This window comes from Ruditapes philippinarum, unplaced genomic scaffold (genome assembly GCF_026571515.1).
Source record: "Ruditapes philippinarum isolate M1 unplaced genomic scaffold, ASM2657151v2 ctg1030_1_1_1_1, whole genome shotgun sequence".
Classification (NCBI taxonomy): Eukaryota; Metazoa; Mollusca; class Bivalvia; order Venerida; family Veneridae; genus Ruditapes; species Ruditapes philippinarum.
The window spans coordinates 38,980-142,761 of NW_026864618.1; the positions used below are offsets into that span (position 1 = coordinate 38,980).

Below are 103,782 nucleotides of genomic sequence, written 5' to 3' on the forward strand. Positions count from 1 at the left end.
AAATAAGCAACAATCCACTCAAAAGCACAAAATAAAGCAACTCTGGGCGACTTTTTACGGCCTCAAACGACACAAATGATATTGATGTGAAAATCAAGAAAAAGGAGACCCTTAAAAACATCCAAAACGGCAAATTGAAAATGATGCAGGCTTAGCATGCAATTGTTAATGAAATATGATTATATTATACATTAAGTCTTTTGTTGCTTCAAAAATATTCAATGTATACCCGGTATATTTGATTTTTCGATTACCTACATTTTAGCATGTTTTGCCTTACATTTTGTTTCGGATAAGGTTAAGCTGTTGCAAATGTATCAAATTCATTCTCAATTACAATTGGCCTTTCAGACATACTACAGTGTACATATAGAAACATTTTTCTCTATTTACACACTGGCCATAGCTTTCGCAGAAGCGGTGGGTCTACCGGTGCGGCGATGGAGATTTCGTCGCAGAAGCGGTGGAAAAACATGGCTGTCGGATAGTTTTTTGCTGGTGTCGGTAAGTTTATGACTTATTTGTACGTTATGTTTTTATGTTCTACTGATAACACCTAGTGAGACTGGAGCCCACATATGTACTCTTCCAACTTATTACACGCATGGGGTGCAAATCATGACCAGTTATGCAAACACTTCTGTACAGTTTGACGAGGTGACGCCACTTTGCCTAATTTTGTTTATAACACTACATATGTACTCAAAACTACCCCTAGATACACTGGCATCGCATCGTATGTATGATAATTACACAAAACAACCATATTTTGGAATTTTTTGGAAATTGATATTACCATTTTAATAAAAAGAATTGACAAAAAAATGATTACAACGCAGACGGCGGTGGATTCGATTGCAACGCGGTGCGGTGGGTCCGATATCATTTAGGTCTTTTTTTTAACGTTAAAGTCACCGACACTTAGGAGTTGAGCACCAAACACCTAAAAAATACAAATGAAATATATATTTGTTAATCCTAACACATATAGTTGTTATATATATCAATGAAAGTAAATATAAGCTTTTTTTTGAAAACAAAATTTCTCTCAGATATGCTGTATATAAATGCCCTTTGAAGCAGCCTTGCTATAATCGGAGTCATTCGGGATAATGCGGGTTCTCACATTCATAACGCACCTCATTTAAATACGACAGAGCTGAGTGCCACGCTTGAATTTGTTGAAATATTTTGTAAATAAATAAACCGGCGATAGTTAAAATTTTTTCACATAGTGTGTTTGTATATTGAAGATGAAGCGTTTATATTGTTGAAAAAGAAAAATATGATGAATATATAATAAGTACCAGTAATATATGTTTAATAGATGACTCGTGTCACCTGTTGACAACAGGATAATGCGAAAATATTGGAAATCGAATCAATTGCAAGGTGATTTGAAGGATGTGCGATTTTTTTCTTACACATTTTTTTTATCTTGTGTATATTTTTGACGTATGAATATTTACTTTTTCTTCAAAACGGCATATATGTAAGTTTTATTGAAATATATGATAAGTTTATGAACTGGAATTAATAAAAATACAATTATCAGGATTTTAAAGCAGCACGCCTCAATATTCATGTTTATTTTCATGAAAAGTTTAGAAATGTATTTATGTTTTACTTTTACCACGGTACGTGTTCCTCCTTGTTAATTTGTGTCATCCTCAGTAGAGTTAAAATACAAACATAGAAATTTGATTGTTAATGTCTGGCAGAGCCAGATATCTTTATTGTCTAAGAATAGATTATGATATAATCAAAAGATTAATCAGAAACTTCAAATACGCTTTCATATAGAAAACAATTGTAGCAAACGTTATAACAATAGATGACACAAAGTTGGACAACAAAAAACCACCAAACTGTCCAACCAAAGGAGGAACGACAGACCGTGAAAGCAACGAAAACGAAAGAGCGACAATTTAAATTCTGACTTAACCCTTTACCACATATATACGCGAAACAACGCACTTTCGACCCCCCCCCTTTTTTAGGCCTCAAATAGTGAAAAAATGTCCTATTTGGGCCCCCAACATAAGTTTTCGTTTGAGAAATGTTGCTAAAAAAATTGAGCACTTTTTCGGCGCCGCCCCCCATCCAAAAGATACATCAGGGGGTTGCCAGAAGGGGGATGTGCCCCCTTCTGTTAGGGGGTTTGAAGGTGGTCGACATATCCCCTCCTCTTCAAGAATATTTTGGACTTGTGAGAGGCTTAAAATGGCCCTAGGTCGACCTAAAGGTAAAGTTAAACAAACGCTGAAAAGACTTTGACTCTATCTCAATCCATCCAGCAGCACTCTGAAATCAGTTTGTTTTGATGGAAAAATCAACGCAAAATAGTGATTTTTGGCAATTGTGAGATGCCCCCTCGTTGCCATTGTAACAGGAAATTTAAGACTGAGCATGTCGTTACAAAGGCAATGGTCCAGTCAACATTGGTGCCAAGCTTGATTAGTATTGAAGCATTTTTCATAGTTTCATAGCAGTTTGAACTTGTAACAGGAGCCTTTTCAGTGAAAACGGCCATTTTTCACAATATGCTCATGGGGGAAAGGGTTAACAATTTACAAACAAAAATATACGATAATTTGAACGCGTGCATGTGCATGTGCAATTCGCTTATAGGCCAATAAACAACATTTTGGTCTACCTTTTTTTGTCAGGTATTTTGTAATATTTTATTTCAAAATGCATTCTATACTTTTTTATATTACATGCAACCTATTTATAGCTTTGTACACGTTAAATAAAAATTTGATATAATTTAATGTTAACATGTAAAGTTATATTTAAAAAAATGAAATAAATAAAATGAAAAAATAGATAAAGCAATTAAGCTAAAGTTAGTGTCACTATCAACAGATCTCACCTCATCTCATCTCATCTATGTATTAAAATTTTATCACAAACTGTTCATAAGTAAAAAAATAAAGTTCAAAAATATATTTATGACCAATGTGTTAGTAATACGTAGTTAATTATGACTCTTGTGTGTTAAACTACAAAAACATTTTGATTTGTTAAATTGATAGATTAAATTCAATATACGAGTTAATGCTATATAATTAACATTTCAGCGATACATAGTTAACATACACTTCAATATGTTGAACTAGTGTCCAAACTGGGATTTAATTTATCAAGACATTTTATAAGTTCAATGAATGCATAGTTTATAAAGAAAATACAAACTTTAAGTATTTTTTAATTCAATTTATAAGTTAAAATTACCATTTAAGCACTTCATAGTTAACATACACCCTAATATGTTAAACTAGAATCTAAAACATGGATTGTTTATAAAAACATATTGATAAGGTGCATGATCCATAGATTGAAAATAGAAAAAAAAAATACAAGATAATTTTATAATTAATGTATACATTATAATTAATTTTTAAACAACCCATACATAGAGGATATTGAATAAGTGTAAGTTCAATACTGAATTTATTGCACGAGTTGAATAAAATTATATTATGCGAGCCTCTGGCGAGTGCAATAAATTCAGTTATGAACTTACACTTATTCAATATCCTCTATTTATCACATACCCAAAATAGATACCGTTGAAAGTGAAATAAGAGTCATTTTTCATTGACGCGCCTATAGTATAACGCTAACATTTAGCGCGTCTTACACTCTGTTAGCATAACGCTAATGACGTCACGTCAAAATATACGCACGGCCGTGCCATACCATATTTATGGAGTCGCAAAATCGGCACGGGTGTGTGAGTTAACATACACCCCAATATGTTAAACTAGTATCTAAAACAGGGATTGTTTTATAAAAATATTAATAAGGTACATGATGCAAAAAAGCGTATATTTACTTCATTGATATATATATAACAACTATATGTGTTAGGATTAACAAATATATATTTCATTTGTATTTTTTGGTGTTTGGAGCTCAACTCCTATAAGTGTCAGTGACTTTAACGTTAAAAAAAAGACCTAAATGATAACGGGCCCACCGCACTGCGTTGCAATCGAATCCACCGCCGTCTGCGTTGTAATCATTTTTTGTCAATTCTTTTATTAAAATGGTAATATCAATTTCCAAAAGTTCCAAAATATGGTTGTTTTGTGTAATTATCATACATACGATGCGATGCCAGTGTATCTAGGGGTAGTTTTGAGTACATATGTAGTGTTATAAACAAAATTAGGCAAAATTGGGATCCCCTCGTCAAACTGTACAGAAGTGTTTGCATAACTGGTCATGATTTGCACCCCATGCGTGTAATAAGTTGGAAGAGTACATATGTGGAGGAGAGGAGATTCAATTTGAACGTGTTCATCGTTCTAGACCATACTCTAGCAAATATGTCAGATTTGACAAGGGAGGTAAACCAATTCCCCGACCCATCATTGCTAAGTTCAGTTTCTTTAAGGACAGGGAGAGAGTTCGTAAATCGGGACGTTTTCTTAAGGGCACAAACTTTGGTATACATGAACTATTCCCGGAGGAGATTGAGGATAAACGTCGCCCATTGTACCCGATACTACGACAAGCAAGGAGGGAAAAGAAAAAGGCGGTATTGGTCAAGGACAAGTTATACGTTGAAGGAGAGGAAGTCAAAGCTGATGCCTACCATATTAAAAACAAAGGCCAAAGAAATCAACCAAACACCGAAGGACCACATTCACAGGTGTCAGCATAGGCTTGCCATGGTGGCAATTCAAAATCTATTTCATTTTGTAGTTTAAATGTTTGTGGGTTATGCTCAAAAAGCACTATACCAGAATTTCAATCTTATCTTTCATCTTTTGATATAATTTCATGCTGTGAAACACATCTTGATGATCTTGATGTTATAAATTTTGAAAATTACTATTGTATTTATAAAAATCGGAAACAAAGAGTTGCTAGGAAGTCTGGAGGCATTGCGATTTTTGTTAAAAACTTCTTGAGAAAATACTTTACCCAGATTGATACTGAATGTGAATATGTTCAGTGGTTTAAATTATCAAAATGTTTGTTTGAAACAGACGAAGATGTTATTTTTGGCTCTGTTTACATCCCACCAGAAAATACTAAATATTTCAACAAAAATATATATGACTTGTTTTACACAGAGTATGAAAATTTCTGTACCAATTATAAACATATAGTTACATTTGGTGACTTCAATGCTAGAACTGGTAATGTTGATGATATATTGCAAGTTGATGAAAAACTTTTTGATATTATAGATATTGAATATAACAGTATATTTGATGTAGATATTTTAAACGAGTTGAGAAAAAATGATTTTTCTGTAGCACGTGTTTCAATGGATAAAGTTGCTAATCGTTTAGGAAGAGATCTTGTAGATTTTTGTAAATCGAATGAAACAGTGATTTTAAACGGAAGGTCGTTTACAGATAAAAATGTAGGTAGTTTTACTTGTAAAAACTCTTCAATTGTTGATTATGTAATAGCTTCAGCACACGCACTAAAACTATTTAACGGTTTTACTATAGACGAATTTAACGCATTATACTCTGATGTGCACTGTCCAATCAATTTCAATTTATCACATATTGTTGAAAATAATTTAAGGCAGACTTATTCTTCCAATGAGAAAATTAAAGGTTGGACTCAATCCAAAGCAAATGTATTTCTTGACAATATTAACAGTAATAAAGTTGATGATATGTTAAGAGAAATCGAAAGCTGCGAAGAAATTGATAAAGATTTTATTAACTCTATTTTTCGAAACATTGAAAATACACTCCTTGTATCTGCAAAGAAAACATTTGGTATACAAAAAATGAAAACAAATATTTCAGATGGCTGTAGACAGCCTTGGTTTGATAATGATTGCAGAAATGCTAGAACGTTATATCATAGATGTAAGCGAAAATACCAATGGACAAAAAATGAACGTAACATGTCTGATTTATATAATTCTAGTAAAAATTATAAGTATATTATGAGAAAAAGTATTGTCAATTTTAAAAGGGAGCAGAGAAAGAAAATACGAAACATGAAAAACTCATCGCCTAAAGATTATTGGAATTATGTTAATAGTATAAGTAAGAAAAAACAAATGACCGATGTTGATGTTTCAGCATTTTATGATTTTTATAGACAGCTTAATACAGATACAGTAGATGCAAATGACAACCCAGAAACAGATTTTCCAAATGTTAATTTTGATAATGGGCTTAATGATAGCATAACAATCTCTGAGATACAAAGAGCAATAGATAAACTTAAGAATGGTAAGGCGGCTGGTCTGGATCAAGTTACTAACGAATATATTAAGGGAAGCAGTACTTTACTTATACCACTTTATCACAAATTGTTTAACTGTATTCTTAACACTGGTTTTTTGCCAGATTCTTGGTTGACAGGATGTATTGTACCAATCTATAAAAATAAAGGTAGTATTGAAATGCCTGAAAACTATAGACCTATTACATTGCTTAGTTGTATAGGGAAATTATTTACAAGTATACTAAATGAAAGATTGACAAAATATTTAGAAAGTTATAATTTACTAAATTCAAACCAAGCTGGATTTAGGAAGCATCATTCAACTGTTGATAATATTTTTATTCTCCACATGTTAACAGATTACCTTAAACATAAGAAAACAAAACTTTTTTGTGCTTTTATTGACTTTCAAAAAGCCTTTGACTCTGTATGGAGAGCAGGCGTTTGGTGTAAACTTGTCAAATACAATATTTCTGGAAAGATTTTAAATGTAATAAAGAATATGTACAGTGAAATCAAGTCATGTGTATCTGTAAATGGCAAATTTTCAAATTTTTTTGGTTGTTATAGGGGCTTAAGACAAGGAGAAAATTTGTCACCGGTAATTTTTTCTCTGTACCTAAATGATTTAGAAAATTACATGTTATGTAATAACGATGTTTCAGTTATACTTGAAGATAATAACATTGAAATATTTTTGAAACTTGTTGTTTTGTTATATGCTGACGATACCATTCTTTTTGCTAAAACAGAACAAGATCTTATATCTGTGTTGAACACTTTTTCTAATTATTGTCATATCTGGAAATTAAATATAAACTTTGATAAAACAAAAGTAATGGTATTTGGTGATAAAAGAAATAGAAACAGGAATATTACGGTAGATAATCAAGTTTTAGAGATCGTAGACACGTTTAAATATCTTGGTGTAGTTTTTTCTAAGAACAGACAATTTGCGGTTGCAAAGAAACATATTGTTGATCAAGCAAGACGGGCAATGTTCGGTTTATATAAGAAAATAAGAAATCTAGATTTACCTATTGATTGTCAGTTAAAGTTATTCGATCATACAATTGTACCAATTTTAACTTATGGGTGTGAAGTGTGGGGTTATGGTGACTTGTCGCTTATAGAAAAAGTGCATACAGATTTCCTTAAATATGTATTACGTGTTAAGAAAAGTACACCGCATGTTATGGTTTATGGCGAACTTGGGCGATTTCCATTATCAATTACTATTAAGAAACGAGTTGCTGGTTATTGGTATGATTTAGTTAACAGTAATTCACTACAAAAATTATCGTCAAATATTTATAAGCTTGTCTATGAAGATTTTGTAAGAAATGGTAAGGAGTACAAATGGTTATTGAATGTTAAGAGTATTTTTGACGAAACAGGTATGAGTTATATTTGGTTAAATCAGAAGTTTAGTGGTTCTAAATGCTTATTGTTAAAAACCATTGATATATCAATGTGTAACCAATATGTACAAAAATGGCGTAGTGATGTCGACTCAATGCCAAAATGTTTAAATTATAGAATGTACAAAACTGATCATTGCTTTGAACTATACCTTTGTTTACTGTCAGACAAATATTTAAAAACATTTGTTAATTTTCGATTGTGTAACAATCCCCTCCCTATAGAAAGAGGAAGGTGGTTAGGTATTGTTAGAAATGAAAGAAAATGTAGCCTTTGTAACTCAAATGATATAGGTGATGAATTCCATTACATTTTTTCATGTAGTTATTTTGAAAATAAACGAAAACGACTTTTACCACAAATTAATCAACAAAACAAAAATATGTTTACGTTTAGAAAATTAATGAATGAAACAGATCCACAAAAATTAAGCAACTTAGTTAAATATGTTTATGTTATACTTGAATACTTTAAGAACCCACCTGGCTAGTCACATTGTTTTGTTGTTGTTTTTTTTTTATTTTATTTACAATATATAAATATTTTTCTATTTTGCAAAATATAGCATGTACACAATGACATAGTTACATTGTATGTTATGGAATATTGTACTTTTTTAAAACTACTGTAGTTCATTTAATTTGTATACACAACCTGATTACACATTTAGTAATTTTGTTTATATATTATTGTACACCTCTTATCATATGTAAATATGCTGAGTGTATCAATAAACTTGTGAAACTTGTGAAACTTATGTGGGTTCCAGTCTCACTAGGTGTTATCAGTAGAACATAAAAACATAACGTACAAATAAGTCATAAACTTACCGACACCAGCAAAAAACTATCCGACAGCCATGTTTTTCCACCGCTTCTGCGACGAAATCTCCATCGCCGCACCGGTAGACCCACCGCTTCTGCGAAAGCTATGGCCAGTGTGATTTAAATTGCAGTGAATTTTGATGACATTTTTCCATATTTGACTAAATATTTGTACTTTTAACATAACACTTTTACACTGTTTTGTACATATGTAAACAAATTACTTGTAAACTATGTCTTGTTTTGGGCTGGTGGCCTATGAAGCAATAAAGATATTGTATTATATTGTATTGTATTGTATTGACTGATAGAGAAAAAATGTGTTCATTATACTGGAGGTTCAAAACAAGCACAGGCACAAAAATAAAAACATTCTGAACTATTGACTAAGTTATGTAAAATTATAAATTACTATCGCGGATGTTTTTGCATTATAAGGTAGTGAATACTGAAAATTATATATACAAAGAGGACAATAAACTTTACGAAAGTGTACCAAGTATATGGTTAGAAAGTATTAAAATTTATAGTGCGTTGATTTCATAACTTAAACCAATCCAGTACTCGTGTGGTATAACTATTAAAACTGTAACATGATTTTTCATTAGGCAATCAAGTTCATACTGTCAATTACTAAAGAGCATTATATTACAAGTAGTAAAATGCATCTTGTATTTCATATAAGGTTTTGAAGAACAAACAGATACACGATCCCTTTTGTGTGAGATCTTATTTTATATTCTTTACTTGAGTAACAGAGCAATCAGTGGTTGTCGCAAAAGAGCTTGATTCTTTTGTACAAAGATTACACAAATTTGCTAAATTGTCAGTGAAAATGCTAGAACAAAAATATTGTTACAGCAACAATAGTACGTTTATTGATTAATTCATTCAAGAAAATATAGACACAAAATGATAATCTGACTACGAAATACGAGCCTTATACAATACAATTTTTATAACAAATTATTATACCAATATTCTTGTTTTTGTAGAGCAAAATCTGATTTAATTTTGTAGATACATTAAAATAATGGCTTTAACTTTTCATGGCAAACATTACATTCTTTATTGCATATACAACATGTATTGGTGTAGATTTCTCTTCATACTTCTATTTCTTGCATCTAGCTTGACAATGTAAAATCTACTGTTTTTTTTATTCGATTTGATTAGATTTTTAACACAAATCACTTTATCTTATTCACAAAAAGTTGGCAATTTTGGACATTTTTACCTTTTTACTCAAAACGCATGAATTTCAGTCGATTTACACATTATGATTGCACTAAATGGAGGCCTTTTCACGTTTCCGTAGTTAACCATTATTTACGACTTAAATTACCAACAATTTAAAATGTCGAAACTTTAAAAAGAGTTAATGCCCCTTATGGCCAGATTTGATCTCTCGCTTTGTTTGAACATAACAGTATCGATTTACTATTTAAATCAAAGAATTCTTAATTCATTTATAAAACCCCACATACACTAAAACTTGGCGAGAGCACACGTAAAGACAAATATCTTTATCAAGCTTTTCAAGTCAGTGCATTACTTCAAATGTCCATTTTTTCTGTCTTGGAATTTTGATTATCATCCATCAAACGGTTATGTCATTTTGGTTCAAACAGATGTTTGGTAAACGTTGTGTTGTTTTTTTAAACCTTAAAACATCCGGCAATAAGAATAAAATTTATATTACGGATTAATTATTCGAACACATGTGGTCTATTTGTTTATTTTTTATTTTTTAAAATGATATATGCTTTGTAAACAAAGTAAAAAATCAATTAATATATAATTTCGATATGTAGTAGTCTGACTTACAAAAGGCCATATAATCTGTAGAAAGTCTTAAAAGCAAATTTGTAATACAATGTACTGCCAAATTGCTGTCTTTGATTAAATCGAATATAAATTCATATATTCGCAGCAGCCCTGTTTAAAGCAAATATAAATGTCTCAATATCCAATGAAAAATGATGTTACAAACGTACAATTATATAACATACATACTTTGTACTTGCATACCTTGTTCATTAAAGTATCTGCAATATAAAACTGTATGTACGTCTGAACTGTAATGCTATCATAATCTGATATTCAGTATTAATGAGATGTTCCAAGTTATTTATTCAAATAAACGTCTGTATACCTATTAACGATTAAAGTAAAACATTCCAGAAGTTTATCACTATATTCAAGGTTTTCTTGTTTTGGTGGTTTATTTGTTTGTTTGTTTTGTTGATGCTGTTGATGTTTATTTTGTACTTTTACAAAAATGTCAGACTTTACTGTAGCTTTTTTTGTACCGTAAGAGAAATGAATGTATCCAACAGATTATTTTATTTTCAGATTAAAAAAAATGAGTTTGAATGTTCTTTAACATTTTTAAAGATGGGTTTATCGTAAAAAAACTTCCACGAATAATGTTTTTTCCCCAAATTTTGTAAAAAAAACTTCAAATAAATAAATAGATAATTTGCTAGGGAAAAACAGCGAAGTGACCTTTCCTATACGTATGAAGTCAGCATATTATAAATTCAAAAGATAAGATACGTTACCATTTATGAATCATTATTTCTTTATATGTGTACATATAGACCGATACCAAACAAATATCTGTGAACAGTCATCCTAATATTTCGCAAGCATATAAATTCAGCGTTAATCTTCATTAAAATTAATTTCATTATAACTATTTAAATATATACACTTAAAATCATTCAATTCTTTTGCAATATTAATATTTGTTTTAATAAATTGTTATATGACATAGATATAGTTTTATGACTGCAAACTTATATAGCATAATATGATATCATATACTGAGTTATGATCTATTTTATTGCTGAATTCACGTGCGTGACACCAATGCCTCAACTGTTTACGGTAATTAATAAGATAATTATCGTCTGCCTGTCACGTCACGACAATCGTCCTCTATCATTACTACAATATACTCGTACACCATGTGATAAAGTATTGTCGTTTGATCTTTGCTATATAGCGAACTTTGCAATACTTGCTTTGATCACTTGATATTATTTTACTGCGCAAGGATGCATGTGTTTAAATAAAAGGGAAATTAAACCCCTGTTCGTTATAAAACTAAAGTTTAGCATAGATAGCGCAAACTAAACAAGTGAGTAAGAACATTGTAATTAAACATTTATATTTTGTGCTTAAACATTAGATAAATGTTCTTCCTATGTCACTTTCTTAGATGCAAAAAAATGGAATACCAAAAATGGCTGTATATTTTTTTGCAATTGTTTGAAATTACATTAATTAATTGTGATACAAAATTAGCGTCTGTTGGATCTATTGAAGATGCACCGAAGTATGGGACTTATCCTCACAAAACCTCAAATGACCAATACATGGATCCTTGCAAAGCATGTAAGACTTGTTTTATTGCTTTATATGACATTTAGTTAAAATATGAGTTATTGCTCTTTGTGAGCAACTATATCATTGTTTATTTAAACACATCTTTGAAATAAATGTACTATCTGCATTTATATGAAATAAATACAAAGACCTCTGTAGCTAGCAGCTGCTCACTTATACAAACAATATATATGCTTTGGTTGTTCATATTTCATAACTAAATTTGAATATTTATCATGCTCGCATCTCAAATGTTTTAAAATGTGATTTAGATACTATTATTACAAATGCATGTCGAAGTACATATGTCTGACCGATAATACTTTTAAAATGTTATTAAAATGATGTTATTGAAATGTATTTACTTTTGCTATTTATTTCGAACACATAATATCTTTTTCACAAACAAATGATGAGATTTTAATTTCTAAGCACATTAGATAAAGGCAGAAACGGCTGACGTAGGAACGGTGAGTCTGGGCATTACTACTTCAATATGAACTTTGTTTTTGATTAATGACAGTAACTATTTCCCATACAAATTTGTATTTGACAAAACATATTGAGGTCGTTACAGTGAACATTTTATGCCAGTTCTGTTTAATATCAAGTATTCATGTACTTTTAGAATAAAACACTGGAATTAAGCCAGCTTTTCTGGTAAGTTCCGTAAGAGGTATTTACAAGCTAGTTCAGTTTCAATAAATATTGGTTATTACTTGAGTTGGCACCACTTACTACAATATTGTTTGTAAATGTTTTGTTGAGGATTCAAAGCAACTAGTTTTTCATGCAGCAGTTTTAATGCATACTATTTATTCTTCACAGTTGCTGGGTATACATGTCTTTTGTACGTTGACAACCTTTGTCGGAGAAAACAGTTTTTAATATTAGTAACTCGCTTCTTTCTAACACATTTTCATAAAAATACTTAACACCACTTGCAAAATGACTTTTACCATTATTGACACGAGCTTAGCATCGGCGTTATTTCATGTTTATTTTATTTCTTTACCTTTTCTTCTCATTTTTTAACAAGTTTCTTTTAGAAGTTGTTCAATTATGTTATCCTTACTGATTCAATTTACAACCTCATTTGTGATGATGCTGTTCTTAGTTTATATGTTACGTTTTACTTTGAAAATGACATTTAATCCTGTTCGTTATGTTTTATTATGTTATAAAATTAACAGTTCTTTTATTGCCGATCTTTTATTACATAAAAATAGTTTTAATGTTTATGTGTCTCACAAGGAAACGCATCTCCTATTTCTTCAATAAAATAAATAGTCCTAAAATGAGTGTTACCTTTTTATGATATTATTTGGATGTATGTTTGATCTGTTGCTAATGCTTCTTGTGCTAGCTATTAAAATGTAAACAATTGAATTCGTATTTCTTCGAAAGGACATTTTCACTCATCAAATAAAACCATAGCCTTAATATTTCTTATCGTGATATTTTCATAAATGTTGCAATCTCTTACCGTTGGTCGTAGGAACTAACATAGTTGCACAAGTCTTAGAATTTAATAGGTGAAACAAAGAAGCCAGTCGAAGGGAAATTTGTCTGGTTGTATGAAGTGCTTGCTAAATACATATTACTATTCTCTTCGGATTTCATAATTGCCTCCAGGACATCTTAAATATCCAAACTTAAGCAAATGCTTGTGTTGATAAGACACAAAGAAAATTAATTTGTAAATGGTAAAAGTAATTCGCATGAGAATACAATATAATATTTACAACTGTTTTAATCAAGCGTTTTAGTTTGAGTCCTAATCCAAATTGCATTGTTACGTTATTTTGCATTTGGTTTACATCTTCTTAGCTAAAGAAACCATGCTTTTATTCATTTCAATCTCATAGACTCATCCTTGCTCTTCCAGAAACGATTATAGTGGCTGTTTGAAGTTTGTATTTTCATAAAGTGCTACTACAGCAAAATTGTCAATTCGTGGTCAATTCATACGCAACAAAACTCCAAGAAGGCGGTGTTAAATAGCCGATACACACCGCTTAAACCGATGTCTTAAATACAACCATATTCCATTCAGACAATATGCAAAAAAAGTCGGTCCAAATGTTTGTGTTTTTGAGTAATTTCAGATTAGGCAGAGTCACAGTGCTTATTTGAAAGAGTTAAGATTTTATAACCATTTGTTTTACATTATAACTTTTGCAATCAACTGCTCTGTCAAATAATCTGAATACCAGCATTGTTTATATCCAAATCATTGTCGTTATGTCATAAATGTGTAATGATCTATTAGACATTTTTTATTCAAATTCTTACCTTGTATACGGCGCAATACACAATAAAAGAATAACTGAAGTTGCATCTTTTATAAGTACTAGAAAGTCCACCAGAACACGAGGCTATCTGATTTTTACGATGGGCATAGCCCCCGAGTATAAATAATATTGCCGAGTGTTTTGATGTTTCTCTATTTTATCATAGGCAAAAATAAAAGCACGTTCCCTGTTGTCATAATATGAAACCCCAGAAAAAAGTAACCAATGAACGAGCCTCTGAATATGATACTTCTATCGCTACCCCTATCTCTGTCGTCACAATAAGTAAATTCCATAAAAAAATGAGCCAATCAATGGGTGTGCTCTGGAGTGCAGGTAACTAATTCTTGCACTCCAGTTTACGCACTTTGCATGTATATGTATACGATTTGACACATTTTCAACAGAAAGGTCCCCAAACTATGATACAATTTAGAATAATTTACTAGTATATTAAACTTTATATAATCTGCAATAATTTCGTGACAGTTATCCTATATAATTTCATACGCATGCGGTGTGCATGTTGTATTGTATGATCGTCTTTTTTGATAATTGATCAATAAACAATCCGTCTCAATGATATATTGTTTGACTTTTTGTGTAGTTTGCAATATCCGTTTAAGTTCGGGTAAATATAGAGCTTTACTAGTATTAAATGCATAAGACCATTTGATATTACCTACTATAATATTCAAAATTTAATATTTGTTTTTGAATTGGTTAAACATGGATGTAAATCATTGACATTTTTTTCTTTTTCAATCGTGTATGGTAATATCTGTTCAAAGAGAACTCGCTTCTGTAGGATTAACTAAAGAAGTAAAACAATATGATACTTATCCGCACAAAATCTCAGATGATTACTACATGGATCCATGTAAAGCTTGTAAGTCGGTTGATATAATAGTTTTTTTCAGGTTATAAAAGCATTGTATCATCAATATATACATATGTTAATATATCTTAACATTTAATATGAAACATTTTAATTATTCGAAAGAAGAAAGACAACTAAAATGCAACACTAAGTATCTGAGTATGGGTTTTATTGGTAATATATTGTAACTGGTGTAAATATTGTTCAGTTTGGTCATCCTGTTGAAGTATTATTAAAGACTTTTCAAGTAAGCATTTACCTCTCCTTCCCAAAGAATCAGAACTGTAAGTATTTCATGTTGAAAATAATACATATATGTATATAACAACGTTCATTGTTTTTGGGGTTTCTTTTCGGAAAACATATTATAAAAAACACATATCCTGGCTGTAAACAAATCTTTTCGCTTTTATGACTCTGGTTGTATGTATGCATGAAATAACTCCTTTTAAACGAATGTTTGTTTCCTATCACTTCTAATTAGTATTCATTTCTACCCGGATATTACACCCACTTTGATCTTGACTCACGAGAAATCCTTGCATGATATAGAATATACCAGAGATGAAACCTGTAAACAGTATTAGCTGACAGCTCCGTGTCAGCTCCAATTAGAGAAGGAGTCTGGCGTTTATTATAATGTTGTGAATTTTTGCTGAACGTTACTGGAAGTGTTTCCTGTATATGACGATAAATCGGATAACATCCGCAAAGTTATTGTCATCTGATTGTACTTTGACAGTTAAGGTATGGCTAACCTTAAAGGCACTATAAGGATCATAATATACGCATTAAAAGACACTGTATGCAAAATTGAAACGAAAATTACCGTAATGTTTACAAGTTATTGACACTGTTATGAATTAAAGCTTAGAAGTTAGAGGAGGGGTTCTTTTTCAGAAATAAGGAAACTCTAAATAATAAAAAGTATAACCATTATGATTGGTTATATTTAAGAAACAAATAAAAACACTCAGCTAACACACCGCACAAGCAAAATGATTGTTTCTACTCAGAATGTTACAGTGTTACCCTACCCTACCATACCCTACCCTACCCATTTTAAAGAAATGTGTTGCAATTCTCCTATTTGGAGAGCCGTATTTTAAGTATCCCTTAAATGAACCATAATTTGCCACTGTTACCCTAAATTGTTTTCAGGACTTTATTGCTTGATCTTGTCAAATATTAAATACTTTTACTGTGTCGTTTTGATTTTATAAGACTGAAAATATCAGGTACCATATTTGCTATAAAATTTACTTAAATTTACTAAAATACTTATACCAAAGATATAATTAAAATCAAACACTTTTCTTTCTAAAAGGAATATAAGAGATACATAAATAATGTTTATAGAAAAAAGTATACACGACAGAAGTTTGAACCCACGTTCGTCAGTTTCATTGCAGTTAGTTGACAGTGATTCTAACCTATTTCAATACTCTTTAAAGTGGGGGTACTGAATAAGGAGGATTATTAAATTCTTAAATTCGTTGAAAGTTTGTTACACAAAAAATTTATTGTCATTTAAGGTTTCCTATACGTTTCACATACTCAGAATCTGACAACAAATAATTTGTACAGATATTGTTTAAACGTCTCAAGTGTTTTTATTTTCCTTTAAGTACTGATAGGTTCAAGCAATTGTATGTTCATAAATATCTGTATATAAGCACTTCATTTTATTACTTGGTTTTGCGACTTATAAGGTTTTATTCCCTGAAATGATCATGCATTTATAGTAAATAGATGCATATGTTGTTTGCCTGATGTAAACATAAGTGAAAATAAAATTTTGAAATGTTTATATTTCGAAATATTAAGTGACATATTTCAAGGCGTCGGTCCTATTGATAGTCTCAGAAAAAATACTAAAAAAGTCAATGCAAAATTTATAAGTACACTATATGAGAAGTTCATAATTGTATAAACACATCAAATATAAACATGCTTACATTTATAGATGTCGTCATTTAGGATGGAATCGGTTAATATCGACTTACTTCTGATAATATCGCATTACTCCGCTTTCGATGGGTCTTTTAATATCTTATTTTAGTACATTTTTGTCGCATGAGAGGGTGTAATTTTACTGTGACGTCATTATACAAATGCTGATTACAAGAATACCAATGTGGCCGTTCAAATAAAACAATAAATGCTCGATAGGGTCCATGATCCTTACGAATTATGAATGGCGAAATAATGAAATTAATAATTTTATTCTATACTTGTTAGTTTGTAGCTAGAATTTGACTACCTCTGCTACAGTAGGGGCGTCTGAGACCGAGGACTTCAAACCACTTGTCACTTACCTCTGTAGGTTCGAGCCTCGCTAGCGTTGTCGGGTTCTAAATGCGAGAATGTTATCCAGCTAGTTTACTGAACATCGGTGGTTTTACTTAAATATTGGTAGGCGGCCAAGGTTTTCATAATATTACAACTACGTGTATATCAGAGTCTTAAATCAACTAAATCATAACTACCTTACCTATGCAAAGTTGAACAATGAACGGACCTGAAGTTATATCAATTTAGAACAGGAAAATATAGGCTCTACGTATTCTTCTTTTATTACTACACTGGTGGGAAACATTTATGTAATATCAAATAAAGCTCTAATCAAACTTTTATCAATACGGTAGCATGTTTGAATTGCCGATGATTTCTGATTCATTACAAAGAAATAATTACATTTTATATATCAAAGGGTTAAAGTCTTTTATTAATGTAATGCGTGAGGTATGATGCTATTCAACTATTGTACAATTTCTAATAGCATCTTTTTTTTCGTTTACATAAAATCATGTTAGGGATTTTCTGAAATAGAGTGATAAAAACGATTATGTGTGACAATTGAAGTAGTAGTAAATCAAAGGGCTGCAGCTCTATGGTATTTTCTGATTTTTGCAATCTAAATCATACTGACTATCTGTATGTACTTTCCTGTATAAGTTTATTTTTATATACTAAAATTCATCTTACGCAGCGACAGCGTTTTGATTTTCTTCTATAACAGATTGAGATTGATACATATGGAATTTTGCATGAAAAAAAAATAGAATTGCCTCGACTAGGATTTGAACCATAGGCCTCTCACACCCTCAACGAGACCGCTTACCTCTGCACCACGGCGAAGTTATACATATGTACCTTGAATAAAAACGAATACATTATGTAATTCTAAATTGAGAATTTCCATTTCGTGTTTGTAATCCTTATTAATTTCGAGGTATTTTGTTCACGATAAACCTGTTGTTTAACACTGATGAAAATAATTTAGTGAAAATCTTCTCGCCAAAACAGTCCACTACTCTATGGAAGCCTTGGAGGGTCACTTTTGAGTTTCGACTTACGGATGTTTTACTTTTGACTTTCGACTTTTGACTTTTGATTTGTGTCTTACGTCTTATGACTTTTGGCTAACCCATTTTACACGTGCTTTAGAACCTGAAAGCAGCAACTTTGGTTTAAGGTATGTTTTTTAAACGTTTTAAATAATTTCATTCAGATTTGTAATGGAGGAGAGGATGTGTGAAGGAGGGAATTTAATATTATTTGATATAATCCCATAGTGGTAATATATCACAGACTTTAATTCCACAACTGTGACTGTGTGTTTTGTGCAATCTGCTATGTTCTAAATATGTTCATTATATTGTGCTTATACATTTTTTTCCTCATCACAAAATCTGTCCATGAGTAACAAACAAATAACTATTTTACAAGTAGACAGGGAATACAAGTTTTACGTCTTAAAATGGCATGTGCACAGTCCTATCTCAATTCAGCATTTTATTAAGCTAACACAGAATCAGTATTTCTCTAAAGTACTTAGATAGTGTTGACCAATTTCATAAAAAACGGCAAGTTGTATGTTTATACACACAAGTACAAAGTTAACTAATATTGTGATCGAGCACCATTTGCATTTAGCGTCAATGTCTAATTTTGTTGTATATTTTAACAATTGAGAAAATAACACTTAAGAACAAACATAGATATAGGACCAGTTAGAACAAAATATCCTACTAGCATTTTAAATGTTATATTTTTTTCGCACCTATCAATCTTTAAAAGACGAAGCTAAGAGGTTTACCCATTTTATATACTATGAATGTATAAATATTTAGATAAAAGATAAACTCTTATTTCAGGCACAAATCCGGGAAAAAAGGTAACGAGGATGAAAACCTTGATGTTGATCTGTGTCTTCATCGTTATACTGTTCGGCATTACCAAAGCTACCGTACCAAGATACCTACCCTCAACATCTATAACAAACAAAACTCTGCTGATAACAGAGTACTTTCTGATACGTAATGGCATTACGACGACGTCATTTAGTACAGTGAATAGACTTTTTAATAACGCTTAAAATGGCGTAATGGAATATATACTCCTTTTGAGACTGTGTCTTATGTTATAAACAGAGAAATACAAACAAGTGGACAATGCATAGGATACCGTACAATATGGCGTAGGTTAAATGCTGGATTTACCACCATGTACGTTCAAGGGGGACGCGTCATGGAAATAATAGAGGCTTTGATCCAGATGGTATTGAGAGCGGAAAGCCTCACGCATGCCGACCGTCATACTTACGCCAAAGCACCAGTTTTATATGACATATGACGGTTAAGACGAACTTAAACAATAAGGATTTGTATCCAATGGTGGTGTGAAGGTATAGTATAAAAATAATATGGTTGGAACATTCGGGACTCAAATAACGACCCATACCTTATTGCAAGATACTTTAAGACACATTAATAACATATTAAGTCCCCCATACCACCCAACTACCAGGTCTGTATGAAACTCACGATAACTGCACCCCCTGCATTAATTTGAGCAAGACTCGTTCTTATTTGCAAAGAGCATGTATTTCACTGCCAAAAAGACCAATTGCGCATTCGTAGATTTACACCCCTTCTGAACCAACTCTGCAGATGCCCATGGACGCTATGTCAGCACTACATCTGTGTGCCGAAGTGATAACGTTGATTTAGAAATAAATCAATCATATAATTAAACCACTCAATTGCACTATAAGCATGTACACATTACAACATTGTGAGTGTATCCTTAAAGACACCTGCATGGCTCAAAAAGTTTTAAGTCAAATTTTACCGTACGATGAGTTTTAGCATATTTATGACGTTCCGAAACTAAACTAAAATAAACTTTTAAAAAAATCCATCCCAATGCAACAGTACTTAATAAACACCATCCTTTAGCTTTTTTCATTTTAAAACTATCGATTTTGAAGTGGGTCTTGTACTCTCATATGCACTATTATAACATTCTAGTAGATAACTACTGCCAATGTGTAAATTTCTTACATACTATTCTCGACACGATAAGAAAAATATGCATGGTAATATGTTTTCTACCCCAGACCCATTGATATAATGAACATTTTCTATCATATCATTCCCAAATTTAAAAAATCACTAAAATACATTATAGTCCATAAGTAGCTTGTATCAAAGTTTGCTAAAATCTTTCTATGAAGTATATTGATTCATTCTTGAAATTATGGACGGCTAATTAACTGGCTAGTTTGTAATATATTAAAGCCATTGAAAAATTTTATATGTCGTATTTGCTCTTATATTTACATTAAATTCTAGGCCAATGAATATCTGTAAAAAATGATTATAATAATAGAAAACGAGCATAAATTTTTCCATCAAAAATAAAGCTAGAAAAAATACAAAAAATACTGTTAAAAGAAAAAATGAATCAAAGAAAAAGTTAAGCTCCTACTGATTCGAACCCACATACCCTGCTGATTTCATCAACTAATGTAAATACTCTTTGAAATGATGGTAGTGCATATAAATATGTCATAACCTTAAACGGGTTCATTTCTTAAACCAGTTCTGCTTGTAATTTTCACGAACAGCGTAACGTGTAGTGGGAAGCTTCCTTATAGTTATTTAAAAAATCAAATCTAAACACATTTAAGTACAAAGTAATGTTCCTTTTAAGATTGCCAACTCATGCAGCCATGTAATATAATTTGTATTTTACATCAAATTATGTAGTGCCCAATCTGGACAGTTTAAAAGTAAATACATGCCCCGAGTACTTCTTTTTGTTTTTTTGCAACGTATTACGAGATGATGCACTATATGAAAATTCGGACTTCTGGTTGTATCTCTTCCTATCAACCCTGCCTTACAAAAAGGCTGCCGACTAGGAGTAGAACCTCGGTCTCCCGCGTGACTGGCATGTACACTTATCTACTATTGCCAAATGTCACAGGGGGAGAAAGATATGCAGGCCATACCGGAATCGAACCTGGAAACCCCGTACAGGGCTAGATCTGTCCCGACCAGAGATGCATATCATCTACTGAATATTATTCGTATCTTGACATATGTCATATACGTAATTTCAAGTATGTTTAATTAAGATTCATTTGCAAAAAATAGCAGTACCATACTTTATTAGGATGTATTATCGTTATTAAAAAGAATATATATAAATTTATTTCAAAAATGAACAATTGATATTTTGTTAATAAATGCTGTCTTATTTTTCTCGTTTTTTTTTTTTTTTTTTTTTTTTTTTTTAAGTTTTTGCCTGTGTGATCTTCTTCTCACTATATTAATTTATCACTTTCTTAACTTATTGACTTTTATCTTTGACTTATAACTTTTGCCATTTGCTTGTTACCTCTTTGCCTTTGTATAAACATTCTAGTTAAACTTACTTTATTAAGATATAATTGCCAAACTAAGCAAAATTTGTGATACAATCACCAAACGCAAGGGAGTACATTCAGTCGAGAGTGGTGTTGAATCATATAATGTTTACAAGTTACAACCTTAGCCACTAGCCTCATTTTTGCATAAGAATTATTGCCATTCATCATGTTTTCATCATATTTGATCTTTTTTAACGTAAAAAAGAAATCAACATTCAAAATTGTTTATGTGAAATCAAAGGTATAGTAAGCATTTTTAATTCGGGACATTCATTTATAAGTCCGTCTGCAGCATTATAGTATTAAAGTAAATGAAAACTATGCCTTGAAAATGACGAATTCTTTTATTCAGATTAAAACAGTTCTGAAGGCTTTTATTTTTCTTAGATGGTGTAGCTTTATTACAAATTTTATTAACATTTTACATTCTTGAAATAGATTATTTAAATTCTTTGTTGTAATTTGGTCACTAAAGGATTCACTGGTACGCTATTATTTTTCCGAATGTTTGACTATTAAGAGAGTACAAGCGTGTTAGGCATTATACATATACAATTATATTAAAGGAGATATATAAAACGAACATATTATGTAGAAGAGCATTTAAAGCTTTGTATATTTTGCTACAAGCACGAGTGGAAAATTGATATCTCGCGCAGACGAAGCGTCTAGAGAGATATCAATTTTCCAATGTTGCATTTGTAGAAAATGGCATTAGCCTCCCAGAAAGCTACTCACAACCATAATTTAAAAACTTTTATTATATACCTTTTTAGTTTTTAGTAAAAATGATTTTCAATTAAACTACACTTCTATTAAAATAATCTGAAAAATGAAAAATAAATATATGACTGACGTTAATGTAATACTATAGCAAAAAGCGCGACGCCTCTATATAAGTTTCCCCGTTTCCTAATGAACTATGTAAGCGAGCAACTAAAGATCGGATATCATACGATCTCAAAAAAATCCGCATTTCCATATATGCCTATTGTCACTTACATAATACGCTGAATTTCTATCCGTAAAAGAAAATTTATAAGGTATAAAAAAAATTAGAAACGTTTGACTACAATATACTTGAAACCTCTTGAATGATCACTTCAAACTTGGACTTATTACATTTTCTAATAAAATCATCTTCTTCACCTATGTCCTGAATTGCATAAAAAACTTGCCTCATTGTGACAATTTATATGTTCGTGTTCTTGTAACTTGTTTATAACCAAAACTTAAACTTTGCAATTTACCCCGAATAAACAGTATTTTAAATGTTACACAGAATTATTTATCTATGTAGAGATAGTGTTCCTTTAAAGTTATAAGTAAGAGGTTGAAATGAGCAAAGTGAATTAGAATATCAATCACTATAGAAGTAAACTGTGTGGAATCCAGCCAACTCCCTCAACAGACTACCTAAATATACTCTAACGAGAGACCACACTACCAAAGGTTTTTACCTCACGGTCTAGACCGTGACAGGTTGGCAGAGCTATCAATAATTTTGTGGAATAAATGCGTTTAAACAGATAACAAACATTTTTTATTCTACAACCGTGCTTTATTTTGTTTAACAAAATTGTTGTATTATAAGAAAACAAATGTATTAGATAGGCAAAACAAACTGAATTTGAGCTTCGTTGTATTTAATTAAAAAAAGGAGATAAGAAATACAGCGATAAGCATTTGTTTCTAAAATTGCACATATGCCTTACCTAAAAGCTAACACTGCCATCAACAAAAACATCAAGTATTTACGTCACAGAAGATATATATACATGCAATATTTCTACAAAACAACACATTGTTGATACGTTACTGATGAAAAACTAAGAGAGTCATGAGTGTTCTAACGAAGCTTTTGAAAACATAAGATAAATTAGATAAACTAGCAACGCTAGAGTGTCTGTACTATTTTTGGATTTTTAAAATCATTGTCAGCGAGTTATTTCTTCATTTCTAAATGTTCAATAGAGAGGGAAAAAAACAGTCTCTAGCTAAAAATTTCCTAAAACTGTATATATTGTATGATGTATATAGTAAATAACGTTCACCAGTTTTATTTTTGTTGTTTTTTTTTCGAAGAATATCCGACTTTATATGTAATGGAAATTTCATAGTCTTTCGTAATGAGCATACCCCCAACCCACAGCATGTCGAAAAAGGGAATGTTTAACTTAGGAGAACTATTAAATGTTATAATCAAAAGTTTTGTTAACAACGCAATGCACTCTGTCTCGCCGAGACATATCTGCCAGTAAATTCAAGTTGATGCCTTCAACAGTTTTTGAGATAATTATGAGTTTAACAAAATCTAAGTATGAAAAAAAAACAACAACAAAAAAAAAACAAAGGGGACTTTCTGAAATGTATGATAGCTATGATAGCAAGAAATATGTTTCTCTCTGCCTCGCCAAGCTATATGAACATGCAAAGTTTGATTTCGATACCTTTCTTTTAAGTTTTATAATTTACAATGGGTAAATACTGAAAATTATGAAAGCCAGAATTATGAATTCATAATTTTTCACACTTTTCTCTGTCTCACCATGACCTGTCTATCGGTACATGTTTTATACTATATTGGAGATATGGACAGTATAAAATAAACTTGGCGGGACGTGACATTGCGTGTTTCCAATAAAGCGTCCAATATAAGTGGTTGGGTTTAAACTTGAAAATTATGGAGCGTCTGAAACAAGTGTGAAAAGGTAACACTCGTATTCCGAAAATGTCTGAATATTTCCATAGACAATAACGAAGAAAATCAAATCACTAGTGTTTGACATTTTTGCATTTTGCTAAAAACTGTATCTACTTTCCACTCGGAACGAACGCTGCTTTTGCAATGAAACCTCTTAGTCTTCTATAACTGGCTCCAAGAAATATCTTGACAAATATGTATTGCTGATGCTCTTTGCAACTGCTTGTAGTTGAAACCATTCTACAGCGCGTCCTTAATTCCTACAGTAGCTTTACTAGAATTTAAATTGAAAACATTTAAAGTATGCGTTACCTCATATTAAATAAAATACATATATATACAAATTAAATACAAAAAAATCCCTTAATACATAACTGTATTACAAAAGTTTATATACAAATAACATGAACTTTGTTCTTGGTAGGTGTCCTAAGTTATTGATACTGAACAAGTGAATAAAGTTTCAATATCCTATCATAACTGGTCCTTTATTGGACCATATCTTTCATAATCATTTTGACAAAAAAATTAGCTTTAAAAATTGGCATAAGTATGTCAAATTGTGAGCCACTCATACAAAACTTGGTCATTGACCTTAGATGTCAACACTTAATATGTGTTTTAAGTTTCAAAGGAATCGCTAAAAAAATGTTTGAGAAACCTTTTTTCATGAAAATTCTAAACCATAAATTCAAAGTCGAAAAAGAGGCATTTGATAACAATGCAATTTAGAGATTTCTAACTTAGAGCGTGTTCTAAACAAGTGTAAAGTTTCAAAGCTGTATGATTTATTGTTTTTGAAATACCATGTTTCATGAAACTTCTTAACTACAAATTTCTTTGTCAAAATAAGGCCTATAATTTGGTCTATATTCAATATAAGATGGACGAGGAATGAACTACGGGTGAAAACCGATTGAAACTGCAGCAAACAACAATGCGAGACTGGTTTGGATTTAAAACTGGAACCCATATAAAAAAATAAAGCGTTTGATTCATTCGCTGTATGTCAATTTTAGATTATACATGTATATTCGTGTTTCGGAAATAAAAATAAAAATTTATACCCAATGCAATGCAAAGCAAGCAAAGTATTTTCTTTTCTTAATCAATTAAAAAAGCTTATATAAGAATAACATTCTGTACTTGCATATAACCCCACATATTTTTTATTTAAATAAGTCTCCAGGACGCTTAGGTAAATGAACTTACCTCGTCTGAAACGTTGTCATATTCTGCCATATTTTCCTTGGAAATTATGAGGCAAGCACGTGGGACAATAAAAAATCCATAAGTCAAAAATCAGAAGTCATAAATCAAAAGTCATTAATCAAAAGTCATAAGAAAATAGTAAAATAAATCTATAAGTCGAAACTCAAAAGTGACCCTCCAAGGCTTCCATACTACTCGACAGTCAGATTTATTTGTGTACTACGCTCTGGAGTATTCGGTAATCGACAAAGCTAAAAATAGCATTTTCATTGATTAAAATGATATTCATGATAATCCGAAGCTTTACGGAAATAGCCGAACATTTTTCATTGGGTAAAAAAGATATTCATCCGCGAAATTTGTGATTGTAACCTCATATTTCTGTTGACTAATCTAAACTTTTAATGCACTGTAATTCGTTAAATGCCTACATTAAAAATTATTCTTTCTTTTAAATTGCTGGTTTTTAAGCAGTTTTGAGTGAGAACTACTTTGCGTTGTTAGGACTGTTAGGAAATTTTGTGTTAGACCGTGGATGTTAGCTATGTATTTACTGATCTTACGATCAGAAAATACAAAAACCTTCCTTATTGTAATATTCAATGACAAAATTTGTTCAGGCTTATCTTCAACAATGATAATAACCCTGCCCCTCTCACAAACAAAATGTTTTGTTTAAGTTGTAAAGATCTTTTAGATATTATAAACAATTTTTATTGCTTAAAGGATGACACTGTAAGAATTATCTTACCTGATAATTAATTGCAAGGGTTTTTGTCGAAACTCTATACTGATAGGCCCAAAAGATAGTTCAATCTCTAGAATGATTTGAGAATTGTTTGATTGGTTTTAGCGCAATGCTTTTTTCTTTATCTGCTACCTGTAAGCTTCAAAACAAATAATATAGGTGAATGATAACCATGTTAATTAATCTGGATTTTATTTTTGCATTTTTAAAGCAAGATACTTTAACAAGTCAAATCAATTGTCGGCGAAAAAGCAAATGCAATTGCCTGGTCCAATTAAATAAGTAGCATGCTGAAGATTAGTTGATACAATTACAGTATATTTAAATATCTAAGCAATTTTATAATAACATTTGACAGATGGGTTTTTTATTGTTGTTGTCTTTGTAATACAGTATGCCTAATCATACTTCAACTTCTTTAATTTGAAACTGAACGAAGTGTTGACATTGGAAAAATTAACATTCATAACAAAGCAGTTTAATCTAACTATTTATGTAATAATGTTTTAAGTATATTTTTTAACTAAGACAAATGCATATTAAACACCAAAGTAAATTAGTTGATACAGTACTTCTTATCTTAGATAGCTAAGTAAACTGCGTTATCTTACGTTAATTCACAAATTAACCGGGTATATAAGATATTTATGTCATTTACAATCAAGGCAGTAAAGGTTACATAAAATCCTCGTGTCTCTGAACACTGTTGGTAAAAGTGTAAACAATAACAAAGTGATTATAACAGGGAGGCTGCTCACTGTAAAATTGTGCATCATAGAGCCGATACCTATTTCTCACACTATTCATAATTTAAAACATCTGTAAGATTTTGAAGATTTTTGAATTATTTTAACTGATCTATCTAAATATGGCGACAATGGATTTCCTTACAACTGACGTCACGTGTAAAATGACTAAAATAATTCTCCACAAAACTCTTAGGAAAAGAATTGTTAAAACAACATATCTTATCATGATTTTTTATATCTATCTCAAATTAATAATGTTATGTCCTGCTTATCATTTTGCGAACAGATGCCAAAATGTATAGTCTTTCTTCATAGGTTTTATATTGTTTCAAACATGTTTCTGAGTTCTAAAAGTTATATTCTTTGTGTCCTAAATGTATACCAGGATGTACTTTTGTAAAACAAAAAAATGTGGTTTTCTGATACATGCGTCTAACATAAACGTCATAATTATGTGCCGGAACACATACAAATCATCGGTTATAATTCATATTAGTAATGATATTTTTACTTTGCGTCAGAATCCTGCTGTAAAACTTCCTATTTACACTAAATTTCAGTGGCTGCAGGTTTTATGTTTTTGTATACGGATATTAAACTTTCACAAAAATTTCTTTATCTGGCGGCACCTATTCTCTGATATTACTTTATATTTTCACATAGTTTTACTATGTGAATAAAGCATTACCTCTTGGTCGTTACTATATTACAAACTCTGCAATATTAGCTTTACTCTGTTCATATGTCTTCACTGCGTTATTGATAAAACGGGAATTATACTTATTACAGTGATCTTCAGATTTACCTAGCGTTTAAACTTACTTGCACAGAAAGTTTTGGTATTTTTGTTTCCATTTAAGATTTTTAAATGTTTGTTTTGCTCATGTCTTAAAATTGACTGAAATGGAATTACAAAAAGGAATATATTTTATTTTGCACTTTTTTGGAATTACATTTATCAATTGTGAAACAAAAATAGCATCTATTGGATTACTTGATGATGCTCCGAAATATGGGACATATCCACATAAAAGCTCAAATGACCAATATATGGATCCTTGCAAAGCATGTAAGATTTATTTTTTCATTCTCATATATGTTCTTTTCTTCAAATTTTATGTCGATTTAAGCTGTGTTACAGTTTCGTCCAAATTTTAAATGATTACTCTAGACGATTGACAAGTTTGATAAAATGAGTTAGTGTTCAGATAGATATAGGATGTTATTTCATAGAAATTTTTATAATTATTAATATTGCATATTCTTTTAATTTGAAAAATGTTCTTTTACATACTATAAAAGAAGAAACTTAAAGTTTTATATTATTTTTATAAGGAAAAGACTTTAAAAAAACTTTAAAATGCCAAACATTAACATACTAAAATGATATGAAAATTTAAAATGTTGGCCGTTCATGTTGGTCACATTCATACCCATAAACTATTTAAATTTTCGGATTTGAATAACAAATAACAGAACATTTCTTCTTTCATTACTAAGCACAATTCTTGAACAACATAAAACTACAAAAAAACGAGAATACAAAGAGAATGCAGGAAATAGGATATCTGCTTGTTTAGATTTTTGTTCTATTTCACAGATACATTTTAATTGAGTTATACTGATGCAAAAAAAAATGCGTTCTATAAACAAAACCAAATTAATTCTTTAGTACTAAGTTACACTGATGAGTTACTTTTATGTCTGAACTTCAAATTTTCGTTCATATATTTAGTATTTTTTACGTTTGGTATTTTATAATACTTAAATTTATATCTATCAAATTTTATTTTTATCAAACACATTGAGTTCTAGATGAAAGGAATATAAACACGTAACTATTGTATAATTTTTTTTAACATCATGAGACAAACGACCGTTTCTTATTAAATAGAAATTAAGTCTATATATATATATATATGTATATAAAAAAAAGGATTGTCAAATCAGTCCCTCTTTTTAGTCTCCAATAGGGTTTTGGACTGTTAATACTAAGATTATTTTATACAAATGCTGAATACATAAAAAATAGCATGTGACTTCTTTCATTCACTTTCTTTAAGTTGATTTTACACAATGACATTGTGGATAGAGACATGTTACGAACATTTTGTTTGATTGGTCCAACAAGACAATCCCGCTTAAAATCCTGTATAAGATTTTTTTTACATCGAATAAAAAAACAACGTTTAGTTCGTTTGATCGAACAAAATAGGGCCACGAAAGAACACGTTGAACAATAAATTAACAGTTTGTTCGATCAAAATGCTATACAAAAGCATATTTAATTATATAAGGATCTTGTTGAAACGAATGAAAAAAACAAAAACAAAAAACTGACATATTATCCAATTGATCGAGCATAAAACGATAAATTACCACTGGAAATTGCACTGGAAATGTTTTGTTTTTGTTTTTGTATCGAACAGAACAAAACTAAAATCATAATAGAACACCTTGCTTATTTTGTTTCAAAAAGAAACATTTTAAACAAAAAAATGCTAATGTAGAAAATTTGTTTATGTATTATTGTGTTGTTTTTTTTCAAGCATGTATGCTTTGCACACTTTTGCTAGATGTAAACTTCTTCCAATTTTAGCATACTACTTCTTTGAGATAAACATTTACAGTAAACAAGTACCTTAGTAGAATTTGCTCTTTGATCGCCAGCCACACGTTAAACAAAATGCATTTTGAGTAAAATTAAAACACCAGATATTCGTGTAATTTTCAGTTAGTGGTATTGACATACAATTACAAGACAGTTTCAATTAGAAATAATTTTGATAATAAGTGTCTGGTTTTGATGTTATTTGTTAGGATTACGACAGCAGTCTGTACAAATGATTTTGCTGACGATGTTTTTAATTTATCGCTCTAACCACGCCGAGCTTTCAAACTTAGTACTTTATGAATTTTACATCGCAGTTTGTAATAAAAAGAATTGCATTTTTACATTTCAGAAAGTTCCTTCCAAAATTCATTTGCTATTTTTACAGCATGTGTTTAAGTTTTTGAAAGACAAACTTTTAGGCTGGTTGTCTTAGTATCTGTTTGCAATGCAAAATGTCTAGCCTTAAATTGTAAATCATTATTTTATGTAATTTGATTGATTCAAGGAAATATTAATGGACGATTCTCAGGAAAGGATTCTCTGAAATGCATTATGACCAAAAAAATATTTCACTGAGGGTTTTTGACATGGCATGACTGCTGTCAACAATGTTTCAAGATTATTCTTCCATTTGATGTAGGATGCACAAATAACTTGTGATCAAAATTTCAAACCATACGCTCACACCTTTTTATAGAATATTTTTCTTATTGTGAAAAATGACCCAAAATTGAAAAGCATTGAAACGCTTTTCACTAAAATCGGAATAGAACTAGCACAAAGTCCGATTTTATTTCTGATTACATTTATTAATTATCTATTGCATATCATACAATTTTAAACGTCCTAACTGATCTTTGTAAGAAATTAAATTTTAAGATTTTAGGATTTACGACCTCAGTGGTGTACCTTTGATATCATTAAAAATGAATAAATTTAAAAGCATTACAAAATGTTCCTTGATGTATTGTTTTTTACAACTTATCAACTGTTTTCGTTATTACATTGCAATTTCAACAGTCACATTTTATTGCTAACCTAATTATTTTAATTCTGCTGATGCATCATCGAAACAAGAGCAGAACTATCTTTATACAGACACATATAGACAAAGCTTATTAGTTAATTATGATATGAAAACCATTGCAAGACAACAAAACGAAATGTGCACGTTTGAATAATACAATGCGGATAGGTAACGATACCATGTATCACATTTCCCCTATTCCATTTAACATTATTTTTCAGCAGGCAATCATCTTTTGAACAGAAGAAATCAGGTGTGTTTGTAGAAAACACAAGCATTTTATGTAATTGTTTTCGCGGAGAATACATCTGCACTTCCAGATACATATCTGTATTCTGTTAATGACATGAATATCATAAACTGTACTCTAAAACAGACATTTCACATCACACTTGATGATATTGAGACTTTTCATCATTAATTACATTTAATGTATAAACACGTTTATTTAGCGCATATCTTTAAGCTTGAACCTGCGATTTTATTGTTTTATAGTTTGCTTCCTGCACATACGGTTTAGTTCTCAACACAATTGTCTTCATCCATGAAACAGATACACTACTGGTATTCATTTATTTGCCAAACCCTTTGAACAGAAACATTGATGGTAATCAAATCGTTGCCTGTCCAGACTTTGCTTAATGTAAATATATTGATATCGAAATGTTAAAGTTCAATAAAATATAGTCGCAGCAATAGATAATTATTAAAGTTGGTTAATTGGCCTTGTGCTATTTTGTTACAGTTTTGTCAAGCGTTATAAATGTATGCACTTAGCAGACATTATAATATTACATTACCTATAGATGTTTATAGCTGTCTATATTAATTAATGATTATCAATAAGGTTAATTCTATATTATCTGCATTTGACTTCGTGTTAATTATCCTATCTAATTTTACACGCGTTCACAATGTGCATATTGTATCGTAAGGACATTCTTTCAGATGATTGATAAAGAAACAACCCTCCTCAGTGGTATTGTTTAACCATATTACAGTTAATATTCACTAAAGTGAGGATTATAAAGTGCCTTATTTATAGTATTCAGCAATTTGCTACAGTTTTGTGTAATAATTAGTAAATTTTATTTTCATTTGGATAAACATGAATATAATTACATTGTCAGGTGTAATTTTTCAATCGTTTATGTTTTCAATAATTAAAAGTGATGTAGATATAAAACCCGCTTCTGTAGGATTAATTGAAGAAGCAACACGATATGGAACCTATCCGCATAAAATCTCAGATGATTACTACATGGATCCATGCAAAGCTTGTAAGTCAATTGATATTATGTATTATTTCATGTTATATAAGCAATATTCTCTATATATGTGGTATTTCAAAGCATTATACACGTATATTTTAAGTATTACAAATATATATATAATTTTGCAAATCACTGAGAAGGCTTGATTGTGATACAATGTATTTACAATCATGTATTTATAATATTAATTTTAACTTGTGTAGAATAAAAAAATGTGTGACTTTTGTGTTGTATTGAAGTAGCATAAAACACTTGAAACAAACTTTTAGATCTATTAACAATTCATTTCAATCCCAATTCTTAAATAAACAGACAACTGGAATTTCATGTTGCAAAGATAATGCATAACGACATAGTGTTTTTCTTTCAAAATATATTAAATCAAACACTCTCTATCTGTTGAAAAAGACTTTTTACCCTCAACATTCTGATTTTATGAATAAAATTACATATTGTTGACTGAAAATATTTTAAAAGAAATCTGATTTAATTCTTACAATCGTTTTCTATCACCTATAATTATCATTCATATCTACCCGGATTTCCGTCCACTTTAATCATCATTCGCGAGAAACCCGTGCATGTTAGAAATAGCACACACGTAGCAAATAACAAATATTTCTACGATGAAACCTGCAAACAGTATTTACTGACAGCTTCGTGTCAGCTCCAATTTGAGTAAATTTTAGTTAAAGGAGTCTGACGTTAACTCTTTTTTTGTGAATCCATGCTGAATGTTACAGGAAACATTTCTTATATCTGACAATAAATCGGGCCACGTTCGAAAAGTTTTTATCGGATGGTTGTACTTTAATAGAAAATTGTTATACAAAGAAACTGTTGTCGTTTCAATTCAGCCTTACCTTAAAACTCCAGCGTTAGATAATTAAAAAAAACACACACACAATTTTGATAAATCATCAAATCAAGTGTCTTAATATCTTTTGGTGGTTAGTTGAATTTATACACATATATACTTCTCTATACAAACGCTTTGATTTTATTACTATTTTGCAAGTGTTAACGATTTACTAGTCGTTTTCATAATGAAATAATGTTTATGTTGTTTACACGATATTAACTTAAGGAGGAAAATAAAACTTTGAAATGTTGATATTACGTAATAATAAATGAAATATTGATAGGCGTCAGTGCTCTCGATTGTCGAAGCAAAATATTAAAAAAGTAAATACTGCTTGGGGGTAAATTTCATTAGAGACATTACATGGGAAGTTAACAGTTTTGCATCAACGTATACTTTACAGCAGTACACGAAGATATTTAAAATATCCATGGCTCTGTTAAAGAATAAGATAGGTTAAATACTATAAGAGTGTACTTAAGCCTCATTAAAAATCCCATCAAAAGTTAGAGATATAATATCAAATCTAGTATAAATTATCTCATGTTCCGTTCCGAAGAGTCCCCTAATAACTTCTCTCTTTTATTATGACAATATGCAAGTTCACTATGTGATAAATTCTGATGAATAGGTCATGTTCAATTTTGTTACAGTTTAGTCAAGCGTTATACATTCTGCACGCAACTTACATTGTAAATGGCATTGCCTATATATTTTTATAGATGTTTTTAGTAATTAATGATTATCAATAAGGTTAATAGAATATTATCTTCAGTTGATTTAAAGTAATCTATTTTTAATTATTTTACACGCATTCACAATGTGCATGTTGTACTGTAAGGACGTTCTTTGAGATGACTGATAAAGAAGCAACCCTCCTCAATGGTATTGTTTAACCATATCTATAGTTTGCGGTATGCATATCGGTGCAAATTTATTTAGGGCCATACTTATTTTTTTTTAACTATTTGATACAGTTTGATATAATATCATGAATGTTATAACAATAACATTTGTACTTTTCCAATCGTTTATGGTTTCATGTATTAAATGTGATGTGAATATAAAACCCGCTACTGAAGGCTTAGTTGAAGGAGCACCACAATATGATACTTATCAGTCAAAAGTTCGAGATGATTACTGCATGGATCCATGGAAAGCTTGTTAAGTCAAATGATATAATTGATTATTTCAGGTTTCTCATAAAGCAATTTTCAATATATTTATCACATTTTATATTCAATATGCGGAACACGAAAATGTTATATGTATCTTTTTTGTAAAATCAATGAAAAGCTTGTATTTACTTGTGGTACCTGTCGGTAATATTTTGACACTCGTGCAAAAATTGTTGTGGTCGGTATTATTGTGTGTTGAAGTAAAATTAGAAATAAAATTTTATTAAGAATCCAATACGATCCCTGTCGTCCAGAACAGCTGGACCTTGTTGCTGAAAGTTGATATATAACAACGTACAGTGTTTTTCTTTCAAAATATATTAAAATCAAACGCTCTCCAATCTGATTAAAATCAGCTCCTAATTCTCCTTATTGATGCTACGCATTAATTAGCTGAAAACACCATTAGGAGGTCATCTTTTCGTGATCTTTTTAACAGCCAATCGTCCGCTAACTTTCACAATTTTTTTAGGCGATGCGATTTCTAATGTAACCGCTGGAAAACCAATCCTGAGTAGGTAATTTTCACGATTTCGAGAACAAAACATGGCGTTGTCCATAAAACAGGCAGGTAAACTGGCAAAACAAGAATTGAGTCTATTATTTCCAGTTTATTCGTTTCAAATTACCTTAAACATTTTTTTTTCTAACAAAAATACACTATTTATTTTACTTCCACGGACACTGATATTTTGATACTTCGTCTAAGGACGATTTAATTGCATGGCTTACAATAGCTTTCTTAGGAATCCAAATCACAATGAAGGCGAAGCAAATAAGGTGGCAATCAGATCTACATGCAGAAATAACTTTAAGAGATCTGTACTTTTGTCAGATTGAAACTCTCTCGTTCTGTTGACAAAGATTTTTACTGTTACCATTCTGATTTTATGACATATGGAAATATTTCAAACTAAATAAGTATCGTTTTCTATCACCTATAATTATCGTTCATAGTTCCCCGGAATTCCGTCCACTTTGATCATCATTCACAATAAATTCGTACATGTTAGAAATAGGAAACACGTAGAATATAACAAAGATTTCTACGATGAAACCTGAAAACAGCATTTTCTGACAGCTCCGTGTCAGCTCCAATTAGAGTACAATTTAGTTAAAAGAGTCTGACTTTTACTCATTTATTGTGAATCCATGCTGAATGTTACAGGAAACATTTCTTATATCTGACAATAAATCGGGTCACGTTCGAAAAGTTTTTATCGGATGATTGTTCTTTAATAGATAATTTCTATACAAAGAAACTGTTGTCGTTTCAGTTCGGCCTTAAATTAAAACTCTAACGTTAGATAATTAAAAAACTACACACAATTCTGATAAATCATCAACTCAAGTGTTTTAATTTCTTTTGGTGGTTAGTTGAATTTATATACATATAGACTTCTCTATAAACACACTTTGATTTTATTACTACTTTGCAAGTATTTACGATTTACTCGTCGTTTTCATAATAAAACAATGTTTATGTTGTTTACACGATATTAACTTAAGGGGAAAAATAAAACTTTGAAATGTTGATATTATGTAATAATTAATGAAATATTGATAGGCGTCAATCCTCTTGATTGTCTTAGCAAAATGTAAAAAAGTGCGTGGGTTGAAAGTTCATCAGAGACATAACATGAGAAGTTAACAGTTTTACAACAACGTATCCGTTACAGTAATACACTCGTCTAGGGTCAGTAAATTTCGTTATACCAATTTATTTAATGAATTTAAATGCCTCCAGATTTACAATGATGCAAATTATAAGAAACTCCTGATAATGAAAAATCTGTTGTTCAATAATAAATGATTTTACTACCTAGCTGTAAATAATACCAACCACGTATTACTTTCAGCCACTGAGATTTATTCACTTTCAGCCACTGAGATTTATTCAGAAGTAGGCAGTGTCACTTAAAGAACTAAAAAATCATTGTTGCAATCTATTTTTTATTATAAATTAAAAATATATATTTCTTTTACATTAGCCAATATTTTTGAGATATGCCGACACGTAAATGAATTGATAACATGAATATCAGACGTATTTATATAATAACAAACTATTTCTTTTACAAAAATATATCCTGGTGTGAATCTAGGACACAAAGAAGAACATTAACACTACTAAAAAAAAATGATTGTAACATCATAAATGCTACAAGATATGTTATCAATATTGGTAACATTTCTCGAAATAATCATCAGGATATAACAAAAAATATATGTAAGATAAACATTTTCAAAGTTTTATTTTTCTACTTCAGTTTATATTATGTAAACCACATAAGCATTAGTTTATCATGAATGCGGCGAGTAAATCGTAAACGCTTGCAAAACCCCCCAAAGTAATCAAAGTTATATGTATATTCAGAGAAGTCTATAAATATTTTTTTTTTAATTTCTGAGTAAAAGAAAATTATAACACTTGAGTTGAATTGTATGTAGGTTTTTTAATTACTTCTCGTGGGATTTTAAGGTAAAGTTGAAATTAAACGGCAACATTTTTTTTGTATAACAATTTTACTGTTAAAGTACAATCATCCGATAATTACTTTCTGTATGTGACCCGATTTATTTTTTGACGTAAGAAACGTTTCTTGTAACATTCAGCAAACATTGACAATACAAGAGTAAACGCCAGACTCTTTTAACTAAAATTTACTCTAATTGGAGCTGACACGAAGCTGTAAGTTTTATATTCTTTACAGGTTTCATCGTAGAAATATTTGTTATATTCTCCGTGTGTGCTATTTCTAACATGCACGAGTTTCTTGTGAATGATGATTAAAGTGGACAGAAATCCGGGTAGATATGAATGATAATTTTGAGGTGATAGTAAACGATAGTTACTTCGTTTGAAATATTTCCAGTTATCATCAAATTAGAATCGTAGCAGTAAAAATCATTGACAACAGATAAGGAGCGTTTCAGTCTGACAAAAGTACAGATCTCTTTAGTTATTTCTTGCATGTAGATCTGATTGCCACCGTATTTGTTTCGCCTTCATTGTGATTTGGATTTCCCGAGAAAGCTATTTTTAGCCATGCAATCGTCCCTTACAGATAGGCATTAGACGAAGTATCAAACTATCGGTGTCCGTGAAAGTAAAACAAATTGTGTATTTTTGTTAGAAAAAAAAATTGTTTGTAGTTACAGTGTATTTGAAACAAACTGGAAATAATACACTCAATTCTGAATGGGCAAGATCGTTTTGCCAGTTTACCTGCCTGTTATATTGACAACGCCATGTTTTGTTCTCACAAATCGTGAAAATTAAAGTTATCAGGGGACTCTTCGAAACGGGACTTGAAATAGTTTTAGAATATTTGACATTTAATCTGTAACTATTGATGATATTTTTCAATGAGGCTTACGTATGTACTGTAATAGTATTTAACTTTTCTTATTATTAACCTCGTCATGAATATTGAAAATACTTGACACTGTGTAAAATTTGAAAAATTAAACTCAATCTTTTCATAAGTAGAATTAATAATATATTCCAAAGTAAAAGACTTAGCCCGAGTCTCCGTAATATGTACGCTTTTAATATTTGCCTCATTCATTATCTTAATATAAACGAATTTGCGACATAAATATGAAAGGTAATACTAAGTAAGACGCAGTGGACAAAAAGAACATTCATAATGGAACTGTTATCATTTTATTACCCGCTCGTGCAGCAAATGTCGTCTGATTCAACTGCATACAGATATTTATCAATAAGTTCATTATCGTCTGCGCGTGACGTCGGGATCACTTCACTCTTTTATTACTACAATATACTTGTTCACTATGTGATGAAGCATTACCTCTAGATCGTTACTATATAACAAACTCTGCAATACTTGCTTTAATCACTTTATATTACTTTACTGCGTTATTGATAAAACGGTGTTTAAACTCTGCAGTGATCTTCAGGTTTTACAAAGCGTATAACTGGTTAGTGCATGCTTAACATGAATGTGAGCTTATTTTGTTTGATTTAAGATAGTTAAATATAAGGATATCTTAAGTTTTAAAATTAATTGAAATGGAATTACAAAAGGGATTATATTTAATTTTGCAATTGTTTGGGATTACATTTATCAACTGTGAAACAAAGATAGCATCTACTGGATTAATTGAAGATGCACCGAAATATGGGACATATCCACATAAAAGCTCAAATGACCAATACATGGATCCTTGCAAAGCATGTAAGATTTTTTTTTTCCATTTTATTTTCAAATTTAATATTGATTTAGAAAATAGTGCTGTTTTTGTGTGTGAAGCTTCATTTTGATTTCCCTTAAATGTTAAAATATATAAAGTGATTACATATAATTAATTATTGGATAATGATATTTAAGAGTTTTCTTTTATTTTTATTTTTAATTTTTAGATATCTCCTGTTGCACATTTTTGCCAAGCATTACTTATTATTCATATAACATACCATGCTCTACAACAATAATTATATTCTATAGTTTAATAGGGAGAAGGTTACCAATATACGAAATTATACGAAATAGACAAAAAAATGTTTAAAACTATATCAAAATTTACAAACTTAAACTAAGATGTGAAGAATTTAAATGTTGCACGTGTAGGTTGGTTGCATTTATATTGGTAATTATTTAAATCTTCAGGATTTTAATAAAAAGAACACCTGTTCTTTCATAAAAAAGAACAGTTCTAGATTTCATTCATCAAATAACATTTAAACCACAAAAATGATTAAAAAAGTGCAGGAAATAAGATATCTTTCCGTTTGGATTTTTGTCTATTTTACAGACAAACTTTTACTGAGTTACATTGACACAAAAAGATTGCATTTCTAAACCAAACCTAATAAATTTCCCTGTTGATTTGATTTTAAATTGCTATCCATATTTTCGTATTTTCTTCTGAATATTTATTATTTTTTTTAAAATGTCATTTCAAATATAGAATATTTTATATTTATCAATAATTTTAAATGGAATAGATAGAAACGTGGCTAAAGTATAGATACCGAAACGGCTGTTAATATCGTTGATTAATCTAAAGAGAATTGAAACCACTGGCTTTAAAACATTCAGTCAAAATAAATGTAATTAATTTGGAACGTCGTAAATGTGTATAAATGAAATATTAATTAGATATTTAAAAAAACAACATTTTTGCACAATTTGACTCAATATTTCCTCGAATTTCTTGCTTTTAAACACTGAGATGAAAACATAAAAAAAAACAAGTTCATGTGGGAATTCGCTTTTTGATCTCTAGCCATTTGCGGCACAGAATGAAGTTTGGTATGAAAGACACGAAATAAACCAGATATTCATGATAATTTCTGTCGGTAGTATTAACAGACATGTACATGACAGTTTCAATTAGAGTTAATTTTGATTATGAGTGTCTGGTGATGATGCCTCGTGTTAGGATATGGTTTGCTTTCTATGCAAGTGATTTCTGCTGACGATTAAATGTATCGCTTTTAACAGACCAATAATTCAAGCATAGTTATTTCATTGGAATGGGTTGAAATTGTTTGGTAGTTAATGCATTTTTGTATCGCAATGAACAATTAATATAATTGCATGCTAGAAATTTCTTTACACTTTACATTTTGTAATTTCTGTCAGCATTTGTTACACTTTGTAAATATCGAGTTAAACCAAATTTACAAACTAAATGTCCTATGAGTTAAAGGAAAGCAATAACAAATGCAATGTCTCCAACCTTAATTTTGCTAACCATTTTTCTTGTATTTTGATTCCTTCTGTTCAAGAAAATACAGACGGGCTTCAGGTCAAATACCCCTAAAATGTATAGCGTCACATGTACAATTATATTTTAAACATTGTTAGAACAAAACGGAAACTAGATCAAAATCATGTATAAAGATATTCTTCAATGTATAATTGAAAAGTACAACTCATCGCCCTATTTTCTTGACATGACGGCATTGCAATATTTACCTATACAACTAATTGTTTATTGTGTGTACTTTATCAATTTGATACATCATCAAAACACCAGCAGAAATATGTAGACACGGAAACATGCAGACAAAATCCTAACAGTACATTATGATATCCAAATCTTTGTAAAAAAACGACATATGCACGTCTAAAAACATGTAAGACAATGTCATCATGCATAAGTATTTACTGACAGGTTCTTGTCATTTCAAATTTAGATACATTTTGGTTAAAGAACCCTTTGCGAAATACATTTGTTATGCCAATCTTACTGCTCTTCTTTATTTCAACACAATACATTTGTATTACTGAAAACTCTTTACGGTCAAATTCCTTGTCAGCGTTTCATAGAAAAGCTTAAGTTTATCCTAAGTTTTATGACCATGAAATCAACTTTAGGACTTACTTAAGACCGTTTCAATAAATGTTTTTTTTACCTTCAGTCAAAGACTAGACTATCATTTAATTCATTTTCCTGAGTAAGGTTAAGAAGTGCAATGGCACACCCTTTTATTATCAATCTGTCAGTGCTCATCTGTATTTCTGTTCAGAAATTAAAAGGGCCATGAAATAGGAGACATAAGTTAAGACGGTTTCTGATCTCAGTTTTGATTTTAAGACTGATTTTGTACAGAGGACTTCCAATGGATCCGTCACTAAAAATTAAAAGTCAACATGAGAAAGAAGTTAACTTGTCCAATTTATGAAACGTTAAACACATCATGTTGACCCCGACGTTGTCTTTGCTCCAATTTAACAAATACAAATTTATATCCTGAAATTCTAAATTCTTTTTTAACAGACATGTTGCAATTGTATAATTGATTTAATTGGAGCTGAAACGAAGTTTTATTAATAAATATTATAAGATATTTCCCGCGAAACGTAACATTTGGACTCGAAACAGACATTTTTATCCATACAGTTGTTTTACAATTATAACATGGTGTTCTGCTTCCTGTATATGTGAACGTTTTATTCAACACCATCAGGTCCCTGGAACACATGTAGCAGATTAATTTGTAGATGAAAAATGCATATTCAGCGAAACTATAATCACGAAGAGTACTTAAAGTCAATTATCAATTAGATTTATTTAATAAACGATATCATATCTATGCCTAAGTATTCTCTCCAAAATTGAAAAATTGTCCTTAGTATTTAATTTACTTCAAACCCAACCTGTCCTATCTCTAAATCATTTTAATTGCGTAAGCGCATTATATTATTTCATATATTACTTATATGACTTTCGGCTACAATTAAGACTTAATACTTACTATCCTTAACAAATTCTACGACAAACAAAATTCAAATCGTTTAGCATAATCAAAAATCAGCATAATTACATTTAGATATACATGTATTTATAACAAAAGCATATTAATGTATATTGTGACCAAAATGTTATGTTAGTATAATATCATTTCGGTGTTAAATTCTACTTAAAATCACACATATTGTTGTACTTTACATGTTACAGTTTACAGAATTTGACTTGACTAGAATGAAAACAAAACGATTTCCAATGGCAAAACATTATGAAACGACGTTTAATGTCTTAAGTTTAAACAATATTTTATTGATAAACCACACATTTACATAATAAATTACATAAAATAAAATTTACGGATTGAGTAGGAAGCTTGAAAAGCTTTTTTGAAAACTCTCTCCGTAATCAGTATTTAACAAATTTCAAAAAAATGGTAACAAAATATAAATATCTAAACTAAACTATACATATCATATCGACTTGTTCTTGCTTTCTTACTATACATACTTTGTTTATGTCAAGTATTCATGAACTAATTTTAAGATACATTGCTGTTAGATTAGAGGTATAAGCACGAGTATGAATTCATTTTTAAAGGGATATATTGTTTAATGTCTTTGAGTGCAAAACAGTATGTAATGCAAATATCGTATGCTTAAACCTTTATGTTTCACAATGGTATGAAATGGTATGATATTTCCACTGATATCCAACAAATTATGCTGCCATTGTACATTTAATGATCTATTTGACACTGTATACCTTTGTTATACTCGTATGGCTAATGATAATCATTATAAACAAATGTTTGTAACTAAATTTAAAGAATCCGATAACAATTATGTAAGATGTCGAAAATCTACATTTAACAGTTCAAAAGAATTAATTTTGTTTAATTGCAAGATTGAATAGCTCTTCCCTATTGAACAAAATAGTATCAGTTTACAAATGATCAAGAAAGAATCTATCATTTATCTATAAACAAAGAGCGGCATTTCAAGATGAAAAAACTTTATCAAAATACTATTTTCTTTTAAGATCAGTGCAATATCTTATTATGATCTAATAAGTTTTTTTGATGCTATTGCATGTTTTGCATGATTAAAAATTTTCTGATATTTCAGTTTAAAGAGCGCTTGGATAATAAATCTGTTTTATGAAACTTTTTTTTTATAAAATTGATTACATTTTGAGATTGTATTATGGGCATATGGTGATAAAGAAGACATACCTCTATATGATTTTCTTCCATTGACATTTATAACAAGTATTAGCAAGCATAAAGAAAAGTTGAAATTTTGCGTGTTTGATTCGGATTTTTCTATTTCGAGTAAAATATCAAAATATTACAAGGTGGTCGATGAACTGCAAGTTCTACAATTTCCTGAGGAAGAGTAAGAACCTCACTTGTCAAGTCAAAAATAAGCATATGAATATGTTTGTTCAAATTGCATTTTAGAAGAATATTCATGTCAGTGGCAAGACATGTTTTCTATCAATCTTACAGTTTCTATACATTAAAACTATTACAGTACGACTGAAATTGCACGATTGTATGTAACTTAATGGTATGCAACTAATTAATAACGCGACTCGAAATGTTTACTACCCTACATGAAAATCTATGTTAGACACAAGTATGATATTAAAACTTGAAAAAAGGACCCTATAAAAACTCCTTACCTTAGTTTTCAGTATGCTGTTTATTACTAGAAGTAATGTTTTTACCCATTATATGTAAAACCTTTCTCCTTATAACTCTCTAACAAAGGGTAGTTATAACAATTTACCTTATTTTTTATAAATAGTGCCCGTTTTTTTTTAATCATAACTACGTAAAGTACATTTGAGTGATGAATGATTTAGTTGTAGGATGATACATATGAAATTTATTTTTCTCAATTCATCAAATTCTTTTGGACCAAATGACCTTGGGTGTACTTTTGTAGGAGTAATTTTAATCTGGTTTACATGGAACATTTGTAAATCAGATATGAGTTTTTATGTTATACTTGCGTTTATATATCTACCTAATATACGTAAGTTATCAATTACTGTTTTGTAACAATTTCAATTAGATCAGTAATCAGCACTTATTTTAAAGCTGCACAGTTCTTTACGTTTTAGTGTTTAAGTGTTGTTAAATTTTTCTGGTCCTTGGGAATCTTTGATTCCAGCACATAAATTGTTGAAGATTGAATACAGCTTAGGCCGGTGATAGGGTGCGTGAGAGATCTTGCACATATACATATCTCTCATGAACAGACCGAGTCTGCAATTTTCATGTTACTATGTTTTAACGCTTCTGAGGAATTACCATTTTTCAGATTTCTAGTAAGTGCAAATTCTTCAAGAGAATGTTATTGTTTGCCTTCATATGATCTTTTTAAAATACCCTTTCTTTGGTTAAGCCATGATGTACCAAAATATGTATATGACAAAGTTGAACGCTTTCTAGTTGTGACTAGTTTGTCATTTTTTTTTTACATTTTATGTTGTTGTTTTTTGTTGTGATAGGGGATCTCCAAATTAGGCTATAATTATTCTCGCCTGATTTTCTTACAAATGCTCATAATTTTTAACTTCTGAGCATATTTTTTTTAATATACTTACGATATATATGTACGATTGTCATATTTTTGTTTGTTTTGTTTCAAGGCTTTTTTAAAACTCAGTTGAGCTAACTATAATGGGATATCAAAACAACTATTATGAAATACTTTCCTCTTAACAGTTAATTTGATATGGGTCACCTGTCGCCCGCTTATGCTCTTAAAATGCATTTTATATATTGTCATTTTAAACTTGCGGTTGGAGAAACGAAAGAAAGAAATTCTATAGTTTTAATCAATCGTTTAATAAATGGACAGGTTAAAACATTTTAATCTATCATACGTTTAAAATGATATAAACAATAATATCTTTAAAAGTGCACGTGCATTTCGAATTACTTTATTACTGATATCAATTTCTATTCCATCTCTTTACATTCCAAACACCACCTGTTCATGAAGCAAATGTTGATTTTTTTGTATCATTTATCATTTAATAACACTCAAAATAGGGGATCAAATAATTGATATAATTGATACTTGAAAGAGTTGTATGTACGGTCGATCTTTACTCGTTTAATAGTCAAAATTGAATTGATAATGTTCTAAAGAAATCTTAACATCACACATAATTAATAGTCGTCATATTTTTCTATTTGATTTTAAAAGTCTTTTTTTTTCATTCATTTAAGTTGTGCCGTAACTGTTGGTCATTATACCATATGATTATAATGTGTATCAAAAATATATGCTGTAGGTGGAGTTTAATACGAAATTAGTTTGTTTTAACAATAAATATGGAGTACACATTTCGCCAAATATTTGCCAAGTATCTGAGAGATATAAATTGTTTAAAATGCCTTTGCCACTAATGTCACTCAAAGCATACAATACTCTCCCATAGCAAGACTCTTGTCACAAATGCCAACCCAAACATATGAAACACTTCCATGACCAGATTGCAAACAACAGAGTTCCTTTTTTACCTCATGTATTCTAGTTTTTCACTGATTCTGATTGTTGAAGTGGAAGCTCAAAAAACAAAAATATAGAAAATAACTAGTCAGTAGAATAAACAGTGCCTTGTGGCTGTAATTTGGTATAAACGGTATACATGTCCTGTGTGTATGTCTTTTTAGGAGTTTTTATAATTCTTATAACAATTATGCACTTTTAAAATTCTGAGACAAAAGAATAAAAAAAAGAAAAAGAAAGAAAACAAGGAATCAAGAAATAAGGATAATGATAGGATTAAGAATAAAAAAAGCAATAATAAGTAAATGAGGTAGAAAACTAACTGAAAATGAACTATGAGGTTTAAAAGACATAGAATCATATATATCTGCATTAAACGGACTACTCAAAAGCTCATTTATGGCAATTGATTAAAAAAGATAAGTGTAACAATTGTGCCAAATAAGACATGTTACGGGGTCTGCATCAAATAATGTAACAAACAAAACGTAGAAATAAAATAGCAATAGTTGTAAAGAGCGTGTTTTATTGAAAACAAACTAGCAGAAAGCACTGATCTACCTTGCACGTGATCAATCAAAGAGTAATAACGAACATATTCAGCTGTAGATTTTATATTAAAACTATTACACAATGTTTACGTGCACTGATGAACGAGGTATGTTGATTAATTATATAATCTCTTTACAATACTCGTAAAATATATTTTTGCAATCTTATTGACAGCAACAAAATCAATAATAATATTATCATTGTTAATGGAAGGTAAATCAATAGTCACATATATATACAAACACGTTTTCGTACTAAGACTTTCTATTTAACAGTTGTTTAACAACAAATAATAAATTTCTTACCGTTCTCCGGAGGGTCTTAACCTTTACGATGACCTTGTTATTTTATTTATTTATTTATTTTTTGCTCTAAAAGACTCGACTATCTATCTCGAGGGTATTTGTTTACAGTTGTATCGAGGTTTTGCGCGACTTTCCGCTAAACAGTTACCCGAGAGCTAGAGATCCCCGTGATTCTTTTTCTTGCATAATACACATTAATCATATTTCGGAAAGAAATAACAAAAACTAATATTTTCATTTAGCACCTTTTTATTATATAACCGTTTACGTATGAATTTACAACCACTCATTATCGAAGAATGACGTAAAATTATTCATAAAATGCGCGTGGGAATGACGATTTTTAAAGCATGCAACTTGCCTTACACTAGGTGTGTAAGACAGGTTTTTTTCTAGCACCGGTGTAAACAGTTGATAATCCTGTCTTGTGTACAAGAACAATTCAAATATATTTAGCATCACTGTGATTGATGATGTTTACAGTATAAAGCATATCAATAATATATAATATGCACGCCTCTATTTCATCCTACTGAAAATTATTAAATGAGAAACATCTGTTTTACATATATCTTTATTACTTCTTATAAAAGCACCTGACACAATGTGAATTTTTAAATCTGAGGCGTCACTGCTATTATTATGCCCAAGACATTATCTGCATAATGCTTTCACAAAAGATTGGACAAACAACACGCCTTAAATGTGAACTTGACACGCCTTTATTTCCCACTTTGCTATTAAATGAGAAACATCTTTTACAGACTCTTTCATCAAATAAGACGCAATATGAATTATATAATCAGAGACGTCATAAGAATTTCCCGACAAATGATTTAACAAAGGTTTGGAATAACGACACTCATAACAAATCAAAATTCATACTATCATTTATTATTCATTTATATAAAGTTCGTTTTAATGATGACTGATTCGGTTATTAATTGTCCACATTAAACCTCCTCAAATGACCAATATCCTTGCAAAGCACGTAAGATTTTTTTTTGTTGTTGTTGTTTCTATTTTATATGGACTATTTGCTGGATAATTATTTATATTTAACAACATTCATCTTGGAGATAGTTTGTCTCTATTTAAGTCAAACAGATATAAATCAGATGTCAAAAACAAAACAATTCTGTCTGAATTATTAGAAAAGAGAATCATTTGTCGCTTATATGTGATCTTAAAATACAATACAAATATTACTCTTCTTGACCAACTGACAATGAAAGGCGTAAGTTCAATAATTCATATAAACTTAAAAAATCTAAAACATATAAAACAGTGATTATATCTTTTCAATTTTGCACATGCTTACGAGCATATAAAAAACTGATATTAAATGAGATTTCATCTTAATGCATCCAAAACATCTGTTCATAAAGCAAATGATGATTTGGGATTTTATTTGTCAAATAACACTTAAGATGTTATTAAAGAATTTAAGCAACTAGTACTTGAAACTGAGTATAATGTATATGAAATGTGGAGCGCGTACGGGTGCATTCTAAAATAATCTTTAATATCATAACTTTAAAAACCACTACCAGTTAAGGATCCAAAGCCCTGTGAAAAATTAAAACAGATTCCAATTATTCAGATAATATACGAGTACATGTATCAAATGAAAACCAGAAGAAATGAGATTCATTTATTGCAGTGAGGAATATTTGAGAGTTAAATGACATGCCTTTCAACTGCAACTTTCGAATTGTATTTATACTTTTAAAACACTTAGAATCATATTAACATTTGCACTAAGCAGGTCAATGATACTCAACGAGTCATCTATGGCATTTGATTAGACAGAAAGATAAGTGTACAAATTGAGCCAAAACGGCATGTTACATGGTCTGCATCAAAAAAGTAACAAACAAAGGCATAAGAATAAAATACCTATATCTAAAAAGAGCGTATTTGTTTGAAAACTTGCTGAATAGCACTTGCCCACCTTGTAGGTGATGAAAGAGTAATTAAGAACATATTCAACGAGCCATTTACCTGAGCTCCATCTTGAAAACGCTTTTAAACAATTATGCAATCTTTGCGTGCACTCGTAAAAAAATGATTTAGAAAATACATTATTGTTATACATAACGATGACTGTAATTATTATGAAACACCCTTTACAATTTTTTGCTTAGTCATAATGGTGATTATATAGTAATTATTTCAACAGATGGAAAATACAAACTATGTTTTGTCTCTGAAATCCTGTTAATTGCATAGTTCCACTACAAAAAGAATCGAAAATACAGAGTTTAGATGAAATATCAAGAAATATTTAAAACGTACATTAATTCTCAGAAATGAATAAAGTTTTAGGCAAATTTTATAACGTTTTAATAGTAGTTTTAGCGCATGTTAGATACTTTTCACCTGAAGATCGTAACGATAAATGTGAAATAGTTTTTTTATAAGCTACTGTAGCAAACTGTAAACAAAGTAGTATTTTGACTTCATACAAAATACTTATTCGATTGCCAAACAGCAACAGATGAAAAAGATTGTTCAGGTACTTGGCAAATGAGTAACATTTTGGAAATTATAACAGAACACCAAACATAAACAACTTTTGAGAAATAAAAATAAAAGCATTTCTGAAGTAAAATTGGCCTTTAGGCAAAAACCATCGTCTTACAGTGGCGCTCCAGTAGGGTCTATCTGGGATGTTATATTTTGTGATATATATGCATTCCCTTTTTTAGCACTTGGAATTTCTAATGATTATTTTAGCGCTTACTGTGAGCAACTTTTCATGATTTACAACCGCTCGTACAGCAATTTACAATTTAGGATAACAGACAAGAAATAAACGAGATTATCATGATGATGGTCATCAGCAGCCATGTATCTGGCATTATACTAATTAAGTTATGAGTATTTGGTATGGATATCTGTGGGTATCACTTTTTTCTTCTTTACTTGTCTTTTCTTGTACACGTATACAAACAATCTAAGGATGTCCATATATACATCGTCTACAAGATAATAAATTATGATAAACTTTTAAGTCCATCCACATTTAACTTTACATAAATCTAGAATAAAGTCGAAAAGGAAGTGGGATGTAAATTTAGGTGGATGAATACTTCGTTAACCGAAGTTTACATGAACAATTATGTTCTTAGGAAATAGAACAATTAGTACAATCATATTTATTAAGTTCATTTATATCAAAGGTTTTAATTTTAAGTTATACCATTTTTCTAAAAGTACCTACAAGATGACAGCAAGGAATAATCGAATGTCTTAGTTATACATGATATAAATAGTAATAGTAATAGTAGATTAATGAATGAAAATATAATAGTAAACAGTAGTTACAGTCCCGGCAATCATGTTTAGATTCTTAAGATGCGCTTAACATGAAAATGCCACTGAAATTAATTCATTAATGGAATGTTCCATCAGTTATATTAAGTCAAAGCAAAACAATAATTTCAAGTTTAATATTTACACTTAATTGTACGTATGTGATAAATGTATAACATTATAAAAAGCTTTTCGTTGTTTTCTTTGTGAATAAAAAAGAAAAGAAGGTAATATACTCCATAATAGAAAATGCAAATGAAAAATGCAGGAAACAAACGCCATTTAAATGTTACAAATTAATTCGATATTTCTTTTATATTTATGAGCTTTTCGATTGGATAAATTTAATGAGTTGTATTACTTTTTGATTCAAAATGTGCATGTTTCAAAATCAAAGCTGAGAAAAATTATTATACAAATTTAGAAGCAAAAGGGTTGATGTGTAACTATTTGTGCTAAACGAATAACGTGCTACGCATATTCAGTGTATTAAGTGTTAATATTTTAAAGTTCTTCATACCAATGTAAGATAAATTTTTATCAAAAGTATTCGTATGAAAGGATTCAAGTTCAACTTATAGAACTTAAAATTAAAAGAATTCAAATCCGATTATGCAGCCGATATCAAAACCAAAGCATATTCAGAAAGAATAACTTTGATTGTTTCAACACAAAAAGAGCAACTACGATTATAATACACCACTGCCAAACGAATGTATATAAAAGTGTATATATTAAGTTATTCAATTCACTGTGACTTAGATGTATGTTGTTATAGCATAAACCGTATCAATTGTATAAAACAGACACGCCCTCCCTTTTCCCACACTTTTATTGCATGTGTAACTATTGCTTTAGTGACGCAATTTAAATTTTTAAACCATAAACGTCATTTTTATGATGCGTAAGACATTTTCCGTTTTTATACTTTAGCAAGGGATTGAAATGATAATTCATACAATTATTTATTGTATTATTCATTCATAGGTAAAGTACATTTGGTGATGAATGATTTATTATCTGATGTTACATATATTCTCAATACTTACCTATTTATCTTGCTTGTGCATCAAATAAACCAGGTAACCTTGGATGGATATTCTTGTGTAGAGGTATCTGCTTTATGATGTACATAATGCATTTATAAATCAGAATAAATCAGATATTCAGTTCATGTTGTACTTGTTCTTGGTGTTCTTTTATAAATGTTTAAATTTTGTCTCATGCCCACAATACCCAATGTTGACTGATCCAATCATCGGATGTGATTTACCAATAAGATAATTGTTGCTTGCTTTTGACGTCTTGGCAACTCCGCAGTATAACTACTTTAATAGACTCGTACACCTTGTCTTTTGATCATTGTTATATAACAATTATTGCTTTAATCATTTGATTTTACTTCACTGCTTGCTCTATGATGCTTGTGTTTAGATGAATTGTAAATTAATAAGCACTTGTAATAAAAACTTGTAGTGTCTATTGTTTTAGAATGTGGATAAATGGTTAATATAAATTCCACAAGAAAATAAGAAATTTGTTTCTTAGGAGATATTGAGAGTTATTTGTTTATATTGAGGTAAACATTCTTTGTGTTTATTGATCAATTAACAATTAACTAGAAATGGAATTACAAAAAGAATATGTTCTATTGTTGTGCGTTTTACTGCATATATTTTACAGTTTGTCTCTATTTATTGTGGACTGAAAACATCATCTCGTTATTCTTAAACAAGTATATGCAAGTATGATAATCATTATTTATTAAACGATCGTCCATGAAAAAGTAAGACTCTTCTATCTGTTTAAAGGTCCATTATGCCTCATGTCCCTATGCTTTTTTTTATTTCTCAAAAACTTTTTAGTTTTTGTGTACTTTTATAGTATCAAACAGTTATTCATTGGCCAATTACCGGAACTTTCTTTTTCACCTGTTGCATTTTGGCAAATAAGTATAGTTATAGTGAATTAGTATTTTGCATGGAAGTCAAAATACTACTTTGTTTACATTGTGCTACTTTCATGACAAATTATTTCTCATTTATCGTCACTTTTTTCAGGTAACAAGCATTTAACATTTCTCTTAAACCATCATTTAAACATTATAAAATTCATGTTTGCCTTTTCTAAAGAATTAAAAGGTTATTTGTTTCTGAGACATATTGTGTTTTAAGTAAAATAATTAAAATTCAATCAGAATATAAAGTTCATCAATTACCTTATGAAGGAGTATGGAAAACGCCTTAAAAGTAAATATAGCACTTATCTGTTGCTTATATCTGCTTGTAAAATGCAATACAAGTACTACACTCCTACACAAATGTTTAAAAAGAAAGGATGAGAACTTTATAAAGAAAGTAATTTAATATGTATTAATTTATCAAAAGTGAAAAGGTGAATACACCTTAATATATCACACATGTTCAAGTTAAACATTGATACCTTTCCAATACAGCACGTGTTTGCGACTTGATTTATTACTAGCATTAGATTAGATTGAATCTTAAATATTATAAACATCTGTAATGATTTTCGTTATTATATATCTGATAACATTAAAAACTCAGGAGAGGAGATTAAATAATTAATGCAATTGATACTGAAAATGAAATATGTGCTTGGTTGAATTCTATTAGTACGAAGTACGAACAATTGCGTACAAACAATATTTTATTTAATCATAGAAACGAACACCAACATCGATCCAAACAGTTCTGTCATTACAAAGGTAGATAAACGGATCAACATTAATTATCTTATCGCTTTCTTGTTCGTGTTAATACGGAATAGCAGTAATAATTTAAAATGAAAACAAGAAAAATAGACATCGTCAATTTAATTATTTTATTGAAATATAAACATAATGGCAGTGATGAACATTTGATTAATTTGAGATAAATTAACCGACTGTAAATGTATTTAATCATTCTAAATACCAAGAATCAGAATATGATTTGATTAATAAAAGATGGATGTAACATTTGTGATTAAAACGGATGTAATAGGGTCTGCATCAAAAAGTCTCACAAACAAAAACATAGGAATAAAATAGCAACAGCTGAAAAAGCATGTTTGTTTGAAAACAAACCAGCAGAAAAGCACTGATCTACCTTGCATCGTATTTTCCAGCATTATATCTAGAAAATGTTTGTTATTGTTGTTATAAATGCAATGTGTACGAGCATTTATTAACGAAGTGATATATTCAGTAATATTAAATGACTTGAAAATAACACATAATTATTTTGTTCTGCAATATCCACCTTCCTTTTGACAATAAAACAATTATAATATCTTTCTTAAACGTAGGTCACTAAGTAGTTCTAAACAAAAATAGTGATATCTTTTCAGGCCGATATTTTCGTCAACATATAACTGCACTAAAGTGATTAGGCATGCTTCTCCCAATTATTTAGGATTTGAAAGTATTTGCGGTGCAAAAGTTCACGTTTATGATCTCTATAGTGTTACAACAATATGCAACTAAGAATAGCAGACGAGAATTAAACAAGAAATCTTTAATGCAATAGCCTGCCTCTTCCAAAAACATCTTGTTTTACAAAATTGACATTCTGGTTAAGGACTTTTTCAAAGATTAGTTCCATCAGCCTGTTCTAATTTTTTATCTTTAAATCGAAACTCTTAGGCTTAACGATAAACTACTTAATTTTGTCTTCTTGATATTATGATACAAGCTAAAGAAATTTAAATTAAATATTTGAATTTAAAAATGCGACTTTAACCTTTTATTTAACTATTTTACCTTTTGTAACCATAACTGTTAGAATTTGACTTGGCGGGGATTCATTTTATTTACACTGTCTCGTTTATAGGAACATGGTGGGGCTAAGAGCGAGGTTTGGTGCACCATTACCGGTTTAAACTCCCCAGCAGTCATTATTATGCTGCTGACCGTTCCAAGGCGGCGCCCCTCTGTGTTCCTCAGATGTATGTCTATGTTGTTTCATACTGTTTTGGTGACACTTTTGCTTGTGTCCCTTGTTGTTTTCTCGTCTACGGTAAGTATCTTCCCCCTTTATCCCTGGTTTTTATTTGTTTGATTACCCCCCCCCCCTTCCCCCGGTCTCCTGTCCCCTTACCCTGTGCCCTTTGACTTTGTGGGCCTATTAGCCAATCATTTATTTATTTTCTTTGAATTCCTAATCAGTTACTTATTATTTATCATTTAGTGATAAACCTGTCTGTGCTCTGTCTTGTGCCCTGTCCTGTTTTTGTTTGGGGTCCGCCTGGGCTCCTTGCCACTGGTTCATGTTTCTGGGTCGTATGGGGGTTGCGTTCATTGAACGCCGCCTTTCCTTGTTGATCTTGTGTATCATATTTTTTACTTAAACAACGACGATTAAAAAATAGCTGTATGGCTTCAGTTAAAAGGTACAACGAGGAAACATCTTCGCAGTCTTACAATTATCAATGAGACACAATATCAAATATTTTTTAAACCATGGGCGTCACTATCATAATGCTTAAGACATTCTCCGCATAATGCTTTAACAACGGAATGGAATAACATAACTAACAAATCAAAATTCAAACTATAAGTACTTTCCTTTCTTTTAATCATACATATGAAAGTACATTTTAGTGATGAATGAATTGTTACATAATCTTCAATACTATCATTTTAACTTCATTTTTGTACCAAATACACCGGGTAACCTTGAATGGTCTTGTTTAAAAGTAACTTCAATATGATTGACATGTTGTTCATAAATAAGATATCAATTTTATATTTACTTGTTTTTGTGTTTGGTATTTTGTTCCAAACACTTGACCCCAAATGTCGTCTGATTTTATCATCTAAGGCAATATTTCGATAAATAAATTGTTGCCTTAGCATGACGTCGTAGCAACTTTGGTATACCATTACTACAACATACTCGTTCACCATTTGTATAAAGCATTGTCTTATTTGATCATTACTACATAAAACACTGCAAAACATGCTTTGATACTTCAGATTACTTTACAGTGTTATATTTTTTTGTATTGTAAGGAATGTGATAAGCAACAGTGTTAGTTCACTTGTTGGGTCAATAAGGTTAAAATTCGGATAACTAGCTTACATAAATGCTTAATGGAAATGAAGAAGCGTTTCGTATTTTTGTTTCAAATTCAAGTTCATTTACTTAATTGACCAGTAATAGAATAACAAAAAAGAATACATATCATTTTGCATTTGATAGCAATAACTTTTTCTAAACTGTGATTCCAAAAACTGATATGTTGGATTTAATGAGGATGCACCTAAATTTGAAACTTATATGCAAAAGCTATCAAATGATGAATATATAAATCCATGCAAAGCATATTAGATGATTTCAATTTTAGTCCCTGCTCTGTTTGGACTTAAATCCATGTTCTCTTCCATTTATTAGACTTTATGATAGGTATTGTATGACTCAGAAACTAGACTCTTTTTAATTAAAGTGAAATAGACAAAATTCAGTCAAAAATGAAAATATTCTCTCTTTATAATCACTTTACGATTGAAGCTGTTTAAAATGTAGTACTTAATACTCAAAAAGGAGATTAAATGATTAAGGTAATTATAAGTCCTGGAAAGGAAATATCTGCTTAGCACTAATTTAAGGACACGTAACTTGAATTATATATAACGAAATAACGTGCACTTAGATAATCTTATTTAATCAAAAAACACAAACATCGATCAAAATTATTAACGGCTCTGTCATTACAAAGACTCAAAAACAGTACAAATTAATTTCCTCTATTTCTTGTTCGTGCTAGAAGTGAATAGCAACGGTATTTATTAAAAGTAAAAAACAAAATGAAAGAAATATCGGCAAAGTAATGTTTAACTGAAATATAAAGATAACCGAAATGATGAATATTTGATAAATTTGAGATACATTATCTGATTGAACATGCAATAAAACGTTTAAAAGTGCTTAGAATCAGACTAACATTTGCACTAAACGGGTCATTGATACTCAACTAGTCATCTATGGCATTTGATTAGAAAATGATAACCGAAGAATTTATGCCAAAACAGCATGTTACATGGTCTGTATCATAAAGTATAACAAACAAAACCACAGGAATAAAATAACTTTATAACACCAGCAGAATAGGGTTGGCCCACCTTGGTTTTTGTGATCACAGAGTAATTAAGAACGTATTGAAAACGCTAATAATCAATTATACAATGGTTATTTGCACTCAAAACATGTTTTCAAATATATGTTATCACAATATTATATAATAAAATATACTTCTATTCCTTTTTGATGAGTGATAATGATGATTAGGTAATGATTTATGAAACTATTGTAATGATACATTTTCCTGAATTGCCTATTTACTGTATATACAAAAAAAATGTTAGGCTTTTATGATCTATTCAAGAAACATTTTTTTCGCTGTTTTGCTTGAGGGTGTAGTTGAATTGGAGGATAATGTTGAAAATACGGAATTGCTTGTAAATGTCGTCATCGTTTAATCAGGTCAATTGACAACTATTCGCATTTGACTAATTAAGGTTAGGTTTTTGGCGTTCTTAAGGGATTCCGTGGTTCTTCTCTATTCTATTAGATTTAATAACGATTATTATTTTAAGAACAATTGTCTCACAGTTGTGCTTCAAAACGAAATATCCGTTTCAGTCTATTCGAGGTCTTCTGATTGCAGTATTTGACATTCTTCTGCATGTTTCAGCGTTTCATGTCGATTTCCTTTGATCTCTACCCGCTGGTACAACGATATGCAATTTAGAATAACAGACCAGAAATAAACCAGATTTCCACAAAGATTTCTGTTACTGGCATCAACAGACATGTACCTGGCAATTTCAATAAGTGTATTACAGTTATGAGTATCTGGTGTAAATGTCTGTTGTCAGAACACTTTTCTTCCCCTTTTCCAATCTATTGTTGTTGTTTTTATATTAATGAGCTTATAGTCAGAGTTTTAAGGTTACATAATTTCGCCTTATCGAAAAGAACCTACATGATGGCAACAAAACTGAATTAAAATAACCAAGTATCTTAGTTTAAAAAACAAATCGTGTCTTATTGTTGTTGTGGCTGTTGTTATTGTTCAAAGAAAGTAAATGACACACTGATTTTCTCTATAGCAAACAATAGTAAAATAAAACAATGCCACATTTTAGATTATAAATTGATTTTATATCTTTATAATATTGCATGTGTTTGTCTTTATGGTTTATTATAATGTTATTTGATCTCATTCCTTTCTTTTTTAATGTAAAATGTTGCATTAGTTTTTTGGGGTTTGCTTTTTTAATTTTATATTTGTCATCATACAAAAACAAACAAACAAAAATCAATGAACATCTGTATGTTTGAAATAGATAATGTTTTAAAGCTTCTCATATTTCAGCAAAAAAATGAAAAAATAACAGATCAAAGCTTATAAAAAATCAGCACATTTTTATGATAGTTTTTACACGCATGTGTTTAATGATTGCAAGATTGTGTTTACAGTTATCCCGATCATCTTTTAATATAGGCTTACCTTAGTTTGAGTTTAGATAAACGTCTTATATATATATTTGAACAGTATTCTTACTTCAGATTCTGGTCAGATTGTAAGGCTATTCGGATTGTCATTTCTATATATTTATGTGAATCATAAACGTTTGGAATGTCTGGGGTAATGTTAAAGGCTCTTTTGAAACAATAAAATAGTGTTTTGAGAGTAAAAAAAGGATTGCCGTTGGTGTACATTGACTAATTTCTAAAAGATGCTCATGTGTCTATACCAGCACTATAGTTTGCTTATTTGCTTCAAAATGACAGAGATGAAGCCAACTGTTACTGGTTATATTTTATTCACTCTATATATCGATGATTCACTCATAACGGCTTTTAAGAGGCTGGTATTAGTTTATAACTTTTTAATAGAGGAATAAATGTGTATCGAATGTGACAAAGCAACATATTTACCAAGTAGTAATTAACCAATTGATTATTGTTGCTTGCACGTGACGTCTCGGCCACTTCATAGTAAAACTGTTTTAATATACTCGTACACCTTGTGGTAAATTAGTGTCTTTTGATAATTGTTATATAGCAATACTTACTTTATTCATTTGTTTAATCGTTTGATTTTACTTCACTACCTGCTCTGGAATGCTTGTGTTTAGATAAAATGTAAATTCATAAGCACTGTTTGTAATAAAAATAACTTGGAGAGTCTTTTGTTTTAGAATGTGGATAAATAGTTACTAGTAATATAAATACCACAAGAAAATAAGAATTTGTTTCTTATGAGATATTGAGAGTTATTTGTTTTAAATTGAGGTAAACATTCTTTGTGTTTATTGATAAATTAACAATTAACTAGAAATGGAATTACGAAAAGAACATTTTCTATTGTTTTGCGTTTTGTTGCATCTATTTTATTGTTGGCCTCTATTTTATGTAGACTTAGAGTTACATCTTTTCTTAAGTCTTAAACAATAATTCTGTATGATAATCATTGTTTACCCAACGGTCGTCTTTGAAATAGTTTGACTCTATTTTTTGCTTCAGTGAAATGAATTAAATATAATCAGATCTAAAGTTCAACATTTCCCTCCTGAAGAGGAATGGAAAACGCCTAAAAAGTAAATATAGCACTTATCATATGCTTATAACTGCTAATAAAATGCAATACAAGTACTACAATCCTACACAAATGTTTAAAAAGAAAGGATGAAAGTTTTATAAAGAAAGTAATATAATTCGTATTAATTTATCAAAAGTGAAAAGGTGAATACACTTTAATATATCACACGTGTTCAAGTTAAACATTGATACCTTTCCAATAAAAGCACGTGTTTGCGACTTGATGTATTACTAGCATAAAATTAGATTGCATCTTTACATATTCTAAACATCTGTTTATGATTTTTGATTTTTCTATCAAATAACATTAAATACCCAGGAGAGGAGATTAAATAATTAAAGCAATTGATTCTGAAAATGAAATATGTGCTTGGTTGAATTCTATTAGTACGAAGTACGAAACAATTGTGTACAAACAGTTTTTATTTTATCATAGAAACGAACACCAACATCGATCCAAACAGTTCTGTCATAACAAAGGTAGAAAAACGGAACAGCAGTAATCATCTTATCGCTTTCTTGTTCGTGTTTATACGGAATAGCTGTAATAATTAAAAATGAAAACAAGAAAAAAGAGTTATCGGCAATATAATAATTTTATTGAAATATAAACATAATGGCAGTGATGAATATTTGATTAATTTGAGATAAGTTAACCGACTGTAAATGTATTTAATCATTCTAAATACCAAGAATCAGAATATGATTTGATTAGTAAAAGATGAATGTAACATTTGTGATTAAAACGGATGTACAAACAAAAACATAGGAATAAAATAGCAATAGCTGAAAAGCGTGTTTGTTTGAAAACAAACCAGCAGAAAAGCACTGATCTACCTTGCGCGTGATGAAAAGTAATTAAGAACACACTCAGTAATCGTATTTTCCAGCATTATATCTTGAAAAAATGTGTTATGGTTGTTATTAATGCAATGTTTACGTGCATTTATTAACGAAGTGATATATTCAGTAATATTAAATAACTTGAAAATAACACATAATTATCTTGTTTGTCAATATTCATCTTCCTTTTGACAATTAAACAATTACAATATCTTTAATAAACGTAGGTCACTTAGAAGTTATAAACAAAAATAGTGATATCTTTTTTGGCCGATATTTTCATAAACTTATAATTGAATTAAAGTGATGAGGCATGCTTCTCTCAATTTTTTAGGATTATACGCCAGCGTTACAACAATATGCAACTCAAAATAACAGACGAGAATTGACCAAGAAATCTTTAATAGCCAGCCTCTTCTAAAAGCATCTTGTTTTACAAATTTGACATTCTGGTTAAGGACTTTTTCAAAGATGATAAGTTCCATCTGCCTGTTCTAATTTTTTATCTTTAGGCTAAACGACAAGCTTCTTAATTTTGTCTTCTTGATATTATAAAACAAGCTAAAGAAATTGAAATTAAATATTTGAATCTTAACATGCCGATTTTACTTAAACAACAATTAAAAAATAGTTGTATGGCTTCAGTTTAAAGGTTCAACGAGGAAACATCTTTGACAGTCATACAATTATCAATGAGAAACAATATGAAATATTTTTTTAAACCATGGGTGTCACTATCATAATGCTTAAGACATTCTCCGCATAATGCTTTAACAACGGAATGGAATAACATAACTAACAAATCATAATTCAAACTATAAGTACTTTCTGTTAACCATTCATATAAAAGTACATTTTAGTGATGAATGAATTGTTAAATAATCTTCAATACTATCATTTTAACTTCATTTTTGTACCAAATACACTAGGTAATCTGGAATGATCTTGTTTAAAAAATAACTACAATATGATGTACATGTTGTTCATAAATAAGATATAAATTCTATATTTTACTTGTTCTTGTGTTTGGTATTTTATTCCAAACATTTGACACCAAATGACTTCTGATTTTATCATCTACGGCAATATTTCGATTATTGAATTGTTGCATTTGCATGACGTCGTAGCAACTTTGGTCTACCATTACTACAATATACTCGTTCACCATTTGTATAAAGCATTGTTTTTGATCATTACTACATAAAACACTGCAAAACATGCTTTGATACTTCAAATTACTTTACAGTGTTAAAATGTTTGTATTGTAAAGAATGTGATAAGCAACATAGTTATTAAACTTGTTGGGTGCATTAGGTTAAAATGCGGATAACTAGTTTACATAAATGCTAAATGGAAATAAAGAAGCGTTTCGTATTTTTGTTTCAAATTTAAGTTCATTTACTTAACTGACCAGTAATACAATAACAAAAAGGAATAAATATCATTTTGCATTTGATTGCAATAACTTTTTATAAACTGTGATTCCAAAAACTGATATATTGGATTTAATGTAGATGCACCTAAATATGGAACTTATATGCAAAAAAACTCAAGTGAAGAATATATAAATCCATGCAAAGCATTCTAGATGATTTCATTTTAGTCCCTGCTCTATTTGGACTTAAATCCATGTTCACTTTTAAAATACTTTATATTAGGTATTGTTTTATAACGATTATAACTGAAAAACTTGACTATTTTTAATTCAATTGAAAAAGATAAAATTCAGTCAAAAATGATAATCACTTGACGTTTGAAGTAATTTTTAAAAAGCAATACAAATGTTACTATTCTAAACCGATGTTTAAAATGAAAGAAGTAGTAGGGTCTATAACCCATATCAATTTATCAATTTAAATGAATAGGTCAGAGCACCTTAATCTATCACACAACAATGATATATTTCAAGTATTGCACGTGTTTATTAGTTTTTTCATTACTGATATTAAATTAGATTCCATCTTTACGTGTTCGTTCTTAAAGCAAACGATGAATTCCGATATAATTTATCAAATAAATCTTAATACACAAAAAGGAGATTAAATAATTAAAGTAATTATAAGTCCTCGAAAGGAAATATCTGCTTAGCACTAATTTAAGGACACGTTTAACTTGAATTACATTTAACGAAAGAACGTGCACTTAGATAATCTTATTTAATCAAAAAACACCAACATCGATCAAAATTATCACCAGCTCTGTCATTACAAAGACTGAAAAACAGTACAAATTAATTTCCTCTATTTCTTGTTCGTGCTAAAATTGAATATCAACGGTATTTATTTAAAGCAAAGAATAAAATGAAAGAAGTATCGGCAAAGTAATGTTTTATTGAAATATAAAGATAACCGCAATGATGAATATTTGATATATTTGAGATACATTATCTGATTGAACATGCAATAAAACGTTTAAAAGTGCTTAGAATCAGACTAACATTTGCACTAAACGGGTCATTGATACTCAACTAGTCATCTAAGGCATTTGATTAGAAAATGATAAGCAAAGTATTTATGCCAAAACAGCATGTTACATGGTCTGCATCATAAAGTATAACAAACAAAAACATACGAATAAAATAACTAGAGCTAAAGAGAGCAAAGTTGTTTGAACACCAGCAGAATAGCACAGGTCCACCTGGTTTTTGTGATCAAAGAGTAAGAACATATTTAAAACGCTTATTATCAATTATACAATGGTTATTTATACTCAAAACATGTTTTCAAATACAATCATGTAATCACAATATTATGATAATAACATATACTTCTATTCCTTTTTGATGAGTGATAATGATGATTAGGTAATGATTTATGAAACTATTGTAATAATACATTTTCCTGAATTGCCTATTTATTGTATATACAAAAATATTAAGTTTTTATGATTTATTCAGAAACTTTTTTTTCGCTGTTGTGCTTGAGGGTGTAGTTGAATTGGAGAATAATGTTGAAAATAGTGAATTGTTTGTAAATGTCGTCATCGTTTAATCAGGTCAATTGACAACTATTCGCATTTGCCTCATTCAGGTTAGGTTTTGGGCGTTATTTAGAGATTCAGTTTTTCTCTATTCTAAGTAAAAGATTTAACGATCTTTATTTTAAGAAAAAATGTCTCACAGTTGTGCTTCAGTACGAAATATCCGTTTCACTCTATTCGAGGTCTTATAACTGCAATATTTGAAATTCTTCTGCATGTTTCAGCGTTTACGGGGAAACAAGTTCATGTCGATTTCCTTTGATCTCTACCCGCTGGTACAACGATATGCAATTTAGAATAACAGACCAGAAATAAACCAGATTTCCACAAAGATTTCTTTTAGTAGCATCAACAGACTTTACCTGGCAATTTCAATAAGTGTATTACAGTTATGAGTATCTGGTGTAAATGTCTGTTGTCAGAACACTTTTCTTCCCCTTTTCCAAACTATTGTTGTTGTTTTTCTATCAATGTGCTTATAGCCAATAGTTTAAAGGTTACATAATTTCTCCTTATCAAAAAGAACATACAAGATGGCAACAAAACTGAATTGAAATAACAGGGTAGCTTAGTTTACAAAACAAATCATGTCTTATTGTTGTTGTGGTTGTTGTTATTGTTCAAAGAAAGTAAATGACACACTGATTTACTCCATAGCAAACAATACTAAAAGTTAACTATTTTAGAATAAAAATTTATTTTATATCTTTATAATATTGCATGTGTTTGTCTTTTTGTTTTTTTTAATTATATTTAGTATCGTTCCTTTCCTTTTTTAATGTATTAGTTGCATTATTTTTTTGGGGTTTGCTTTTTAATGTTAATGTTTGTTTTCATACAACAAACAAACAAACAAAAGCACTGAACATCTGTATGTTTAAAATAGATAATGTTTTATTTTATCTAAGCTTCTCATATTACATCAAAGCTTATAAAAAGTCACCACAGTATTTAGATAGTTTAAGCATGTGTTTTATGTTGGCAAGATTGTGTTAACTTTACAGTTAACTTTACAATTATCCGCTAATTTTATAATATAGACATACCATGGTTTGAGTTTGGATAAACGTCTTATATATTTGACCAGTATTCTTATTCCAGACGCAAAATTGGGATTCTGGTCAGACTGCAAGGCTATTCCGATTGTCATTTCTATATATGTATGTCAATCATAAACGTTCAGAAAGTATTGGGTAATAGCAAAGGCTCCTTTGAAACAATAGAATAGTATTTGAGAGTAAAAAAGGCATGCTGTTGGTGTAAATTGACTAATTTCTAAAAGATGCTCATGTGTCAATGGCAGCACTGAACATTGCTTTTTGAAATATTTACAAGAAATATGTTTGTTTTAAAATAACATTTTATTTTGGTTAAATTTTAATTGACTAATATATCAATGATTGATTCAGGGCGGGTTTGAAGAAGTTAATATTAGTTACTAACTCTTAATAGAGGAGTAAATGTGTATCGAATGTGACCAAGTAGCATACTGCAAAGAGCGTATATTGAATTGAACATTAAACGTACAAATAATAATATGGTAACAGATGAGAAAAGTACAGTGATATTTCACATGTGGTTTAAAGATCTCATGTGAAAAAGGGTAATACCCAGTAAACAGTAATCGGTTTGATCGAGTTGTTTTTTGTTTTTGTTTTTTTTTTCGTGAGGGAAAATAGAAAATGCAGTATATGCCATGCCCCTTGGCACCGGCTTAAGCTGTAATCAGATTTCAAAATTATTGAATTGTATTTATATTGTGATGTGTTGTTGCTTTTTTGTTAAACAGCATGAAATCATTCTAGATTTATTAATTTATTGGAAAGTCATGCTGGATTGATGGTTTTATAAATTGTTCATATCAGTAAATCGCCATTCAAGTGATAAAGCAATATGCATTCTGAAAAACAGACCGAAAGTTAATTTCATTGCCATGTCGGATTCTTAAAACAGTGTTTACAGACATGTCCATGTCAGAGTCAATTAACATTAATTTTCAATTACTGAGGGCTGGTGTTTTCAATGTAAGAAATGAAAAAGGCATTTTCGTCTTTTTACATATTGATAAAGACTTAATGATGTATTTGTAAACAAATAAATTGCCAAACACTTAATTTCAAAATATATACAACAGGAGAATATATGAAAATATTTAACAGCAAGAAAAAATTTCGGTATACATGTATGTTAATAAAATTATTTAAACGAATTCGGCAGTTAAGTTAGTAAATGTGTCACGTGACTTTTAAAAAACAACAACAACAAACAAACAACAACAAAGAAAAAACAAACAAAAAACATGATTTTCTCAAATTTATATCGTAAGATATAACGTTCGCTAATACATTGTTTATTAAAAATTAAAAAAAATAATATGGAGAGTTTTAAGAGTTTTGATATTTTTTTTCCTTTTAAAACGTTAGTTTGAAATCGTTGTTTGTGAGATGCCTTAGCTCCATACATATATTTATAGCTTGAATATTTCTACAGCCTGACAGACTGACAAAAAGTCTACTTTCCGTCTCAGAAACGCTGAATTAAGCCACAGACAGTCAGAACTGTATGCAATAAATGTCCTCAATTATTATATTACTATACAAGCAAACTAAGGAAAATAAAATATCTTAGCAACAATCATCAACCTCTAGTCAGAAATAGTTTGAGTCTCTGTACATGCCAATTTTAGCGTATTATTCAAAGGAAAATTGTTATGATATCACCTACAGTAACGCATCGAGTATGGTTCCTAATTAAAATATACACATACAATTAATTATTTTTATTAATGCATATATACATGCATATTTTTAACAGTCTTTCATAATCCTCCTTTTGAACCTTTTCTAAATGCATCCTTTAATGTAACGTTTAATAAGTTGAATGAATAATTAGTTTCATTAACAGTTATTCATTATCTAAATTACCACAGTTTGTGTCTGCAACATTGTGCAGTACAAACATTCTTTACAACTAGAATGTGAATGCAAATAACAGCACTTTTAATAATGTTCGGTACGAATCACACAGGTATTTTAACACGGGAGGTGCTCATAATCAGACTAAATTCTAGAGTACAATGTGGTTTCTTTTACCTCATACCCACAGACTCGAATTTAAACAGCCATATATACATGTCTGATGATGCTATTAACGCCAATTATCACAAATACGTGCATATCATTCCAAAAATGTATTTTCACTTTGTTGGCAGCTTAAGATGAAAGGAGATCTGCATAAACTTGTTTACTCGTAAAACTGTATTTGTATTCGTAAAAACTTTTTTTTTTAAAACATCGAAGAAGGCAAATTGAATATGTTGCAAGCTCGGCTTCAATAGACGACAGTGATGAATGCAAGCTAGCTTTCGAGCCCCTTGCACCGATCTTAACAGGACATAAAAATGTTTTTTAATATAGAATTTCATAACATAGCCTATGTTCTTCATACGGCAGTGATCATGGAACCTTCACTGTGACACAATTATGCCATCCTTTTTTTCTCAGCTTCTTTATATAACTTTTATTGTATTTGTTAGACTACTATTTGCGGACCTTGTTACATGAAGTTTTGGCATATTTCTACACTTATCTCTGGATAATCAAATGATTTGTCGCTGATATGTATAATAACAACCAGTTCAGAGGAAATATCTGTCCGATTCTAAATATATCAACCATATAAACCGAGTAGGTTATATCATATTTAGACGCTCGTTAAAGATATTCTATGCTCAAATTTTATACTTGAAAAAATTCATAATTGCTACACAGTCTATTTTAAAACATTAAATAAATGTGATTTTATTTTACTCAAAGAAAATATGTTATGTTTTTAACTTTTACAAACTGTGGGGGCACATAATATGAATATATAGCGTCATTAAAAAACTGGCATTTTTTTTAAAGAAAGGACATTCTTTACATAATAGGGAATAATAGGAAATGCAGCTTCCCATACATTGTTTGTGTATTCTTTTATTCAAATAAGATACATCTAATAAGAATTTCATAGATTATAATAAATTTCTACGATAAATGTATTTTTCTCAAAGATGAGCATAGTACATCTTTAATTTTTGCGTCTAAAAATTGAATAAATGCACAGTATGCATCATTGTAATTGTTTAAATGTTATATACATTTTTGTAATTAGATATTTCGTTTCTGACATATGCACAAGTAATGTTATTATAATTTATAGTACTGAAATGAGCAACCGTAGTAAAACAAGTGTTAAATGATTATCATTAATTTATAAAATAGGTACACAATACGGCTAATTTAAAGAAAATTTACTTGTTATTAAGATTTTCAAATGGACACTACAAAAAACTCTTCGGGTACATGTATAATTGCGGCAACCGTTTAAAAAACTTAATGAAATGTACACATAACATTTGAGTATTTCATTTTACTGTTTTGTCTCGCTCAACGTTTTAACTGGAATATAAAGTGGAGATGTAAGCAGTCGTAACACCTCGGCCTGCTGGCGGTCATGTGACCAGTTCACACCAAGATCAGCCGTCTGCGCTGTTCGTTGTTCAGTCAGTCCAACTTTTAAGAATTTCCCTAAAATGATGGACAGGTCCATTTACAAAATTTAGCGTAGCAAACTTTATACACTTTATCAAAGTTTAGCATTACATCTTAATCACTCCTAATGGCTTTTATAGATAAATTTAAGTGTAGAAGACCGCATCGAACATTTAAATGCATTTACAAATAGCTTTGATAAGACAAAATCAGAAATGGTTGAAACAAAAGCACTTTACACGTTATTTATTAACATAAATCTCACTCAATTGAATGTCTTGCTTTGTACTTGGACTAGTCTTGCAACCAGGTATAACTTTATATCTATGATTATAAATTCGCGATATGTGTTTGTCATTATCGTTGTCAGTACTTAAACTGTTTGGAACTTACAAGACTTCTATAAATTCTTAGTACACTGGATTATGAAATATGTTTGATGTAGTTAGTTTTGTCACAAAGTGTTTGCCATTTACTCATATTTGCAGTTTAACGTCACCGTTGTGCTTATAAATATGTACAAAATACTTACTTTCATCTCGGTGAAGAACCATGTTATAGTGCATTTTTGTCTGATTATATTGTAATTGTAACAAAACTATATAGTAAATGATTAAAAAAATCTTGAAATAAGAACTTTCTTATTAAACAGGTATGATATGCCAGAGGAAAAACTGATTTTCAACACCATTTATCCACTTCACTGGGCTAATGCAATGTGCTTTGTGAAAAAATTCTTATTATACACCACAATTCCACATAGAATTCCGGAAACAAAGTCCTTAGAACGTCTGGATGCGTTTTTATTTAGATTTGTGGTAGCGGTATCTGGCGTTGAATAAGCGGTTTTCAGATCTTATCTTTCTAAAGATTATATCTGAAAAACGCTCAAAACGGCAAAATTAAAAATGTTGCAGGCTCGGTTAACACTTTATTCTTTAGGGGTAAGGAACTCAGTGATAAGAGTTGAATAGATTTTTGCGTGTCTACTTCTTCCATGGGCTTTCAATATGATAAAAATTACTCTCACAATGGCTTTGGTATTCTGTATACCAGTATGTTCAAAACATAAATAACCATCTGAATTAGAGACATTTGCGCAACCTATCAAGAAAAGAGTTTTAATTTTATACTTTGCGTGCTTTTATCTTTACAGTTCTAGTGACAGTTTAATAAATTGAAGTATCAGGTAAAAATGTATAATATAAATCAAATTAGCATAATTAAAAGTTAAGTAAAAAATACGAGAAGCACGTGTTTGCACGATAATACTTATTATATATTTCTTACTAAATTTTCGTAATAAAAATTTGAACCAGAAAGCGTTACCCTTTGTTCAATCTTTATGTTTTTATACAGTTGATAATTTATCTTTCATCCAAAGATAACAGTAAATCTGGTTCCTTCATATGTTGCGGTTTACCATCACTTTTATATGGTCAATTAAAAATAAACAGAAGTTAAAATCTAACACTGTTTTAAATGAGAAAAGAGCAATTCTGTGGCTTCTGGAATCTATCCCAGAATGCCATTATCAATGGTACGTAAAATTTGAACTTTTCAAATATATTTCTCAAATTAGCAAATTGATAGATTTTTTAAATGAAGTGACAACCATGTTGTCGATTAAAGGCACACTAGACCCCAGAAATGCTTTTATTTCTTATTCGTTAGAAGCTTTTATTTTTTGTCGTCCTGTTATAGTTTCCAAAAAGTTACTCATTTGTCCCATCACCTGAACCATCTTTTGCTTCTGTTGCTTTTTTTGGCAATCAGTAGAAATATAGTAGTTTCGTATTTTGTAGGAAAGTAAAAAAACTAATATGTTTGCATTTTTGCTACTTTCAGGACAGATATATTCACATTCAGCGCTACTTTCTTCATATGATAAGCATCTAAAAAGCTCTAAAACCATTATTTAAATGTTATTATAATTGTTCAGTTCTGTTATTATTGAAACTATTGTTTGCCCTTTGTAAACTGTGAAATAAAATATTCTTTTCTGAAGCATAATTTGCCTTTAAGTTGTAATATGTCTTTATAAAAATACATTCTCTTGTCTATAAATGGTTTGTCCATAAAAAGTTCAAACAATTAAACAGATACTCAGTTAATCAGAGACTTGCTTGATAAACGTAAATAAAAAAAGATACCTTAAATGAAAACGTTGGTCTAGTGGTTAAGGTTTCTGCCTCTCAAACAAGGACTAGTGGGTTTGACTCCCACTGCGGCCACGACCATGTTTCCTAAGATGACGTAAGTATTGGTTAGTGTGTGTTAGGAAGCGGACTAGAGAGTGATTCGTCGGGCTAACGATATTTAAACTTAAATTTAATTTTTGTATGCTTCAGTATACTGGAACGCAACGGATGAAATTTCTCCGGACATCTGTTATAAAAGTGCAGAAATTTTTTTATGCTCGGCAAATACTGTGGAACATTGAGGTTATTATTCTATATCAAATATGTTTGATTAGGAAGATCTAGTCATTAATTTGCACTTTTAATTTCACTTGATGCCTTTGTGTGGTTGTTCCCATCTGTTAGCAACAAAATCAGGGTATTAGTTTTCGGTAAAATCGTTTTCATGACACAAAAGCATGATTAATATTGGTTTGTTTAATTGCCAATTTGAAACCTTACCCTGAAAATGTGTGAACTATCCACGCAGAAAATTTTACAACAATACCGCAGTAGCATCTAATATCTTCAATATTTCATTGTTTATTAACATGTCAGTTTTGTTATTTTACCCGTTGATGTATAAATTATTTGACATTAATAAAGTTTAAAATAGACACTGAAAAGTTTTATTTCATGGTTTCCAATGACGCGGATGCTTTGACCGACAGAACTGAGGTCTCAGACATAAATTTAGCAGTTAACCAATCAAATTGCTCATCAGGACGGAACGCTTTCATTGAGGACTGCGCAAGCGTGAAATGAAGCGCTCGCGTCAACGCAGTTTGACAATCATAACGCTTCTGCTGATCGGTGATGATAGGAGAGGGGGTAACCCTAATGGGATTTGAAGCGCAAATCAGACATTGTTATTTTGACGGCATAAATGGTTCGGTAACATTTTGTCCCACTTTTAAAAGTCATAGAAATAAAGCATAGGAATGGCATTGATGTTATAAAAGACATACCCATATAATTTACATTTATTTCTTATAGAATTCTAAACAAAAGTTGTTGTTTTTGCTTTCTTTATAAAAAGAGTCTATATATCAAGAAATATAATCACGCGTACATTTTGTATTTAATTTTTCTGATTTTACGTTATAAGTAAACTATTAGATAGGCTTGAATGCTTTTTTGATCCGGTATTGGAAAGACAGAATGGAAAATAACGCTGCGGTCGCCTTATCGTTCACATAATTCACACTTTGGTTTAATTTCACATTTATTAAGGTCCCATTGTGGTTTTTGTGGTCAACAAGATCCTTGGAGAAAATTTTACGACAATCTGCAAGCGTGATAACCAGACGAAGATCTTGTTACAGCCTTTTACATTACCCACTAGACTCTCGTAAATGGTTTCATGTCAAAATTACAATGTCTGACAAAAATGTTATCTTTTACATTCACTCAGTGTACCCAATTTTTATGGAGTAGTATTATTAATACAGTAAAGCTTTTGATACATTTTTTTTTTTGTATTTAAAAAAAATGATTTTTTTTATCTATTTCGTTGTGAAAAGATTTACAGGCACTTTCAGATTTACGAAATAGATTTTTTTCAATCATGATAAAAAATGTAGTGTGACTTTGTTTATGTTGACATTGAGAGGCAGTAAAACGCTCAAAATACATTTGCGCAGTTGAAAAAATAATATATTTAAGCATGATTTGCCAAAAGGCTTAATAAATCTCTGGAATTAATTAATAGAAAAAAACCAACACGTAGGCCGAGTGTATAATAAGGGTGCATCTACTTAATTTTCATTCAATGAGATATCCAGTAAATATTATTAATATCAGTTTTACAGAGAGACACCAGAGTGGTTTCATTCACCTGTTCATGGAAGAAAGGGAACTGTTAAGTTCATCTTAGCCTACGCGTGACGTAGCGGCAACTATCCTAAAGTGTTATTGTACACCGGTTTACCGTGAGAGTATTATATTGTGAAACTTGCTCTCTGCGTTTGCTATATAACCAACACGGCAATGCTTGCTTTTATAAATAATTGTTACCTCGCTACGCTAAGCTATTGAAGTTTAAATAAGAGTGTTATTTAACACCCTACTTTAGTTAACAACTTATTTGTGTTATTGTAAGGGTTTGATTTAAGGGTTTTACTTTAAACAAACTTCTTTATTGTGGCTCTTTCTCTCCAGACTGAGCACGGATTAATGTGATAGCGAGATATAGGTGTATTATACATTAAGATAAACGTATATAGAAATAAACCGTCACTTTATCATATTACTGAAAATGGAGCTTCGGACAGGGATTTATTTCATTTTACAATGTTTTGGAATTTCTGTTATTAATTGTAATATTAAACCTGCTACCGTTGGATTAATTGAAAATGCACCGAAATATGGGGCATATCCATATAAAAGCTCGAATGACAAATACATGGATCCTTGTAAAGCATGTAAGTAAAATATCATTATGATATATTTAAAAAGATATAGAAAACTAAATATTATAGTATTTATGTTAAAGAAAATTTATACATACAGTTTGCTTTTGTGTTTGTTTTGCCACATGCTGAGTGCATTAAATGCATATAAAATATATTATAAAGGCCTTCAGTAAATTAGTTAATGTTAAGTATGGATTAGGAGCATACATTTCTCCGCATGAACATTTTATCTTTTTCTTCATCCGGGCATTTTACCCTTATATTCGTCATCAAAAGAATTATAAAAATGCATGTATCTATTATTCCGTTTACATTAAGCCATTAATAGTCAGACTTAAGTTTTTGTTGTGATTTTTTTTAATTCAGCCAAAATTTTATCTATATCGTTTTTACAGATGTCTATAGTAATAGGTAAAGTTTCTATAAGAAATTGATATCATCTATGCGTGTTTTTGTGTGTGTTTTTCGTTCATTTTAGGTCGTATTTTAGTGGATTTTGTAGTTGATTAAGATATATTATTAAGGTATATTTGGGAACTCTCTTAGCCTGTGTAGTGTCAGAATTTGTAATACTGTAAATAATGAATGTTTGAATTGACATTCTATCTGTTTTCTCTCGATTTTTATTCCAACCGAGAATGTAAAAACTGACAAGCGGGAAGGTGTTTTCTTAAAAGAAGACTTTCATAGTAAAATAATTGCTCCTGACAAAATATAAATTAAAGCAACATTATCCATAAAAGTTAAGGAAAAAATAGCTTGAAACTTTATCCTTATTGATATAACTAATTATATCTGTTTACATGTAAAGATTTATTATATTATCTGTGTCTGTACGATGTGTTTAGATAGAAATCATTTCTGTGCGTTCTTCTGTTCTGTTATAATAAGTACATCCCCAGTTGTGCGGTCTTGTGTGGTCAAAGTTAACAAGAACTCCGTTAAGATGTCTGTGTCTTCATATACAGTAAATTAGTGGGTCTGTAAAGCAGATAATACATACAAGATAATAATATATACATACATAATTGTCATGACATTTCTATTTATTTTATTTTATTTTATTTATTTATTTATTTACAGATTTATTTATTTATTTATTTACTTATTTATTTATTTATTTATTTATTCTTTAAAATCAGAAGCGCTAGAAGTTTTCATGACAATTTTTAAGAAGAAAAAACATATTTTGTTGGTGTTGTTGTTGTTGAATTATTTTTTCAGAGCGTTACGACAGTCTATCCCCTTCCAAAAATAATTTGTACTAACGTACTTATGTACGCCACTACACCATTTCAAAATATAGTATTTTCTTAAGTGTTCACAACTTTGACATGAAGATATTGCAAGTTAAATTGCTTTGCTGGTACTAAAATTGGGGGAGAAAAAAAACTTGCGTAAAAATTCTACTAGATCCTATCTGTACGAAAATGATGTTACGAGATCATAATCTTTACGGCCTATGAAAATTTCTGATCAGTATCTTTATTATCTTTTACACTGTTAACCAACCGGTGTACATTGTTGTGAAAGAAAGAAAAGTGTGCAAAGTACATTGCGTAGAAGAAGAAAAAAGACCCTTTTAATGTACCGGTATACTAAAATCAGGTCGTGTGGTTTGGTTTTCTAGTGCATATAGAGTAACAATACTTTCGTTTACATTGATGTAAGTGATGAACGATTTGTCCTTGTCTTTAAAAGTTTCAGCATGATATCTTATATTAATTAATGAACTGAGAGCTTTTTGTTACTTATCGTTTTAGAAAACCTTTAATATAGTTAACTATTTTGTTAACACACCGACTGGCCGTGATTGTATTTCAACGCTTACCCGCTCTCCACAAGCAGATATCGACTTATCCACTTGAAATGTTCAAGAGTGGAAAAGAGCGGTACAAATCAAAATATTTTTTATTCCATTATTTCAACCGCAGCGCAAAAAAGCAAACCATAAGCAAGCGCTCTTTTTGTCGAAACGTGTTCAATGAGCCTGAAGCAGAAGTTGCACGGAATTCTCGTGTAGATTGTTCGATTTGATATTTCCCTAGATGAGCTCAAGTATACCCCAAGAATAGAATCATATCATTTTTCACTGCTTTTCTCATTAAACCGAGTGACCCGTAACAAATTTACTTGGATGAAACTATCGTACCTTTATGAACTATCTGAAATTTGATAAAAAAAAAACTCAATATTATTCCAAAGACTTCTGTGTTTATTCCGCATAGACATGCATTCGTCATATCAGGTTATTCAATTAAGCAATTATACAATGTTCCGACGTTATCATTCTAAATAATTCTCATTTCGTATAAAACATACCGATTGACGTTTTACATCCATTAATTTTTCTCTCTCTCTCTCTTATTTTTTTTCATTTTGTTAGATTGATCGACAGCTAAACATTTATCAATCAAATGATAAACTGTCTATTCCACGGAGATTTTACATCATCGTAACAAGAAGAGATTAGTTTAACATCAGGTTGTTATGGGAGGGATTCATCTTCTAGATTTTGAAAAGTTTATGTACACGTGTTTTATTGACTAGTTTCTTAGAATATAAAACAAAAACTTTCTGCAGTAAACTTGACGTAACTGGAGATCGAACTTACAGAACCCATCTTAATTAAAACAGCAATTATTTAAAGGCGGTATGGACAATGTTTAATTCTTGACTGTGACAGAATATATACATTTTGAAATTAAATATGGTGCACGAAGTTCATTTTATTGCTTTTGCATTTATATGTAATTGTAGAATTCTACATTTTGCCTGTGACATTTAACTTTATTCCAGTAGTGAAATAAGTTTGTAAAAAAATATAAGAAATAGGTACGTGAAAAAATATGTTTTTTATGTACTAGTAGTATCGCACATGAGTTAGCATATAATGAAAATTATACCGTGGAAAAAATTGTTATAAAGCGAGCCTCTGGTCAGTTATTCACATGACGTCATTTGGTCAGCTGAGTAGTGTTAAACTTATTTGAATAACTATCAGGCAACGCAAGGGGTCAGGAAAGGAGCAGAAAAACATGTAAATGTACAAGTATATCAAAATAGCTAGTGAACTTAAATAAACCGCCATTACAACATTTATCTCCCTAATATTTTAAATTTAAAATATCAAAAAATGGAATAGATACTTTAAAGCAGTTCTACTTTTACGTGCTTCACGTGCACAACGGTAAATGAAGATGACTGAACGATGTTATTTATATGCTATTTAAACGTAATTGCATTACAGTATGCTTTCTGGAAGGATAAATATCAAATATATCGTATTCACCTTATTGCGATGCAAACACAGTGTTGCATGTGGGAAAAACCTGCAGACGCTCACTGGGTTTGATCATTATTCTGTAATGGTAACATTTAGAATTAAAATAAGCCGCAGTAAATAGCATGATGTCTTAATAAACGCTCGTCTCATTTCAAAGTGGCAAATGAACTGTGAATAAACGAGAGAAAATATCTCGTCTGCGTGGTAGGTTTTTTTGCCACTCGTTTGTTTGTTTACTTCCTTGATAGTATAACATGAGACAACCTTTTTTTAATTATCGTTCTTAAACGATCTCAGGTTTTTGATAATTATGCTCTTTTCATCTATGTGTAAAGTTTCCATTAGTGTTTCTTATGGTATCACACTACTAAATAAAACTATTAAATTACTTACGTGCTTTATTAGGAATGTGAAATCTAAAAATGATCAAAGCATCATATTAAAACTTTTCATTTTAGAAACTAAGTGTGTGTGTGTAATGTTGTTGTTGTTATTTTGTGTGTGATTTTTTTTGAAGTTTAATTTACAAAAGGTTTTAAGGTAATTGTCTTTGAACAAAGAAAATACATAAATGCTTTTTTTAATTTGCAAAAGGGCTTTAGGTAATTGTTTTTCAACAATGAAAATACACAAATGCATTCACAGTACATGTTTTTTTACAAACCATTCAGTATGAATGTAGAAAAAAGTTATTTCATTCACTCAAAAGGATTTTTCATACTATATTTTGGCGAATAACAACAGTGATATGTAGAACGGACAACATTAAAAAATACATTTTACATTTTGCTGGAGAGTTCTTAGTAAAATATCATTGCAGTGCTTTTGCTATAGTGTTTTGTACAAATTTGCCCGAAAAGTGATTACAATACAGCTGTCTATTTCTAACATATAGATGTCAGACGCTGTTCCATTACACTGTCTTCATTTAATGGCCGCCATTAATAGCTTATCTGGACACGTGGACGAGGAAAAAGTACCACAAGCATACTCCCAAACCGATGATTGTCTTTGATTACAAACGATTGCCGGCAATACTATGGTCATTCCATTTACCATAAAGTTTATTTCCGCGTTTATTAACCCCGTAATTGTAGCAATAGTGTCCAAACACTATCCGAAGAGACATCTTAATGGCGACATCTCGTTGTAATAACCTAAACGTGATCTCATTACGAGACCTTAATGAGACTTGGTTTTCTCTCATAAAAGGTTTAATGCTAAAATTACTACAATTACTGCCTAAATAAAAATTGCGAAATTGTTTTAGTTCAATCGTTTCATGTTTTAGAAGCTATGCCTATCTTTTAATAGGGACATTGCTTAGATACGACAAAAAGAAATGACACGAATTAAAAAAAGAAAATTGTGATGAGGTTTCCATTCATGTCCGTCCGTTCGTTCGTTTGAAGGTTTTCCAAATTTGCAAAATTGTTTTTTGAATTTTATCACGTTTGATAAACACACTACAAGTATATTGTATATTTTCAGATGGATTCTGGGGAGATATTGCCATGTCGGAGGAAGAATATAATACATTTAAAAATCAAGAATATTTAGAAGAAAAGATGGAAACATCTATTTATGATCTTCAAATTGAAGACCCCTTAACTATGTATGGTGGGGGAAAGGGGCCATATTCCCATTTAGACAAAGAAAAAGAAGAAAAAGAAAAGAAGATGAGTAAAAATCACAAAGATAACAAGAAAAAGAAGAAAACAAGAAAAAGATGTAGTAAAGGGTATGCAAGTTTTATATAATTATATGCATGATAGTATCCACATCTTTGAAAATAAGCGTTATTTTGATCACGAAATTACAATGTTTGATTATCTTAGCATTCTTTACTATGCCCTGGCAGAAATTGAAATGTCTTTTTAACAAGGTCAGAAGAAAGTATATTCGTTCTTGGTCTGTATAATCGCTTAATGTCTAAACAGAGAATAAAAGTAAGAAACTGAAAATCCCGAAGATTAGATTTTATTCCCCGTGGTTTCAACACAGGCATCTCAGCTCATAAAAATGTCTTTTTGGCAAAGTATGGTTTTAAAATTGTTTATGCAATCAAGAAGATGCTGTAAAACAAATGAAAGCTCTGTTGCAATTAGCTAGACGTTTTAGATCGATGTAGGTAGACGTTTTAAATCGGTGTACTTAAACGTTTAACAATCAGTGCAGGTAGACGTGAAGGTTGAACACTACTAAATGGTAGTAATTTTAGTAATTTGCACGCTGTTTAGAATTCTGTGGCCCAAAAAAGCCGTCCGGTTAGCTCAATAGATAGAGCGTTGGACTGTGTTCGATTCCAGGACGGTGCAGGTCACTTTCGTGATTGATCATGAAATCCTTTCTACGGTTATTCGCACTGTACCTCTGCTCTTGCATGTACAGAAGAAATCAGATCCTTGCGAAAGTGAACTAGAACTAGAACTGGTAAACTGCTTAACAGCCTGCCAAGGAACGATGCGGTGACTGAATTGTGCTCTGGTAAATTTAAATGTGGCTTGCTGTCTGACCCGGAGTGAAAACTACCAACACCACCACTGTGGTCCAAAACCTTTTTGCAGCGAATATTTTTATGTAAAGTGTGACCTGTATGTTATTTCAATTGGTTTTAGTTATTTTATGTTCAAACTGAGAAAGAAATCTAGTAAGTGATTGCAGAACAAAAATGACGAAGTTTAAGTTGATACAATGTATATCGTTCTGCAATGCAAGTCTTAAAAAGGTTTATAAATCGTTTGGTTCCGACTGGGACAAAGTTATCTTGTGTCCCAGGTTTCGACAAAAGCAAACCCTTTTCATGCCATCGAGAATACTTTTGCGATTTATTTCATATGAAGCTGATATTATAAAGATGGTAGGAAAACTTTATATGAAGCATTGAACATTGGGACAAAAACTTTTCGTTTGGTCTTAATATTTTATTATGTTCATTCGCCTAGTAGTCTAGCTGATTTATATCATAACAACATTTGTTTCAATTCGTTCCAATCTGTCAAGCCAATTATCATTATATTTCGAATGGAAAAAAAACAGCAACAACATTTTAATCGACCGACTTCAAGATTTGTTGATTTTAAATCTTCAAAACTTTGTTTATACTATCCTAGTCTAAAGATATACAAATGCTTGCGTAAATCACGTTTTATATTGTTGTTATTTCTTCACGAGAACATGAACAACCAATATTTCTTTTTGCTTCTTTGATGATATTTATACCACAGATAAACTGTAGTTAGTTTTTTTTACGTCACCAGAAAATTCAGAATTTCCTAATATAAGGATTCGATGATTGTCTAGGCATTTGTCAGCAACAATGGTCAACTTTTTTTCTCCGAGATCTACAGCCATTTATTTAACATCATTGGGAGAAGGTCACTTCATTTGAAGGAGGAAACCGTTTAGGAGCAATTGGAGCTATACCAACAAACTCTTAACTCAATTTCTTTTGAAGATTAAATGAATAATTCGTAGCAAGTTCTGTTAAATTATATCATATAATTATAAAATTTCCTATATATCTTTTAATGATTTTCCTTATTCTGTATAAGGCGTCTCTAGAACTATAAATAGGAGAAAACCTTCGGGTGAACCTTTCGCTGATTCAGCACTGGAAATGGTATGTTGGCACAATGTTGCATAATTTGATTTATCTCACTCATGCATAGCTTATCAACTAACTATAGAGGTACAATGTTAACAACTGTTGTCCGGATAACTTAATATTTGTTCCAGTATCGGGTACAGCATGCCGCTCTCGTATTTTTCATTTTTCAAATTGCAAACATCAAAAAAATGTTATTTAATTACATTTGTCAGGGACACCGCTTGCAAAGAGATGCGCAAGCAGGAAAAGGAGAAACGGAAAAAGGCACGTGAACTTAGAAAACTTCAAAGAGATGAAGAAAGACGAAGACGGAAAGAAAAACGTCAAGATATGAAGGAAAAGTCAAGAGCAATGAGACGAAAGAAGAGGAAAGAAAATTCTAAACACAAGCCAAGTCGCAAACATAAAAACAACGGTCATAACAACGGTCATAAGAAAGATGGGACAGAGAAGGAATTCTATAAAGCAATGACAGCTGATAAAAAAATGGTTAGAACAAAAAGAGCTGCAACTGCGCGCCCGGAAAGAATCTGGGATTACGGAGTCATTCCATATGAAATCGAGGCGAACTTCAGTGGTAAGGAACCTTTCCTTTAATCGGCTAAAGAATTATGGTATGTTAACTGTCTGTACATTGCTTAAACAAATTTGATGCTTTTTTTTAGATGCTTGATAACATGAATTGATTGTAGATGAAAGGTATGTTGTTTAAAATCCGTTAAATAGATGAATCATTGTATTCTCATGTGTAAATATTCGGCTTACTTCGTCAACCTTTTTTCGTACGTTTTCTTGCTGCTAGTAACCAAAATGTTTTATATATATTTATGATATGGCAAGTGTCGAGAAAAGTCAACGAGCTTAGATAGATGTGTAAGTCTCAGCTTTATTTTGGAAGTTTTCTTATAATAGATAGATCGGATTCTTCACTGGCATGTATGTACTTTATTTAAATGCAAATTTCCGTAAACAAGCGGACAATGTCGATAAACTCCCGTTTGCAATCGTTATTTTCTTAAAATGCCAGATTTCCGTGATATTGTAACAGCAATTTTCACTCACTCAATTAGAATATGTTTGTTACTAATAAATGGAGGCACCTTAATGAAGTTTAACCTTAGTCTGTCATTTATTTGTATTCATAAGTCATCAAATAATTCACACTTTATTTCTATAATTAACACAGACTTCAATATTTGTATACCTTTTTCATCAACGATTACATTTTTACAATAAAACAAGATCAATGGGTCTGATAATTGGATTACAAAAATTCTGTACGTCTTTGTTTGGCTTATAAATAGATGCCAGAGACATTCGTGCAATATTTGCACGTGCAGTTTCCACATTTGTGACTTTGCACGTCAGTTATGCACATTTCTGACTGCATTCCTATGGATTGGTAGACTAGATCAGAAGTTGATATTGCAGTGCTTAAAGGCGCATCACGATTGATCTAATAAATAGTTCCTCAATGTGTTAGTCTACCAGACTTTTTCTGAAATTTTAAAAGAAAATTAGTATGTCCCTTTGAAAGCCTGTTAGATACAATGAGCCATTTTTTTGCAATAATAATTACATTTCTTGTGCAGTGCAGTTTTTACTGATCTATGTATAGTTTAAAGCCGCATGCCTTTAGGTGAGCCAAAATATTTCCAAGGCATTCAAACTTTAGAAAAATGTACTAACTTAAAGATTTCAGAAAAGTAAGATTAAGAGATTCAAGATTCAAGTAATGTGCAATTAATGACTGATTTTGCAGTATTTATCACACTATTTCTACTGCGTTACTAACGCATAACTTTCCCTTTTTTGTTAATTAACGTGGATTGTAAGTGCATTCAACAAGTGTAAATTACTTACTTTGCTCATTTCACAATATTTTACTTTTTAATACATTTTCAGAATTTTCTCGACAAATAGCATGAATCTAGAGGCATTTTGCTTTAACTTATTAAACTAATAAACGTCGTGTCGTTCAGTCTTAACTCAATACAAAACAATGAAGTATTTGTTGATGATATTGAAAAAAAATATTTTTAAGAAAAATCAAAATTTACGTTCTTACATTTCCTAGCTAAATTAATTCAGTCAATAAGTTACAGATCTCAGCATATTTTTTATTATAAGTCTACAATTTGTCATTTTGTACATAACTAGTATTATTAGTATCGTCCCCCTTTGAGGTTTAGACTATTTTGTAAGAGTCAGCATTTTTTCTGCTTATGACATTTAATCAAGAATGAGAGAAAAACATGTTTTTTTCTGGTACATTAACCTTCAATTTTCTAAACAAACATATCTATGACAAAAATATCCATTTACATAACATCACAAGTACTGAAAAAAGAAAAATAATCATCATAATATTTGCTTATTGTGCTATTTACTAGTGGTAAGTAGCAGATAATGTCACGAATGGTCGGCAAAAATAGAATTAAAGTCAGTATTAAGTAAAAATACGGTCACAAATTATCGCATCAATGACTTGGCTGCAAATGAAGTGATGATGTGAATGCGCTATAAGTAATTCCTGGTGTTTTGTTGTTGTTGCTGCTGCTGTTGCTACTGCTGCTGTTGCTGCTGCTTCTACTGATGTTTTGGTTACTTGAGGAAATGATTTTAGGTCTTGGTTAAACAGAAACTATGGCAATTTGAATACACAATGATGTTTTTGGGTTTTTTCTGACTTGAGCGCTATTATATTTGCAAGGGTAAACATGACGCCATTAATATCTCAGCTAAGTTTCTAGCACATTATGTTACAGAAACGATTTTTCCCTTCTTTAGAAAGGGCAAACATCAGTTTTATAACGTTTGAAAATGGCTTAAAATAATGTTAGATACTTATCACCTAAAAGAATTAAGCGGTGCCGAATGTGAAATAATTTGTAATAAAAGTAGCAAAATGTTAACAAAGTAGAGAAAGTAGTGTTTTGACTGTCATACAAGCTACTAAATTACTATAACTTTACTAATTGCCAAAAAGCAACCGAAGCATAAGATGGTTAAGGTAATTGGTCAATGAGTAACCTTTTGAAACTAATAACAGTACACCAAAAATAAAAAGCTTTTGAGAAATAAAAGCAACAGCATTTCTATGGCATAATGGTCCTTGAACGGTCAGTGACATAATTTGTATTAAGATTTTATGAACATAGGTAACCTTCTAATAAACAATGGCTTAATAGTATTATCAAAAAGTTAAAAAATATATAATGTGCTAAAACAAGATGTCTTCATGCATTTTTTTCTGGTCAACAGGTGCACATAAGGCCTTGTTCAAACTGGCAATGCGACACTGGGAGAATTACACTTGTGTCACCTTTGTAGAACGTACACCGGAACATCAAAATTACATCGTGTTCACGGAACGCCCGTGTGGGTAAGCATATATAATTATCAGCATATTCGTGCTATATAAGAAATTAAACATAAACATACGATGTAATATTCTTTGATCAATTATATACATGTACACCTATTTTCAAGATAATATAATGATTAAGATATATTTGTAGATTTTTTACAAATTGTTAAGGTGTTCAAGATGCTTTTGGAATATATTTTTATAACATATAGTCTACTCATTATTTACTTGTTAATCAAACAGCGTTGCCACATATATTTCAAATTTTCAGGTGTTGCTCCTTCGTCGGTAAGAGGGGAAACGGCAATCAAGCTATCAGTATTGGTAAAAACTGTGATAAATTTGGTATTGTGGTGCACGAGCTTGGTCACGTGATTGGATTCTGGCACGAGCATACAAGACCCGACCGAGACGATCATGTGAAAATCATTTACAAAAATATAATGCCAGGTGAGTTGGCATAAAACAAAATTTTCGATAATTAATACTATGTTATTTGTTCAATTATAAATTTATCGATATCAAAGAAAACAATTTCAGTTGTGGTATTGCATACCATTTTGTTAGATTTAAAACAAAAGGAACGTTCGTTTTAAGCATTTTAAGCATAAACACGTCACATCTTATGCATGTGTGCATTTAAGAGGTAAATATAGTAAACATGAAAAATAAATCATGTTTTTACCACAAATTTTAACAAAATGGGATTTTTTGTTTGACTTTGAAATAAAAAACGTTCTTCCTTAATAACATAAAGCAGGACAAAAAAAGCTTAAGGTCTGAAACCAGGTACCACAAGAACATCATTACAAGTGTTTTGAAAGTCATGAAAAAAACATCATTATTTTACATCTTTGTTTAGTTACAAAGTAAATTACATGTATCTTCAAAAAAAAACAAAAAAACAGACGATAAAAAGTGGACCATCTGTCGGACATGGCATCTTTTTACGGTATACAGAAGTAGATATATCAATCATTGTACATATTTTACGTGTGATGTTTACGTTCAAATATGATGTATGTGTCTCCATTTGATACCACGTTCATAGTGCTGCCGACCAAATTAATTGAGTTGGTGCCTGAGAAGAAGAAATTAACCGGTCACTGTAAAATGCTGTAAAGAATACGTCTGCTGCTTTAAACAAAATGCATTAGGTTTGAGCGTATTAACGAGTTTCTGTATAAAGGAACGTAGACTTGCATAGAAACGTTGTTGGTTCGTAATTAATTTGACCAAATTACGCCACTGTTAAATTGTTTTTCAAGTACAATGATAAATCGATGATTATTAAAAAAGATGTCGATGCCTTGTATAAACCATTTGTTTTAATACAAACACAATGACACACTGCATGCAAAAAACTGAACATTTCAAACTTTCCATTTGAAAAGTCACAATTTTGATACCTAGATCTGACGTTGAGTCTGAAAGTACTTATTGATGTAAAATAGGAGGACGAATACTAAACCCTTTTTATGGATTTAGAGCACATTTTTGTCGTACATTTATATGAAGCAATCGTGAGCTAATTTTAAGAATAAAGATACTTTTTTGTAAGCTGGCTGGTTGACTTCCTCACATGAAAGAAGGTATCTAAATTGTTCCACATCTATTGTATGTCATTATGTGAAATAATTTCAAGTCTCTTTGTTCATAAAGTGACTCTAATGCACATCCCGATATAAGTATTTAATGACGGATAATATCAGATGATCTTCATTGAAAAAAAAACCCGTTGGACTAAATATTTTACTTAATAACCAAGTCACGGCAAAATTGGTGAACTAAATTTACTCGAGCACTCTGTTACGTTACATTATGCATCCCTATTTTCATATCTTTTGCATAATTTATGTCAATTCAAAGAACTATTTACATATTAGGTCGCGTTATCTGCTTTCGGTGCAAAATAAAACAAATTATTGTATATTTTATGTAGTTACATATCTAAAAACTAAGATAATTAAGTATTTTAGGTTAATTTAACGTGATGAGTGAAAATTGTCTGTTTATTAGCGGATATATGTGTAAATTTCCCTTTTTTAACGTGCAAATGAGTATTGCAAATTTCCACTTGGAGCGGGGCATGCCTAGTTTCTGTCCAGATTGTACGAAACGATTCCGTATATGACGAAAGCATTCCGCATGCGCAGTGTACTTAAACAAGAAATTGGTTTATTTTGCATAGAAAAACAATTCAGAAATTTTATTTTGCATTTGTATGAAGTAACTGCACTTTTTAGATGAAGTTAAAGTAATACATCTATCTGGCAAAAGTACGTAACGTATTAAGCGGATCAAGACATCATATTGGTGAAAATAATTCCCGCACTCTCCAAAGAGTGAGAAAATTATTTCTTTTTATGATATATAGATGCCAGTGGCCATCAAAAGGCGAAAAGTATGACGCTATGATTATTAACATCCTAAATAATTACTTAACACCGCTTTTATGTCTCGTAAAATGTGATGAGAATTCTTACAATCATTAGAAAATACAGACACCGGCTAACTAACCGTTAGAACGTTAGTATTATTGAATGAGAACTTCCAAAGGAATTATTACCATTCTTTTCTCTCCTTTCTTTTTTCGTCACATAAGACCTTTCCGCTTTTTCCGTCATGTGTACTTGCCGGGAATTGCAAACATAACTGCGGGTCTTTGTAGTTTATGATGAACTGTACTTGAGAATCATATTGCCTTTTGACATGTATATAGCCCCCTTCAATTAAGAGCAGGTGAAAATGTGACTCATAGTGAAATGAAGAATGAGTTTGTCTGAAAAAATTGCGGTGAAGATCAAAGACCATTACATATGATGATTTCCTTCCCGCATTTCATCGGTTTATATATCTATTTGAATTGTTTAACATTGTTTCAGGTCAGCAATATAATTTCAACAAATTAACGTCTCTGGAGGTGAACTCACTTGGAGAAACGTACGACTATGGCAGCATTATGCACTATGCACGGAACACGTTTGCACGTGCAACATACGTGGACACTATACTACCAAAGAAAAAACCAAATATAGAAGTACGACCGGAAATAGGTCAACGTGTGAGACTGAGTCCAGGTGATATAGCTCAGGCAAACAAATTATACAGATGTCCATGTAAGTAATTTTTAATTGTAAAATTAGGAAATCTTAAATGTTACCGAGTGATTTCCCCTTTTTAGAATTGTTTCTCACCACATCTGCCCCATTCCTCTCGTGAACCTCGTAGTTTTCCGTTTATACAAACAAATTATATATCTAACTCACCAAGCTAACTTTTTTCTCCAACTAAAACTGAATGTTACAAATACTCACTGAAACAATAAGAGGCTACTCGGGAACCAGAATAAGTCTAATTTAAGTAATTACAATTATCAGTCAGTGTTTCTTTACCGTTTGATAGGTAGTTGACAACAAAGCTGTTAACCAAGTAAAATCTAGCATTTTTATAAAATACATATAAAATACATATTAATATAATAAGACATGTATATAGGCCTAATAAGTCTTAAAATTTATCTTTGATACCAATCGGTTGTACATGCCAAACGTTTAATCACCTAGAATAATGTCATTCGATATACTTTACCGAATATGTCCGGAGTTTTACGGAAAGGGCCGAAATACTGAAAACTATACTCATCTTACATGATACACGTGCAAATTAGAAGCTGTAAAGAGTGCATACGTCATTCATTGATTGCTATGCTCAGTAACAGGTAACTCATGTATGTGTTCTTCAAGTGCGCGATATTTGTGGAGTTAATTAACATTTCAAAACAGAAAATGATTGTCGTAAACAAATCAGGCAATTGTACCGCAAAACCCGTGCCAAACCTTTTATACGCGTTTATACGTAAATTCTTCATAGATCAACATACCCCGAGCGCCGACGAAGCGTTTTTACAGACTTAATGACATGGGAGGGTTGTGAAATACATCACTGAAATCATAAAACATCATATTTGATAATTTCTATATAACATCCTTGATGCATTTGGCAGAAATAAACCGAACAATTTTACCAACAGAGAGTGTGAAAAAAAAGATTATTAAGTCATCTTTGCATTAAACAAGTGTTCCTTATCATTTCGGGAAGCAAAGAAAAGGTCATACCGTCATGGGCGTGTATTTCTTCATGTATTGCGCAAACTCAGACACTTCCAAATCTTTATAACATGTGGTTATCCATATGTTAAGAGCCATCTATATAATAGATCAAGAAGAGACTAAATATCAGTATCTTAATTTCCTCATTTGGTTTATTAATATAGTATGACTTGATTCTAGCAATTATTTGTCAACAAAGATCATTTCTAAGGTCTGTACAGACGAGTTTGACTATCACCGCATTTCTATATTGTTCTACTTAACATGTTGATGTTCAGTGAAAATTTGAAAGTATTTATCATAAGAAAAGAACATTGAACGTGATCACCAAGGTGTATTACCAACTTATTAGATTCTCGTTATGGGCAGGGCAATGTTTCTTTGCAAAAATTCCTATATGAATAGATAAATTCAACTTACGAATACACGTGTTACCCAATTTTCCCGCCGCTTAATCGCTCGAAATTCGATAATTATTCTCCTCCATCTTATATAACATCACCTTGTATATACTGCGAAAATCTTATAATAATGTTTACTAAGCTTTAATGTCTTCCTCACTCATAAAACATGTAAGACACTTGTTCTCTTAAATTTTGTTGCACAAAAACATTAAAATCGTAAATGTCTGGTTTTGAAGACATAACAAATAATTGAATCGATTTCTTAGTCCTTCGGGATCAAAGAGTCCATTCTACATTGTTTATGCTTTCCTTCAGATTAAAGAACTTCGGTTAACATGATGTTGTAAGAAATTTTAATAGCATCTAATTTTAAGACGAAAGCAGTTAATGAATGATTATCGGATTACAAGTTAAATATAAACCTGTACACTTAAAACGGTTTCTATAATTTTTTTTATAAAGCAACAACGGCACACTAATGGCCATACTTATTGCGACTCTCCAGCTTTAAATGTTGAAATCTGCTTAAGCCGGTGCTAGGGGGCATGGACGGTAGCTTGCACCTTCACGTACAGTCCATGAACAGGCTCAATCAAAATGAACCTTTAACATTTTTAATTTTGTCGTTTTTGGCGTTGTTTAGGGATTCCGTTTTTCTCTTTTACTGCTGGAGGAAAACCACGTTAGCCTTCCGTGCATTATTGTAGACACAAGTCGGGACGCGAACTTCCCTGAGCTAGCTAGATACATGTATACTAAGATAAAGTACTGCGTAAATGTAATTAATATATCTTGATGAAACTTAATCAAGAAAAATTTTGACAATTGCAAATTAACTTTCAATTATATACAAAAGTAGAAATAGACGTAACTATGAGATATATCTAAACATTACAGCATGCGGACGAACCCTTCAAGACTCGATTGGTCAATTTTCCCACGCACCAACACCAGAAAAGGAGGAATTGTGCCAATGGAGAATCTCGGCGACGCATGGAGAGAAAATTGTTCTAAATATAACTGCCCTTGACATAGCAGTGACTGGTCGTCATACTGATAGTTCTAGTCGCCATGTAGAAGGTGAACAATGTGACACAGACTACCTCGAGATAAGGGACGGACATTACGTCATGTCAAAACTCATTGGTAAGCTAGGCAGACGACTGCAACATATAATTGTTTTCGACAATTTTAACTGAAAGAGTCACATCTCTTAATTTCGTTGACTCTTTGACTCCGTAAGATGAAATTTTAATTTGAACAGAACTAGCTTTTGTTATGCGGTGAGTTCAAAACACTGAATAGTTTCTTTTTGTTTTTCATGTGTTTAACATTGTATTGAAATGTTCATTACCTAAGTCAAAAAGTAGCTCATTTTACTGTAGAACAATTCAAAGACGCAATTTGCAGCTTAATAAATTAACGAACGCTTGAAATAAACAAGATCAGATATATTTTCCTATAGATCGGGACAGGGAGTCTCGTCGTCTGCTATTATAATTGAATTTGAAATGTATTATTTGATATTTTATCTCTATCTAATTTAATTTTCAGGACGTTTTTGCGGAGATAAACTTCCAGGCACTTTGATCTCAACAGACAGTCGGATGTGGGTGGAGTTTAGGACAAGTACAGGCTCCGGAAAGGGGTTTGAGGCTAAATATGAAGGTATATTTATAATTAGATATATGATGTGATACTTCTAGAAATAAAGATATTATAATTGACTTTATGTAAAATCTTATCGTAAAAATTTAGCTTTCGGTAGTTACGTGATATTCTTAAAAATATAATAGATCTACATGAAGTTAATATTGAACTTACATGAATTTTCCCCTTACATTGTTGTTTAAATATTACAATAATATTGACATATTTTGAAATAATATTGACTACAATTTTGAAATATTATTGACTACAATTTTGAAAATGTTTAAATGACAATTTCAAGATAATTATTTATGTTGTTTTAATGCATGGGTTAATAACCAGAATTAATTTATTTCAGCTATATGTGGCGGTGAAATACACAAAGAGCAAGGTCAGCTGACAAGTCCAAACTACCCGGATGATTACAAACCAAACAAAGAATGTGTCTGGAAAATAACCGTTCCAGAAGACTTTTCTGTTGCCGTTAAATTCCAGTCATTTGAGGTATGTTAGATTCCAATCGTTTGAGGTAGGTCAAACTACAGTCATTTGAGGTAGGTTAAATTACAGTCATTTGAGGTAGGTTAAATTACAGTCATTTGAGGTAGGTTAAATTACAGTCATTTGAGGTAGGTTAAATTACAGTCATTTGAGGTAGGATAAATTACAGTCATTTGAGGTAGGTTTAATTGTATAAATTTGGGGTAGGTTAAATAATATTCAGTTTACATAGGTTAAGCTACACTTTCTGAGGTAGGTTGAATTATATTCATTTGAGATAGGTTTAATTACAGTAATTTGGGGTAGGTTAAATTACATGTTCAGTCATTTAAGATAGGTTAATTTACAGTAATTTGATGTAGGTTAAATAAAATGTACAGTTATCTGAGGTAAGTTAAGTTTAAGTCATTTCATGTGCATTAAAATTTTAGCCATTTAAGATACGTGCCTGATTTATGTATTCGTATTCGTCGGCTGTATAAAATGTGTACTAAGACTCTGTGAAGAGAACTGCAAAAGGTTGTCTTTGTGGACAAGAAGTCTCTCTATATCTGTATATTGTTGCGAAAATATGAACTTGAATTAGATTAATAAATAATGTAGATGGTCTTTTGCATAGGTAAATCTTTTTAAATATCAAAGTAAAACCTCTTTTCTGTCAGAGAAAATGTATGGAAATAACTGAGAATTTAGAATTATTTGTGTTCAACCTATCCGTTATTGACCTGAAAAAAGTTATTATCCTATTTTCCTGAATTCAAAATTTGTGTTTGTATAAGTTCGGATATAACAGAGCGGGACCGAGGATGTATCATTTATTGAAATTTTTCGCAGCCATACTTACTATATCGAATTATTCTTTAAGCTTTTCTGCATATTTGAAAACTTAAAGTTTTGTAAATTTTATATATCTATGATTCCGACGAATAGATCGTCCCACACGTATATCAATGTATCAATAATTTGATCAAATTCTTGTTTTCGTTGCTTTTGGAAAATATTATTTTACCGCATATCAATCAATCCTTATTTTATTTTTTTTAAAAGTTTGACACTTTAAATCCGTCAATTTTTTTTCGTTATTCTAAGATGTTTTGAGTGATTAAAGGCATTTGTATCTATCTAATGCATCGCGAATTGCACGTGAATTGCACGTGCATGTCGTATCACATTCCTCTGTTTAAAGTTTGTAAAAACGTAGGGAATCTTGAATCGAACAAAAATACATCAATTTTGATGATTATTTAGTTTGGCGTACCGAACGGATAGCGTTTTTCATTACATGTTTTATTACCTATTAACTTGAATCTGGTCTGCAAATCTTGAGCGTTATCGCGAGCATCAAGCCGTGCCAGACATTTCACCACGGCGATTCAATGTTGAACACCGGTTATATACCACGAAGATCTAATTCTTTGTAAATCTAATTTTAAGAAACAAACTTTGCAACCGTAACAAAGATACGAATCTAGGCAAAAAACCGTTCATTTCTGGAAAGATATCTTTTATACACCGCATTATTATTGCTTTGCACTTTCATTGATCAGTAAAATGCTGAGGTGGAGGTTTGCCACGACCATATCTGTTTGGGAAATGAAATAAATAAGATAATTAGTGTGTGAAGATAGCCAATAGATTGTATAGGGTTTACGTCATTATTTTGCCATTAAGCAATATAATGACAAATTATCTAAACTGATAGCGAAAGCCTTTTTCAGAAACTCCCAAATTTATTGAATAAATCAAGTTATCATTAAATCTCGTAATGTTCAGCTGATATCTCGTTTAAAGGTGTAGACGCTTTGTTTGCACTTTTCATTTAATGAGCGTTTGATTAATTTTGATATGACACTTATATCGTTTACTTATTCTTTATTCTACTATCATATGTTTATTCTTTATTCTACTAACACATGTTTATTCTTTATTCTACTATCATATGCATATTATTCATTCCACTCACAAGATATTTTGGATGTCAAAGGAATAAAATAACTCTTCTGAGTATAGACATTAATAAAATCGAATAAATCATTATTCTTTACATAGAAATACTTCAGCAAAGTCATGGGACTGAAAATGTTTCCTAAAATTACTTTTACAGATCGAGAATCACGACAATTGTGTTTATGATTACCTCGAGATACGAGACGGCCACGAGGACACGTCGCCAGTCATTGGAAAATATTGTGGATATAAAATCCCAGAGGATATCAAGTCGATGAGTAACAAATTATATGTGAAGTTTGTGTCCGATGGGTCTGTACAGAAGGCTGGTTTTGCTGCCAGCTTCGTCAAGGGTAAATATAGATTATATTTAGATGTAAATGATTGTTTAAAGAGTTCTCTTTGTAAAGCACTTTGTACTCGATTTGTGTACCCATTAATTAGTAGTTTGACTAAGTTTTTTTTCAATTTTATCTTATAATAATAAAATAATTATAATAATAATAATTATAATAATAATAATTATAATAATAATAATAATTGTCGTCGTCGTCGTCATCATCATCATCATCATCATCACTATTATTATTATAAACGCTTATATATACGATCATAAATATTGATACATACAATGTGTTCATATCTTTTTAAAATAATCATATTATTAAATATTTTTGACATCTGCAATAATCAAGTGGAGTATAACAAAATGAATACTTTGTAAATAAAAAAAAACATTACAAATTCGAAAAAAACGACAGAAAACAAAAAGTACCATGATTACGCAAATTGCATTCTGGGAAAGCAATCTCTGGCTGTCATTCAGCACATTTAGAAACATCTGCGAAATATTTCAAGAATATCTTTATTTTATTTACTTCTTACCGATTGATATCTCTTTATAAAGCTTTTATTTTCATCTGATTTCTACGCACTAACAGGGCGAGTGTTACATTTATTGCCAAGTTAATGACATTAATGATTAAAAACAATCCTGCCACAAATGTTTGAAACGGAAATCGTATATGTTGCCTTACCACAATGAACAAAATAAACTGTTTTATTTTTACTTTTACCATATATTCGAAAAGAATGCATTTCTACTGTATAATTATACAAAAAGTTAAACGCCACCTATCATCTTGCGAGCCAAATAATGTGGGGTCGACTGAAATGGTGGCCATCTTTTTCTACAGACTGAGTGAAACATTTAGCACTGCCCGCGTTTTCGTATGAATTTTGTCAGCCATTTACTTAATATATTAACTAATGTTTCCATTCATAATTTCAGAATATGACGAATGTGCAACCAACAAACACGGATGTGACCATGAATGTGTCAATACACTGGGAAGTTTCAAATGTGAATGTAGAATCGGATATGAGCTTCATTCGGATGGAAAGAAATGTGAAGGTAAATGATAATCAAAGTTCTAAGGAATAGTTTATAACATATAACAGACATGGAAACAGCTTTGATGCTTTGATTAAAGTGTAGGGATATATATTCAATCATGAAATAAGTTCAGATCGTACGTTTCTGATATCCCCTTCAATGACTAAAAATAGAAACAGATCCTATTTCTGAAACGCGAAAGCGGTCACTGATTGGCTTATTGAAAGGTCACGAGAATGTGACCTCCATTCGGTCACTGTCAGATCCTTTAGCTTCGCGTTTTTTAGGAGCTTATTTCAATCGGAATGGGATAGATGTGTGACAGTTTCTAAGTATTTATAATAGTATAAGTACAAGAATGTAAGGAATCAGAGAAAATGTTATGTACAGATTTATCGAGGAAAGTAATTTGTATTTCCCAAAGGTTTCTTTTTAGATGGTTAAAGTCATTTACATGTGGACATACAATTCGCTAAGCTTTATATTTATAAATGTTGACGTAGGAAAAACTAAAAACTAACTGTTGGATATAATGTTAACATATCAAACGAAAATATGATGCCTCTTAGGACTGTTTTTAATTGTTGTTTTTCTGTTGTGTTTGTTTTGTTTTGTTTTTGGTGTTTTTTGTATGGAAGAGAAGCACCAAAATCGTTATCCACAAGAGTTCTCTGCAAACAATCTTGCCATTTTGTCTCCCGTGTGTCTCAAAATAACTTTATAGTCAAATGAATTTTGATTAAACTCTTACAATAATACTTTTTCAATCATGTTTTGTTTGCTCAATTAATTTTATTACAACGATTAAGTGGCAATTATCAAGCAATTATCAAGCAATTATCAAGCGTGTATTCAAGATACTGCTGTTAACAATGTATGCTGCCATATTCTTCTTTTTTCAGATGCTTGCGGTGGATACATTGACAACACAAATGGTACAGTACAAAGTCCGTCCTTCCCGGAACTTTATCCGCCCAACAAGAACTGTGTATGGCAAATAGAAGCACCCGAACAATATAGAATAACACTTAATTTCTCTCATTTTGATCTCGAAGGAAATAACGTTAGTATAAATGTAAGTCGTCACGTTAAAGGGGGCCATCATGTCGATTGATGTCCGGAAATGACGTCAAAAGTAGAAAATCCTTTCTTGTATTAGTGACTCGTCTGCTTTGTTGCTTATATGCTGAATGAACGCAGGACAAAGACGCATGTAAAGTAATCTAAAATAATACATACATGTAAATATAATATATTTTCTGTATCAAATCTAAATTTATCACAGAAAGTCAAGCGGTCCCTTTTTAACGTGATGACTCATGATCTTTCTTTTTTCGTTTTTTTTGTGTGATAATATTTGTGTCTTTATCTTATACAATTTATCAGTAACATTTCATTCTTTTATTGATATAAATTCTTGAAGAATATAAAAAAATATCATATTTTCTGTTTTATGGTAAGAGATTTTATTTTACCTTACTCAGTACAAAACGGACTCGTTTACGGACTTGATAAGCCTATGCGCAATGCTTGCAAATTGCTTAAAGTAAAATCAGAGTTAGTTTGTGCAGCATGCAAAATTGGTAGTCTGTATTTTAGCTGTAAAAAATGCATTTTGCTTGGTGGAACTGATTGTTGTCATGTCATGGCTTTTTGGTTATCAAGAATATAAAAAAACAAGTTTTATGCTTTTTTCTGTAAATAAAAAATACTATAAATTGCTAATACTTGTCTAGAATGTGTGCATTAATGTTTGAAGTTTCATGCAATGTTACTTTTTTATGTTGTTTAATAGCAAAATTGTGAGTACGATAACGTGAAGATAACAAGTGGTACCGGGCCTGAATCTGTGATTAACGGAATGTATTGTGGGTCCACACTACCCATGCCGATAACATCGGAGAGTAACACACTAACTATAGAATTCAACTCGGACAACTCCGTACAAAAAACTGGCTTTCTGGCTTCTTTCTTCACAGGTAAGACACTGAAAAATGTTTTGTTTTCGGGGCATTTTTTGTTTTTATTTTTACTTAATAACTTTTAATAATGAAGGAAAAATCGTAATTCGTTAAAACGTGTGTGCAAATTTGTGTTACACTCTGACATACTTTTTATATATTGCTGCAATATATAATGCTAGTTTACTCAAATGTTACACGGCCAAAACAGTTTGAGGAAGATTGAACGAAAATGAATTCGAGGAAGACATGTGTTCGATCTGATGATTATAAGAAAAGTAAAGAATGATTGTTATTTTACATAGATTTTTTATAAATGATAAACCTTGTTAGTCTTACGAGAATTAACGATACTAAATTGTGTTTTTATTTGTTACTTTTAAGACAAGGACGAGTGCGCAGTGAACAATGGCGGTTGTCAGCATATATGCAAGAATACTGTAGGTAGTTACGAATGTGCCTGTCATAATGGATTTACCCTTCATGAAAATAAACATGACTGCAAAGAAGGTGAGTGTTGATTAAAATACCTTCGATATCATATTTAGATTGTTTTAGACTTAACAATTTCCTTGCCATGGCCCCATAAATGAGCAAAATTTAAGAGCAGGCTGATTTGGTAAGAACTGTTGAGTTAGAAAGAAACTTTAATATGAATAAATGAAATTGCGACTTCGTTAGTCTCTTATATTAACAAATGTTGATAGTTTTGAGTGATTCAGTCAGTGTGATTGATTTTTCATTATAAACCTTATTTATAGGTGATAGTATGTTTTAGCTAAATTTAATAAAAACATAAAGTTAAAAGAACTTACAAAATGATTTACATTCCCTGGGTATTGTATGATAAATTACTTACCAAAATAATCAGTTTTGTTGAATTAGTATTATAAGTTTTATGGAGTTCTTTTCTATCTTGTCAAATATTACATAATTTTCTATTTCAGGTGGTTGTCAGCATGAAATTACAGCGCCCTCTGGTGAAATCAGTAGTCCCAATTGGCCAGAGTTTTACCCCAGCCGTAAAGACTGTGTCTGGCATTTCTCCACAGTAAATGGACATAGAATCAAAATAATATTCGAAAATTTTGAGCTCGAACAGCATCAGGAGTGTACATACGACCATATTGAAGTTTTCGACGGAAATAGCAACTACGCGACGAGTCTTGGACGATTCTGCGGCGCTAAAATTCCACATCAGGTTATATCAACCGGAAATGAACTATATATAGTATTCTATTCGGATGCCTCTGTACAACGAAAGGGATTCCATGCTACACACACTACAAGTATGTATTTAGGTCTCTTATATTCAAGAATATAAAACTGTACAAATTATTCATATTCTTAAATATAGCTTGCAAAAACGACACAAGTATTGCTGTCTTGTCTAAGTATACTTCTCAGTAAATTCAATCCACGCCAATCATACACAAATAGTTCATCATGAATTTACAATTCAAGTATTTCTAAAAAGAAAACTTGACAAAGTGTTCTCTCAACCTGAATATTCCATCTATCGTTTAGTATTGAGTTACTATTGTTATGTAATAAGTCAATTGCTATTACATGTATTTGGAATCATGTCTTTTAATATCAAAAACGGTTGGATAATTCGTATTTATTGTAAAAAAATATTTTTAAGCAGGAAATTCCATATACATAACTGTTTATTTGCAGTGTGTGGTGGTAAATTAGAGGCGACAGACCGACAAAATCAGTTGTTCTCTCATGCCCGTTATGGCGACCAGAATTATGACAACAAACTGGAATGTGATTGGATAATTGAAGCAAGAGATGGTTACAAAATTGACTTTTATTTTAACGCGTTTGAAATAGAAGATGAAACAGATTGCGGGTAAGTAAGATTTGTAAATAATGCTTGAAGTGAAGAAAATAAAAAACGAACATCGTTTGTCTATTAAATAGACAAAGGAAAGTATAAGGAAAAATACTAGATGTTGCAAACCAATTTTCAGTAGAAACAAGACAATTGAAACAGCACTTCATGTTAATCAAAGGCTTATTAATCATCAAAAATGTGTTTCTTTTATTTCTCAAAAGCTCTATTTATTTTTTGGTGTTTTCCAAAAAGTTATTTATTGGAAATGAAGCTGAGCAATCTTCTTCCTTTTTTGCAATTATTATAGTTAGAGTTATAAGTAATGTGTATGTAAGTTTGAATATAGAAATCAACTCCAGTTTCAATTTAAAAATGTAATTATTTTATTTGAAAAATATACAACGTTTCGACTCAAAAGTCTTCATCAGGTCTGAACTAAGAAGTATTGTGTATGTAATTTAAAGTACCACTTTATTTACATTTTGCTTCCTTTACGACAAATTATGTCACATTCAGCACTATTTTCTTCAGGATATAAACAACTCGCATGTTCTATATCTATCATTACAGAATTATAAAACACATATACCCTTTCTACAAAACGAGGAAAAAATATTCCTTTCTCAAGCTTAATGTATCTTTAAGGCTTAACATTATTTTCCACACACAAAAAGAAATGCATGATTTTGATCCGGGGACCTTGAGTGACCCTTGAAATGCGATATCATTTGAGTACAAGTACTTATTTTTGTATACCGATATATTCATTCAATTTATACCCTTAGTGCTTAATTCAATTCTATATATTTCAAATGGTCCTTAGAAAAGAAACAAGTCTTTAACGTACAGTTAACATTTTAACTTTTTTATCTTATTTTCAGATATGACAATGTAGAAGTGTTTGACGGTCAGTTTGATACAGACACGCTGATTGGCCGATACTGCGGCAGCACTGTAAGTATGGTCAGGTTAAAATATGCTGAATAGTTGGGGGATGGGGAATCGGTGGTGTTTGTCATCTGTTACGTATAATGCCTTTGTTGTAAATTTGTCGTCTGTACAAATGGTCAATTTCACCTTGAAAAAGTAAGGGGGGGGAATACACAGTTTTCAAGGCTTCTCGGCAAACGGCTGACTGTGTCACAATCAAAACCTAACACACAAGTATGTAATCATACACCTAAAATAAATGCATTTCATAATTAACATATACATGTGTATCTCACAGCAAACAATTAAAAATACATGTCCACCTTCTAGTTTTCTGGCACATAGCCCTGCGTATTTCATTGTTTTGGTCGCGAAAATCAACGACAAAAAAGAGTGGATTATCCCTATTCGCAAACTAACAAAAATATATTAACGTCCCAAAATTAAATCACAAGCTAAAATATTGTGTTTCTTCCTAATGCACTATCTGGAAATAACATCCACACGGGGGCACATGCAATTAGCTTTTGCACTATTTTAAATCTTCTGAATATCCTTTAAATTGAAGAGCTGATTCACCGGCTAGCTCAAAAAGCCACACATTCGCATCCGACAGGTACTCTCTAAAAATGCAATGGTCAACGCCACTAAATTCAATTGAATTACTAAACAACTGAAACACAATGATAGTCACTGAAACTTGAAATAAAGTAACTTTAAATATTTATAACCTCAAATATCCACTTCAATTTCAAAACTGTCTCTTATTTGTAAATTTGAAACTAAAGGAGCGAAACTGTGTACTGCCTCAAAGAAAAGACAATTTTTTTCTAGATTTTAAACTAAATGAATGAAAATAAAAGAATGCCATAGTATATTGCTTTCAAAAGTGTGGTTCATAAAGCTTTCTTTTGTTATATTTGAAGATACACAAGTTTACTTACCAAAGCTTTTAAAGTTTATGTAATCGGTTAAAGCGTCAATAATATTTTGTTTACTTTTCTAAATCACTCGTGTTTTTTTTTTAATTGCAGCTACCTCCAGAAATTTCTTCCACTGGACAATTTTTATTGGTCAGATTCCGATCTGACGACACTATCAATTGGAAAGGTTTCTCTGCCGTCTATTTAGAGGGTGGTCGAGCTTATCAACACAACAATAATGTAAAAGCTGTCCCGTTGCCGTTCCAAACCTAAACGGGGAGACGTGACTTTTCTGAACGAAGAAATATTTTTTTTAAACTAGAAGCAGACGACGAGTGTTCTTCGCTTCAATCAAGTGGACCGGAAGTACAGCGCGTGAATCCCACTAATTGCAGACGACTGGCGCGTGCTTTGAGAAATAAACCGTGGATGTTTGTGAACATATTTGTGTAGTCATGTAATTATTATTGTTTAAAACAATGAGTGGTTAACGGATGGTTGTGTATATTTATTTATTTTTTAGAAAAATTGTATCGACAGAATGTGGTGAATGATCACAAAGCTGGTCGAAGTTGTTGTTAGTGAAAAAACGTGTAAAGAAAATCGATTTTGTGTAGAAGAATGTAGAAATTGCCATTTTGATTTGTGTATGCGTGCGGTTACTTCATAAGAATGTTAAGTTTTAACTTTTATACAAAACTTTCTTTTTTACAACTGATATGAATTTCTGCGATAACAAAAAAAATATTTCATGGCATAAAATTAGTTTCAGTAAATTTATTTAAATAAGGTAGACCATGGATAGTGGGCACTATATGGAACTGTAAAATTGACAACATAGGACAGTTATATGTCTTCAAGGTCACCTGTATGCAAAATTTAAATAAAATTTACCGTGTGGTTAATGAGTTATGGATATATTTCTGAACTAAAACTTTGCCATTAGAAGGGCTTATTTTCAGAAATGAGGAAACTCTAAATAATCTATAATATCATCATTATGAAAAATGTTTTCCTATTGCTCATTGTTAAGAAACAAATAATAACATTCAGGTAACAAATGGCATGAGCAAAATGTTTGTTTCTAAACAAAATGTTTTCATATATATATAAATGTTACCCTACCCAACCCGATTTAAACACTAATTTGAGCATTTCCCTATACAAAAAGACTTATTCAAAATGTCCCTAAAATTTACCACAATGAGGGGCTGTTTCAAAGTTTTCATAAATTTGTTTAAAGGTATATTGGTTAATCAGGCGAAATATAAAATACTTTTACCTTGTAGTTTTTATTTTATTGAACTTTGAAAATATCTGGTATCATATTTGCTTTAAATTTTAGCATTATTTAGCAAATAAATACCTACAATAATCATATAATTTAAATCAAACACCTTTTTCTTCCATAAGGTATCTGAGAGATACATAAATAATGTTAAAAAGAAAAAAAGAAAGAAAGAAAAAGTTGCCCCCTCTGCGGTTAGAACCCACGCCCCTCAATTTCAATATAGTTGACAAGTGATTCTAGCCTATTTGAATACTCTTCAAAGTGGAGGTAATGCATTACCCATGGTCTACAAACTAATATAAATAACTAGACTTATAAATATGTATATAGTATACATTATATATTATACTTTTCAAACAATTTCCGTGCAAATCAAAACAGCAAGCACTCATTTTGCATTTCGAATTCTACCCATCCAAATTAGTTATATAATGTGAATGCTATACCATATTATCTATTTTCATTGTATTGAATTAAACGATGCAGGTTTACAGTTTATTGTTATAGTTTTTAAGTATTATGTAATGATCTACCTATTAACATAAATAAAAAAATAAAGTTAAATGTTGTTTGAATGTTGTTGTGTTAAATGAAATTGTTTTACTAAAATCCTTCCCCACAACATTTCCCGGAAATTTATCATGGTTATGGAACTATGGACACCGGATGAAGCTATGCTATTTACAAGCCCTTTACTATTGCATTTGCGGTATTCTTTCTTTTGTTGGATTTCACGTTGCACCAACACAATAAAGGTACATACGGCGACTTTCCAGCTTTACTGGTGAAGGAAGACCTCAGGTGCTCCTCTGTGTATAATTTCAGGCACGATCGGGCACCCGAGTAGAACCACCGACGTTCCGTAAGCTAGTTGGTTAGCTTGAAAGAATGAAAGAATTCATACGCCCTGGCGAGATTCGGATCTACAGCGGCTATAGGGACAAGTGGTTTGAAGGCATCGACCCCGCATTTGCGGTAATAGTAAGGACATGGTGAATGTGGTGGTAATGGGAATGTCAGGAATGTTATTTTTAAATGTTTGATGGTAATGGGGAATGCCTTACGGTAAAAAAGACCTGAATTATCGGTCATAAGAAATGCAGGGGGTAAAGGTGAAAATTTCGTGGGGTAGCTGAAAAGTGCTCTGTGTTGACGGCGAAATATTACAAGTAATGTGAAATAGGTGTCGGCAATAAAATGGTTTTTAGTAGTTGAGATGGTCAGACGGTAAAGGCAATGGTTGTGCTGTTGAACGATAATGTGAAAAAAGTGGGTGGAAAAAATCTTGGTGGTAATGGAGAAGGTTTTGCGGTAACGGGCGATACTAGAAAAAGGTTTGGTGGTAATGAAAAAAGTAGTCGGTAACACAAATGCTTGGTGAGAACGGTTAAGGTTTGGTAGAATGAGAAATATTACATATATACAGGAATAGAAAGCATTGACTGTAATAACAGAGTTCTCGTGAATCGGGGTAAGGAATTTTAATGTCTGGTGAAAACAATCGAATATCTTAACTACCTAATTATTTTTGGCAGTAAAGGGCTTGAAAACAGCTAAAATATATGAGCGTGTCATGACAAACACTATGGGTTGACCATGATCCAGACCGCCTGCGCATCCGCGTCTGATCAGATCCATGCTGTCGCTTATACTAAAGTGAAATGATAGCGACAGCATGATCTGATAGACGCGCGATGGAGGCTGGCGGATCCATGCTGTCGCAACTTTGTTGTTTTGTCGTGACGCTTTATTAGCAAAATGTGTAATGACATATGCAAGATTGGAACTCAGAATATGTTTCTTTATTAGACAATATAACAGATGGCATGCTTACAATGAATTCAATTTCTGAGTTTCTTTGTACTCACTATAATAACATTTCTAAAATGTATATATAAGTTTTGTAAATGATCACTAATCCAATCCTGCTTAAATATAGAGACCAGAAAACTTCACACATCTCCAGAAAACTGTAGATTCGAGAGTAGTTATAACTGTTGTCTAAGGGCACAATGAGTTCATGCTCATATTTACAAATCTTCATTTTGCAGCAACATGAAAAAAGTTATATAAAGAAAGTATCACATGTTCCAGATATTGTTCCTGGTGCAAACTATCACAAGGTTATTGGGATGATTATTATAAGATAAAACTAGGTATAAACATGATATAATGCTCCTGACTTTACTCCAGGATTTCAGCACGAGATTTCCTGCTAACCAGTCATTCACCTTTCGGTCAAATTCAAAATAATTGTGACCACTTATAGTGTGTAGAGTTTTAAACATAAAAATACTTATTGAAGTCAAAAACATTGTTATTTAACATTGTAAAAAGTACGTAGTGTTTTTCCAGCTTTAAAATTTTCTTTTTAGATTAAGCTATGCTGGCCGATTTGGTTAATGCTGCATGCCTCAAGACGAGCCAAAAATTTTCAAGACGTTCAAACTTGAAAAAATGTACTAAGATTTTAGAAAAGTTAAGAGACTCTATATTCAGGTAATAATTCACATGCAATTGCTATTAATGACCCAATATGCTGTATTTATTATAAAATTTCTACTGTTACTAATGCAGTAAGGGCTAATTTTGCATAATTTGACCTCTTTTAGGTTATTTACGCAGCTTACAAGGGCAGTTTACAATGTAAATTATTTACTTTTGCTCACTTCATAATATTTTACTTTTTAAATATATTTTCAGAATTTACATGAAAAATAGCATGAATCAGGAGGCATGCTGCCTTAATGACAAACATAAAACTTGTTTTAAATAAATATCCATCGGTAGAAATAAAGAGAAAATAATTTTCATTCACCTTCGTTCCATGCATTGATTGTATATATACATTTTCTGAATATTTCCAACAGATAACATTCTAAAATATTACATTGTTTAAAATGCGACATTAAAAATCACAGATTATGTGAATATATTTTTAAGTTTGATAACAATGTTGTCAGTTTTGAACACTTGTGTAAAATAGAGGCACACATCTTCTGCGGTGGCATGAAGTCATGGAAATTGATATATCAATTAATGCTACTATATTGCTAGACAAGGTTTGTTGATTAAGTATTCTTGTTCTTTTAAGTGGTCAGTTATTTCTTTCTCGCAGGCACTTTCTCAATAAATTATCACATTGAAGAACCAAACAGTGGCATGTAAGGGAAGTTAATATATCATATTTTGTTCATCAATATTAGCACTCAGAGGTAAACAATGATTGATATGGATCATTTATATTTATGAAATCCGAAACAAATGCAATATCCGAAAAGTGTTCAACTTATGGTCGTCTGCTCTTTCAAAGATTTTAAGGAGACATAGGACATACTTCAAACTAAATGAACAACAACAAAAGGTTTGGAAATATCGAACTTGTCCGTTTTTTATCAAATACAAACAGTTCCGGCAACATTTGGCAACATAAAAGATTTGGGATAGCTGCATAACTACTTTCATTTATAAAAATGCATTAAGTTTATTGTCATGTCTAAATCAACGTAAGGCGGAAATTAGTGGTTTATTAAATATGTAACCACATTATTGTTTATATCAAATCTAAATATATCTTCATTTCCATGTCAATGTCAGGTGAAATATTATAATACATAGCCTTTAAATACCTTGTATTTAATCCACATGTGAGTAATAAATCTTGTTAAATTGCATTCATCCAAATTTATGCCATTTCAGAAGAGGTATTACTTCATTTAATAATTGTGTAACAGTGAAACAAGAGTTTTTCGTGTTTTTAATTACAGGCACTTGTTGGAAATTACTAACATAAGAGCGAATAAAGTGCCTCTCGGGTAATAGCACTTGAGTTATTAAGGAAGCTATGTTAAAGCATGGATCTATACTTGCAGAAATGTTATAAATTTACTTAGTGCGTCATGGTGAAATCGTATGCCTTAAGATATAGCTGACATTGATTATGCAAATACGAGGTATGTTCAAAAAGTTCGTGGATTTTTGCTGTCATTTTTTACTTGGTTCATAAAAACACCCTAAGTGGATATGAATCGAAAGAGTGTCTTTATTTTCAAAAGTAAGATTTACTTTTATTGTTAACTTTTATTTCCTTTACGAGTTATGTGCACTTTAATAACCATGGCAACGCAACATCGGCGCACGCCGAAATTTTCATATAATGTTTAAATATAAACAAATGTTGAAACAAAATAAATGATTGTTTTATGAAGTTAAATACAAGTAATCATCTATTAATATTAAAATGACATAAATCTGACTTTTGGCGTCGTTTGGACGTTAAATAGCTGAACAAACAGGTTTTGGCGTAATTAGGCGTTAAACACAAATGAGCCGCGTCACGACAAAACCATCATAATGGATTTGCGACCAGCAAAGATCCAGACCAGCCTGCGCATCCGCGCAGTCTGATCTGGATCCATGCTGTTCGCTATCAGTTTCGGGTCTGTAAGCGAACAGCATGGATCCTGATCAGACTGCGCAGGCTGGTCTGGACCCATGCTGGTCGCAAACCCATTATGTTGGTTTTGTCATGACGCGGCTCAATTGTCTTGTTGCTAAGCAGTCTTGGATAAAAGCAACAGCTGATTAGTGAGTCAAACGACTAGACAATATATATACTAGGGCGGAGGATATAGGATTATAAAATTTTAATTTCGTCTGCTTAAGGGAATTCCTGGTTTTAAAAGGGGTTGTTCTTGGTTCTGTGGGAAACATCATTCCTTTCTTGTAGCGGAAATGCAGTAGAAAAATGTCAGAAACTAACATTGGTAGTTTAAGGGGAGCGGTGGCCTAGTGGTTAAGGTGTCTGCCTCTCAACCCAGGGATCATGGGTTCGAGCTTTGTTTTTTCATATGACACCAGTACTGGTTAGTTCCAGGAAGCGGACTCGAAAGTGATTAATATAAGTTGCAAGAGCTTGTTTCGCAATCGAGCTAAAATAAATATGTTTAAACCAAACATTGGTACTTAAGTTGAGGGTTTTGTTCAATGAAATTTTTTATCGTCAGAAATGGATGAAGATTTCTTTAGTGAGGTCCCATATAAGAAAATGTCAGCTGATAAAATAAAATGAGTAAACATACTGTAAATACTCTAAATTGTGTAACATTTTTCCACAAGCTCAGAAATTTATGTTCTTAGTTTCTGTTGTGGTATTTATTAGGGATTCTTATAGTGTCCTAGTAGTTTTAATTTTAATTATGAAACATCTTAAAAAAAACTTTTCTCTTCTTGGTGATGAATTTTTTTTTCTTCAGTCGGTTACTAGAAATAAGACATGACAATCGTTTTTACGGTGATTATAATGTTGGTCTTTTTTTATAGTTTTTCATGACACAATGTCACAGTGGTTATTGGTAATTTTATATATATCATATTGATATGATAGCCCTACATTAATGATAAGTTTGATCGTTAGCAAAATACGAGTTTCTTAATTGGTCTGAATATATGCTTTGTTTGTTCAACAGGGAGCAGGGTACTAGTTCTACCAGTCGTTTATCCTCCGCTAAGTAAGATATCATGCACTGCCCAAGACACTGTCATGGTGCACTGTCGATAAGTTATCTATTTAGACATTCTGTTAGAGGCCGATTTCTTGCAGTATTTGTATTACTGTTGCACAGGTTTTGGTGTTTTGACATTTTGTTACAGTGTTGTTATAATGTATAATTAAACAAATTCAAGGTTGTCTGATCATGGTCTGCACTATTCCCTATTCAGTCAATACATAGTTACATAGAAATTTTCACTAAAAACGATGAATGGTTTTGTCGGTATTGAAAGATGGTTAAGAAATATGGTTTAGAGTTAATCCTCTATATAGGATAAAAATATGTATATTCCTGTCCCAGATTAGTCTTGGCGTAAAATCAAACAAAATACATGTATAAACATTTGACCTTGAAGTTCAAGGTCATTTATGAGTCAAGGTCAATCTGGTATTCTTGAAGTCT

General features: G+C 30.8%; 1 protein-coding gene across 7 annotated transcripts; it reads left to right on the forward strand.

The window, feature by feature from the left end:
- The first annotated feature begins 11,830 nt into the window (after window positions 1-11,830).
- On the forward strand, window positions 11,831-98,397 carry LOC132726272 (tolloid-like protein 1). 7 transcript variants are annotated; one of them, XM_060711563.1, is made up of 18 exons: window positions 11,831-11,864; window positions 75,382-75,631; window positions 77,713-78,077; window positions 80,765-80,885; window positions 81,142-81,320; window positions 83,756-83,989; window positions 86,284-86,532; window positions 86,941-87,054; window positions 87,395-87,540; window positions 89,642-89,837; window positions 90,776-90,898; window positions 91,783-91,955; window positions 92,676-92,859; window positions 93,226-93,351; window positions 93,789-94,130; window positions 94,522-94,699; window positions 95,566-95,638; window positions 96,649-98,397. In XM_060711563.1, exons 1-18 carry the CDS (start codon window positions 11,846-11,848, stop codon window positions 96,808-96,810), a joined length of 3,234 nt encoding a protein of 1,077 aa, XP_060567546.1. In that variant the 5' UTR covers window positions 11,831-11,845; the 3' UTR covers window positions 96,811-98,397. The 7 variants fall into 7 exon arrangements, with proteins under 7 accessions (XP_060567546.1, XP_060567547.1, XP_060567551.1 ...); XM_060711564.1 differs by having other exon boundaries at window positions 91,783-91,943; XM_060711568.1 differs by lacking the exon at window positions 11,831-11,864 and adding an exon at window positions 27,894-28,232.
- Window positions 98,398-103,782: the final 5,385 nt, after the last annotated feature.

Excerpts from the sequence above, each read along its gene's own strand:
- LOC132726272 (XM_060711568.1), top strand. The coding sequence starts at position 28,067 with ATGGAATTACAAAAAGGAATATATTTTATTTTGCACTTTTTTGGAATT. Across the intron at positions 81,321-83,755 it reads TTACAAAAATATAATGCCAG|GTCAGCAATATAATTTCAAC; the intron begins GTGAGTTGGCAT and ends ACATTGTTTCAG. Across the intron at positions 87,055-87,394 it reads GTTTGAGGCTAAATATGAAG|CTATATGTGGCGGTGAAATA; the intron begins GTATATTTATAA and ends AATTTATTTCAG.